At 42.9% G+C, this 144,179-nt stretch overlaps 1 protein-coding gene and 1 long non-coding RNA gene across 4 annotated transcripts; one reads left to right on the top strand and one right to left on the bottom strand.

Annotated features, from left to right (window-relative positions):
* Positions 1 to 29,203: 29,203 nt before the first annotated feature.
* On the bottom strand, positions 29,204 to 123,688 carry ccdc14 (coiled-coil domain containing 14). Of its 3 annotated transcripts, none has more exons than XM_078552173.1 (13): positions 123,314 to 123,688; positions 105,294 to 105,349; positions 102,670 to 102,745; positions 102,469 to 102,541; positions 101,660 to 101,800; positions 83,378 to 83,608; positions 83,072 to 83,166; positions 76,817 to 77,351; positions 73,845 to 73,986; positions 70,683 to 70,765; positions 57,974 to 58,192; positions 57,743 to 57,875; positions 29,204 to 33,040 (listed from the first exon to the last, which is right to left on the bottom strand). In XM_078552173.1, the coding sequence occupies exons 1-13, from the start codon at positions 123,371 to 123,373 to the stop codon at positions 32,056 to 32,058; spliced, it is 2,829 nt and encodes a 942-aa protein (XP_078408299.1). In that variant the 5' UTR covers positions 123,374 to 123,688; the 3' UTR covers positions 29,204 to 32,055. The 3 variants fall into 3 exon arrangements, with proteins under 3 accessions (XP_078408299.1, XP_078408298.1, XP_078408300.1); XM_078552172.1 differs by having other exon boundaries at positions 76,817 to 77,354; positions 123,314 to 123,683; XM_078552174.1 differs by lacking the exons at positions 101,660 to 101,800; positions 102,469 to 102,541; positions 102,670 to 102,745; positions 105,294 to 105,349 and having other exon boundaries at positions 76,817 to 77,354; positions 123,314 to 123,372.
* A 124-nt stretch (positions 123,689 to 123,812) lies between these two features.
* Positions 123,813 to 135,068, top strand: LOC144686669 (uncharacterized). The gene is made up of 3 exons (XR_013577970.1): positions 123,813 to 123,930; positions 130,952 to 131,016; positions 133,854 to 135,068. It is a non-coding gene; the product is annotated as an uncharacterized LOC144686669 (long non-coding RNA).
* Positions 135,069 to 144,179: the final 9,111 nt, after the last annotated feature.

The following is a 144,179-nucleotide window of genomic DNA, read 5'->3' as shown; positions in this document are numbered from 1 at the left end:
CTCACCGTGGCCACCTGACCAAGGTGCATGGTGCCTCTCATGTTCCAAAGCCTCTTGCTCATACCGGGAGAGGATAAGGAGGTGTTGGGGTTCTCCGCCAGTCCGCGACCTCTCAACATTGTTATGGATCGTCTTCTCCTGAAAGAACAGAGGAGCATTAATTAGTCCACTCTGTACCTGCAGCAACATTGCAACCTGGTCAACCCCAGCTGAGGAGCACCTTGCAGGACACATCCGAGTCGTAGCCCCCGAGCCACAAGGCACTCAGTCAAAGCAGCCAGAGCTTACTCCCTTGGCCAGCGCCAGCATGATTGACAGTTGGCACTCACACATTAACACCCCTGAGCTCCACAGCGGGGGGTTGGCCAGTCCAAAACAATTCAACACACTGACCCATGCCAACATGGTACTCACCCTTCTTGAGTGCAGCAGGTCATTGAAGCACTTCCGGCACTGCACCCAGGTGGGCCGCACCACATCGTGGCTGCTCACCCGGGCTGCCACCTCCTCCCATGCCTTCTTTGTGAGGTGCAGTGGTTTCCTCCTCTCATCTCTGGGGACAAGGGTGTCCCTTTTGGAAGCCACCTTCTCCAGGAGGGCAGCAAGGCATTCATCCGAAAAACAAGGAGGGGGTTGCAGTGCCACCACCCCTCCCGCCTGGCGTTTACTGACATACTGGACTCCATCCTTGCAATGGCAGACAGACGTCCTTCCCTGGCAGCATTTCTTGGGCTGCCTGGGCCGTTTGTTAACAAGCCACCGGGTTGCCATTGGACCTGGCAGCCGACAGGCCCCCACCCCCGCTCAGCCCTTCCCGGCCAGTGATGAGCCGCGTTTCAAGCAGCTAGAACTGGAATTTCAGGCAAGAGCAATGGAACGAGAAAAGGAACACTAGCTTAAAAGGCTGAAATTTAAAACAGAGGCACCAGATTTGGGAAACGTTTTGTGGATGGGAGAACTTATCCCAACCCAGAGTCCAGTGGGGAGATGTTTAAATTTGTACATGCTCTTCCAAAGTTTGAGAAAAGGGATGTAGAGGCATTCTTCATTTCATTTGAAAAGGTAGCGAAGCAAATAAAGTGGCCAAAAGAAAATGGAAATTGCTCTTGCTAAGTAAGTTAGTGGGCAGAGCTTATGAGGTTTATGCATCACTTTTGGACGAGGTGTCTATGGATTATGATGCAGTAAAGGAGGCTATTCTTAGTGCATATGAGGTGGTGCCTGAGGCATACAGGCAAAAATTTTGAAACATAAAGAAACAGCCTGGACAGGCCTACATTGAATTGGAAAGGGTAAAGCAAACTAACTTTGATGGTTGGATATGGACACTAAAAGTAGAGGCCACATGTGAGACCCTTACGGAAATAATTCTGAAGAAATTTAAAAATTCACTCCCTCCAGCTGTAAGAACTCACGTAGAGAACCAAAAGGTTTCAACAGCTGGACAGGTAGCAGAGATGGCCGATGATTACGAGCTTGTCTATAAATCTGAATTATTTTTCCATCGCACCCACAAATGCGAGAAGGATAGAAAGTGGGAGGGTGAAAGGAAGACAAGTAGCCAGGAAAGAAAGACAAGTAGCCAGGAAAGAGAAGGGACAACTGGGAATATGCTGAAGTCTCCTCCTCAGACAGAAAAGAAAGTTCTAAGGGTGGGAGTGACGTCCGAAGGCCTGAGTGTTTCCATTGTAACAAGGTGGGACACATTCAGGGAAATTGCTGGAAGTTGCAAGGGAAATCCATGGGACCTATTGGGGTATGTAAGGATGATTCAGTGAAAAAGAGCCCTGACTGAAAATACAACTGATCAAGTTGTAATGTTAACTACAGAAGTGAATCTGAGTGTGAACACTGCTGTGAGTGTGGGGGAGGTGAACAAGATACCTGAAAGCTACAGGGAATTCTTGTCAAAGGGAAAAGTGACTCCTTATTTCTCAAGTGAAGCAGGTAAACTTATATTTATTCTTAGGGATACAGGGGCTATCCAAACTCTTTTGCTGGGGAAAGGCCCGGCTTTTCCACCAGATAGTTCACTATATGCCAAGGTTTTAGTGAATAGTATTGGCAGGGACGATATATCCGTACCTTTGCATCGGGTGCACCTGGAGTGTGACCGACTATCTCGAATGGTAACAGTAGGAGTTGTTCATAATTTGCCTGTAGACAGAGTTGACTTACTCCTCAGAAATGATTTGGCTTCAGCGAAAGTCCTACAGTACTTAGAACCATAGAACCATAGAAAAGTTACAGCACAGAAGGAGGCCATTTGGCTCATCCTGTCCATGCCAGCCCGAGGACACCCAGGTGCCCTTTCTAATCCCACCTTCCTGCACACGGCCCATAGCCCTGCAGCTTACAGCACTGAAGGTGCAGATCCAGGTACTTTTTAAAAGAGTTTAGAGTTTCTGCCTCTACCACCAACTTGGGCAGCGAATTCCAGACACCCACTACCCTCTGCGTAAAAAAGTTCTTCCTCATGTCCCCCCTACACCTTCTGCCACTTATCTTGAATCTATGTCCCCTGGTTCTAGAATTCTCCACCAAGGGAAACAATTTTATCCTGTCCACTCTATATATTCCCATCATAATTTTGTACACCTCAATCAAGTCACGTCTCAGCCTTCTTTGTTCTAAGGAAAATAACCCCAACCTATCCAATCTCTCCTCATAGCTACACTTTTCTAACCCTGGTAACATTCTTGTAAACCTCCTCTGCACTCTCTCCAGTCCTTCCTGTAATGTGGTGACCATAACTGCACACAGTACTCCAGTTGTGGCCTCACCAGTGTTTTATACAATTCTAACATTATATCCTTACTTTTATATTCAATACCCCTGCCAATGAAGGAGAGCATTCCATATGCCTTCTTTACAACCTTGTCTACTTGAATTGCTGCCTTCAGGGGCCTGTGTACTTACACGCCAAGATCTCTCACTTCATCTACCTCTCTAAGTATATTCCCATTTATTGTTTAATCCCTTTAACTGTTTGACCTCCCTAAATGTATGACCTCACACTTCTCTATGTTAAAATCCATCTGCCACTTTACCGCCCACTCCACCAGCCCATCTATATCGTTTTGGAGATTATGGCTATCCTCTACACTATCCACTACTCGGCCAATCTTTGTGTCATCTGCAAATTTCCCAATCGTGCCCCCCCACGTTCACATCCAAATCGTTAATATATAACACAAACAGCAAGGGTCCCAACACCGAGCCCTGTGGAACACCACTTGAGACAACTTTCCATTCGCAAGGGCATCCATCAACCGTTACCCTTTGTTTCCTGTTACAAAACCAACCTTTTATCCAGTTTGCCACATTACCCTGAATCCCATGGGCTTTTACTTTCCTGACCAATCTGCCATGTGGGACCTTGTCAAATGCCTTGCTAAAATCCATGTACACAACATCCACTGCATTACCTTCATCAACCCTTCTTGTCACTTCCTCAAAGAATTCAATCAAATTTGTGAGGCAAGATCTTCCTTTAACAAATCCATGCTGACCATCTCTGACTAGTCCATGTCTTTCCACATGAAAGTTAATCCTATCTCTCAGGATTTATTCCACTAATTGGCTCACCACCGATGTAAGACTAACTGGCCTATAATTGTTTGGCATTTCCTTTGATCCCTTTTTAAACAATGGAATTACGTTCGCATTTCTCCAGTCCTCCGGTACCTCCCCTGTATCTTGTGAAAATTGGAAAATCATCCTCAGAGCATCTGCTATCTCCTCCCTGACTTCCTTCCGCAGCCTCGGAAACAATCCATCTGGCCCTGGTGACTTATCAACTTTCAAGGATTTCAACCCTTCGAGTACTTCCTCTCTCTTTATGACTATCCTGTTCAGTATCTCGCAGTGTTCCTCCTGGACTACTATATCTACATCCTCCCTTTCCTTTGTAAACACGGAGACAAAATATTCAGTCAAAACCCTTCCCACAGCCTCTGCATCTACACACAAGTTTCCATCTTCATCTCTGATAGGTCCCACTTTTTCCTTAACTAATCTTTTAGCATTAATGTATTGGTAAAACATCTTTGGGTTATCTTTAACTTTACTTGCTAATCTTTTTTCATGCCCTTTCTTTGATTTCCTTATTTCCTTTTTTACTTCGTCCCTGCACTTCCTATATTCGTCTAGGCTATCTGCAGTGCTTAGTTCTTTGTGCCTATTGTATGTTTTCTTTTTCTGTTTGATCTTCCCCTGTATTCCTTTAGACAACCAGGGGGGTCTAGATTTTGCAGTACCACTCTTATTTTTGTAGGGGACATGTCTACTTTGTACAATTAGGATCTCGCTTTTTAGTGCTTCCCACTGGTTTTCCACTGTTTTATCCTCCAGCAGTGCTGTCCAGTCCACCTCAGCCAAGTCCCTCCTCATTTCTGCAAAATTTGACTTCCCCCAGTTCAAGACTTTTACTCCTGCCTTATCTCTGTCCTTTTCCATGGTAATGCTAAATCTAACTGAATTGTGATCACTGTCCCCAATATGGTCGCCAATTGTCACTTCACCCACTTGCCCTTCTTCGTTCCCCAAGACTAGGTCTGGAATTGCATCTCCTCTCATTGGGTTTGTCACTAATTGGTTGAAAAAAATTTCCTGGACACACTGCATGAATTTTTCTCCTTCAGTGCCCCTTAAATTGTTTGAATCCCAGTTGATATTAGGACAGTTGAAGTTTCCTACTATTATTGCCCTCTTGTTCTTACAGGCAGAAATTTGCCTACATATTTGTTCTTCGATCTCCCTTTCACTATTTGAGGGAAACCATCAAAATACAACGGAAGGTTGATAAGATCCATTCTCATCCGTCTTGCATTGATTGATCTGGAGACCAGAAAATATGAGCCATCAGAGACCGGATGTACAGTTCTGAAGTGCTGACCTCTGTAGGAAATGCCCAGGAAGTTTCAACTTCTGATGGGAAATTCTCCTGCTGCCTCAGACCCTCCGCAAAAGTCTCCAATTCCTGGAGTTAAGGAGTCAGAGATTTTGGACAGTTCCGATGTACTTACCTGGCTGGTTACCCAGATGTTGGACAGATTAAAATGTTTTCTAATTCTTGGGTAACTACTGAATTAACCCCCCAATCACTCACAATGACGCTCCCCTCCACCGAACCCCGACCCAACCTATCAACTGACCTACTTGCCACCCCATCCATCTGCCACCCTACCCATCTATGCTACCCAACTGTCAGCTCAACCTGACACCCTACCCACTTACCTCATCCACCTACCCATTCACTCAGTCGTCCACTCACTCATTCACTAACATTCACACTGGACATTTAAAATTACCATACAGCAGCTAATGCTGTAAAAAGGGGGAAAGTTCTGGCTTCTTCTTTACAGTACAGTGCTGTGATGGAGTTCCCTGGTAGGTACTGCATTTCACATTTCTGGAGAAGTCTGACTCGGAAGACCCAGCAAGAAATGCAGAGCAGTGTCGGGGTGTGAAAAGGTTTGAGCAGAGCAGCAATTGGATGATGATTGCCACTTTATGGAAGATCCGGGCCATTGAGTTTCGATGTCTCCTTTATCCAGGGTGAAACAGAGTCAAGTCAGCTGGAATTCTATACACTTTTTGTTGATCCATCCTTAAATGGATGTGTGTATTCCCTGGATGGCTGTGAATATCCATATTTAATTTGGTGTTCACTTCAGATTTGACTGAAAGTTCATAATATACTAGGGCATGACAGAATTAAGACTTGGGTAGCAGAGTTTTGGCTAACCTAAAGTTTATGGAGGGTACAATGTGGGAGACCAGCCAGGAGTACACTGGAATAGTCAAGTCCAGAGGTATCAAAGGCAGGAATAAGTGTTTCAACAGTAGATGAGCTTAGATAGGAGTTAAGTTGGGCAATGATCCCGACATGGAAAAAGGAGGTCTTCGTGATGACACGGATATGTGGTCAGAGACTCAACTCAGTCAAATATGACACCAAGATTCCAGACTAGTTTAGTCTCAGACTGTTTCCAGGGAGAGGGTTGCAGTTGGTAGCTAGGGAGTGGAGTTTGGAATGGGGACTGAAAACAATGGCTTCAGTCTTCCTAATATTTAATTGGAGGAAACTTCTGCTCACCCAGTACCGGATGTCAGATAAACAGTCTGATAATTTTGCAACACAGTGTAAAATTCTAGAGAGGCGGAGGCGAGGTAGTGCTGGGTGTTGTCAGTGTACATGTGAAAACTAACACTGCGCTTTTGAATGAAGTCACTGAGTGGCAGCATCTAAGTGAGAAATAGGAAGGGATCAAGGATAGATTTGTGGGGGGACATCAGACGTAACCTTCTGAGAGAAAAAAATTCTCCTCATCTCTGTCTTGAATGAGTGACCCCTTATTTTTAAATAGTGACCCCCATTTCTCAATTCTCCCACAAGAGGAAACATTCTCTCCACACCCACCCTGTCAAGACCTCTCAGGACCTTAAAAGTTTTGATCAAGTCACCTCTTACTCTTCAAAACTCCAGTGTATATAAGCCCAACCTGTCCAACCTTTCATCATAAGACAACACGCCCATTCCTGGTATTGTTCCAGTGAACCTTTTCTGAACTGCTTCTAACGCATTTACATCTTTCCTTAACTAAGGAGACCAGTATTGTACACAGTACTCCAGATGTGGTCTCACCAGTGTCCTGTACAACTGAAGCATAACCTCCCTACTTTTGTAATCAATTCCCCTCACAATAAACGATAACATTCTATTAGCGTGCCTAATTACTTCCTGTAACTGCATACTAACCTTTTGTGATTCATGCAGTAGGACATCCAGATCCCTCTGAATCTCAGAGCTCTGCAATCTCTCATCATTTAGATAATAATCTTTTTTATTCTTCCTACAAAAATCAACAATTTTACATCTGACCACATTATACTCCACTTGCCAGGTCTTTGCCCGTTCACTTAACCTATCTATGTCCCTTTGAGCCTCCTTATGTCCTCTTCTTAATTTACTTTCCTACCTATCTTTGTGTCGTCAGCAAGTTTCTTCAACCGTTCCTTTGGTCCCTTCATCTAAGTTATTTATATACAGTGTAAAAAGTTGAAGCCCCGACACTGATCCCTGTGGCACACCACTTGTCACATTCTACAACCAGAAAAAGACCCATTTATGCCAACGCTGATTCCTGTTAGCTAGCCAATCTTCTATCAAAGTCAATATGTTATCCCCTACGCCATGAGCTTTTATTTTCCACAATAACCTTTGATGTGGCACCTTATCAAATGCCTTCCCAAAATCTACAAATAGTACATCCACCAGTTCCTATTTATCCACAGCTCATGTGACTCCTTCAAAGAACTCCAATCAATTGGTTAAACATGGCCTCCCTTTCACAAAACCATGTTGACTCTGCCTGAATACCTTGAACTTATCCAAGTGCCCTGCTAATAACATCTTTAACAATAGCTTCCAACATTTTCCCTATGACAGATGTTAGACTAACTGGCCTATAGTTTCCTGCTTTCTGTCTCCCTCCCTTTTTGAATAAAGGAGTTACATTTGCCATTTTCCAATCTAATGGAAGCTTCCCCGAATCTAGGGAATTTTCAGAATCACAGTGCAGAAGAGGCCATTCGGCCCATTGAGTCTGCACCGACACGTGAGAAACACTTGACCTACCGACCTAATCCCATTTACCAGCACTTGGCCCATAGCCTTGAATGTTATGACGTGCCAGGTACTTTTTAAAGGATGTGAGGCAACCCGCCGCCTCCATCCTCCCAGGCAGTACATTCCAGACCGTCACCACACTTTGGGTAAAAAAGTTTTTCCTCACATTCCCCCTAAACCTCCTGCCCCTCACCTTGAATTTATGCCCCCTTGTGACTCACCCTTCAACTAAGGGAAACAGCTGCTCCCTATCCACCCTGTCCATGCTCCTCATAATCTTGTACACCTCAATCAGGTCGCCCCTCAGTCTTCTCTGCTCCAACGAAAACAACCCAAGTCTATACAAGCCCTCTTCATAACTTAAAAGTTTCATCTCAGGTAACATCCTGGTGAATCTCCTCTGCACCCCCTCCAGTGCAATCACATCCTTCCTATAATGTGGCGACCAGAACTGCACACAGTACACCAGCTGTGGCCTCACCAAGGTTCTATATAACTCCAACATGACCTCCCTACTTTTGTAATCTATGCCTCGATTGATAAAGGCAAGTGTCCCATATGCCTTTTTCACCACCCCACTAACATGCCCCTCTGCCTTCAGAGATCTGTGGACACACACGCCAAGGTCCCTTTGTTCCTCAGAACTTCCTAGTGTCATGCCGTTCATTGAATACTTCCTTGTCAAATTACTCCTTCCAAAGTGTATCACCTCACATTTTTCAGGGTTAAATTCCATCTGCCACTTATCTGCCCATTTGACCATCCCATCTATATCTTCCTGTAGCCCAAGACTCAACCACACTGTTAACCACCCGGCCAATCTTTGTGTGATCCGCAAACTTACTAATCCTACCCCCCACATAGTCATCTATGTCGTTTATATAAATGACAAATAATAGTGGACCGAGCACAGATCCCTGTGGTACGCCACTGGACACTAGCTTTCAGTGACTAAAGCATCCTTCTGTCATCACCCTCTGCCTCCTACAACTAAGCCAATTTTGAATCCACCTTATCAAATTAACTTGTATCAAATGTGCATTTGCCTTCTTTATAAGCTCCCATGTGGGACCTTGTCAAAGGCTTTGCTGAAATCCATATAAACTACATCAACTGCATTACCCTCATCTACACATCTGGTCACCTCCTCGAAAAATTCAATCAAATTTGTTAGGCATGATCTCCCTCTGACAAAGCCATGCTGACTATCCCTGATCAAACCTTACCTCTCCAAGTGGAGATAGATACTCTCCTTCAGAACTTTCTCCAATAGTTTCCCTACCACTGACATGAGACTCACTGGCCTGTAGTTCCCTGGCTTATCTCTACAACCCTTCTTAAATAGCGGAACCACATTAGCAGTTCTCCAGTCCTCTGGCACCTCCCCCGTGGCCAGAGAGGAATTAAAAATTTGGGTCAGAGCCCCTGCAATCTCCTCCCTTGTCTCCCTCAGCAGTCTGGGACACAAATCATCCGGACCTGGAGTTTGTCCACTTTTAAGCCTGCCAACACCTCCAATACCTTGTCACTCCCTATACCAATTTGCTTAAGAACCTCGCAGTCTCTCTCCCCGAGTTCGATACCTTCATCCTCATTCTCTTGGATGAAGACAGATTCATTCAACACTCTAGCGATGTCCTCTGGCTCCACCCATAGATTGTCCCCTTGGTCCCTTATGAGCCCTACTCTTTCCCTGGTTATCCTCTTCCCATTGATATACTTATAGAATATCTTGGGATTTTCCCTACTTTTACCAGCAAGAGCTTTCTCATATCCCCTCTTTGCTCTCCTAATTGCTTTCTTAAGCTCCACCCTGCACTGTCTGTACTCCACTAATGTCTCTGCTGATTTGCTCCCCTTGTACCTGCTAAAAGGCTCTCTTTTCCTTCTCATCGTAACCTGAATATCTCTGGTCATTCATGGCTCTCTGGGCTTGTTACTTCTTCCTATCACCCTAGAGGGAACACGTTGAGCCTGTACCCTCCCCATTTCCTTTTTGAACACCCCCCACTGTTCCTCTGTAGATTTCCCCAGAAGTAACTGTTCTCAATCTACCTTGGCCAGATCCTGCCTTATTTTACTCAAATCCACTCTCCCCCAATCCAAAGCATTTTTTTGCAATTTGTCAATTTCTTTGTCCATAACAAACTTAAACTGTACCATGTTGTGGTCGCTATCGCTAAAATGCTCGCCCACCACCACCTCAGCCGCCTGTCCGGCTTAATTCCCCAGAATTAGGTCCAGCACTGCGCCGTCCCTTGTTGGACCCTCTACATATTGACTTAAAAAGTTCTCCTGTACACATTTCAAAAAATCCACTCCATCCAAGCCCTTAACACTATGTCTATCGCAACTAATGTTGGGAAAGTTGAAATCACCTAATATAATTACCCTATAGTTATTGTTTTTACACACCTCCACAAATTGTGTACATATTTGCTCCTCAATTTCCCGCTGACTATCTGGCGGTCTATTATAAACACCTAACAATGCGGCTGCCCCTTTTTTATTCCTAAGCTCTACCCTCAAAGCTTTATTCGATGCCCCCACCAAGATATCATCTCTCCTTACTGCAGTAACTGACTCCTTAACTAATAATGCAACGCCTCCTCCTCTTTTACCTTCTCCCCTGTCTCATCTGAAGATTCTATATCCTGGAATGTTGAGCTGCCAATCCTGCCCTTCCCTCAACCACGTCTCAGTGATGGCTGCTATATCACAATTCCACATGTCAATCCTCACCCTTAACACATCCGTTTTACCTGTAATATTCCTGGCATTAAAGTAGAGACCATCCAGCTTTGCCTTACTCCCTTGAAGCTTATTGCAGCTGTACTCCCTCTGACTTGATTGTTTTACTGTATTATAATGTGTCCCTATTCTGCTAACATTCTGTGTGCCCTCCCCCTGTCGAATTAGTTTAAACTCCTCCCAGCAGCATCAGCAAACCCGCCCACAAGGATGTTAGTCCTGCTGTGGTTCAGATGTAGACCGTCCCGCTTGTTCAGGTCCCACCTTCCCCAGAAACGGTCCCAGTGATTCAGGAATCTAAAACCCTCCCTCCTGCACCAACTCTTAAGCCACGTATTCATCTGCGCTACTGTCCTATTTCTGAGCTCGCTAGCACGTGGCACTGGGAGTAATCCAGAGATTACAACCTGAGAGGTCTTGCTTTTTAGTCTACTGCCTAACTCCCTGAATTCTTTATGCAAGACCTCATCCCTCTTTCTACCTATGTCATTGGTACCAACATGTACCATGACCACTGCCTTATCGCCCTCCCCCTTCAGGATGCCCTGCAGCCATTCAGTGACATCCTGGACCCTGACGCCAGGGAGGCAACATACCATCCTGGAGTCACGTGGATGGCCACAGTAGCGCCTATCTGTTCCCCTGACTATAGAATCCCCTATTACTATTGCTCTTCCTTCCTTCCTCCCCTCCTGTACAGACAGGCTGCTTGTGGTGCCAGAAGCTTAGCTCTATCCGCACTCCCTGGAGAAACCAGTGCCCTCATCAGCTTCCAAAACGGAATACCGATTTGCGAGCGGGACTCCAGGGGACTGCTGAACTACCTGCCTGTTTCTCTTGGACTGCCTGGTGGTCACCCATTCCCTTCCTTCCTCAAGTCCCTTCATCTGCGGTGTGACCACCTCTCTAAACGTGCTATCCACGATGCTCCACAGTGTCTCCAGCCGCTGTTCCAGCTCTGAAACCCGAACTTCCAGGAGCTGCAGCTGAACACACTTTCCTGCACACACGCTGGTCCCGGGCACTGGAAATGTCCCCGGCTTCCCACATAGAGCACACCACGGCTTTGAGCGGTCCTGCCATGACTTATCCCTTTAAATTAAACCTTTTAAGTCAATTACTCTAGGGCCCTTCTTTCCTGATCCTCGTTACTGTAGAATATACAAACTGTAAACCTTAAGAAGACCTTAAACTATAAGCGATTAAAGTAGTAAATACCTTACCCACTACTTACCAGTGATTCCTTTCCCTTGTAGCTTCTCCTGCTGCAGCACGCTCTGACGATTTAAGAAGTTGGATAGCAAGGAAAAAATGCAAAGAGCACCTCGTCTCCAATGCACCGAATTCTTGCTTTGCACCAAATTCCGAATACCCACTCTGGCTGTGCCCCACTCAGGATGTGCTCTCTCTCCTGTTCGTGTGCAAGCGTACTGTTTTGGAAAATTAAAACCAATGCATCAAATATCTCACTAGATATTGCTTTCAAGACCTTAGGGTGAAGTCCATCCAGACGTAGGGATTTGTCAGCCTGCAGCCCCAACAATTTGCTCCCACTTCCCTGCTGATCGTAATTTTCCCTGTGTTCATCCCTCCCTTCCATTTCCTGATTTACAGCCGTTTCTGGGATGTTTATTGTGTCCTCTATAGTGATGAGTGATGCAAAATACCCGTTTAATTCATCCGACATCTCCCTACTTTCCATTATCAATTCCCCATACACACTTTCTATAGGACCAATGCTCACTTTGTTAACTCTTTTCTTATTTAAATATCTATAGAAATTCTTACTATCCATCTTTATAATACCACCTAGCTTTCTCTAGTACTTTAATGTTCCCCCCCTTATTAATCTTTTTGTCATTCTTTGCTGACCTTTATATTATTTCCAATCTTCTGACCTGCCACCTGTCTTTGCACAATTAAATGCTTTTTCTTTAAGTTTGATGCTGGCTTTAATTTTTTAGCTAACCACAGATGGTAGGCCCTCCCTTTCGAATTTTTCTCTCTCATTGGAATGTATCTATTCTGTGTATTCTGAAATATCTCTTTAAATGTCTGCCACTGAACCTCTATTGGCCTATCCGTTAACCTAATTTGTCAGTTCTCTTTAGCTTGCTCCACTTTCATGCCCTCATAATTGTCCTTATTTAAGTTTAAAATACTTGTCATGGACGCACACGTTTCTCCCTGAAAATGAATGTAAAATTCAATCATATTATGATCGTTGCTACCCAACGGTACCTTCACTAATGAGGTTATCAATTAATCCTATCTCATTGCACAATACCAGGTCTGGTATAGCCTGCTCGCTGGTTGGCTCCAGAACGTGCTGATCTAAGAAACTATCCAAAATCATTCTATGAATTCCTCATTTAGGCTACCTTTGCCCATCTGATTTTTCCAGTCTGTATGTAGATTAAAATCCTCCATGATTATTGCCTTACCTTTCTGACAAGCTCCCATTATCTCATTTTTTATCCTTTGTCCTACCAGGTAGTTACAATTAGGGGACCTGTACACCACTCCCACAAGTGACTTCTTGCCTTTATCATTTCTCATCTCAACCCAAATTGCTTCTACATCCTGGTTTTCCTCTCTGTGCTAGTACCATCATTAATTAACAAAGCCACTCCTCCACCTTTTCCTAACTTCCCGTCCTTCCTAAATGTCATGTGTCCTTCAATATTCAGGCCCCGATCTATGCCATCTTGTAGCCGTGTCTCTGAAATGGCTATCAGATTGTACTTGTTTATTTCTATTTGCGCCATCAGTTCATTGTTTCGAATGCTACATGCGTTTAGATATAGAGCCTTTAGTTTTGTTATTTTATTTTTGTAGTGTCTAGCCATATCTGCTGATTTACTCTTAGGGCAGAATTTTATCCTTGGCGTGCGTGCGCACAGCCAACATGCTCGTGCGTGAAATAAAGCGCATCGATGTAGTACGAGCATCCTGACGCCAACGCACACTCTCGTGATATTTCGCTAGACGGGAGCACGTTGAAGATGAAGGCACGCCCGCCATTAATTAACTGGCCAGTTAAGGCCCTTGGAGAGACCTATTGACTCCGAGTTTACGTAGCCCGTGCGATTTTCAGGCCATCGCACAGACAAAATGGACAGGCCGCAATTTGCAAAACCTCATCCACGGGCAGGATAAGAGGGGTTTAGTGGGCTTCACAAAACGAAGAGAGTGAGTAGTTTTGGATATCACTTGCTGCTACTTGCTTCTGTGAACAGGACAGCTTCATTTCACTTCAGTGCTGCATTCTGAGCATTTAGAGGCTTCAGTTCAGGACTCAGTGTTGTCTTCCAAGCCCCTGGAGGATTCACACTGCGTGGGGCCTTCCAGGTATCAAACAGCCTTCCCTTACCCTGGTGATGGGGATTGTGGTCTCCACTGGCAGCACTTCCTCTGAGGAGGAAGAGAGGGCCAGAAGGGGAAGGAGGCCAGGTGTCCCTGTTCAGCTTCCAGGGGAGCGACCTGTGGGAGGAGAAGTGCAGGCACAAGGAGCGCAGGGCCGACAGGAAGGCCAAGGCGGAAGGGGCCGCAGAAGACACCACTATCCTGCTGCCAGGGTTTACAGGCAGCGATGCAGCTACCTCAATATGTCTGAGGTGCAATGCTGAAGGAGGCTCCATATCTCAAGGGAAACAGTGATCTCCATCTGTCAGAGGATTGGAACTGAGATCAGCTCTGACTGTGTGGGTGGACACCCCATACCAGTGGCTCTGAAGGTCATGATGGCCCTAAACTTTGCATCTAGTTCTTTTCAGGGCTCAGCGGGGGATCTGTGTGGAGTCTCCCAATCAGCTGTCCACAGTTCTGTCAAGCTGGTGACAGATGCTCTGTTCAGGCATGCATTTACTTTCATTCATTACCGTATGGATGAGGCCAGCCAGGCAGAGTGAGTCAGAGGCTCGAGCAGCGATTGCTGGGATCCCCATATCCACGGTGCAATCGGCTACCCATGTGGCCATCAAGGCATCAGCGGGTGAGCCAGGAGCCTTTGTCAACAGGAAGGGATTCCACTCCATGAACATGTAGATGGTGTGTGATCACAAGATGCAGATTCAGCAAGTCTGTGCAAGGTACCCTGGCAAATCCCATGGCGCTTGCATCCTGAGACACTCCCAGGTGCTGAGGTTCTTCAGTGCTCCAGCCTGGCTGGATGGATGGCTGCTGGGTGACAAGGGCTATCTGCTCAAAAGGTGACTCATGACGCCTCTCCGCCACCCAAGAAGAGGCCAAGCAGCGGTACAATAGGAGCTATGCCTCCATAAGGGTGGTGGTAGAGAGAACCAACGGTCTTCTCAAGATACGTATCCAGTGCATGGACCGTTCAAGGGGCGCATGCAATACCCCCCAGAATGTGTGTCACTGATAGTGGTTGCATGCTGCGCTCTACATAATCTGGCACTGGAAAGGGGAGACGCAGTGGAGGAAGAAAATCTTGACGCAGCTGCACAGGCAACAGATGGTGAGTCCAGGAGTGAGTCCGAGGATGAGTACGGTCAGGAGAATGCTGAGGGCATAGATGCAGACGTGGGTAACCTCCACGGAGGCAGGGACACCCAGAAAGCTTTGATCCAATACTCCTTCAGTTAGCTGACCAAATAAGAACCACCACCACATGCCAGGGCTGCAGCCTCCATATCCCATCCCTGACAGGACCAGTTCCTTGGTGAACAACTTAAACTTTATTGCAGTGGCACATAGTGTAAGGAGTCACATGTCCATCATAACATCATGGTTTACCCTGCACCTGCAGAGCAAATTAATCATCCAGAGGCTAGTTGCATAAAAAACATCTCATTTACTTTTTGAGTGACAAACATAGCAGAAAACTGTGTGTTTTACATCACACCATTAAAAAAAACAACAGAAAAATGGGGGAAACAAATATCACCCGTGATCAGGCCGTGTTGTGTTTAAGGTGCTTTAAGTTTTCGCTTGTGAGTGCTCCGTCTAGGTGCTCCCCTCTCGCTGGCACTGGCATTGGACGCAGCCAGCTCACTCTGCTGTCTTGTTGGCCTTGATGGCCTTGGCAGGAGTCCTCTGGCCTGTGGAGCCTGTGCTGGCCCCGTTTGAGAAGGAATGGCCAGTGCCATGGCTGGCATCTCTCCAGTCGCCGCAGCCTCATCAGATTCCACAGTCACTGGCAGAGGAGTGGAGGAGCTGCTGCTGTCATCCAGAGCGTCCCGAGAGGAGCCCGCAGAGATGACAGGCAGCTCGTAAGCCAACGTCAGGTCGCTCTGGACCTCCCTGCTCACCATTAATGAATGGACACCTAGCTGGGATACTGGGTGCCCAATCCATCACCCACACTGACACTGACCAGCTGAGGTCATTGCCGGTGTGAGGGCTTGCAGGTCTGAGTGCATCCCCAGGAACCCCTGATTGAGTCCCTGGAGGAGACTCTCTCTGGGAGTTGTCACTCTCTCCACAGAGGAGGCATTGCGCTTGGCCATGAGGGTCAATGCAGTGCTTATGCTCTGCATGGACTCCTCCAGAAGAGACACCATGGCGTGCATACCCTCATGTATCTCTGCCAGATCTTCCCACACACCCTGCTGGACATCCAGCAGCTGCTGCCTCAAGGACGACTCCAGAGGCCCACCATCAGCCATCGACTGAGCGTTGTCCTGTTCCCCAGCAGTCCTCTGACTGCCAGCGTCCTGGCACTCTCTCCCTCCGCCTGCACCTCAAGTGAGTGTGAAGTGGCCTCACCAATGTGCACCGAGAAACTAGACGCTGATCTTATGCCCACCGCGGTGCTGGTATCTGCGCTGGTGCCTGCTTGACAGAGGGTGTGACGCTGGTGTGTACTCAGCATGCTGGTCCTCAGGGGTCAGGGCTGGGCCTTCAGACTCCTCACAACGAGGGGCTGCTGGTGAGCCTAAAAGGGAGAAGAAGGACATGTCATTAGTTTAAGTTATTACATTGTCAGTGTGCATGCTTGGCACCCTAATGAGACAGAGATCTGCATCATGGCGCCCTCGTCTTATCGTTATCAATGGGCATTCCAGGTTCGAGGCTCACATCAATATACAGACTACACTGCAATGGTTGCAAGAAGCCACATTCTCACCTCAGTGCACTGCATTCTTACCTCCCTCTGGCACCCCAACCTCACCGCAACCACTTGACCGAGGTGCATGGCGCCTCTCCAGTTCCAGGGCCTCCTGCTCGTATCCACTGAAGATGAGGACGTGTGGGGGTCCCCCGCCAGTCCACGACCTCTCTGCATTGTTATGGGATGTTTTCTTCTGGAAGGATAGAGGAGCATTGATTAGTCCGCCCTCTACCTGCAGCGTCATTGCATCCTGGCCAATCCCACCTGAGGAACACCTCGCAGGGCTCAGCACATTCATGACCCTGGAGCCTTATGGCACTCAGTCCAAGTAGCCAGGGCTCACCCCCTTGGCCAGGTCCTGCCTCATTGATATTTGCCACTCACACTGTAACACCTCTGAGGTCCAAGGGGGGATGGGCAGCTCTTACCTGCTCTGCAAAAAGTGAGCCATGCCAACATGGTACTCACCCTTCCCGATCACAGGAGATCGTTAAAGTGCTTCCGGCATTGGACCTATGTGCGCCTCATCACATCGTGGCTGCTAACCCTGGATGCCACCTCCTCCCAGGCCTTTTTGGTGAGGTGGGGGGGCCTCCTCCTCCCATCCTTGGGGACAAGTGTATCTCTCCTGGCTGCCACCTCCTCCAGTGAGGGCACTGAGGTACTCATCTGAAAAACGCGGGGCCGACTGCCACGCCGACCTGCCTGTCGGCCTGCCATGTCCACCTGCTGCGGCATCCATGCCATGTCCATCCACTGCAGCATCCATGCACATGACTTCCACGTCCTTTGGTGGCAGCCTTCCAGGGACTGCCAAAGCCACATTTGAATCGGTCACCGAGTTGCCATTGGACCTGTATAAAATCGTGGTGCACTGCCGATTGTGGGCGACGGTCTGTTTCCCAAACCCCATCACCAACCCCGCCCGCCTGCCCTTGCCCAGCCTGCACGCCAAGGGTAAAATTCTGCCCTTAGATTTGTACTCTCTGTCCCTTCCTGTCACCGTCTGTTTATCATTTCCCTTTGGTTTACCACACCTTTCTAAATTTGATCCCTTGCCCCAACTATTTAGTTTAAAACCCTCTCTACTTCCCTAGTTATGTGGCTTGTGAGGACACCAGCCCTAGCACGGTTCAGGTGTAGGCTGTCCCAATGGTACAGATTCCACTTTCCCCAATGCTGGTGCCAGTGCCCCATGAAGCGGAACCCACTTCTCCCACACCAGTCTTTGAACCACACATTCATTTCTCTCATCTTATTTGTCCTAAGCCAATTTTCACAAGGCTCAGATAATAATCCAGAAATTATTACTTTTGAGGTTCTCCTTAATTTGGTGCCTAACTCCTTACACTGACAATGCAGAACCTCTTTCCTCATCCTGACTGTGTCATTGGTACCTACATGGACCACGACCACTGGATCCTCCCCCTCCCACTGCATGCTCCTCTCCAGCCCTGAGCAAGTGTCTCAAATCCTGACACCGGGCAGGCAGCATAGCTGTCTGGACTCTTGTTCCTTTCTACAGAGAACAGTGTCAATTCCCCTCACTATACTGTCCCCTACTCCCACTACATTCCTTTGTGCTTGCCATGGCATTGTGGTACCGGAAGCCAGTCAGCTCATCCACTCTGCAGCCCTCACTCTCATCCAAACAAGCCAAAAGACCTCAAACCTGTTTGATAATTGCAGACGTTGACACTCCTGCACGCCTGCCTCTCCTTATCTGCCCCAGCTACAGTCACACCCTCCTGTCCCTGACCACCTTCCAAGTTAGAAGACCCTTTCCTAATGGGTGTATGACCACTTCCTGGTACAAAGCATCCAGGTAACTTGCCCCCTCCCTGATATGTCACAATGTCTGCAGCTCAGCCTCCAGCTTAATGACTCTGAGCCAAAGCTCCTCAAGCCACAGACACTGCAGATGTTCTTGCCCTGGATAACAATGGTATCCAGGAGCTCCCACATGCTGCAGTCATGACACATCACCTGTCCTGCCATACTTCTGTGCTTTAATTAATTACTTAATTACCTTATTCAATTATTTATTTTTCTCTATATATTTATGAGTCTTATCACAAATTCATATACTATTTTAAACCTTAGGAATAGAATAGACCTTGACCACTTACCAAATACTCACTAAACAGCTAGTTTCTTCCCCTGTGGTAGAGCAAGAACCAGTTCCTACAGGGTGAATAAGTTAGAAAATGCAGAGGAGCACCTTCCTCTCCTCCTCACCGAACTCCCTCAGCTCACCAAACTCTCTCACTCTGTTGAGGTCACACACTCGGTGCTGATCACTGAAAATGTCTGAATTTATATGTTCTAAACAAAGGGACTATCTGAGCTCAGGTACAGCAAGACCAGTTCAAGCTAGTTTCCTTAATTAACTATTTCAGCTGCTGCCAGTGGATAGCTTCCATCTCCCTGCTTAGCCCTGGATGAGACTTAGAATTTAAACAGTACTTGCAATTAAACAGTACTTGCAGTTAAACCGTACTTGCAGTTAAACGTTAAGTACAAACAATATTAGATTTTTTGAAAGATATTTAAGTTTCCCTCAGCTCACCAAACTCTCACACCCCGTTGAGGTCATACACTCAGTCTCACTCAGCTAGACAACAGTGGAGAGGTGTTAGAGGAGGATGGTGTAGTCAATTGTGTCAAAGGCTGCAGACAGGTTAAGAAGGACATGGAGGGATAGTTAGCCTTTGTTAGAGTCATGAAGGGTGTAATTTGTGATTTCGACAAGAGTTGTCTCAGTACTGTGGCAGGGGCGGAAACCTAATTGGAGAAATTCAAACATGAAGTTCCAGAAAAGATGAGCATGGGTTTGTGAGGCGACACATTTAAGGACTTTGGAAAGCAAGGTTGGAGAAGGGGCTGTAGTTTATAAGGATGGTGAGGTCAGGAGTTGGTTTTTAGTGGGGTGTGGTAATAGTACATTTCACAGCAAGTGGTTAGAGTCTGGAATTTACTGCCTGAGAGTATGGTGGAAGCAGGTTCAATTGAAGCATTCAAAAGGGAATTAGGCTGTTATCTGGGTTACAGGGAGAAGGCGGGGAAACGACAGTAGGTGGGCAGAATTTTGAGGTTAGTGGGTGGGCGCTGTCGGCGAGTCCGGGAGTGGCCAGAAAATGGCCTGCCGCCCATGATCGGCCTCTGACCGTGATTTCGCGCTGGTGGGCCATTTGAGGCTCGCCCAGTGTGAAACGCAGTTCCTCACTGGTCGAGGTGGGGTGGGCGGAGGCAGGTGCCTGGCGGCTGCAGGGTCCGATGGTGACCCAGCGGTCGGTTTAAAAATGGCCCCGGCAGCCTGTCATGGAAGAATGTCTCCTCTGCGTCTTCAACATTCAAGTTATGGAGTCGAATGCAGCTGGACACGGCAGACGGGAGGGCAGGTCAGGTGAGCATTCGGCCTCCCGTTTTTCAGATGATTGCCTCATGGTCCTCCTGGAGGAGGTGGCTGCCAGGATGGACACCCTTGTCCCCAAAGGTGGGAGGAGGAGGCCACTGCACAAAGAGGGCATGGGAGGAAGTTGCATCGTTGGTTAGCAGCCATGACGTGGTGTGGCGCATATGGGTCCAGCGCCGTAAGAGGTTCAATGACCTGCTGCACTCAGGAAGGGTGGCTACCGTGTTGGCAGGGGTCATTGTGCAGAAGTGTTAAGGTGTGGTCCCCTTGTGGACCTCAGGGGTGCTAGAGTCTGAGTGCCAACCGTCAGTGACGCCGGAGCTGAACAAGAAGGTGTGCTCTGGCTGCTTGGACTGAGGTGCCTTGTAGCTTGAGGGCCACAACTCGGATGTGCCCTATGAGTGTGCTCCTCAGCTGGGGTTGGCCAGGCTGCAATAGCACTGCAGGTACAGAGTGGACTAATCAATGCTCCGCTGTTCTTTCAGGTGAAGAAATAATCAGTTGGAGAGGTCACAGACAGACGGAGGCTTGCCCAACCTGCTGCCCAACCAGGTTCGAGCAGGACGCCCTTGAGCTGGAGAGCCGACATGCTCCACATGCAATTGGCTGTATAAAGGCGGGGGTGCCAGCCGAAGGTGAGAACATAGTGCAGAGAGGAGAGAGTGGAGAGAGGAGAGAGTTTTGTATTGTGCAACCATTCTAGTGTAATCTCTTCGTTGATGGGAGCCTCAAACCTGGAGTCATTGAAAGACGATGGCACTGTGATGCAGATCTCCATTGTCTCACCAGGGTGCCTGGCATGCACAGTGACAGAGTGATGACTCTAACTAATGACATGTCCTTGTTCTCCCTTAGATTCGCCAGCGTGCACTCGCTCTCTGGACCCCAAAGGGCCATCTCTGACGCCGGAGGACCACCAGGCTTTATTTGCACCTGCGTCACACCCGCTCTCTGAACCAGCCACCAGCACAGTTAAGAGCACCTCAGTGGGCATTAAATAAGTGGCTAGAATGTTGGTGAGGGCAATTCACACTCGCTTGAGGTGCAGGCGGAGGCAGAGAGTGCTCAGGGTGACAGTAGTCAGAGGACTGCTGGGCATGAGGATGCTCAGTTGAAGGCAGATGATGAGCCTCTGGAGTTGTCCATTAGGCGGCAGATACTGGATGTCCAGCGGGATGAGTGGGAGGATCTGGCAGAGATCCATGAGGGTCTGCATGCCGTGGTCTCCGTGATGGAGGAGTCCATGTGGAGCATGAGCACTGAGTTGACCCTCATGGCCGGGCGCACTGCATCCTCCATTGAGGGAGTGGCGACTCAAATGGAGAGGCAGCTCCAGGGACAGAATCAGGGGTTCCTGGGGTTGCGCTTGGACCTGAAAGCCCTCACACAGGCAATGACCTCAGGTGGTCAGTGCCAGCGTGGGAGATGGATGAGGGAACCCAGTATCGTAGCTAGGCACCCGTCCAATGGTGTGCAAGGAGGTCCAGAACGACCTCTCATTGGCACACGAACTGCTTGTCGTCTCTGCGGGCTCCTCTCAGGGCACACTGGATGACAGCAGCTCCTCCGCCAATGACCGTGGCACCTGATGGGGCTGTGATGTCTGGGGAGATGCCAGCCGTGGTGCTGGCCGCTCCCTTCCAGGCAGGGCCAGCACAGGCTCCACTGGTCAGAGGACGACCGCCAAGGTTATCAAGGCCAAGACGACAGCAGAGTCAGCAGGCTGGCTTCAATGCCGGTGCAGGTGAGGGGCACCAAGATGTAGCACTTGGAAACGTAAGTTAAAGGCATCATGAGCACAAGAGGCACTGTTCATGGGTGATTTTCTGTTCCTTTATATTTGGTTTATATGTCTGCTGGTGTGCTTTCAAAGTGACAATAACATTAAATATGCTTTGGTTCTGATGGCTTGAGTATGCTTCACCTTTCTTCTTTCTGGTGCAGGGTACGCCAGTATTTAATGCTGGACGTGAGTGACTGGATACTTTATTACACATGCATTGAGTAGACATTGGGTGCAAATAAAAGCGTCAGTTCAAACATCCGGGATGGAGGCAGCAGCCCTGGCATGAGGTGGAAGCAGATCTTTGGTAGCCTAGTTGAAATAGCATTGGATCAAGGCGTCTCTGGTGTTCCTGCTCCCTGGAGGTTACCAAGGTCTGCATCCATGCCCTCAGTGTTCTCCTCACTATGCTCCTCTTCTGACACCACTGGATCCATCATCTGTGGCCTGTGCAGCTGTGTCAAGACCCTCTTCCTCCCCTGGGATCCCCTTGCCAGTGCCAGATAGTGGTTGCATGCTGCGCCATCCACAATCAATGACACCCACTCTGGGGGGTATTGTAGTGCACCCCCTGAATGGCCCAGGCATCGGAAGCGCATCTTGAGAAGACCTATGGTCCCCTCTACCACCGTCTTGTGGAGGCATGGGTCATATTGTAACGCTGCTCTGACTCTGTTCTTGGGTGATGGAGAGGCGTCATAAGCCACCTTTTCAAGGGATAGCCCTCATTACCCAGAAGCCATCCATCCAGTTGGGCTAGAGCACTGAAGAGCCTCGGCACCTGGGAGTGTCTGAGGATGTAAGCGTCATGGGAGCTGCCAGGGTACCTTGCACAGACTTGCAGAATATGCATCCTGTGGTCACACACTATCTGCATGTTCATGGAGTGGAATCCCTTCCTGTTGATGATAGCATCCGGCTGACCCACTGGCGCCTTGATGACCACGTGTGCAGTTGATGGCACCCTGGGCGCAGGGGAACCCAGCAATCGCTGCGAAGCCTCTGGCTCGCTCAGCCTGGCTGGCCTTGTCCGTAAAGAATAAAGGTCAATATCTGCCTGAATAGAGCTTCTGTCACCAGTTTGACGCAGCTGTGGACAGCTGATTGAAAGACTCCACACAGATCCCCCACTGATCCTTAGAAAGATCCGGAGGCATAGAGGTTGAGGGCCATTGTGACCTTCAGAGCCACTGGCCTGGGGTGTCCACCCACACAGTTGGAGCTGATCTCAGGCCCAATCATCTGGAAAACGGAGGTCATGGTCTTCCTTGAGAGGCAGAGCCTCCTTCGGCATAGCACCTCAGACATAGAGGTAGCTGCATCACTGCCTGTAAACCCTGACAGCAGGATAGTGGTGTCTTCAGTGGCCCCTTCCGCCTAGGACTTCCTGCTGGCCCCAACGCCCCTTATACCCGCGCCTCTCCTCCCACAGGTCCCTCCCCTGAGGGCTGCATTGGAACATGTGGCCTCCTCTCCCTCTGCCCCTCTCTTCCTCCTCAGAAGAGGTGTCACCAGTGGAGACCACACTCCCCATTACCAGGGTAACAGAAGGCTGTCTGATACCTGAAAAAGGGTCCACAAGGTCTGAATCCTCCAAGGGCCTTGCAGAGACGAATAAGTCCTGAAATGAAGCCTGGAAATGCTAAGAATTAAGCCCTGAATAGAGATAAGCAACCAATAGCAAACTATCTCCAAAACTCCTCACTACTCACACTTCCTTTTTATCCCACCCTTGGATGAGGCATGAAATCGCACGGGCAATATAAAATAATTGTCTTTTTAACGGCCTTAACTGGCCTTGTAATTGATGGAGGGCACGGCTCCGCCTCCCGCTTGCGCCCGATGAGCGAAATATCGCGCAAATGCGCGATGACGTCGGGACACTCATCCGACGTCATCGTGTGCTATTTTACACTCGAGCGTGTCAGGCACGTGCCTGCATGCTGAGCGAAACATTCTGGCCATTGTGTTTGCCTATGCCTAACATTTTGAATCCATTTTGTAATTGAATCTTGAAACTCATTCAGATATATTAATTCTATAACAACATGCATTTATATAGCACCATCAATGCAATAAAAAGCCTCCCAAGTTACTTTACAAGCATTATCAAACAAAATTTGACACCAAACCACACAAGGAGATTAGATGACCAAAAGCTTAGTTAATGAGGTAAATTTCAAGGAGCGTTTTAAAATAAATAAAGAGGTGGAGGGAGAGGGAATTCCAGAGCTTAGGATCTTGGCAACTGAAGGCGGAGCTCCAACTTGGGAATGCTTATGAGGCCTTAATTGGCAGAGTGCAGAAATCTAATGGGGGCTGCAAGACAGGAGGGATCACAAAGGTAGAGAGGGGCAAGGACCTGGAGGAAATTGAGAACAAGGCTGAGAATTTTAAAATGGAGGCACTGCTTAACCTGGGACAAACATAGTGGAAATGGGCGAGAGGGGCTTGGTGCGAGTTAGGAAATGGGCAACATAGCTTTGAATAGTCTCAAGTGCATGAATGGTAGAATCAGATAGACGAAAAGTGCATTGGAATAGTCAGGTCGCATGAATGAGGGTTTCAGCAGCAAATAAACTGAGGGAAGAAGGGAGTTGGGTGATGCTACAGAGGTGAAATAATCTTCATAATGACACGAACCTTGGGGTCAAATATAACAAAGTTACAACAGTCTGGTTCAGCCTCAGCCAGTTACTGGTGTGAGGGATGCAGTTGGTGTCAAGGGATATAATAAATTTATACAAAAATACCAAAACTTAGAGCAATTTTTGAACTGGAGAAGTTGGCTAAAGCATAGGAGTTTCTGTGCAGTACAGACTGAAGAATTCAGCAGCACAAGTCTGGTGATACAGTGCCAATCACTGGACAGAAGGTGTAATTACAGTGACAGGTTTATTTAGACAGTTTAAACAATTTATAAATGGAAAAAGGTTGGCATTAATGTAATAAAATGGTAACAGGAAGAACTGTTTTGTAAACAAGATGCAAGAGTTTTAATTCATTATGGATATGGCAAAAAAAAATCTTGGAGGTATAAAGTTACCGGTGGGAAATTTGCAATGGTGAATTTCAACAAGATACTTTGCAACTGCATTTTAAGATGTAGATTTATCTTATTTATAAATTAATGTTAAGTTACACCACTGCAATTATGAGTAATTTACTATTATTGGCAAAGAAAGGTAAGGACAACCATTATACATCATAAAAGAACTAGAATCAAAGAAAACATGCTTTCCCATGTTTTTTCCCTGAATTGCACTAAGTGCGGTGGCGGCCATGAAAAGGACGTTTGTCCAGCCAGCTACAAGGACGGGTTTTTGCGCCGTATCGTCTGCTTCCCATCTCATTAATTATGCAGCCACAGGAAACAGGAATCGCTGGCAGGCAGCCTCCGAATCGCCCACCATGCTGTTACCTCACCACTTTCTCACTCTGGGTGCCATATCTAAACTGCAGCTGCGCATACAGTTCTCAATACTTGCAGCCCAGGACTGCTCCAGTGAAGACATGGCCCTGAAAGCCAAGAAGAGTTCAGTGACTCGTCACTGGAATGCCTTTTGGAGGCCTGCCGTGATGTCCTCTACCTCTGACTGCAGGAGGTCCAGCAATCTCACCACTCCGGTCTGGGAGGCACTGACGGTCAGTGCTAATGCTGCACACAAGAAGTTTGCCATCAGGTGCAGAAAGAGGATGAATGATCTCATCTGTGCTACCAGGGTAAGTCAACCATCTCATCATTCTAAACTCAACACTCAGAAGCCCATCGCACATTCACTGGCTTCTCACTCACTGTCAGCTCAAGGGACATCACCACTCACTCTCTCTAACACACCCTCACATCTCCATCTGGCCTCATTCCCCTCTGGAAACTGCCTCCTCAGCCCTCACCATCTTAAAGCCCCTTGCACAGATCAACATGTGTCCCCACACACACCCTGGGAGACCCCCCACCACTTCCCCAGTACATCCTCACCCTGCAGTGTCTTTCCTTGCTTGAGGCCACTTCTCCTCCTTCCCGAAGGAAGGTAGAGATGTGCCCATGAGCCTCCCAAAAAGTGTGGTACTGCTTGTGAATTTGGCATGGATGACCACGATTGACGCCCAAAGCAAGGTTGGCAAACAACCTTGAAGTCCCAAGCGAAGTGCAGGTGCATGTCGCCTATGTACAGTTGTGAAACACATCGGCATACATCCACACCAACATGAGCTCATGATCCAGCGTGGGGGGAGATGATTCCAGTGAGCAGGGCTTATAATGAAATTCTAATGTATTGAAATTAGCTTTCTGACGTGCATAGGTGGGAAATGTGGCCCACCATTGACAGGTGGAACAGACAATCGCAAACTGGTTTTAGGACGACGTGAAACTGAATTTTGAGATATCCTGATGACATTTTCTGCTCCTGCCCGCTATGACCCCCACCACAAATTGGGGGGGGGGGGGGGAAATCCTGGCTCTAGTCTTGCCTAGTGGTGTATTCTTAGGTTTTATCTCTGTTTCTTCCTGCTATTCTATGACCCTCATTTCCCATATTACTATTATGGTCTCTTGCCTTGAATGGCTACATCTACCCAAGCTTGATTCCTCACCTCCTTTGTTTAGTTTAAAGCCCTCTCTACTTCTAGTTTTGCAATTTATAAGAAAATAAGAAAGAGGAACAGGAGTAGACCATTCAGCCCCTCAAACCTGCTCCACCATTCAAGATGATCGTGGCTGATCTTTTTGTGTTTCGATTTCCACATTCCCATCTATCCCCGATAACCTTAGATTCTTGTTCGGCAAGGGAATCAATCTACCTCTGCCTTAAAAATATTCAATGACCCCGCTTCTGCCACCTTCAGAGGCAGAGAATTCCAAAGTTGCACAACCCTCAGAGAAAAAGTTTCTCCTCATCTCTGTCCTAAAAGGGCAACCACAAATTTTAAAACAGCGCCCCCTAATTCTGGACTCAACCACAAGCAGAAACATCCTTTCGACATCCACCTTGTCAAGGCCGTACAGGATCTTGTATACTTCATTCAAGTCACCCCTCACTCTTCTAAACTCCAGTGGAAACAAGCCCAGTCTGTCCAACTTTCCTCATAAGACAACCCACCCATTCCAGGTATCAATTTAGTAAACCTCTTTCGAACCGCCTCCAATGCATTTACATCCTTCCTTAAATAAGGAGGTCAAAACTGCACACAGTATTCGAGGTGCGGTCTCACCAATGCCCTGTATAACTGAAGCATAACATCCTTACTTATATATTCAATCCCTCTCGTAATAAAGGATAGCATTCCATTAGCCTTCTTAATTATTTGCTGTACCTGCACACTAACATTTTCTTACTCATGTACTAGAACACCTAGATCCCTCTGCACCTCAGAATTATGCAGCTGTTCTCCATTTAAGTAATACTCTGCCTTATTATTCTTCCTGACAATGTGAACAACTTCACATTTTCCCACATTAAACTCCATTTGCCAGATCTTTGCCCAATCACTCAACCTATCAATATCCATCTGCAACCTCCTCATGTCCTCTTCACAACATACTTTTCTACCTATCTTTGTGTCATCTGCAAATTTAGCTACCATGTCTTCACTCCCCTCATCCAAGTCATTGATGTACATAGTAAAAAATTGAGGCCCCAGTACAGACCCCTGTGGGACTCCACTCATCACATCCTGCCAATCAGGAAAAGGCCCAATTATGCATACTCTCTGCTTCCTACCAGCCAGCCAATCTTCTATCCATGCTAATATGTTACCCACTACACCATGCGCTTTTATTTTCTTTAATAATCTTTGATGTGGCATCTTATCAAATGTCTTCTGGAAATCCAAGTACAGTACATCTACAGGCTCCCCTTTATCCATTGTGCATGCTACTCCTTCAAAAAACTCCAATAAATTGGTTAAACATGATTTTCCTTTCACAAAACCATGCTGACTCTTCCCAATTGGCTTGAGCTCTACTAAGTACCCAGCTATAACCTCCTTAATGATCGATTCTAATAACTTCCCCACGACAGACATCAAACTAACTGGCCTATAGTTTCCCGATTTCTGCTTCCCTCCTTTCTTGAACAGAGGGGTTATATTTGCTACTTTCCAATCTGATGGAACCTTTCCAGAATCTAGGGAATTTTAGAAAATTAACAGCAGCACATCAACTACCTCATTAGCCACCTCTTTTAAGACCCTAGGATGTTGTCCATCGGGACCCAGAGACTTGCCAGCCTGCAGCTCCATCAATTTTCTCAGCGCCATTTCCCTAGTGATCTCAATTTCACCAAATTCCTTTCTCCCATTCACCTCCTGATTTGCAGCTATTACTGGACTGTTTTTTGTATCCTCTATAGTGAACACAGAAGCAAAATATTTGTTCATTTCTTCCGCCATTTCCTTATTATCTACTATTAACTCCCCAATGTCACTCTCAGGGACCAACACTCACTTAACTTACTCTTTTCCTTTTTAAATACCTGTAGAAACTCTTGCTATCCATTTTTACATTTCTAGCTAGCTTCCTCTCATGCTCTGGGCTGCATCTTACCTATGTCGGGCGGGCTGGGTGGGAGCAGGCAGGGGCGGGCATGGAGCTGAGCATTCAGCACTACCTGTGCGGGCGGGGGGGAGGATGGAGAGTCGGGGCCTGTGCAAAGAGCGCAGCAATCACCCCGAGGCAGCTCCATTCCACAGCTGCAACGTAGCACCTGTCCTGCCATTGTTATTTATGTTAGTTAATTTAATTACTCTCTTAATTAACTTAGAATACTTCCTATGTATACTATACCTCCCGTGCACCAAATTCTTAAGTGAACCTAATTCGCTACTCACTTGGTCCCCGTCTCACTCTAGCATTGTTACCTGTCCCCTCATGCGCTCCTTACTGATCGTGAGATTTGAAAAGACTCCTTTATAGACCCTCTGATGAGTCACTAGCTAGTTAAGCTTTCTACTATAGTAATTAACACTACTTAAACCAACTGCTTTCAGGTGTTTGTTAGATAACTGCCACTCTAGGCAGTTGTCTATTTAACAAGCTAGCCTAACTTACTTAAAGGTTAGTATTATGTCAGATCTTGATTCTTAATCTATACTTAAACCTGAAAAGGACTAAACAGAACTTAGCACGTAAACCTAATTTGCTACTCACTTGGTCTCTGTCTCATTCTGGCATAGTCCCCTGTCTCCTTGCGCGCCCCTACTAGATGGTAGATAAAGGTCAAAAAGTATACTTGGATTTTATAGAAGATTTTGACCAGGTGCCACATGATAGGTTTCTTTATAAGATAGTCCTATAGTGTTGGAGGGTAGATTCTGGATTGAATAAACAATTAGTTGCATTCTTATAGGCAGAAGATAGTTCTTTGCACTGGCCCCTTTCTGCAGAAAGGCTAGTTAAAAGCAGGATCCTGCATGGATCTGTGCGACAGTCATTGCACTTCATTATTTATGTTAACATGTCAGTAACCTGTCTGTAGGTTCAGTGATGACATAAACATTCGTAATGTTCGATCTTTGGAAAAAAAGACTACAAACAGATTTAGATGTAATAAAGAAACAGCCCACATCTAGCACATTTAATGCAGATAAACGTAATGTTATACATGTGAATTAATGACAGGAATTTGTACATTATGCATGGTCGAACAGGAAAGTGTCCTAAGTGCTATAATGCATGAGTCCCTAAAGGTTCACGACCAGTACCATGATGCTACGGCAAAATAAAATGGAATATCCGGGTTTATTGCTAGAATGATCCAATATTAAACAAAAAGCATTATAGTGTCCTTGTTGAAGACCTTAGTTAGGTTTCACTCAGAATCCTATATCAGGTTTTGGCCCTATCACATGCTGGGCAATGTAAAGATCCTAGAAAAGATTCAGAGAACTACCAAACTGATATGTAGCTTAAAGTCCTTGGTTATCACAATTGGCTTGTAGTATACTTGCTTGATTGAGTGCAGCTCCAACAACACAAGCAGCCCAGCACCATTCAGGACAAAGCAGCCGACTTGATCACACCCCACCCACCACCTCAAACATTCACTCCCTCCATCCCCAACACACCATGGTTGCGATGCATACTATCGGCAATGTGCACTATCGACAATGGGTACTGCAGCAACTTGCTAAGGTTCCTCAACAGCACCTTCCAAACCCGCAATCTCTACTGTCTAGAAGAACGAGAGTGGTAAGCACATGGGAATACCAGCACATGCAAATTTTTCTCCAAGCACATCATCCTGAATTGGAAATATATTGCTGTTCCTTTATCGGTGCTGGGTCAAAATCCTGTAGCAGTATTGTAGGAGCACCCTATACTACACAACTGGAGCAGTTCAAGAAAGTGGCTCACCATCACCTTGTTGGCAATTAGGGATGAGCAATAAATCCTGGCCTTGCTAGCAACACCCACATCTCATGGGTGAAAGAAAAAATGTAGGAAAGTAAAGACAAAAGGGAGTTTTGATCGTATCATTTAAAATAATGAGGACTAGCCAATCCAATTAGGTTTGATAGGCAGAAGGAGGGGACGTGCGTATTAATTATGCAAGCACAGAATTAGGTTAGATGTCAGGAGGTTTTACTTATTGCAAACCTCATTGGCCTTTGGAACAACTGGTCAGCTCATGCATCAAGATTCAAAAAAAGAGCTGGATGAGCTCCTGGCTAAGAATAATATCAATACATACAAAAGTTGGTGGGGAGATTGGGTGATGTGCCTCACGGCTATTGTAGTCACCTGGAACTTGTTTTGAGTGCCTTCAGTGATCAGCATACTTTCCCAGAGTTGGCCTATTTTTTTTACATCAGCTTTTTGTTTGTTTTGCAGGAGGTTACAATGCTGCTGGTGGATAGGGAGTATTGGGAATTTGGGAATCATAATGCATGACTATACACAGGATTAGTGAGTCAAATTGTCATGTCCTGTCTGTCAGTTTAATTATCAACTTGCATTTTTTATTTTTTGGGCAGCCCTATCAAATAGGTGATGGGATTCCTAGAATGTTAAAGAGTCTCCATTCTAAGCTATTGCAAAATACTCACAGGTAGCATTTTTGTTTATCTGCTATGTCCCCCAGGGACACAACCAATTGCATTAGGCCAGGGAACTTGAATGGCTTCCTGAGCAGTTTACTAACTTACATATGATTCTCTAACAGCGGCCTCCTTTAAAGGATTATTAACCCAAGCACCTCCAATCTTTCCTCAATTTTGGGCCACCAATTTACAGTGACTGAATAAATTAATTAATTTATTGCATAGCATTCTGGGATTTTCCCAATCTTTTGGGATTATAGTGTAATTCTATCCATTTCTTCATAACTCCATAACTTGACTTTGTGGCTTTTCTATGCACAGCCTCAACATTATCAAGTGCTTTAAGGTGATATGTAGCAATGGTTAGATGCACTCTGCTCGAACACTGTGCCTCAGTCCTAAAACACTGCATCAGTTTTTCCATTTCTCATTCAAGTCACCCTAAGATTTGAGTGAGATTCCCAAAGTAGTGCCAAACTGGTGGTAGTTCCATCTCTGGGTGTATCTCCAACTAAGGGTTGGATTAAGTCTGCTCAGGCTCATTGCACACAGGACTTTGAGCTAGGATTCAGGAAAATATCATTGTCAATTTCAGTTGGATTTGAACGTGGGCCTCAAAAAGGTGAGAAGCTAGTGTCTATCTCCTGGCGGCAGTTGGTCCCTCAAACTAGCTGTTAAATCTCTAAACTAATTTTAATTTATAATTGTTAGCAATTACAAAAGTGTATCCAACACCATTCAGGGTTAAACAGGAAGTAATTAGATTGGTGAAATGCTGCATTATGTTGGAAGCATCCAAGTAAGGTAAAGTAAGCCTGATCTCCAGTTTGATGAGTTCCCAAAACATGCATAGGCACTTCGGAGGGATGTTGATGTTGGGAAGGAAAATAGTTTCCTAGGAGCGATATACTGATGTATAATCTGATATACTTAAAACGCTTAGAAACTGATTAGTCACCCACATCGTCAACGGAAAGCATCATGGCCTGTACAAACAAGGTGACGCAAACAAACCCTTGAAAAGGTAATACGCTCTTAAAAGAGCCTGATTTTTATAATTAACAATTTCCAAGTACAAAATTAACGGATTTCACCTGAAATAAGTTTCATAAGTTTCTGGATTGCAAGCTAGTAAAGAAGCACCATGGTCTATTTTCTGAAATTAAAATCTAATTACAAAAAAAGTGACATCCATGATTGTAAAACACCTCCTAGAAAGAAAATATAAAAACTTACCCAATATATAGGGCAGTTCAAGGCACATTGTATTAAAAATAACATTCTATTATAACACATATCATGTTAAAAATTGAAGCCAAAAGAATACAAGGCCTCCAAAAAAAGTCAATTTATCATTAAATATTTTGAGATCGATTTATCTCGAGGTCCACCTGCAAGCTCTTTTGTAGTCTTGCAATGTTAGCATCTAGAGCTGCTAAACTATTCCTGAAGTCTTGTTCATCACGGGAATTAAATGAAGAAATAGATGACATACTCCAGCCAGATTTTATAGATCTATAATCAATACTTGAGAAGCTTGAATCTACTGCTGATACTTTGTCATTATGTAATTGTGTCCTGTTTATTTGATGTTGGAGAGATGTACATAAATTGAAATTGGATTTGGGAAGGCTTGTAATATTGTCTGGAAAATTGAGACCAGTTATGTCCGAAGATCTCAAGTGAATCTGGTCATTTTCTGCTATTCCCATTCTTGATGAATCACTTACTGCAGTCTTCTCTTTTAACTTGTGAATGATGGGTATTTCTTCAGGAAGAGCTTTTTCTGGTTTTTCTAACCCATCCAGGCAACGAGGGATTCCATTACATGAACTTTCATTGTCATAGTGCAACTTTGATCCAGTATTTAATTGTAGTGGTGTACATTTCCTCCTTTCAGCTGATTCATTTTCTTGCTTGGAGGCATTGCCAACTAATGGAATGTATGTGGTTTCATCCAGGTTAGAGTCCTCATGTCCTCTAGTAATATGATTTTCAGACTGTGCATTGTACCTAGAAAAGCTTGTGGGTGAAGACTTTGCTGACAGGCCATTACTTTGGTATGTTTCTGTGGTTGCAGATGTTAAATAAGGTTGAAATGGAATGGTCAAAGGTTCAGATTCAGGTATTTTACATGATGATGATAAAGCTTGTGTGTCGTAGTCAGAATTAGTATCCAGATTTTTAAGGTAAACTGTCACAGAGCTCAAACCTGGACCATCCTGTAGCTGTTTCTCATATTCCTGCAGGAGGCTTTTAGTAAGTCTGGATGTGGGTTTGGCTTTCATGCAATCTATGCTAAGGTCAGAAAGGAGTCTTGCCATGCTGCTTTGCAGGTTTCTGTTAAAACAACCAAGCAATATAGTCAGTTGATGAAAATAGTTAACATTTCCCACCGATTACGAAAATAACTAATACATTAGTAGAGCAGTTCATAAAAAGATAATCAAGTCTGCAATTTCAATGTGATCACCTTTCATATCTGTATAGAATGAAACAAATGTGTTTTTGAACAGGAATATCCTACAAGTTCGTGGTGTAAAACGAGAGACATAAATTAAGATGACATAAGTTTGAGTTCCTGGTCTATTCTCTATTTTAGGCTTTATGCAGATACAGTGATCTGGTATTGATTGGGTTTTGGGAGAGAGAAAAAGGAGGAAGTGATGTGTGTGTATTGGGAATCATGGTGCAGCCAGAAACTATGACCATGTAGTTGAGCCATCCTGTTCATGTTGCTGAAATGCTTTAATAGTGAAATAAAAACAGAAAATGCTGGAAAAACTCAGCGGGTCTGACAGCATCTGTGGAAAGAAAAAGGGTTAATGTTTTGCATCCGTGTGACTCTTCCTCAGAGCTAAAGAGGAGAAATGTGATGGAATTTATACTGTTGGGGGGGTGGAGCAGGTAAAACAGGATAGAAGGGCAGTGATAGGTGGGTTAAGAAGAGGTTGACAAAGGTGTCATGGACACAAGACAAAGGGAGTATTAATGGTAGTAATAAGGGCTAAAGAAGGTTCTGATAGTGGCATAAAGGTAAGAAAGCAGAATGTGTGAATAACAGGACACAATAGCTTTAATACTGAATGTTTTAACATTCTCAGGATGTTGTCACCCTGGCTAAGCTGGCATTTATTGCCCATCCCTAGTTGTCACGAAAAGGTGGTAGCGGGCTTTCTTGAAATATTGTACTCCGTGTCAAGGACTGTGGTTCAAAATTCTTACCTGACAGCAATGACAATGAAGGAACAACACTAATCGGCGGGATTTTCCACAGCCTCCCGGTGCCGCGATCTTCCGGTCCTGCGGCAAGTCAATGGACTTCTGGCTGGGGCACTGCCTCATCCCGTCTGTGACGGGGTGGGGCCTGAAAATCCCAGCCTATATGTCTGAGTCATATTGGAGTATAACTTGGATAAGAACTTGTAGGTGATGGTATTCTAATGCATCTGCTGCCCTCGTCAGTCTAAAGTAGTGGAGGTGGGGGAGTTGGGTAGTGTTGCTGAAGAATCCTTGACAAATTGCTTCAGTGCATCCTGTAGATAGTACACCCTGCAGCCATGGTACAGTACGCAGTGCTGGAGGTTTTTTTCCTTTTAACGGGACATGTGCACTGCTAGCTCAGCCAGCATTTTTATTGCCAATCCCTAATTGCCCTTGAGAAGGTGGTGGTGAGCTGTCTTCTTGAACCGCTGCAGTCCCCGTGGTGTAACTATAAGCACTGTGCTGTTAGGGAGAGAGTTCCAGGATTTTGCCCCAGTGACAGTGAAGGAATGGCGATATAGTTCCAAGCCAGGATGGTATGTGGCTTGGGAGGGGAACAGTGCATCTTGTAAATGGTACACACTGCTGCCACTGTGCATTGGTGGTGCATAATTCTCAGGCTCTGACCTGCTCTTGTAGCCACAGTATTTACATGGCTGGTCTAGTTCAGTTTCTGGTCAATGGTAACCCCCAGGATGTAGATAGTGGGGGATTCAGTGAAAATAATGCCAGTGAATGCCAAGAGGAGATGGATGGATTCTCTATTGTTGAGGATCAGGTCAATAGTTAACCCCAAAAGGTTTATAGTGGGATAAATCAATTATGCTAATTCTACTGAATGTCAAGGGCAAGTGATTAAGCTCTCCCTTGTTGGAAGTGTTCATTGCCTGACAGTTGGGTGGCATGAATGTTACTTGCCACTTATCAGCCCAAGCATGGATGTTTGTCAGCACGTGGCATGGATAGCTTAATTATCTGAGGAATTATGAATGAAGCTGAATACTTCACTCGTCAGTGAACAGGCTTCTTCTGACCTTATAATGGAGGGAAGATAATTGACAAAGCAGCTGAAGATAGCTGTAACGTCCTGAGGTTGAGATGATTGAACAGGGAATAACTTTGCAGAGCATAAAGAATCGGTCATCCTCAATCTATAGAATGAACAAAATCCATTATCCAGGAAATATGATGTCTTAAAATACTTTGGGCTAAGTTTTGCCCAGAAAAATAATCCTGCAGATTTTCTCAGAGTAGATTTGCAAATCTCATATGTCTAGCGGGGAGATGAATTCTAAGGGAGCTTGGGTTGGAGACAGAGTTAGAGGGGTTACAACTCGGTAGCCCAGTCTGCAGTCCTGAATCCCTGAACACAGCTCAGTACAAGACTGGTGAATTCAAAGTCTAAAACATTTAGACTGTTTGTTGACCTTACACCAATGTTCAGTATAATTACATTTTAGTAATTTCTTAAATTATAGCTCAAGTGCAAAATGAAATTCATAAATTAGCATACAATATAATTTTGATACTCCTTTTCAGGAATGACCCCAGCCAAATGCATTTCTCAAGCAATCAGATGTCAATGAGGGCCATCTAGTGGTCAAAATTATACTATGGACAATTGAAAACATGCTTCCTGAGAAGAATTCTATTTTTTTCCAAGATACAATCCCAGACACAATTCTGTTACAGTAAATTAGATACAATTGGATTTAAACCAGCTACATTACTCTATGTGAAACAAATAAATCAGTGACAATAAGAAATAATATGAAAAAATAGGAATTAGAAATCCAGGATATTAATATATCTTGAAATAAGGAGCAATAATAGAGACAAAAATTTACTACATTCTGGAGGTGAGTTTGAAGTTATGAAATGCTTCATGTCAGGTGTATAAAGCAAAAAAAATTATGACAAATTTCATACTTAAAAGGGGAAAAGTAATAGGTGTTCATTAAAATGTTGTCTTCTTGTTACACATGGCAAGAAAGAGGAACAGCATTTGTTCTAATTAGAAATGTAAAAAGCCAGCGCTGAAGCTACACACCCAACAAACTTTTGAATTTAGTTTGGATTTTTGTACTCACCATCCAGTAAAAAGTATGAATTTCCTCACCATTTTTGGTATATTTCTTCTACATAATCAAAATACATTTAAGAGCATCAGAAATAGGTTAGGTGCAAGATTGGGCGTTTTGGTCCCTTGGGCCTGCATTGTCATTCGATATGATCATGGCTCAGCTACATCATCTCGCACTATCCCTACACACCTCGGCTTCCTTAGTATCTAAAAATCTGTTGATCTGTGATTTGAATATACTCAACTACTGAGCATCCTCTGTGGTAGAGAATTCCAAAGATTCACAAATCTTTGAGTGAAGAAATTTCTCTTCATTTCAATCCTAGATGCCTGACCCCTTATTCTGAGACATGACCCATAGTTCCAGATGCCTCAGCAGCTCCCCTGTCAGGCCCTTTGAGTATTTTATATGTTTCAATGAGATCACTTCTCATTCTTCTAAACTCAAGGGAATATAGGACTGGCCTACTGAATCTCTCCCTTTGAGACAATACCCTCATCCCAGTTTTCGACCTGCAGAACAATCATTGCACTCCCTTGAATATATCCTTCCTTAGGGAAGGAGACCAACACTCTACTCGACACTCCAGGTGTTGTCTAACCAAGACCTTATACGATTGCAGTAAGATTGCCTTACTCTTATATGCCAATTCCTTTGTAATAAAATACCATTTGCTTTCCTTATTGCTTGCTATACCTGCATGTTAACTTTCTGTGATTTATGTATAGGGACACCCAGGTCCCTCTGAATACCAAAATTTTCTAATCTCTCACTTACTGAAAAATATTATGCTGAACCATTTTCCCTATCAAAATGAATGAAATCAAACTTCATATTACCTCACACTATACTTTATTTCCCATATTCTTGTTCATTCACTTATGCTGCCTAAATCCTCTTGCAGCCTTTTTGCATCTTTCCTACAGCTTACATTTCTACCTAACATTGTATCATCAACAAACTTGGATACATTACACTCAATCACCCTATGTTATTAATATAGATTGTGAACAGCTGAGGGTCAATCACAGATCCTTGTAGTATCCCACCAGTTACAGCCTACCAACCTGAAAATTACATTTATTTCAGGCCTGTTTCTGTCTGTTAACCAATCCTTAATCCATGCTAATATATTACCCTAATCTCATGAGCCTAATTTTGTGTAATAACCTCTTCTTTGGCAGCTTATCAGATATTTTTTGAAAACCCAAATACACTACATCCACTGGTCCCCCCTCATCTACTGTTAGTTACAACCTCAAAGAATGCTAAATAAATCTGTCAAACATGATTTCCCTTTCATAAATCTGTGTTGTCTCTGCCCAATTTTCTAAGTGCCAAGCTATCACAACACAAATAATAGATTCTAGAATATTTCCTTATACCCATTACAAGCAAACTGGCCTTTAGTTCCCTGTTTTCTCTCTCCTTCACTTCTTTAATAGCAGTGTTTTGTTTACTACCTTCCAAGCAATGGGGATCATAGTAGATCTTCCAGAATTTCCTAGTTTCAAAACTAATGCATTCACTATCCGGAGCCACCCGCTTTAGAACTCTAGGATGTAGGCCATCATATCAGGTACAAAGGATTTATCAGCTTTTAGTTTGATTAATTTCTCTAGCACCATTTATTTTCTAATACTAATATTGTTAAGTTTCTCAAGTCACTAGACCTCGGTTCCCCATAACTTCTGTGATCGTTTTGTCTTGTGAAGACAGAAAAAGGGTTGGATATTCAAGTACCCATAGGGTCAGATTTCAAAATCGCGGTCCCACAGGTTGTCTCAGGATCCCGATGCCTCCAGGACAGTTTTGAATTTTCAAAGGGCTGGTGGAGGGTAGGGAATGGGAACCCACTTGTCGCTGATTAATGGCCCAATAAGGTCCTTAAGGAGCTTGCTAAGGGATCTGTTGGGTGGAGAATGTGATTTTCAATCTTTAATTCAGCGAACCAGAAAAGTCTGGTGCATGTTGGTGCCCAGCTGTCAAGTTCATTACAGGGACATAAGAAACTTTCTCTGCCTATAATGAAAACTGAATTTTCATGGCTCTACTTGTATTGGTTTGAGTGCCCTACCTTCATTTTGCCTGAATGGCCTCTTCATTCATGCTGATGCTGCTGGCCCTCTAAGGTGCTGTCTGTTCCATTTGTCAAGGCAGCAGCAGGCTGCAACATGGTGTTAACAATCTTATAAGCCTCATAATTGTATGTTTTGGGACTGTGTCTTTAATGAAGGGGGTCATGTGACCTGTTCTGACATCAAGCCTTGGCTGGTTTGATTGAGAGATTAAACGGGACCCAGATTGTTTTACTGGAAAGAATGTGCAAGGTGTTTACGCTTGGATACAAAGGTGAAAGCAGCTGTGATGCCAGTGGACGGACTGTGAATCTCCAAGTCCCAGATAAGTGCGCAGAATGTCAGGTTCCAATCAGTAGACCTTTAAACTGTCTATTTAATTTCAAGATGAAAGAGTTAGGCTCTCAAGGATTGTTAACCAGCATCTCTACCTCGAAACAAGGCCCATATGATGCACATTGCCATGGTGATGGGCTTTGAGATGGTATGGGTACAAAAGAAGCCATTGTGAAATCAGGTTACAGGCTTTTCTATAATATCACAGGCACGTTAGCCTGCCAGGGTCCGGGTGACGGAATGAGCAGCTGGAGGATGAAAGTTTCTACGGTTCATCACGTTGGATGCTTGCACTTGAATTGAAAAGACTAAATTCACGAGGAGTTAAAACGAGGCTCAGACCCCTGTGGGAGTCCACTTGTCACATCCTGCCAATCAGGAAAAGACCCATTTATGCATGCTTTATTTTCTGGCAGCCAGCCAAAATTCTATCCATATTAATACATTACACCTCTACACCATGAGCTTTTATTTTCTGCAATAACCTTTGATGTGGCACCTTATTAAATGCCTTCTGGAAATCCAAGTACAGCAGGTCTACAGGCTCCCCTTTATCCACAGCGCATGTTACTTCTTCAAAGAACTCTAATATTTTGGTTAAATATGATTTTCCTTTCACAAAACCATGCTGACTCTTCCCGATTACATTGGGTTTCTCTAAGTGCCCAGCCATAACCTCCTTAGTGATCGATTCTAACACCTTCCCCACGACAGACATCAAGCTAACTGGCCTACAGTTTCCTGATTTCTGTCTCCCTCTCTTCTCAAGTAGAGGGGTTACATTTGCTACTTTCCAATCTGATGGCGCTTTCCCAGAATCTAGGGTATTTTGGAAAGTTAACACCAATGCATCTACTACCTCATTAGCCACCTCTTAAGACCCTAGGATGAAGTCCATCAAGACCCGGAGACTTGTTAGCCCGCAGCTCCATCTGTTTGCTCGATACTGTTTCCCAAGTTATTGTATTTTCACCAAGTTCCTCTCTCCCTTCCACCTTCTGATTTACAGCCATTACTGGAATGTTTTTTGTATCCTCTATAGTAAAGACAGAAGCAAAATATTTGTTCATTTCATCTACCATTTCATTATTATGTACTATTAACTCCCCATTGTTCCTCTAGAGAATGACACTATTTATTCTTTTCCTCTTTAAATACCTGTAGAAACTCTTCCAATCTGTTTTTATATTTCTAGCTAGCTTCTTCTCATACTCTAATTTCTTTCTCCTGATTAACCTTTTAGTCATTCTGTGCCATTCTTTATATTCTGACCAATCATCTGACCTACCACTCATCTTTGCACAATTTGTATGTTTTTTCCTTAACTTCAATGCTTTCCTCAACTTCTTTAGTTAACCACAAATGATGGGTCGTCCCTTTAGGATTTTTCTTTATTGTATGAAGATATTTATTCTGAGTATTCTGAAATATCCCATTAAATGTCTGCCACTGCTCATCTACTGATCTACCCCCTAACCTAGTATTCCTGTCCACGTCAGCTAGCTCAGCTTTCATGCCCACATAGTTGCCCTTATTTAAGTTTAAAATACTAGTCTTAGACCCACTCTGCTCCCTTTCAAACTGGATGTAAAATTCAATCATATTGTGGCCACTACTACCAAGAGGTGCCTTCACTCTGAGGTCATTAATTAATCTTGTCACATTACACAATAGCAAGTCTAACATAACCTGCTCTCTGGTTGATTCCAGAATGTGCTGCTCTAAGAAACTATCACAAAAGCATTCTATGAACTCCTCATCCAGGCTACTACTGCCAATCTAATTTTTCTAGTTTATATGTAGATTAAAATCACCCATGATTATTGCCATCCCTTTATCACAAGCACCCAATATTTCTTCTTGTATACCTTGTCCTAAATTGTGGTTAATGTTAGGGGGCCTGTAGACCACTCCCACTAGTGACTTCTTCCCCCTACTTCCACCCAAACCGATTCTACATCCTGATCTCCCGAACCAAGGTCGTCTCTAACTATTGCACCAATCCTTGATCAACAGTGCTACCCCTCCACCTTTACCTAGCTTCCTGTTCCTCTTGAATGTCATATCCCCTCAATATTCAGGACTCAATCCTTGTCATCCAGCAGCCATGTCTCCTTAATGGCTATCAATTCATACTTATTTACTTCAATGTGCGCTATCATTTCATTTACTTTGTTATGAATGCTACAACCATTCAGATACAGAGTCTTTAGTTTTGTCTTTTTGTTATCTTTGTAACATCTAGTCTTGACTACTGGCGTATTCTTAGTTTTAATCTCTGTGCCCCTTCCTGCTATTCTATGACCCTCATTTCCCATATTACTATTATGATATCCTGCCTTGAATCTATCCCTTGATTTGCCACATCTACCCAAGATTGATCCCTCACTCTCTTATTTAGTTTAAAGCCCTCTCTACTTCCCTAGTTATGTGATTCACAAGAACACCCATCCCAGCGCGGTTCAGGTGTAGACCATCCCAATGGTACAGCCCCCACTTTCCCCAGTACAGGTGCCAATGCCCCACAAACTGGAACCCACTTCTCCCACATCAGTATTTGAGCCACGCATTCATCTTTCTAATCTTATTTGCCCTATGCTAATTTGTACACGGCTCAGGTAATAATCCAGAGATAATTATCTGTGAGGTTCTGCTTCTTAATTTGGTACCTAGCCTCTCATACTGATTATGCAGAACCTCCATCCTTGTCCTGCCTATGTCATTGGTACCTACATGGACCACGATAACTGGATCCTCCCCTTCACACTGCATGTTCCTCTCCAGCCCTGAGCAAATGTCCTGAACCCTTGCATTGGGCAGGCAACACAGCCTTCTGGACTCCAGCTCTTTGTTGCAGAGAACAGTGTCAATCCCCCTCACTATACCGTAGAGTCAGTGGAGGCAACCAAGTTTGTGGTGGGGACCAAAAACAATGGCTTCAGTCCTCCCAATACTTGGATGTCAGACAAGCTGTATGATAATTTAGAGATCTTGGAAGGTGGTGAGATAAATCTGAGTGTCAACAGTATTCATGCGGAAACTGACATGTTTTTGGATGATGTCACTGACGGGTAGCATGTAGATGAGAAATGGGAGGGGAACAAGGGTAGATAGGTAACAATGCAGGAATGGGAAAATAAGTCACTGACAGTGATTCTTTGGCTTCAATTAGATAGGTAAGAATGGAACCAGCCAAGTGCAGTTCCATCTAGCTGGATGTCAATGGAAAGGTATTGGAAGAGGATGATGTGATCAGTTGTGTCAAAGGCTGCATGCAGAACGAGAAGGGATGGTTTACCTTTTTCACAGTCATGTAGAATGTCATTTGTGACTTTAAGAAGAGTTGTTTCTGTACTGTGGAAGCGTGATTGGTAGAATTCAAAGAGGTCAAGGGTTGGTTTCCTGAGGAGAGGGGTGATCACAGCAGATGTGAAGGAGGGACAGAGAGAAAAGTTAATATCAGTTAATATGGGAGCTAGGAAGGGAAGTTGGATGGTCAGTACTTTATAGGAATAGGACTGAGAGCAGGAGGTGGGTCTTATGGACAAGATGAACGCAGAGATGGCATAAGGGAAGATAGGAGAGAAAGATACAAGTTCAGGACTAGGGTAAGGAGTAAGCCTTAGAGCAAGTTCAGACATTGGGTTAGGGAAATGGAGAGAAGTGGCAGATGCAACTAATCAGATGGTCTCAATTTTGGTGACAAAGAAATCCTTGAACTCCTCACACTTGCTGTTGGAATTGAGGGTGGAGGAGACGGAAGAGGGTTTAAGAAAATAGCTTGCAGTAGTGAGAAGCAGCTGGGTTTTCCTTTTCATTCCCGGGATGATCCTGGAATAGTGAGCAGTTTTAGCAGACAAGACCAGGACCCTATGGTGCTTTATGCGGTCCAGCCAGATCTGAATGAGTGGCTAAACCGGTTGTCTGGCATATCTGTTCATTCCTTGGTTTCATTCCTTAAGAGAATGTATAATTGTTGCAAGTTATCAATTAATGCCTTAAAATATTTGGCATTGCTTTTCTACTGTCATCTTTTAATCTAGTTTCTGAATCTACCTTAGCCAACTAACCCCTCATACCTACAAGGTTTGCTTTGTTCAGATTTAATGCCTTAATTTCAAACTTAATGACATTATTCAGAAACCCAAGATAAAATTCTACCAGATCATGACTACCCTTTCCCAGATGCTCCTTCCTGTCTCATTGCACAAAACAAGAACTAAAGTAGCCCGTTCCCGAATTGATTCTTTACATTCTGATCTAGAAAACTATCATGAATGCATTTCAAGAACTCACCCCCAACAATATTACTGCAAATTTGGTGTGCCCAGCTGATAAAAAATTTAAAGTATTTAAAAACAAAATTCATTCAGCAATATGGACTTCGCTGGCTGGGCCAGAATTTTTTGCCCATCCCAAATTGCCCTTAAGAAGGTGATAGTGAGCTGCCTTCTTGAACGTTGAAGGACATGTGGTGTAGGTACATCCACAGTGCTGTTAGGAAGGGAGTTCCAGGATTTTAACCCAGCGACAGTGAAGGAATGGCTATATATTTTCAAGTCAGAGTGATGAGTGATTTGGATGGGAATTTCCAGGTGGTGGTGTTCCCATCTATCTGCTGCCCTGGTCCTTCTAGATGGTAGTGGTTGTGGATTTGGAAGGTGCTGTTGAAGGAGCCTTGTTGAATTCCTGTAGTACATCTTGTAGCTGGCACATACTGCTGCTACTATGTGTCGGTAGAGGAGAGAGTGAATGTTTGTGGATGTGGTGCCAATCAAGCTTTGTCCTGGACGGTGTCAAGCTTCTTGAGTATTGTGGGAGCAGCACTCATCCAGGCAAGTGGGGAGTATTCCATCACACTCCTGACTTGTGCCTTGTAGATGGTGGCTTTGGGGAGTCAGGAGGTGAGTTAATCATTGCACAGTTCATAGCCTCTGACCTGCTCTTGTAGCCAGAGTATTTGTATGGCTAGTCCAGTTCAGTTTCTTGTCAATTGTAACCCCCAGGATATTGATAGTGGGGGATTTCAGTGATGGTAATGCCATTGAATGTCAAGGAGCGATGATTAGATTCTGTCTTGTTGGAGATGGTCATTGCCTGGCACTTGTGTGGTGCAAATGTTACTTGCCACTTGTCAGCTGAAGCCTGGATATTGTCCAGGTCTTGCTGTATTTGGACATGGACTGCTTCAGTATCTGAGAAGTCGCGAATAGTGAACATTGTGTAATCATCAGCGAACATCCCCACTTCTGATCTTATGGTGGAAAGAAGGTCATTGATGAAGCAGCTGAAGATGGTTGGGCTTAGGACACTACCCTGAAAAACTCCTGCAGTGATGTCCTGGAGCTGAGATGACTGACCTCCGACAACCACAGCCGTCTTCATTTGTGCTAAGTAGGAGTCCAACCAGTGGAGAGCTTTCCCCTTGATTTCCATCGACTCCAGTTTTGCTAGGGCTCCTTGATGCCACACTCAGTCAAATGCAGCCTTGATGTCAAGGGCAGTCACTCTCACCTCACCTCGGGTGTTCAGCTCTTTTGTCCATGTTTGAAAATAAGGCTGTAATGAGGTCAGGAGCTGAGTGCTCCTTGTGGAACCCAAACTGAGCATCAACGAGCAGGTTATTGCTAAGCAAGTGTTGCTTGATAGCACTGTCAAATGACCCTTTCCATTACTTTACTGATGATCGGGAGTAGGCTGATAGGCAGTAATTGGCCGGGTTGGATTTGTCCTGCTTTTTGCGTACAGGACATACCCGGGCAATTTTAATTTTCCACATAGCTGGGTAGATGCCAGTGTTGTAGCTGTACTGGAACAGCTTGGCTACGGGAATGTCAAGTTCTGGAGCACAAGTCTTCAGTACTATTGCTGGAATATTGTCAGGCTCCATAGCCTTTGCACTATCCAGTGCCTTCAGCCATTTCTTGATATCACGCGGAGTGAATTGAATTGGATGAAGACTGGTACCTGTGATGTTGGGGACCTCTGGAGGAGGCCAAGATGGATCATCCATTCGGCACTTCTAGCTGAAGACAGTAGCAAATGTTTCAGCCTCATCTTTTGCACTGGATGTGCTGGGTGCCCCTATCGTTGAGGATAGGGATATTTGTGGAGCCTCCTCCTCCAGTGAGTTGTTTAATCGTCCACCACCATTCACGACTGGATGTGGCAGGACTGCAGAGCTTAGATCTGATCCATTGGTTGTGGGATCAGTTAGCTCTGTCTATCACTTGCTGCTTATGCTGTTTGGCACACAAGTAGTCCTGTGTTATAGCTTCACCAGGTTGACACCTCATTTTTAGTATGCCTGGTGCAGCTTCTTGCATGCCCTCCTGCACTCTTCATTGAACCAGGGTTGATACCCTGGCTTGATGGTAATGGTAGAGTGGGAGACATGCCGGGCCACCAGGTTACAGATTGTATTACCCTGTATTATCCTGGTTTACATGAACTTCTAATTTCCAGATTTAAATTCTCCCAACACTACAGCTATTATGAGGAGGTCTGTAACTACTCGCATTGTTTCCCCCTGTTGTTTATTTAGCTCTCCCTAACTGATTTTACATCTTAATTTTCAGAGTGAAAATCCTCTCTCTCTCTCTTATCTTTATCCCATCCTTTATTTCAGAGCCATTACCTCCTTTTCTAATTTGTACATCTCTTCTAAGGTCAAGTATCCTAAAATATTTAATTTCCAACATTGCCACTCTGCAATTGAGGCTCTGCAATGGCTGTTAGATCAAACCCATTAATTTCTATATGGGGGCAGGGAGGCTGAGCAGCATTGGACAGGGTGGGGTTGGCGGAGGGAGAATGGAGAGGGAGGAGGCTGAAGTAGTTTGTGCCTGTATGCAGCAAGACCTGGACAACATTCAGGCTTGAGCTAATGAATGGCAAGTAACATTCGCACCACACAAGTACCATCTCCAACAAGAGAGAATCTAACCATCTCCCTTGACATTCAATGGCATTACCATTGCTGAAACCCCCACAATCAACATCCTCAGGGTTACCATTGACCAGAAACTGAACTGGACCAGCCATTTAAATACTGTGGCTACAAGAGTAGGTCAGACGCTGTGAATTATGCAGCAAGTAACTCACTGCTCAATCTGTCGCCTGTCCATCTACAAGGTACAAGTCAGGAATGTGATGGAATACTCTCCACTTGCCTGGATGAGTGCAGCTCCAACAACACTCGAAGCTAGGACAAAGCAGCCTACTTGATTGGCACCTCATCCACCAACTTCAATATTCACTCCCTCCACCATCAACAGTGGCAGCAGTGTGTACCATCTACAAGATGCACTGCAGCAACTCACCAAAGCTCCTTCAACAGCATTTTCCAAACTTGCGACCTCTACCACCAAGAAGAGCAAAGGCAGTACAGGATAAGCCCATGTTTCCTAACAAGAGGTGAGTACTGAAGAATCCCCATACATAACTCCAGCGAATCGGTTAGGAACCTTTGTAGACAATCCACAATGGAGCTGGTATCCTTCAGAGAAACAATCTTGCTTCTAGCAACCTTGGAAGACTGAAAATGGTTACCCCCATAAAAGGGAAGGAAAGAGGGAAGAGAACTAGGTTCAGCCTTAAGCCCAACCACAGAACTCTCCAGCAGAAAACAAGTTCCAGAATCAAACTCCCTAGCCAGAGTCCAGAGTGTTAAATTCACTTTTCATATATTGAGTAAAGGATGAATCTGGAGGCAGTCTTTTCCTTAATACAGATTGATTCACAAAACCACATAGTACAGGCACAGACTCCCCTTTTCCTCTTCCTACACCGACGTACACCAGTTCTTATATTCTTAAGAATGATTCCCTAATCTTCCCCAAGTTAGTAACAGCTACTCTCACTTACAAACTAAAGCATGCACTTCATTGTAACAGGGATCCAAAATTAATACAGAGGATGCCTCGCAACCTCAGAAAACCAACTATCAGATTACAAAATGAACTACAAATAACATCTACAGCCATTACCACTCCCTTTGACTTTTGTTCAATTACATCCTTGTTATTTAATCTCTCTTGCTCTCTAACCTGGCCCAGACCTTTCATTTCGTTCTACTTCCCCCTTCCGCTTTCAACAACATAAAATCAAAAACATTTCTACTTCCCTTCAGTTCCGAAGTCATATTCGATTCAAAACGTTAAATGATTTTCTCTCCACAATTGCTGCCAGACTTGCTGAGTCATAGAGGTCTACAGCACAGAAAAAGGCCCTTCGGCCCATTGAGTCTGCGCCGGTCAAACAAGTACCTAACTATTCTAATCCCATTTTCTAGCACTAGGCCCATAGACTTGTATGCCATGGCATTGCAAATGCACACCCAAATGTTATGAGGGTTTCTGCCTCTACCACCCTTTCAGGCAGAGTTCCAGATTCCACCACCCTCTGGGTGAAAAAATTCTTCCTCACATCCCCTCTAAACCTCTTGCCCCTTACCTTAAATCTATGCCCCCTGGTTATTGATCCCTCCATCAAGGGAAAAGTTCCTTCCTGTCTAACCTATCTATGCCCCTCAATTTTATACACCTCAATTATGCCCCCCTTCAATCTCCTCTGCTCCAGGGAAAATAACCCCAGTCTATCCAATCTCTCCTCATAACTAAAGCTCTCCAGCCCAGGCAACATCCTGGTAAATCTCCTCTGCATTCTCTCTAGTACAATCACATCCTTCCAATAATGCAGATTCCAGAACTGCACGCAATACTCTAGCTGTGGCCTAACCAGCGTTCTATATAGTTCCAGCATAACCTCCCTGCTCTTATATTCTATGCCTCGGCTAATAAAGGCAAGTATCCCATATGCCTTCTAAACTACCTTATCTACATTTCCTGCTACCTTTAGGGACCAGTGATCCTCGGTACTTCCCAGGGTCCTACCATTCATCGTGTATTTCCGTGCCTTGTTTGTCCTGCCCAAGTGCATCACCTCACACTTATCCAGATTAATTTCCATTTGCCACTGATCAGCCCATCTGACCAGCCCGTCAATATCCTCCTGTAATCTAAGGCTATCCTCCTCACTATTTACCACCCCACCAATTTTTGTGTCATCCGCGAACTTACTGGTCAACCCTCCTACATTCAAGTCGTTTATATATACCACAAACAGCAAGGGACAAAACACCGATCCCTGTGGAACCCCACTGGACACAGGCATCCAGTCACAAAAATACCCCTCGACCATCACTCTCTGCTTCCTGCCACTCAGCCAATTCTGGATCCAATTTGCCAAATCATGCGCTCTTACCTTCGTTATCAGTCTCCCATGCGGGAGCTTATCAAAAGCCTTGAAGTCCAAGTAGACGATGTCAAATGCATTGCCCTCATCTACACACCTGGTCACCTTCGAAAAATTCAATCAAATTGGTCAGACATGACCTCCCCTTAACAAAACCATGGTGACTGTCTCTGATTAATCCCTGCCTCTCCCAAGTGTAGATTAATTCTGTCCCTCAGAATTGCTCCCAATAGTTTCCCCACCACCTAGGTTAGACTGACTGGCCTGTCGTTCCTTGGTTTATCCCTTCCTCCCTTCTTGAATAACAGTACCACATTGGCTGTCCTCCAGTCCTCTGGCACCTCTCCTGTGGCCAGAGAGGTATTGAAAATTATTGCCAGCGCCCCTACTATCTCCTCCCTTGCCTCACTCAACAGCCTGGGATACATTTCATCCAGGTCATGAGATTTATCTATTTTTAAGCCTGCCAGACCACTTAGAACCTCCTCCCTTTCTGTGCTAATTTCTTTAATGATATCACAGTCCTTCTGCCAGATCTCCATACCCACATCATCTCTCTCACTTGCCCTCTTTTTACTCTCCTAATTTCTTTTTCAAGTTCACCCTTACACATTCTATATTCCTCTAGGGCTTCTGTTGTTTTGAGCCCTCGGTATCTGCCATAAGCCTCCCTTTTTCTCTTTATCTAATTCTGTATATCCCTTGAAATCCACTATTCCCTGGATTTGTTGGTCCTACCCTTTGTCTTTACTGGAATATGTTGGCTCTGTACTCTCCACATTTCCATTCTTGAATGAGTCCCACTGCTCTGATGCAGATTTACCTAAAAGTAGCTGCTCCCAATCCACTCTGGCCAAATTATATCTGATCCTGTTAAGATCGGCCTTTCCCCAATTTAGAACTCTGATTTCTGGCCCATCCTTGTCCTTTTCCATAACAACCTTGAATCTAACGGAATTACGATCACTATCTGTAAAATGCTCCCCCGCTGGTACCTTTACCACTTGCCCGGCTTCATTCCCTAAAATTAAGTCCAGGACTGCCCCCTCTCTTGTAGGACCTTCTACGTACTGGCTTAAAAAGCTCTCCTGGATGCATTTTAAGAATTCTGCTCCCTCTAAACCTATCACACTATGACTAACCCAGTTAATGTTGGGGAAGTTGAAATCCCCCACTATTACTACCCTATTATTTTTACACTTTATCAACAATAGTTTCATTACTGAGGCAAACTTTAAATTCCAGATTTTTAATTTTTGAATTTTTAAATTCCACCAGGGGCTGTGGTGGGTTTTGAACCCATGTTCCCCAAACTTTAGCCTTGGTTTTTGGATTACTTATCCAGTGACATTACCACTATATCACCATCTCCCCTTAGCTTTTCCAGCATTTTCGATTTTTATTTAAGTAACATCTTCCCACATCTCCATCCATTCTCAGATGCAGGACACAGATACCAATGCCTTTTGTCAAATAAAGTATGGGAAAGATGCTGTCCATAAGCTCAAGGTGACAGACATAGCCAAATTTGCCATTGCAAACAGCCTACATCATCAATCATACCACCAGTCAGGGTTCTACCAGTGTCACCAATGGTGCCAACAACACTTTGATCCTCTTCACCCAAACTTTTTGGAAACTGTCAGATCATACACACCAGCCAACACAAAGTGACCGAGACACCTTCAGGTACTTATATCAGATTCTCCTAATCTGTAATTATCTTCAAAATAGCAGCATCCTCTGCTTAAAGCACTTAACTCTGAAATCTCTTTTCATCCTCCTTCTTCTAAAGTTAAGGTTATGCCCTCAGTTTGCAAAATCTATGCCTCTGCTGAGTGCATGAACATTTATCTTTTATAAACCTTTCACAATCTTAATTATTTGAAGAAACTCAGTTTTGCTCCAATAATTATTGCCAGCCTCTGTAATCTCACCTCACAACCAAAGTGCTTAATCCCAGCTTTCATTATGAATGTTGTTCACCCTCACTAATGCTTAGATGTCATTCTCTTAATTTGGTAACCAGAGCTCTCTGTACATAGTACTCCAAATGAGGTTGGATCTCTGATTAATAGCTCATAATGTCCTCTTATTCTCCAGATTAGTGATTTTATGAGTTTGGAAGCGGGTTAAAATCTGCTTGTCTCCAAGAAGCTAACAGTTTGTTCGATTCGAGTCCATTTTGCAAAGATGGTTCTCACTTTGCTCCTTTTAATTGCTCATGACTTGTTGCCAAGAATTACCAAAAATGTATAATTGTCAGCTTCGTCCAATAAATAGCAGTATATCATATTCAAAAAACTTAATTAATCATGAAGTCTGCATAAGTTTGTGAAAATCATGATATGGCTTCCTCTCAAGCCTGTTGCCATACAGATAATGACAAATGTCTCAAAATGTGTAATAATATTGATGGAGGTGGCGCAGGTATCAGTATAAACCCTCATGAATTGTACCTGGTTTAAAAGGTTAACTTTTAGGAGTGGGGCAAAAACAAAACAGAACCACTTTGTGTCACATAACTAGCCCCCACACCCGCTAAAACATGTTATGCAAGTGCTGCTGAGTGGCACTCATAATAATCAAATCTATATTCCTGACTGACAGCACATTAGCATTCCAGTTTCATCAACTGTAGAGTCAGTTTGGCTTAGTTATTCTGAATCAAGAGATTTCTATGCACTAATGGGTGCTGCACTTCCTACAGGTAACTATAAGTAAAAATACTTCATTGGCTGAAAGTACTTTAGGATGCCCTGAGGTTTGAAAAATTCTGATTACCAAGCGTTCTTTTTCCTGCTCCAGTTTTGGTCAGAGTCTTTGACCGCCTTGTTCCCACACTCTTAAAAGGTGCTCCCAAAACTTCTCTCGTTATCTTTATTCCTTTTTGTAAAACCACACAAAATGTCCATTTAGTCACCTTAGTTGTCATCAGCGTTTAACACCAGATTTCATTTCTGAGGCACTTTGCCATATTTTATATTAACAATCTTAAATAAAAGTTTTTATTGTTCACCCGGACAGGAAGGAGGACAAGAATACATAATAAACTCCCAAAACAAAATAGGAGAGCAGCAACCCCAATTTCCCAAACTTCAGTCACTTGTCCTGGACAACCTAAATCTAAGGCATTGTGACTGGATCCTTGGCTTCATGGCAAAACAGGAGCCAGAGATTGTGACTGACTCTTATTAGACATTTAGAAATATCAATGGGACACAAACAACTCTTTTCATCACTCTGACCCCATCCTGGAAGGAGAATTACACCTCTCTGAAGATCCCTTTGGGTCCATTAACCCTCTCCTCAATTTGGCACAATGGAGAACTTCCAGACACACTTCAAATGGATTCAGGGCACAAGCATAAAAAAAGGATTGCTAGGCAAGGCCAACTCTGCCACAAAGACTGTATTACAATCTTACACCAGTAAGTTGACAAATTTCACTTCACTCAGTATGATCAATATTGCAATCTTCAGTAATATTTCAGACTCCAATATGAGCAGACTCTTTCTTCACTCCATAGCACACCTGGCAGACATATTGTTGGAAAGTTAGAGTTAACAATTAAACTGAACTGAAGAGCCATAACTACACTTGGAACAACAAGCTTTCTAACGATAATAGGGAAACGGTGGGATGCCTATGAGCAGGAAGAATGGACGGATGGAAGGAAGGATCCAACAGAGGGCGCTGGTGAGAAGTAACAAGCATTCTGGGAGAAGTCACCACAGACACCGCGACTCAGGAGGGAATTGAGGAGAAGGACTCTTGCATTCAACAGGAGGAAGAGCATCCAACAGAGGGCGCTGGTGAGAAGTGACTGAAGCATTCTGGGAGAAGTCACCGCAGACACCGCAACTCAGGAGGGAATTGAAGACCCCCCACTGTCAAAGAACGGAATAGCCCCAAACATTACATTGCTGTAGTGTTTCCATCCCTCCCTCCTCCTCAAACCTAAAAGAAGAGAGGAAGAGGCAGTGCCTTCAGGAGTGCACCAGACCTGCGAGGGACAATCTTCTGAAAGTGGATTTTAAAGAAAAAGCAGCTGATAGGTGGGTAAATCCTGGGAGCAGACTCGGAGGAAGGAACACCGGAGCGGTGAGTATAAATCTAGCTTACCTCGGGGATTCGCGGCCTTGTCTCCAGGGAGCAGACTCGGAGGGAGGAGCACCGGAGTGGTGAGTATAAATCTAGCCTACCTCGGGGATTCGTGGCCTTGTCTCCAAGGAGCAGACTTGGAGGGAGGAGCACCGGAGCGGTGACCTCGGGGCACAGAGTAACTGAAGCCAAAACTGAAAAAGTGACATCACAGGAAAGCTGTGACCTGATTGGTTGGTAGGAAATCTACACCAAATTTGAAAAAAAAACACTGCAAAGCTAATTAATAAATTAATTATCTAAGTCGATATGGCTGGGCAGGGGATGTGCTGTAGCTGTATGATGTGGGAGCTGGCAGATCCCATTGCGAGCCACAGTGACCACATCTGCAGCAAGTGTTGGTTGCTGGAGAAACTCTGGCTCAGAATTGATGAGCTGGAGTCCGAGCTCTGGACGCTGCGGCACATCCGGGAGGGGGAGAGTTACCTGGACGCTTTGTTTCAGGAGGCAGTCACACCCAGTAGATTATACCTCAATCAGTGGTCAGGGTCAGCAAGGTGTGCCTGCAAGTGAGGAAGTAGAGGGATCTTGTGTTCAGGAACGAGGAGCCTCAGCTCTTGACCTTGTTCAACTGGTACGAGGTACTTGCTCCCTGTGTGGATGAGGAACAGGGCTGTAGGGAGGATGAGCCAGCTGACCACGGCACCGTGGCACAGGAGGCCATTCAAGAGGGGGGAGCAAAAAGACAAGTGGTAGTTGTAGGGGATTCTATAATTAGGGGAATTGATAGCATCCTTTGTAAGCAGGATCGAGAGTCCCGCATGGTATGTTGCCTGCCCGGTGCCAGGGTGAGGGACATCTCTGACCGGCTTGAAAGGATATTGGAGAGGGAGGGGGAGGATCCAGTTGTTGTGGTCCACGTCAGGACAAATAACATGGGTAAGACTAGGAAAGAGGACCTGTTTGGGGATTATCAGGAACTAGGAACAGAATTAAAGAACAGGTCCTCAAGGGTTATAATCTCCGGATTACTACCCGAGCCACGTGCAAATTGGCATAGGGACGCGAGAATAAGGGTAGTAAACACGTGGTTAAAGGAGTGGTGCGGGAAAGAGAGGTTTCATTTCGTGAGGCACTGGCATCAGTATTGGAACAGGAGGGATCTGTACCGTTGGGACGGTCTCCACCTGAACCAATCTGGGACCAATGTCCTAGCTAAAAGGGTAAATAGGGTGGTCAACAGGACTTTAAACTAGAAAGTGGCGGGGGGGTGGGGGGGGGGGTGCGTGGAGGGAAGGGTAAAACTCCAAGAAGTATGACTAATGGGAAACAATGCAGCAGGTTAGCATGTGGGGGAGGTGGATTCAACTTCATGGAAAATTATGAAAAAACTGAAAAGAAAGGAGAACCCAGGAGAGGCTATTAAAGTCTCCAGAACACAAAATAGGAAAGAGTGTTTGGAAAGGGCTAGGAATCTAACTTCAAGCACATCAGATAAAGGGACGACAATGAGAAGGGGGACAGGAAATACAGGACTGAAGCTGTTGTATCTGAATGCACGCAGTATACGAAATAAGGTAAATGAGCTTGTGGCGCAGATTGAAATTGGCAGGTATGATGTGGTGGGCATCACGGAGACATGGCTGCAAGGGGATCAGGACTGGGAGCTAAATATTCAAGGATATACATCCTATCGAAAAGATAGGCAGGTTGGCATAGGGGATGTGGTTGCTTTGTTAGTAAGAAATGAAATTAAATCAATAGCAAGAAATGACGTAGGGTCAGATGACGTAGAATCTGTGTGGTAGAGTTGAGGAACCGCAAAGGTAAAAAAACCATAATGGGAGTAATGTACAGGCCTCCGAACAGTAGTCAGGATGTGGGGCACAAGATACACCAGGAGATAGAAAAGGCGTGTAAGAAAGGCAAAGGTTACAGTGATCATGGGGGATTTCAATATGCAGGTAGATTGGGAAAATCAGGTTGATCCCAAGAAAAGGAATTTGTGGAATGTCTACGAGATGGCTTTTAGGAGCAGTTTGTAGTGGAGCTCACTAGGGAACAGGCAATTCTAGATTTAGTGATGTGTAATGAGGCAGATTTGATAAGGGAGCTTAAGGTGAAGGAACCCTTAGGAGGAAGTTACCATAATATGATAGAATTTACTCTGCAATTTGAGAGGAAAAAGCTGGAATCAGATGTAATGGTATTACAGTTGAATAAAGGCAACTACAGAGGCATGAGGGAGGAGCTGGCCAGAATTGACTAGGAGATGAGCCTAGCAGGAAAGACAGTGGAACAGCAATGGCAGGAGTTTCTGGGAGTAATTTGGGAGACACAGCAAAAATTCATCCCTAGGAAGAAGAAGCACACTAAAGGGAGGACAAGGCAACCATGGCTGACAAGGGAAGTCAGGGACAGCATAAAAGCAAAAGAGAAAGCATACAATGCGGCGAAGAGCAGTGGGAAACCAGGGGATTGGGAAGCCGACAAAGACCAACAGAGGACAACTAAAAAAGAAATAAGGAGGGAGAAGATTAAATATGAGGGTAAACTAGCCAGTAATATAAAAGAAGATTGCAAGAGTTTTTTTAGATATATAAAGGGTAAGAGAGAGGCAAAAGTGGACATTGGGCCGCTGGAAAATGACACTCGAGAAGTAGTAGTGGGGAACAAAGAAATGTCGGAGGAACTGAATAGGTACTTTGCATCAGTCTTCACGGTGGAAGTGAAGTAACATCCCCAAAGTTCAAGAGAGTCGGGGGGGCAGAGGTGAGAATGGTGGCTATTGCCAAGGAGAAGGTGCTAGGAAAACTGAAAGGTCTGAAGGTGGATAAATCACCTGGATTACACCCCAGAATTCTGAAGGAGATAGCTGAAGAGATAGTGGAGGCGTTAGTGGTGATCTTTCGGGAATCACTTGAGTCAGGGAGGGTCCCAGAGGACTGGAAAATCGCTAATGTAACCCCCCTGTTTAAGAAGGGAGTGAGGCAAAAGACAGGAAATTACAGGCCGATTAGCCTGACCTCGGTCGTTGGTAAGATTTTAGAGTCCATTATTAAGAATGAGATTTCAGAATACTTGGAAGTGCATGGTAAAATAGGGCAAAGTCACCATGGTTTCATCAAAGGGAGGTCATGCTTGACAAACCTGTTAGAATTCTTTGAGGAGGTAATGAGTAGGTTAGACAAAGGAGAGCCAATGGATGTTATTTACTTGGACTTCCAGAAGGCCTTCGACAAGGTGCCGCACAGGAGGCTGCTCAGTAAGATAAAAGCCCATGGTGTTAGGGGCAAGGTACTAGCAGGGATAGAAAATTGGCTGTCTGGCAGGAGGCAGAGAGTGGGGATAAGGGGTTCCTTCTCAGGATGGCGGCCGGTGACTAGTGGAGTTCCGCAGGGGTTAGTGTTGGGACCACAACTTTTCACTTTATACATTAATCATCTAGATGAAGGAACTGAGGGCATCCTGGCTAAGTTTGCAGATGATACAAAGATAGGTGGAGGGACAGGTAGTATTGAGGAGGCGGGGAGGCTGCAGAAGGATTTGGACAGGTTAGGAGAATGGGCAAAGAAGCAGATGGAATACAACATGGGGAAGTGTGAGTTCATGCACTTAAGTAGGAAGAATAGAGACATAGACTATTTTATAAATGGGGAGAGAATTCAGAAATCTGGAGTGCAAAAGGACTTGGGAGTCCTAGTCCAGGATTCTCTTAAGGTTAACTTGCAGGTTGAGTCAGTAGTTAGGAAGGCAAATGCAATGTTGGCATTTATTTCGAGAGGACTAGAATATAAAAGCAGGGATGTGTTGCTGAGGCTTTATAAGGCTCTGGTCAGACCACATTTAGAATATTGTCATCAATTTTGGGCCCCGTATCTCAGGAAGGATGTTCTGGCCCTGGAGAAAGTCCGGAGGACGTTCACAAGAACGATCCCAGGAATGAAAGGCTTAACATATGAGGAACGCTTGAGGACTCTGGGTCTATACTCAATGGAGTTTAGAAGGATGAGGGGGATCTGATTGAAACTTACAGAATACTAAAAGGCCTGGATAGAGTGGACGTGGGAAAGATGTTTCCATTAGTAGGAGAGACTAGGACCTGAGGGCACAGCCTCAGAGTAAAGGGAAGACCTTTTAGAACAGAGATGAGGAGAAACTTCTTTAGCCAGAGAGTGGTGAATCTATGCAATTCATTGCCACAGAAGGCTGTGGAGGCCAGGTCATTGAGTGTATTTAAGACCGAGATAGATAGGTTCTTGATTAGTAAGGGGATCAAAGGTTACGGGGAGAAGGCGGGAGAATGGGGTTGAGAAACTTATCAGCCATGATTGAATGGCGGAGCAGACTCGATGGGCCGAATAGCCTAATTTCTGCTCCTATGTCTTATGGTCTAAGGATGGACAGATGGAAGGAAGGACGGAAAAGAGAGAGAGAGAGAGAGAGAGAACTCAAAGTTACTACATTTCACAAAGCTCTGAAAACTGCACCTGACCATACTGGATATCTCTTAGAGATTTGCCAAAAAGTCACCCTCCTACACTTTCTTGTCATGCTTCTGTATTCAGCTGCCTGAATAATAGTCTGAGAGATCACAAAGACCATGACATGCATTGCAATTCCATAGAACCAAGTCTGCTGAATCTGTCCACTGTTTAGGGAGATATGCTCACAACATGCTGCCTGCATAGCTCTCACTGCCAGCTGCTAAAGTGTGCATCCTCTACAGTGGTACAGACTTCCTACAATAAAGCCATGGTTGAAGTACTTGAGGGATAAATCCAATCTAAATGAATGATCTGCATAGAACCGGAGAAACAACAAGTAGAGTGTGGTCCATTTTTGGGGGCTCAAAGACCCAAATCACCTCTTATGGGAAAAATGCAAACCACAAAGAGGAGACACATTCAGACAGGCAAAGACAACAATTTCAACCTGATTACTACCAAGCAGGAACACCCTCCCTCCTCCCCTAATCCCTAGAAAGATTGCACCCCAGAGATGAGATGAAGATCAAATTGCTCCTTATTGCTCCAAGCAGACACAACCAAGCCAAAAGACGTTAATGTATCAATGCTTTTCTCCCACAAGCACCATGGAATCAAAAGGTGCCACAAATTCATAAGATATGTAAATTGAAAATATCAAATATAATTTAAAAATGTTGAAGTCAAAAATAAAAATGAGGTGGGCACTTCACAAATTAAATTACTTCATCCTGTAGTCACATCAAGGACACAGCACATTTTAAAAGCAGCAAAAAAAAATCTGTGGGGCTGTTACAGCATGACTGCATTTTTATTATGATGTTTAAATCTTGTTTACTGGTGGTAGAGTTATTACTTAGGAACAGTTGCTAAGAAGCAAATAGTGTTGGTGGCATTTAAAGATGTTAAGCAGGCTTAGGACTGAAGTGAAAATAACCCTTCTGGGTGTTATAGACATGCACTGAGAAATGCACTCCATATTATTGTCTCTATAATGTACTTTAACTCGAACATTAAGAGAGAATATGCCTTATTGCGTGGGATATATCTACATTTTATACCAGCTATCCTAATGACCAGCCTACCCAAGGTTGCAAATGTAATGCCAATTATTGTTTATAAACAGTTGTGCAGCAAACTCACATCCATAAGGAACTGTGACAGCATTGCTCAAACTAAATTTCATTTAGGATCTTTAATAACTGATTAATAAAAGGGAGTTATCATTTCATCAGTCTACTCGATTCAAAATCAATGCCCCACAAATGGCACAAAGCTATGATTTACTGTTCTGACCCCAGCCTCATATTTTAAACAATATGAAGTGAAGTTTTGCAGATTGAAATCCCAAGTTCAAAGTATAAAGGAGTAAGTAAAGTGGGAAGTTAATATCTCACAATTTTCAAAATCTCCAGTGAAGTCCTGTGTATTACCTGGTTAGTTCTCGTAATCTGTTCACTTCTGCATCACGTTGTCGGAGTGTTATTTCCAAAATTTGATTCTCTTTCTCAGAGGCCTCCAATTTCAGCTGAATGTTTCGCATTTTTGTCAAGGCTTCACCTACTTCTATAAGAGTAGCAGAATCAGTAAGAATTTGTGTCTCACTTCCGGTAACATTCATAGAGCTCTTTTAAAAAAAAATTAAGAAAACATTTCTGGCCTACCCATTTTGACTCGAGTTGTGTTCATCTCACACTGCTGGCTCTTCTGGAACAGATCCTGTTCTTTCCCCTGCACCAATCTGAGTAGTTGCTTGTTCTCCTCTCTCTGTTTATCTATCACATTCAGAAGCTCTTCATTTTTCTTTTGCAAAGACTCGAGCCCTGTCAGAGACTCTCTCAACTGGGCCTGCAATGTCATATTCATGGACCGCAAGGAGATCACTGCAAAAAGTGAGTGAATCCAAAGACAAAAAGGAGTGAAATTGGTCTTTGGTACTATGCAAAACAGGCAACAGAGAATCAGCAGCTGTTTTACACCCGATCCAATTTTCTTTTCCACTGAATGCAAACGTACATTTTCATACCCAAAGAACTTTGGTATTTATTAAGATTCAAGTAATGGAACATGCATTAGGTTCAACAAAATTAAAAATAAATGTCCTGACATGCTATCTTGTTTTACATTGTATTGTTCCAATTTATCATCCTCCCTTTTTAACATCTTACTTTAACATATCAGTTTTTAAAAAAAGAGGAAGCATATCCAGCATCCCTTGTACTGATGCTCCAAATTGGCCACCTGTTGATACAAGACCATTAGCCTGAGGTAGTCTATTAGTACATCATCTTTTCCTACCATACATAAATCATGCAGAATCAGAGAGTCCTGAAACGTAGATTGGTGTACATTATTCTCAGAAGTAAGCCAACTAAATTAATGGAATCGGTTAGGAGTTTTATTTCATATATGCAATATTATATTGTTATGATATAGAATGCCCCAGAAACAGTAGTGGCAGCAGATTTTGTAATAGCCACAAAAGTGGATAGATAATTGATAAAGAAAAATTTGAATTGTTTTGGATATAGGGCAAGGGATTGGGACTGAGTCAATAGTACTTTCAGAATGCTTGCAAGTTTTAAATTTAAATTGAGCCATGTCACATGATTAAATATGGTTTCAAATGTTATTGTTGCTAATCCAATTACAGTCTTAATATGCTTCTAAAATTCCCAGATGAAAGTTAGAAGTGTACTTTTTTTTAAACCAGTAGTTGTTAAATCATCCAATTAAATAGCTATTGTTATGGTTTCGGTACAGACCAATAATGTTTTTAGTATTTTTTTAAAGAATCAGAAAACCCAGGTATTTACTAAAAGAATGAAGGCACAAGGTTCAGGGTTTAGATCAAAAGGATTTTACCACAGAGAAATCAAAGAACACGAACTATAATAACCACACACTATCTTAGGAATAGTCAATTACATTCTCACTCACTCACTTTTGCAGAACCACTTCATCCAATTCAGGGTCACGGAGAGTCGGAGCCTATTCCGATAGGCAATGGGCGCTAGGCAGGGTACACCCAGGACAGGACGCCAGTCCATCACAGGGCACACACGCACACTGGGGGACAATTTATCCTAGTCAATCCACCTAACCAGTATGTGTTTAGACAGTGAGAAGAAACCGGAGCACCCAGCAGAAACCTACACAAAGGCAGGGAGAACGTGCAAACATCACACAGACAGACACCTGAGGTCAGGATCGAACCCAGGTCTCCAGAGTTGTGAGGCAGCAGTGCTAACCACTGCACCAACATGCCGCAATGAACATAATTACTTATACTCCAAATCTAATGTTTTAACTCCACTTTCTTTCTACCCATTAGACTTACGCCTCAAAACCCTCAAATCAGATACTTATCAAAAATTTGAAGATTAACTTCTTGGTCTGGTAGTCAATGATTCACATACGGGCTGAGATTTCTTGGACCTTCCGTTTACTTCTGGCAAGATTGTCCCTTCAAATCTCCTCCAACTGTCCTAAGATTGCAAACTCCCCGTTCAAAATGGATGTCTCTGACGTCTTAAGTGTAGCCGCCTCAAGCGTAGCCGCCTCAAGTCAGAACTTCCTAGTTCTAATATTCTATAAGAATAAGAGTTTTGTATCTAAAACGCACACACACTCTTTCCCCCCCTTAAATTGGCTATACTAGAAATTCAACTCACTGTTGGTAGAGTCCTTCAGTTAATAAGAATTTTAACTTTTTCAGCCAACACAGTATTTAAACCAAATTCTGCTAACAGATTTGTTTCCTTCACTCCTGTTTGTTGTAATCTCAAACTAAGCTGCTTGAACAGAGAAGCACCTCTGCAATCCACTAACCCCTACATTAACTTCTGGTTGACCCTGCTATTCTATTGTCCATCTTCCAGGCAACCTGATCACATGATTATTTACTGGAACCCAGCTTTTTATTAAAAAAAGAACTCAGATCTTAGTTCTTGAAGGGACCAGCGCCCACAAAATATAGATTCTTTCCCCCAAAGGCACATGTGCCATCACATTATGCTAATCCACAATTCTTCTGAGGGTATTCTCTTGCTTGCTATCTTATTGTCTGTTTTTTAAAAAAATAAACTCCCCATTTGACCATTTCTAAAAATGATACTTATAGAGCACACAACCTCATAAGGTTTATGATTTTCTTCAGCTGCATATTTCCATGCATTTTGGATCTATGCTAATAGCAACATTTGCACTCATTCATAAATCATAAGATAAGGTCATAAGAAATAGGAGCAGGAGTAGGCTATTTGGCTCATCGAGCCTGCTCCACCATTCGATAAAATCATGGTTGAGCTGATTGTGGCCTTAACTCCATTTTCCTGGCTGTCCCCTATAACCCTCGACTCCCTTGTCAATCTAAGATCTATGTAACTCATCCCTGAATATATTCAATGACCCATCCTCCATTGCTCTGTGAAAGAGAATTCGAAAACCATTCTCAGAGGAGAAATTCCTCCTCATCTGTCTTGAATGGGAGACCCCTTATTTTTAAAACCATGACCCCCTAGATTTAGATTGCCCAAGCGAGAAAACATTCTCTCTGCATCTACCCTGTCAAGCTCCCCCAGAATCTTGTGTGTTTCAATAAGATCGCCTGTCATTCTTCCAAACTCCAGTGAGCACAGGCCCAACCTGCTCAACCTTTCCTCAAAAAAAACCCCTTCATCCAAGGAACCAGCCTAATAAACCTTCTCTGAATTGCCTACAACCCAAGTGTGTCCTTCCTTAAGTAGACCAAAACTGTACACAGTACTCCAGGTGCAGTCTCACCAATGCCCTGTAGAATTGTAGCAAGACTTCCCCACCTTTATAATCCATCCACCTTGCAATAAAGGCCAACATCCCATTTGCCTTCCTAATTACTTGCTGTACCTTGTTAACTTTGTAATTCATGTACAAAGTCAGCCAGATCTCTTTCTACTACAGCAGCCTGCAATCTCTCATTTAAATATTCTGCTTTTCTATTCTTTCTGCCAAAGTGGACTTCACATTTTCCCACATTATATCCATCCTCCAAAATTTTTTGTCCACTCACTTAACCTATCTGTATCCTTTGCAGGCTCTTTGTATCCTCCTCATCTTGCTTTCCTACCTATCTTTGCACCATCAGCAAAGTTGACTTCAGTGCAGTCGGTCTCTTCATCCAAGACATTAATATAGGTCATAAATAGTTGAGGTCCCAGCATTGATCCCTACGGCACTTCACTAATTATAATTTGCCAACCTCGAAATGAGCCATTTTTCCTGACTCCATTTCCTGCTAGTTAGTTAATAATCTAGCCATACTAATATATCATCAACTCCATTGGAGTTAGCTTGTGTAGTAACCTTTTATGTTGCACCTTAGTGAATGCCTTTTGGAAATCCAAATAAACCAAGCTACTGGTCCCTTTTTATCCACCCTGCTTGTTACATCCTCAAAGAACTCTGATAAATTTGTCAAACATGATGTCCCTTTCATGAAACCATGATGACTCTGCCTGATTGTATTATGATTTTCTATATGTCCTGCTACTACCTCCTTAATAATGGATTCTAGCATTTTCCCAGTGACATATTAGGCTAACTGGCCAATAGTTTTCTGCTTTCCATCCCCCCTCCTTTCTTGAATAGTGGTGTTACACTTGTGGTTTCTAATCTGTTGATTCCTTACCAGAATCTAGGCAATTTTGGAAGGTTACAATCAATGCATCCACTATCTGTATAGCCAATTCTGTTAAGACCCTAGGATGCAGGCTATCGGGCCCAGGAGACATGTCATCCTTTAGTCCCATTGGTTTTCCTTGTACTTTTTCCTGTAGTGATCATGATCGTTTGAGATTCCTCACTCCCTTTTGCCCCCTACTTTTCTACTATCATTGGGATGCTTTTTGCGTCTTCTACTGTGAAGACAGGTACAAAATATTTGTTCAAAGTCTCTGCGATTTCCTTGTTTCCCATTATTAATTCTCCTGTCTCATTTTCTAAAGGGACCAATGCTCACTTTAGCTACTCTTTGCCTCTTCATATACTTTAGAAGCTTTTACTGTCTGTTTACATATTTATTGTACATTCAAATTTCTCCCCTTTTAAAAAAATTTTAGTCATCCTTTGCTAGTGTCTAAAATTTCCCAATCCTCTGGGCTATTACTAATCTTTGCAGCATTGTACATCTTTTTCTATTTGATACCACCCTTAACTTCTTTAGTTAGCCATGGATGATGCATGCTTCTAATAGAGACTTTCTTTCTCAATGGAATATATCTTTATAGAGAGTTATGAAATATCTCCTTAAATGTCTGCCACTGCTGCTGTGCAGTCTTACCTTTTAACCTCTATTCCCATTCCATTTCAGCCAACTCAGTCTTCATACCCTTGTAATTGCCTTTATTTAAGTTTAAGACTCTAGTTTCAGACCAACATTTCTCGCCCTCAAACTGAATGTGGAATTCTATTATGTTATGATCACTCCTCCTAAAGGATCCTTTATTATGGAGGTCATTCATAAATCCTGTCTCATTATAGATTACCAGGTCTAAAATAGTCTATTTCCTGATTGGTCCTAGAATGAATTATTCTACAAAACTGTCCCAAATACACTCTATAAATTCATCCTCTAGGCTACCTTTGCAAATTTGATTAATCAAATCTATATGAAGCTTAAAATCACCCACAATTATTGCAGCACCTTTTATTTTTCCAAGCTGCCCATTATTTCTTGATTTATATTCTTTTCTAGTGCAGCTACTCTTAGGGGGCCTGGAAACTATTTCTGCCAGTGACTTCCTTCCTTTGCTGTTTCTCATCTCTAGCCAAACTGATTCTCTATCTTGATCTTACAAACCAAGATCATTTCTCATTACTGTGTTAATTTGATCCTTTATTAACAGAGCTACCCTACCTCCTTTTTCCTCGCTTCCTGTCCTTCTGAGATGTTAAATACCCTTGAATATTCAGGTTCAAATCCATGGTCACTTTACAACCACAGCCGGGGTTTTCCAACCAACTTCAGGCAGGAATTACTGGGTGGAGATAAGAAACAGCGAAGGAAGGAAGTCACTGGTAAAAAGTTTCCCTGCCCCCTAAGGATAGCTACACTCTAGGAAAGAACATAAATCAAGAAATAACGAAGGGGCTTGTAAGAAAGGTGGGTGGGATTGGAAAATCCCGGCCCATGTCTCTGTAACGACCATCATATATCACACTCATTTATTTCTATTTGCGCTATCAATTCATCCCTCTCATTACGACTGCTGCACGAGTACAGATAAAGAGCCTTTAATTCTGTCTTTTTACATTTTCCCCCTACTCTGACCTTATTTGCTCATGCACTGTTACGTTTGTAGACCCTATCCCTTCCTATCACACACTGGTTAGCATTACCCAAATCACTATCCTGCATCATTGCCTTTTCCTTTCTCTAACTTTCCAAATCTCCTCTCGCGTAAACCCTCTCTGCAGCCCTAGTTATATGATTAACCAGTCCCAGCGCAGTTCATCTGAAGGCTGTCCCAACAGTATAGTTCCCTCTTCCCCAGTACTGGTGCCACTGCTCCATGAATCAAAACCAATTTCTCCCACACCAATCTTTAGGCCACATATTCGACTCTGAGCTTATTTACCCTATGCCAATTTGCTCATGGCTCAGGTAGTAATCTAGAGATTACACCTTTGTGGTTCTACTTTCTAAATTTATCCCTTAGCAGCTCTTAATCCCTCACAGAACCTCTTTCTTAGTTCTTTGTATGTCGTTGATACTCATCAACAACTGGATCCTTTCCTTTCCACTGCAAGTTCCACTCCAGCCCTGAAGAGATATCCTTAACCAGGGGCACCAGGCAGGCAACAACCTCCAGCACTCAGGCTTCCAGCTGCAAGAACATAATCCACCCCCCTTAATATAATATTCCCTACAACTACCTTCATTTTTTACTCCCCCTTCTTGAATGCCTCCAGCACCATGGTGCTTTGGTCAGTTTGCTAATTCTCCCTGCAACTCCTGCACTCTTTCACAGTAAGAACCCCAAACATGTTGGACAATTGCAAGGGCTGCGGCTCACCCATTCCTACCTCTGGATCCTGATAGCTGCTTCTTTTATGGTCATACCCTTCTGTCGCAGGCTACAGACAAAACCTGAAGTACCTGGAGTAAGGAGTGTGACTGCCTCTGAAATAAAGTGTCCAGGTAACATTGCGTCACATCAGGGAGGGGTAATGTCCAAAGCTCAGACTCCAGCTCATCAACTCTGAGGCTAAGTTCCTCAAGCTGCAGACACTTCCTGCAGAAATGGTTGCTGTAGATCTCACAGGTGTCCACCTCTCCCCCATGCTACAGCTGCATCACATCATCTGCCCTGTCTATTGTGTTTTATTTAACTAAATAGCTGTAAAAAGTTTAGAAATATCACTCAATGATTAATGGTAGTTATGTTATGGACTGGCATACGAACATACGTACATGCAAATTAGGAGCAGGAGTATGCCATTCAGCTCTTGAGCCTGCTCCGCCATTCAATAAGATCATGACTGATCTGATTGTGGCCTCTTTCCACCTATCCCTGATAGATCCTTGACTAACAAGGGAGTCAGAGGTTATCTACCTATCTGTCTGTCCACCTCAGCCTTAAAAATATTGATTGACCCTACCTCCACCTCTCTCTGGGGAGGAGGGTTTTAAAGATTCACGACCCTCAGAAAAATTTCTTCTCATCTCCATCTTAAATGGGAAACCCCTTTATTTTTAAACTGTGTGCCCTGGTTCTGGTCTCTTCCACAAGAGAAAACATCCTTTCAGCATCCACCCTGTCAAGTCCCCTCAGGATCTTCCATGTTTCAATAAGATCACCTCTCAATCTTCTAAACTCCAATGGATACAGGCTCTGCCTTTCAAACCTTTTCTTGTAAGATAACCTCCCCATCCCAGGTATCAGTCGCGTGAACCTTCTCTGAACTGCTTCGAATGCATTTATATCCTCTTAAATAAGGAGACCAAAACTGTACACAGTACTCTAGATGTGATCTCAACAATATTTGTAGCAAAGCATCCCTATTTTTAAATTCCATTACACTTGCAATAAACACTTCATTTGCCATCCTAATCACTTGCAGTACCTGCATACTAACTTTTTTGTGATTCGTGTAGGACACCCGATCCCTCTTACCTCAGTTCTACAATCTCTCTCCATTAAAATATGCTGCTTTTCTATTAAGTGGACAAGTTCACATTTTCCTATATCATACTCCATCTGCCAAATCTTTGCTCACTCACTTCACCTATTTATGTCCCTTTGCAGATTCTTTAGGTCTTCTTCACAACTTATTTCTCTACCTATCTTTGGGTCATCAGCAAATTTAGCAGCCCTCTCCAGCCCTGAAGATATTCGGTTCCTTCTGTTAATGTTGAATTTGTGCTGCAATAGAATACATTCTTTAAGATGGTAATTAAGCACAGCTGTCCCCAATGGGGAAGGATTAGGGAATCATTGCAAGAGTATACAAACCTGTCTCCCCTTTGAGGGGGATGATTCCCGCCATTTTCTCTTCTTTCTGAGGGATGCCAGTTGGTGACCCAGATGATCTTGCTTGCAGTAGTTAACCTTAGTAGTTTTATGGAAAAGACAGCCGAGCGTCTGGAGGAACTGAGAAAGTCTGTGACTTCACTTTGATGTCTTGGGAAGAAGCCTGTTTTAAGGTACAGGCTAGCTTCAGACTCATTCTTCCTCAACATACAATTGTTGGAATTAACATGGCAAGGATGAACATTAAGCTTTGGTGATTGGTTTTTGAATAAGAAGTTTTGTGTCTGTATCCTCAGAAAAAGAAGCATATTGCTGCTGACAAACTCAGTAACAGAATGGTGGAAGGATGTTGCAAAATCTCAGGCTTTGACTACCCACCGATTTTTATTTTATATTTTCTTTGGAGGTGGAACCATATCAGCAATGGAGAAATTAAGTCGCGATGTGGACATGGGTTACTTTGTTATCCCAAAAGCAGCAAGGTATGGCTTTGGCATTACCAACAAGGTTAGCAGTAAAGTATTTTCAGACTTGGATGTGGATAACTTTGGTGCCAAAGAGGGATTGACCCTTCTATTACAGTTTTTGGATAAGTTTTACAAAAAGGTTGATTTGTTGGAAGTATATGAAGCGTGATCAACCTTTGCTAGATTTAAGAAAATGGATGATCAGTCCATGGAGAAATATATTATGGACTTTGATAAGTGGTATAAGGGACTGAAAAAGTTTAACCTTGAAATCCCGGAGTTTGTATTAGCATTTAAGTTGCTCGATTATGCACTCGTAACTCATGTCGATAGACTTTTAGCATTGATGGGGGTTCAATTCCATGGGAAAGACTCTCTCCTACAGCAAATGGCTGCTGCCCTTAAAAAAATAAAATAAATTTGAGAAAATAGTCATTTCCAGCTATTTCCCTATTCAAATGCAGGCAACTCTGCAGTAAAGCAAAAGATGAAGGATTCCAAGTGGCCGAATTGAGATCAACAAAATATTAAACACAGGTTCCAGTACAAAGGCTGGGTTGCTGATAGGCAGTCTGAAGATGGTTGCACTTTTAGCCAATTTTGAGTCAAGACAAAGTGGGTCTGAGACCGCGACCGTAGGCGCTTCACAGAATCACAGAGTGCAGAAGAGGCCCTTCGGCCCATTGAGTCTGCACCGACACATGAGAAACAACTGACCTACCTAATCCCACTTACCAGCTTGAACCCAAGAAATGCATGGGGAATAGTTAATCTGTGTGATTCTTAGTATCATTTACGCAATGAATTTCCGGCAGCGAAAGAATCGCATTTTTGAAATAATGCATGAATCCCAAAACTGAAAATGATGGCGACTGCCAGGAGGGAACTGTGTTGGTCACCAGGAGTTTGAATCCGGTGATGAGTATTTTGATGGCTGATTCATTCAACTGCGCAGTTTTGGATAGCTGTTGCATTTCCACAGCGTATGGGGTAGATTGGCTTAATTGCTATCTGTAATCTCTGAGGCAGATAGGCGGAAGCTTAAGGAGTATGGAAGCTCTACCTGCTTCAGGTTTGGGGATAATAACACACTAACGTCTTCCAAAAAAGCCCTCTCTTGCAAGACAGCGGGGATCAGTCCCTTCATCAGTGCTGATGTGGTCTCTAGCAAGATGTCTCTATTGTTGAGCAGATCTTTTGATTGAAAAAAAAGCACAGATGAAGCTAGACATGGAGAGTGATGGAGCAATTGTGTTCGGGAAAACCGTGGATCTACATTTTACTTGGTCAGGCCATTACTGCCCATCATTAAGGAAGCCAGATATTTCTCAAAGAGTTCACGCAGTCTTGTTAACTTCTGGGGATAAAAGTTTCGTGGACAAGATGATGATTAGTTGGAAGCTGTATAGACAATTTGCACATCCAGCGTCACAAAATCTGAAAAGCTCCACTTCGGGATGGAGTGGTTGATAAAGAATACGACAACCTGATTAAGCCAGTCACAGCTCAATGTGACATTTGTGTTAAACATCGAAGGACGCTGCCACGTCCTGTTGTAAGTCTGCCACTGGCCAGGGAACTTAACGATGTAGTGGCAATAGACTTAAAGTATGGGACAAGGATCGGGGTGGGGTTTTTTTGGGCTATATTTTGTAGAAAGGGTAAATCTCTAGTCATCATATCTACAGTAATGCATGGCAAGGACAACCAGACCGTTGTCAAAAAGGTCATGGAGAAACGGGTGGGTATCGGATTAGGAACACCAATGAAACTCCTGACTGATAATGGAGGGTGATTTTCAAATGAGGAATTTCAGGACATGTGAAAATTTGAATATCATTGTTATGCATACTGCAGCTGAGAGCCAGTTCAGCAATGTTTTATGCGAGAGGAATCATGCAGTGATAGACAACACGTTGCATAAGATGCTGGCTGAACTACCAGGTTGCAAGTCGCAAACGGCATTGGCATGGTTAGTATATGCAAATAATTCTTTAAAATTGTTTGGGGTGTATAGCCTGTACCAGTTAGTATATGGAAGAAATCCTTCAGTGCTCAAGATGCTCCTCCTGCTCTTGAAGGAACTACTATCAAATCTGGTTTTTCTGCCCACTTGAATGCCTTGCATGCAGGCAGAAAAGTTTATCAAGACGGAGGTTTCAAAACAAAGTAGAGCAATGTGACACTGCACAAGACTGTCTGTTTGAGATAGAATTTAGTTCAAGTCATCTAGTTTATTATGAGAGGGGCAAAGAGAATGGAAATGTCAAGGAAAAGTTATAGGATGTGAAAGGAAAACTGAATATTCAACATGGGAATCAAACAATAAAGGCCCATTCTTCACAGGTCATTGGAATTAATTATGAATTTGCAAATACTGATGATGTGATAGATGACAAGGAACCACGTGCATCACATACTCATTTTGTCAGGCAGAGCTGGAGGAACAAGATATAATGGATAAGGAGTCAGACATCAGAAAATTGGATTGTGGCAAACGGGCTATTTTGTCCAGAGGTCAGCTGCCCAAAGTGAGTTCCTGGGTATCATGTCATCCAGAAAGAATGGGATAACTGGAGGGATGCAATAATTGTGGCATGGGGAGGAAAATCTACTGGAAAATATAAGAATTGACCAAATGTCCAGGATGATGGATTAACAGTGAAGGCCATGGACTGGGAAAACAGAGTACAAGAATAGAAAATAAGTGTAGCCCAAGTTGCAGTAATGGATCAGGTGATGAATCCTGGGTGAGGAAATGTTCACCCTGTCAGACGCCCTATCCACTGTACGTAAGCTGTGGTCCAGACAGGAGCCCAGAAAGACTTAAACAGGCAAATAAGGTTTGCAGCCTGACTGAACGACATAGTAGAGAATGCTGAATCATTATGACAAAGTAGCAGAAGTCTCCTCGACATGTTTTTGTAACTGCTGACAAGTTAGGGGATTAAGCTATATAGAGGCTAAACAGATTGGGGGTATTAGAAAAAGGACGGCTCAGGACATGGTTATTTTTTGAAAAAGGGTGACTATTTTTTTTTTCCATCTTCCTTTTCAGAAAAATAAAAACTGAAGTGCACTTGTGCTCTTTTTTGCTTTAACAGATTCCCTTGTTTTAAAGGTTGCATTTGTGCTGCAATAGAATACATGCTTTAAGTTGGTAATTAGGCACAGCTGTTCCCAACTGGGGAAGGATTAGAGAATCATTGCAAGAGTATATCAACCAGTTCGCTCTGGGAACCTGGAGTAACTGAGAGAGTCTGTGACTTTACTTTGCTGTCTTGGAAATAAACCTGTTTTAAGGTACAGGTCAACTTTGGACTCGTTCTTCCTCAACATACAATTATTGGAAGTAACACCTTCATCCAAGTCATTGATATAAATTGTAAATAGTTGTGGCCTGTGCATCGATCCTTGTGGCACTCCACTGGTAACATCTTGCCAACCTGAATGACCCATTTTTGCCTACTCATTACCTTTTTAAGCTAACAGATCCTCTATCTATAGTAATATGTTACCCCCTACACCATGAAGCGAAGTTTAGCCAGTCACGCCATCAATTTAATACAATACTTGTATCTCCCCAGGATTAGTTTAAACTATTGCCCAATTTGAGGTGGAAAAAAAACGTCACATACCTGCTCACCTAATTAATGCCTCTGGGCTTCAGGTCTCGCCATCTCCAGCTCCCTCTCTTGGGGCACTCCTTTTTGTAAAAGGCCAGTACAACACCTCCTCTCTCCCTGTACAGAATTCCCTCGTTTATCAAAATTCAAAAGAGTTAAGCAGTAGCCTTGCTGCACTCAGACAAAGCTTCAACTTTGTGCGTCTGCTAAACCCCCTGTGTTCGTGCTACTAGCTCATTCCAGTCAGATACTGCTGGCTACGGAATCAGTTCTAGCTAGCTACCTAATTAACTAACTGCAGCTGCTTCTAGTAGTCAGCCAGTTCATCACTAAGACTGAAAGAAATTACAATTTACTGTTTAAGAGTCAAGTTGAATGCTAAAATCAAACTTGATGTTTTGGAAAGAGATCAACCCTTAAAACTCCCTCACATACCAAATCCCACACATACCAAAGCCTCACTGCACACAGACAAAGCTGGACCTACATGCGACTAAATGATCAACCGACATAATGACATTGTTCAACAAGGTTGCTGAGAAACTAAAATCTAAACCTCTGTGGTAATGGGTGTAATTACAGGTAGATAAACTGTGTTTTTGTTTTAAATGCCAATCCTTTAGAAACGAATATAAAAGGAAATCACTTAGACCAGCATATTCCTTATGAAACTTTTTTTTTAGAAAAAGCAACCAAGTTTATTTTACTTAAGGTGATATTCAGGAATCAGCTTTAGACTGTAATATTTTTTAAAATGAAGCTGTATACCTTCAAAGTTGCACTCTACAGATCTGGAATCTTTTTCGGCTCTTTCTCGCTCTCTAAGTTGTTGGTTTACTATCCTTAACCGTCTAAAATTTAAAAGAAAACACAAACTTAATTTGAGCTAAAATCATCTGCATCAAATGTTTGCCAAATCAAGGTATCCTAAATAAATGCTAAAATTTAATTGGCAGGAGAAATTCAAAATTTAGCAATTACAGTTCAGACTTTAGTCTAAAGCAGAATATTACATATGTTGGGAATCTGAAATAAAAACAGAAAATGCTGGAAATACTCAGGTCTGGAATCATCTGTGGGGAGAGGCCCAGATTTTCAGTGATGAAGCTGCAGTATAGCCGCTGACTGCCAAAAAGAAAATGAACTTATCTTGTCTGTGGCAGGAACTTGCTCTTTCAGCTGGAGTAGGTCACCAGCAACAAACTCCCTCCCTCTTTCCCCTCCAATAAACCACAGCATGCTTTTCTACATGCCATGAGTGGAATAGGATGCTTTGGTTTAACAGCAGAAAATCTGCAAATGTTTAAATGGTGAATAAAAAAAATTGGATTTTTTTTTTAAATTCATGGGATGTGGCCATCAGTGGCAAAATCAGAATTTATTGCCCATCCCTAATTGCTCGCTAAGGTGGTGGTGAGCTGTCGTCTTGAACCACTACAGTCTGTATGGTGAAAGTACTCCCAAAATGTTGTTCAGGAGGGAGTTCTAGGATTTTAATCTGACAATGATGAAGGAATGGTGACATATTTCCAAGTCTGGTGGTGTGTATCTTGGAGGGAAACTTATAGATGGTGATATTCCCATGTGCCTGCTGCCCCTGTCCATCCCAATATATTTTGTAAATGGTACGCACTGCAGCCCTGGTACACCAGTGGTGAAGGAAGTGGTGTTTAAGGTGGCCAATAGGGTGCCAATCAAGTAGGCTGATTTTTCCCTTAATGTTGTCAAGTTTCTCAAGTGTTGTTAGAGCTGCACTCACCCAAGCAAGTGAAGCGTATTCCTACGCACTCTTGACTTGCACCTTTGTAGATGGTGGAAAGGCTTTGGGAAGTTGGGGTGTGAATTACTTGCTGCAGAATTCCCAACTTTCAACCTGCTCTTGTAACTACAGTATGTATGTGGCTGATCCAGTTTAGTTTCTGCTCAATGGTGATTTCCAGGTGGTTGATGGTGGAGGATTTGACAAGGTAAACTTAAGATGTTTTAAAGGTGTTAATGTGTGATACTTAGTCTGAACATTTAGTTTAAAAAAATGTGCAAGAATGTATTTAAATTTATTTGAGTATTGCTAAAAAAAAGATGTGCTGTTGAAGCTTTTCATCTTGTACTCATCAGGACAGACACTGCCAAATTTCAAAGGGAGTAACAGTTTGTACTGCATGAGAAAAGTGCTGATTGGTTGAGGCATTGCCATTGAAAATATACCAGCAACCTATTGACCCATGCGCTTTTGTTTAACTCAAAACAAGCACAATGCTTGGACATGTTCTTTTTTCCTGCAGAGGACAGGTGCTTGCATATGAATATATGTAGCTCCTAGCAAGCGTAAGTGAGCCACATTGCAAGCCCAGACTGAATCTTAGTGGTTTTTAGAACATAGAAAAGTACAGCACAGGAAATAGGCCCTTCAGCCCTCCAAGCCTGCGCCAATCATATTGCCCGTCAACTAAAACATTTTGCACTTCCGGGGTCTGTATCCCTCAATTCCCATCCTATTCATATATTTGTCAAGCTGCCTCTTAAACACCACTATCGTACCTGCTTCCACCACCTCCTCTGGCAGTGAATTCCAGACACTTTAGTGTAGTTCTTCAGGATTGTACAGCACTTGCTGAACAATCATCAAATCCAATCTAACATTAGACACTGTTCTGAATTTTGAAAGTACAGGCTGGTTGAATACGGTCAGTACTCTGCCTATTGAGAACAGCCAAAAAGACAGGTTGTTTGATACGATCTGCCAGTCGCTGGGACTTATGGCCTACGTACCTGACATTGCACCGGCATTGAAATTCACACAACACATTACTCATTTTTAGGCAGAACATCTTTTTGACTGTTAGTGGAAAATACCACTGATTGCTACTACATAGTAACAGCATGAAACAGTTCACTTGTTGCTCAACTTTGAGATAACTAACCCTTCCAGGGTAATTTGACGTAGACAGCACTTTTCAGGTCCAAAGGTGATGGCCTTAGGCCCATTTTTGAGAGCATACATTATCTGCAATGGTCTGATCAGGGTAGCCATTATTGCACAGGGTGCATCAAAGCTATCCCATTTCAGCATCAAGCTTGCACAGTGAGCAAATGAATCGGGCCCAATGCACATGATTGCTGATAAGGCCAATCCTATATTGTGTGGAGCTATAGGAATCCCAATGCTAAATTAACCAGTGAAGGTAGGCTTGCGGTAGACAGTAGTGGAGAACCCATTAGCAGATTTCTTAAGTAGCTTGTCCAGGAAAAGGAGCTTGTTAGATTACTCCCTTTTAAAAGGTAAATTTGAGCACAGGATGGAGCACATTAAAGATGTGTAAAGAAATTCTGCAGATTCAAATATAGCAAACGTCTACGTATTGGCAAGGGATAGGAGGTTATGGATCATTGCATCAAACATGTTTCTTGTGGAAACAAACAAAAATGTTAGGGAGAACTGAGCCTAGAGATCATCAGATTAGCACGTCCCATTTATATACAGGTACAGTGTCTCAAATCTGGCTGTCTGAAAGCCGGACTTTTTTTTTAAAAAAGCTGTCATGAATTTTTATTAGGCAAGTAAAGTAACTTCCCGGCTTGTTGGGCTAGGTGCTGGAAGCTGAAGCACCGGCTAGCTATCAGCTTCACATGCCTGTCTTTTTCCTTACTCAGGGTGACCCTTGACCTGACCTGGCCTGAACAGCGCAACCCAAACTGCCTGACCTGAAAACTGGCAAGATCCAAAATTTGGCACAGACTTCATCCTGAGGTTGCCTGTTTTGAAACACTGTCTATAGCAACATGTTAGGTACGAAACTGAAATAGTAAGAATTTGTTGCCCATGCTTGTGATTCTTCACATTGAACTTCCACTTTGGCTAGACTGTTAAGGGAGGAAAAGTAAGTAAAAATAAAAGTGCAAAGCAGACATTAGGAATTAAATACTATTGACCTGCGCAGCTGTGCATTCTCACTGCGTAGAGGTTGGAGACTCATTGCTATTTCTGCTTGTACATTAGTGCTTCCAATCACAGTTGGTAGTAGAGAGATGCTATCCTCTAGTTCCAATATCAACCTATGAGCCTCAGAGTCATCTGCCAACAGAAAGACATTAATATTTAACAAATCTGTCAAGATGTTGCATTTAGTATTTAATCCCCACCAATGCACACCTTACTTGCATTGCAATCGATCATAATTTCAATGGAAAAAATTTATCCAACATGAATAAGATACAGCTGCTTAGTTCAAGAATGAAGGGATTCTTCGAGTGCTATTGGAGGTAGTTATGCACACATACTGTTATTACAATTTGAAAGCATCTTAGATTTTCACTCCTGTGTCAGGTAGGGGGGAGCCAGAAAATTTCCTGCCTTGCTGCACCCACCTCAGGAAAAACCTCATCCAAATGACAGGATCTTCGCTGCGGGATGGAGCCAGACCTGCTGACTCGAATGTAGATTGGAGGAAGCTGCCGAATGCCAAGGAGGGCTGGTTTTAAAAAAAACACCATGTTCTCTGGGATGCCGTCCCAATTGATTTATTAAATATTAGACCCTCTAGTCCTCACTACTCTCACCCCCTCGCCCTGTCCCCAGCCACCATTTGTTCCATCTCATGCCAACCTGTGGACCCCACCCACCCAATGGCCCCTCATACACTCCACCCACCTCCAATGGCCACTTATAGCCACATGCCAACATATTAGTAGAACACTTAACTAAATGCTATTTCTGTAGGCAACTAGTACTTTAAACTGCAGAAAGGAACATTTCTCCTTTATACTCATCACACATTGTACTCTCTACAGAATTACAGTCCTTATAACCACTAGACCACAGTCACTTCCAATGGGTTCATGTTTTCACATTGCACCAAGCAATAACTTTGAGGGACCATCTCAACGCACTTCCTTCAGTTTTCAGAGATGTTTCCCAAATCCACTACCACCAGTAAAGCCCAGTCAGATGACTCTTGCTCCCCCAGCCATGCCAGGATGAATCTCCCAGATTCCTGAGATGGCTACGGAATGCATCTCTTTGACAAGACCCCTTCTCCCTCCCGTTTCTGGATTCAGTAGCTTGCAAAAAGCCTTCAGCCTCCTCTCTGCTGACCACACCAACTGATGTCTTTTCCTCTCCTTTTTTCCTTCAGCCTCCAAAAACTTGGAGCTGGCAAGTGTATTTACCATGAGCTCAGATGTCCTTTGTTCCCAGGTTCTTATGTTATTATGAATGAGAACTTCACACCTTGCTCAGCCAAATCTTTGACTAAACCAGGCTTGTTGTCAGACAGAATTTAGAATAGTCACATGACCCCCTTCATTTTAACTGGAGTTCAAAGACAGTCCAAAATATCATAATTTTATACACCTCATAACTGCAACAGAAGATATTTGTAAATGCTGAACTTATCTACATCTTCATCTAAGAGACATTACTGGGTGGAAGATTTTTTGAAAAGTTACATTATTTCATTATTTTTATTTGTTTGATGAATGGAATAGATGGGGGGAAAAACTAGATAAAAAGAACTTCATGGAGAGAAATTTCCCACTGTCGGGGGGGTTGTGTGAGGGCGGGCGCGGATCCGATCTGCGCCACCATTTTAAGTGCGTGGGCCTTGACGCATGCCCGGAAGTGCTGTGCGCTTCCTGTACGGGCAGGGGGGGGTACCCTGAGTCGGCAGTGTGATCTTTCGTTGGACGGGCAGCTTTCTCAATAGCTTTACTTAGTTAATTAATAGCCTTAACAGGCCTTTGACAGTTCAGCAGGCGTGCAACCAACTCGGCTGCGCACCCGCCGAACTGAAAATCTAAATGACACACACTTGACGTCACCCTGCATCATTTTAAGCCTCGGCGAGCGGGCTCCGCCCCCACTCACCGAGCCAAAAACTCTCCCCCATTTATATACCACCAGGGCATTCCAAAGTATTTAATCAATGCATTAAATTTTGAGGTCATTTTTGTTAATTTGGAAGGAAGGACAGATGGAAGGAGGGATGACTGGCCGGATAATTTGTTTTTTTAAGTTAAGGGAAAAATATTGGACAATGGGAAAACTTCCTGCTCTTCTTTGAATATTCCACTTAAGCAGGAATATCTATCTTTTGTATAACCAACAAATTTGGCTACAATACACTGTTCTTTCATCCAAGATTGTAAATAGTTGAGGCCCCAGCTGTGACACCCCACCAATTACAGTTTGCCAACCTGAAAATGATCTATTTATCCTGACTGTTTCTTGTCAGTTAGCCAATTGTCTTCCATGCTTGTATAATGTGCCCAATACCATGAGTTCCTATCTTGTGTAGTTCTTATCTTAAATTTTGTGACACCTTTTGAATGCAATTTGAAAATCCAAATACACTCCAACTACTGGTTCCACTTTTTTCCAGCCTGTTTGTTACATTTATTAGAATTCTTTGAGAATGTATCAAACATTAATTCCCTTTCATAAAACCATGCTGACTCTGCTTGATTTTATGACAATCTTCTAAATGTCCTGTTTAGTACTTCCTTAATAATAGATTCCAGCATTTTCTCAATGACATATTAGGCTAACTGGACTATAGCTTCCTGTTTGAATGAAGGTTTTGCATTTGTGGTTTTCCCAGCTGCTGGGGCCTTTCCAGAATCTAGGGAATTTTGGAAGATTACAATCAATTTTTGTTTATATTCCACAGGCCAAAAGATTTATGTTTTGTGGATGGTTACTCAAAACACTGACAAAAAACATTTTGATTTGGTAATTAAATGCATCTAGTGATCACCATTTAACAAATTAAGTTTGTACCTACGTAACTTCAGGGTAACACTGTATAGCGCCACACTATAGTGCAGGCAGAAGCTTAAGTATAGAGCGAATGGTTAGCAAATATTCAACTTGCCGTAAGATAAATCATAGCATTTATTGCAACTACCTTGATCAGCAATCAGAGCCTTCAGTTCACTCAGAAGATATCTGATAGTTTTCACTTTCTTGGCTGTTTTGTCAGGACTTTGTTTTTTAGGTCTTGTATGTTTGTCAAAACTGGTTTGACAGCTGGTGTCTCTTACTGGTGTAATATCCACCAAATTGACGTGATCTTCTTCACTTGTCCCATCACTCTGCTCAGTATCTGATTTGTCAGCCCCCTGTGATTGTATCTGTGTTTTCCAAGCCACTTGCTGGGGCTCTTCCCCTTGCTGCTGCATTTGGGTTATGTACCGGATACACTTCAGTAGCTCTTGTTCCTTCAGTTGTTGTGAGCCATGGTTAACCAAGCTGTGACTGCCACCACTGTCACAAACTAAGTGAGTGAAAGGATGTGCAATCACAGCAGGTGGGACTGCAGACGAAGCAAAGGTCACCACAGGTTGTATTGGAGGGGCAATGGTAGCTGTAGCTGAATAAGCAGGTAAAAAGCTCAACCCTCCATGAGGAGCAGGTTGATTGGAAAAGTCAGTGGACACGCTCTGCTAAAACAATGAAAACATTAAAATGAATAAAAGCATTTGGCACTATAGCAATCATAAAAAGTGGCCAAACAGTTTTTTGTAAGGAATTACATTTATTACAAAAGTACAATAACAACCTTAGTTACTTAGAATTTTGTGAAGCCATGAGGAGTGCCTTGCCTCTCCCAAAAGCACTCTTAATCACCACAATGGAACCCACACCCCAACATCACCACAGTTAAACCACAAGCACCCCACAAACTGCTGCCTTCCTTCTTTCAAGGCAAGAGCCCAGAAATCAATCTTCCTGAAAGGCGAGGTGGAACAGGTGCTAGCAATTCACCCAAAGTATTTAGGTAGAAACCCAACTTTGGGCCACTCTATTTGGACACACATTACCCATGCAGTGCTGACAGTCCCTGACATTTTTACACCACTGTCTCTACATATAAAATGGTAAACAAATCTATTAGCCTAGTACCAATAACATAACACACTGCAAGCTATTCCCCTTGAGGACCACATGTAAAGCAATACTTTAATGAGCCCTTTGTCAGAAATTCTGATGAAGACCTATACCTGAAAAATTAACATTCCTCCTTTCTCTACAGATGCTTTCCAACTTGCTGAGTATGTCCAGAATTTTCTGTTTTTGTTTGATTTCTAGCATCAGTAGTATTGTCTTATTTTGTCTCCATGAATTATGCTAAGGGCTTACAAAGTTCTGGTGAAACCAGGTTTGGAGCAATGTGCTCAATTATGCTTGCCATGGCACAAATGTATTTGCATTGAACAGTGTACAAGAAGATTTCTATAATAGTCTAGGAATATCAGTTAAGGGAGGGATCCAATAAGGTATAGAGCATATTAAGTTATTTAAAGGCAAGGTAAACCAGGAATAGTAAGACTCAATTACAAACTAAATTAGTAAAAAGTAAATTCAAACATATTAATATAAGAACTTAGAAATATAAACATTTAGAATTATCTGCCAGGTAGAATCATACAGGCAAAAACATTTGGCATGCTGAAAGTGAGACTGGATGTTAACAATAAGAAAATCAGGATGCTAGGGAAATCGATTGAGATGGACAGATAAACCTTTTCTCAATCACTAACTTTTCCATGTTTACCATTTTTAACAAGCTAAAGCAAATTAAAATGTTGCAGCCACTCATTAAGTGGCACAACGAAATTTCAACACCAGAGTTGTTGGTGAGATACTTTTTTTCCCCACTGGATGGTGCTATGCAGAAACTACAGTAAGGAAGAAGCCCTCAAAACAAAGACAAGATTTAAAAAAATCTGGATGACTACCTGTGGACCAAAAATTCAAAAGTTATTTAACCCCTTCCACCCAAACTACTTTATTGTGGGGCATATCAGTTCAGTTTCAATGAACTGGTCATCTTTAGCCATTTTTTTTTGTTAGCGACTGTGTTCTACCAACATTTAAAAATAAAAGTTCTACTGAAAACAATAAAAGCAATAACTTACCACTTCTGGACAATTAATGTAAAGTTTCTTTAAAAAATGAGAGTACATTTTTTTTGTTTACTGAACATGTAGTACACTTATACATTTTCTTTATAGTGACACCCCAATTAAAAAATACTAGAATCTCAGCCACAAATTGGCAACAGCCAAGGCTGAGGGTCAGTGTTGCAATGTAATCAGCTACAACTACACAAGATTATTAACAGAGCACTACCAGGTTTTTTTTCTACTTTGACAACTAGAACTACTCTACCTGTTCAGGCACAAGCTTACAAAGATAGCATATACAGAGTGGGAAGAATCCCTGCCTCAAGTTCTGCAGCATTCTGAACTTTCCTGCTCAGGTATTGGATTAATTAATGTCTCATGGAAGGGTGACTGGTTCTAATCTTCTGTCACTAGGCATGCCATTTATTTAGGAGCCAGCTTAATCCCAAAGACCCTGGTTTTTCCCCTCCAAGAAGGAAAATCACTAGTTGTTCATTAGAAAAATGACAAGTGCAGATGGGATGCCTTTCAAAGCAGACAACAGATACCAAGATTGGATTGCATGATGAGCAACATTAGTGGCCAGAAGAAAAAAAAAATGATCAACATGCATCATTAAACAGTGGTTCCACCAGTTGGTGGTGCTGAGCTTCAGCAGCAGATTCATGTTTCTATGCGATCTAATTATGCAGATACCAAACGCTGGTAACACAGAAACATAGAAAATAGGGGCAGGAATAGGCCAGTCGGCCCTTCGAGCCTAATCTGCCAATCATCATGATCATGGCGGATCGTCCAACTCAATAGCCTGCTCCCGCTTTCTCCCCATACCCTTTGATCCCTTTCGCCCCAAGAGCTATATCTAACTCCTTCTTCAAAACATACAATGTTTTGGCCTCAACTACGTTGTGGCAGCAAATTCCATAGGCTCACCACTCTCTGGGTGAAGAAATTTCTCCTCATCTCAGTCTTAAATGGTCTACCCTGTATCCTCAGACTGTGACCCCTGGTTCTGGACTCCCCCACCATCGGGAACATCCTTCCTGCAACTACCCTGTCTAGTTCTGTTAGAATTTTATAGGTTTCTATGAGATACCCCCTCATTCTTCTGAACTCCAGCGAATATAATCCTAACCGACTCAATCTCTCCTCATATGTCAGTCCTGCCATCCCAGGAATCAGTCTGGTAAACCTTCGCTGCACTCCCTCTATAGCAAGAGCATCCTTCCTCAAATAAGGAGACCAAAACTGCACACAATATTCCAGGTGTGGTCTCACCAAGGCCCTGTATAATTGCAGCAAGACATCCCTGTTCCTGTACTCGAATCCTCTCGCTATGAAGGCTAACATACCATTTGCCTTTACCGCCTGCTGCACCTGCATGCTTACCTTCAATGACTGGTGCACGAGGACACCCAGGTCTCGTTGCACATTCCCCTCTCTCAATTTATAGCCACTCAGATAATAATCTGCCTTCCAGTTTTTGTTACCAAAGTGGTAACCTCACATTTATCCACATTATACTGCATCTGCCATGCACTTGCCCACTCACTCAGCTTGTCCAAATCACGCTGAAGCATCTCTGCATCCTCCTCACAGCTCACCCTCCCACCCAGCTTTGTGTCATCTGCAAATTTGGAGATATTACATTTAGTTCCCTCATCTAAATCATTAATATATATTGTGAATAGCTGGGGTCCCAGCACCGATCCCTGTGGTACCCCATTAGTCACTGCCTGCCATTCGGAAAAAGACCCGTTTATTCCTACTCTTTGTTTCCTGTTTTCTATCCAGCTCAGTACACTACCCCCAATTCCATGCGCTTTAATTTTACACATAATCTCTTGTGGGACTTTGTCAAAAGCCTTCTGAAAGTCCAAATAAACTACATCCACTGGCTCCCCCTCATCAACTCTTACTAGTTACATCCTCGAAAAATTCCAGTAGATTTGTCAAGCATGATTTCCCTTTCGTAAATCCATGCTGACTCTGTCAGATTCTGCCACTGTTTTCCAAGTGTTCAGCTATTAAATCTTTTATAATGGACTCTAATATTTTCCCCATTACCAACGTCAGGCAGACTGGTCTATAATTCCCTGCTTTCTCTTTACCTCCCTTTTTAAGTAGTGGGGTTACATTAGCTACCCTCCAATCTGTAGGAGCTGTTCCAGGGTCTATAGAATCTCCGAAGATGACCACCAATGCATCCACTATTTCTAGGGCCGCTTCCTTAAGGCAATGGCATCCTTCTGAGATGTAGATTATCAGGCCCTGGGGATTTATCAGCCTTCAATCCCATCAATTTCCCCAACACCATTTCCCTACTAATACTGATTTCTTTCAGTTCCTCCCTCTCACTAAACCCTGTGTTCCTCAACATTTCTGGTATGTTATTTGTGTCCTCCTTTGTGAAGACAGAACCAAAGTATGTATTTAGTTGGTCAGCCATTTCTTTGTTCCCCATTATAAATTCCCCTGTTTCTGACTGTAAGGGACCTACATTTGTCTTCACCAATCTTTTTCTCTTCACATACCTTTAGAAATTTTTACAGTCAGTTTTTATGTTCCCCGCAAGCTTACTCTCGTACTCTATTTTCCCCTTCTTAATCAATCCCTTGGTCCTCCTTTGCTGAATTCTAAACTGCTCCCGATCCTCAAGTCTATTGTTTTTTTCTGGCCAATTTGTATGCCTCTTCCTTGGATCTAATACTATCTCTAATTTCCCTTGTAAGCCATGGTTTTGGCCACCTTTCCTGTTTTACTTTTGCGCCAGACAGGATTAAACAATTGTTGCAGTTCACCCATGTGCTCTTTGAATGTTTGCCATTGCCTATCCACCGTCATCCCTTTAAGTAACGTTTCCCAATCCATCATAGCCAACTCGCGCCTCATACCATCGTAGTTTCCTTTATTAAGATTCAGGACCCTAGTCTCAGAATCAACTATGTCACTCTCCATCTTGATGGAGAATTCTATCATATTATGGTCGCTTATCCCCAAGGGGCCTCACACAACTAGATTGCCAATTATTCCTTTCTCATTTCACAATACCCAGTCGAAGATGGCCTGTTCTCTAGTTGGTTCCTCAACGTATTGGTCCAGAAAACCATCCCATATACACTCCAGGAATTACTCCTCCACGGTATTGTTACTAATTTGCTTTGCCCAATCTATATGCAGATTAAAGTCACCCATAATTACAGATGTTCCTTTATTGCATGCATCTCTAATTTCCTGTTTAATGCCATTCCCAACATCACCACTACAGTTTGGGGACTATATAGAACACCCACTAACGTTTTTTGCCCCTTAGTGTTTCTCAGCTCTACCCTTACAGATTCCACATCGTCGGAGTCAATATCTTTCCTCATTATTGTGTTAATTTCCTCTTTAACCAGAAATGCAACTTTGGTAAGGCCTTTAAGCAGCATAAATCTCAGAGCTCCTCAGCTGATGTACAACAAACCTTGGGTTTGGTGGCAGGACCAATGCAAGGCAACTTGCAATGCACCAACTACCTTAATGTACAAAATTAATGCCAGCAATGTAACCCAGTCCTCATGCAAGGGACCATGGCAAAGAGGAAGGTTTTTTGTACGGCTGAATCTCCTTACAAAGCGGTGAGTGACAGGTCAGTTTAGGCCAGAGCTGTTGCATCCCTGTAGCAGTTCATATCCTCTTGGATTTTGCATCTGGGTTGGAGGAAACCTTTCCATTGCGTGCCATTACAGGAATGAATTAAAGATAGGAACACATGTCCAATTATTCGATTGGCCCTAAAGCCCATTATTTTTGACCAATGCTTGAGTATTTTTTACGAAGCTAGGCATATCTCAAATAGATAGTGGGCAGCATGAGACAGAAGATCAAGTTGGGGGGAAAAAAGGCTGGGATCACTAGAGAAGTCTAAGAATAGGTGTAAAATGGAAGTTTAACTAAAATAAGTCAAAGAAAAAGTAAATAGTGAGAAAATGAATAACAGGACAGCAGCAAAAAGGATGAAAACAAAAAGTATTTTTTGTGATTTAGGCTTTCAGTAATACTGAGTTATTAAAGCAATAAACAATTTCTCATTTCCTAGTAGATATATTGCGTTTTTTTAAGCTTCAGTGTACAAGGTGACAATGTACAGATCTGGTTAGTCCAGGGAGATTGGATTCCCCCGAATCTGCTAGTTTAACAGTTATTTACATTGCAATGTCCCACACATTGTGAATAAAATCTGTAACAGAACAACCCGTTTCTATACTCACACTTTGTATTACTAATGGATGCTCAGCATTCTTTGGAGACATAGCTGGTGTAGAGGTAGGGAGTCGACAATTAAATGTTGGAACAGCTTGGGACCCTAAGAAAACACATTACAAACATTTTGTCTATGGTAACCACTAGTTTTACACAGGTAAAATTATGGTGTGCCACTTATTGGCACGTAGAAACTTAACTATCTTAAGCACATGCTGACATGTGCAAAAGGACCTAAACATTCTGAAATGAGAATAAAAGCAAGTTTTTTTTGACGACTACATTTACTGTGAAGTCATTAAGCAGATCCTTACCAGAGTCCAAAATTGTGTAGTAAGATCGGGCAGGTATCCCATTAGAGGCACTAACTGGAGCATGGCCATTTATAAGACCCATTTGTGTCTGTACATGATCAGAGAGGCACTGATTTATTCCAGGAGAATGCTGGCTTGATGGGATTGTGAACTGTGGCATTGTTGACACATGCACAGTGTTGTTCACACCTACTTCTGCTGCATCAGAGGTCACCTTGAACTTTGTTGAAACTAATCAGAAAATAAATAAGATTTGAACTTGAGCAATGTTAGCCTAGCATGAGACAGAACATAAACTGTTCATATTAAATAGCTCTTAAGTACAGTAGGAATCTGAAACTCTACATGATTTCTAAAAGTATTTGTAATCATTTAAAAATCTCAAAATAGGAAGCGATTTGGGAATACAAAATCCTATAATCAGACAGCGATCTGCAAAGTCATGCAACTTTAAGAAACAGTTGTGATTAAAAAAATCCCAAAACAGATAGTTTATGATGCGCTGAATGGATCTTTAAATCTTTTTCTTTCTTTTCCATGCCGCTTAACACTAAAAATGCGTACTTGCCACTACACATTTTCCAGATTGCGGGGGCTGGTGGTTGCTGCACAGTCTAGGCTCTAGACTTTTCCATGGATCCCATCAATGGTGCTCAAACTATTGGAGGTGCAACTTATATGAAACAATCTAGATAACAGCCACCTGTCATGATAACCATCTGGCTACCTTCACAGGTAGAAACGTTTGTTAAAATCTAAATCACCAATAATTATTTATTAATATAACTCTTGACAAGCTGTTGAATCATCTTTTATAAAAAGTCTCCCGTAATATTGAAATATTCCAAGTAATCATAATTCATGATTTTCTATATTTTCCACGAGCCAATGAGAAATCAGTTTTGTTTTCAACATCATGTAAAGTTGTTTCAAGCATAATAGCAACTATGTCCCTAATAAGAAATGGAAAATTCCTCGTCTTCATCATAAAACAGAAATCCACATAAAACAACATAGATATTTAAATATTTCAATAAATACTGACAAATAAGCTTTAAGTCTGTTTAGAGTGGAATCACCGAGTTTGGTGAGGAGGGGAGGGAGGTGCTCTTTTCTTTCTCTATCGTCAGCTTCCAGGAGACCAGGATTTGGAAAGCTGCATGAGAGCGTTGATTTATTTTGAAAACATCCAAGAATGACATCACAGGGGAAACATAAGTTCATCAAACAGGACCAGGAGCCAGCGCAAGAGGAGTGGGGGCCTTGGTAGGTAGGACCTGGTGAGTATTTCTACTGTCCAGTCTTAAAAGTAAAAATTGGTCTTTACTACTTATACTTTCAACACTACTTAATCTAAAGTAAGATCCCTAGTATATATTTAATCTTCTTTAAACTAGAAGGGAGTAATTTAGGGGTAAGTCATGGTAGGGCAGCTTGGCCAGACAGAATGCTCCTCCTGTGCAATGTGGGAAGTCAGGGACACTTCCAGTGTTCAGGGTGACCATGTGTCTCCAGGTGCAGCTACTCAACCTGTGTTTTGAAGATGGAGCTGCAGCTGGAATCACAGAGACATCCGCAATGCTGAGATCTTCATGGATAGCATGTACAGTGAGGTAGTCACACCACAGGTAAAGAGTGCATAGGCAGAAAGGGAATGGGTGACGGTGAGACAGTAAAAGCACCAGGCAGGTAGTGCAGGAGTTCCTCGAGTCCATCTCCCTCTCTAACAGATTTCCATTTTGGATACTGCTGGGGGAGATGCTTTCGCAGGAGAATGCAGCAAGAACCAAGTCCATGGCACCATGAGTGGCTCAACTGCACAGGTAGGGGGAGAAAAAAAGTGGGAGAGCAATAGTGATGTGGGATTCTATCATAAGAGGAACAGACAGACGTGACACCAGGATGGTATGTTGCCTCCCTGGTGCCAGAATCAAGGCTGTCAATGAGCGGCTGCAGGGCATTCTGAAGGGGGAAGGTGAACAGCCAGAGGTCATGGTCCACATCGGTACCAATGACATGGGTAAAAAGAGGAATGAGGTCCTGCAAGCAGAATATAGAAAGCTAGGAAATAAATTAAAAAGCAGGACCTCAAAGAGGTAGTAATCTCAGGATTACTCCCAATGCCATGTGCTAGGGAGATCAGGAATAAGAGAATAGACCAGATGAATGCTTGGCTGGTGAGATGGTGTAGGAACGAGGGATTTAGATTCCTGGGACCGATTCTGGGGAAGATGGGACCTGTACATGCTGGACAGATTGCACCCCAGCAGGACCAGGACCAATGTCCTTGCAGGGGTATTCCCTATACTGTGGGGAGGGTTTAAACTAGTAGTAGGGGGATGGGAACCTGAGCGGGGAGATACAAGAGAGGGAAACAAATATAGAAAAGTTAAAATCAAAAGTGGAAGGCAGAGGAAACTAGGGCGAGCAGCAAATAGGGCCATAGTCCAAAAAAAAGTATAAAAATATTAAAGACCAGTCTAAAGGCACTGCATCTGAATGCACGGAGCATTTGCAATAAAGTAGACGAAGTAACAGCGTAAATAGATATAAATGGGTACAATATTATTGCAATTACGGAGACATGCGTGCAGGGTGACCAAAGCTGGGAATTGAATATCCAAGGGTATTTGATATTTAGGAAGGATGGGCAAAAAGGAAAGGGAGGTGGGGTGGCATTATTGGTAAAGGATGATATCAATGCAATAGTGAGAAAGGATATTGACTCAGAAAATCAAGATGTGGAATCAGTCTGGGTGGAGCTGAGAAGCAACAAGGGGTAGAAATTATTGGTAGAAGTTGTCTATAGACCTCCAAATAGTGGTGGTAAGGTAGGGGACTGTATTAAACAGGAAATTAGAGATGCATGTAAAAAGGATGCTACAGTAATCATCGGTGACTTTAATCTACATGTAGACTGGGCAAACCAATTTAGCAATAATGCTGTGGCCAATGATTTCCTGGAGTGTGTATGAAATGCTTTTTAGACCACTATGTCAATGACCCAACTAGGGAACAGGCTATCCCTAGATTTGGTATTGTGCAATGAGAAGGGGTTAGTTAATAATCTTGTTATGCAGGGTCCTTTGGGGGAAGAGTGACCATAACATCATAGAATTCTTCATTAGGATGGAAAGAGAAGTAGTCCAATCTGAAACTAGGGTTCTAAATCTAAACAAAAGAAACTACTAAGGTATGAGGGGCTAGTTGGCTATGATAGATTCGGGGCCTTCATTAAAAAGACATGACTGTGGCTAGGTAATGGCTAATATTTAAGGAACAAATGCAGGCATCGTAACAGTTATACATTCCTTTCTGGCGCAAAAACACAACAGGAAAAGCAGCCCAACCATGGCTAACAAAAGAAATTAAGGATAGTATTAGATCCAAAGAGGAGCCATTTAAAAGTTGCTAGAAAAAGTAGCAAGCCCGAGGATTGGGAGCAGTTTAAAATTCAGCAAAGGAGGGCCAAGAGATTGATTAAGAGGGGAAAAATTAAGTACGAGAGTAAACTTGCAAAAAGCATAAAAGCTTTCACAGTCTGCTTTTAAGTATGTAAAAAGAAAAAGATTAGTGAACGCAAACGTAGATCCCTTCAGTCTGAAACGGGATAATTTATAATAGAGAACAAGCAAATGACAGAGCAATTAAACAACTACTTTAGTTCTGTCTTCACAGAAGACAACACAAATAACTTCCCAGAAATATTAGGGAACCAAGAGTCTAGTGAGAAGGAGGAATTGAAGGAAATTAGTATTACTAAAACAACATAGCTGGAGAAATTAATAAATCCCCAGGGCCTGATATTCTATATCCCAGGATACTAAAGGAGGTGGCCATGGAAATAGTGGATGCATTGGTTGTCATCTTCCCAAATTCTGGAACAGTCCCAGCAGATTGGAGGGTGGCAAATGTAACCCCACTATTTAAAGGAGGGTGGGAGAAAACAGGGAATTATAGACTGGTTAGCCTAGCATCAGTAGTTGGGAAAATGCTAGAGTCTATTATAAAGGATGTGATAACAGAACACTGTGTCTAATCCTGTTGATATTTTCTAACTCAACGTGGATTTATGAAAGGGAAACCATGTTTGACAAACCTACTGGAATTTTTTGAGGATGTAACTAGCAGAATAGATAAGGGAGAACCAGTGGATGTGGTGTATTTGGATTTTCAGAAAGCTTTTGATAAAGTCCCACATAAGAGGTTAGTGTGTAAAATTAAAGCACATGGGATTGGGGGTAATATATTGGCATGGATTGAGAATTGGTTAGCAGACAGGAAATATGAGGAATAAATGGATCTTTTTCAGAGCGGCAGGTGGTGCCTAGTGGGGTACCACAGGGATCAGTGCTTGGCTCCCAGCTATTCACATCGTATATCAATGATTTGGATAAAGGGAACCAAATGTAATATTTCCAAGTTTGCTGACGACCTAGAACTAGGTGGGAATGAGTGGTAAGGAGGATGTAAAGAGGCATCAAGGCAATTTAGACAAGTTGAGTGGGCAAATTCATGGCAGATGCAGTATAATGTTGGCAAGTGTGAAATTATCTACTTTGGCAGGAAAAACAATGCCAGGGAATTATTTAAATGGTGATGGATTAGGAAATGCTGATGTACAAAGGGACTTGGATGTCCTTGTACACCAGTCACTGAAAACAAGCATGCAGGTGCAGTAAGCAGTTAGGTAGGCAAATGGTATGTTGGTCTTCACTGTAAGTGGGTTTGAGTACAGGAGCAAGGATGTCTTACTGCAGCTGTACAGGGCCTTGGTGAGTTCACACCTGGAGTATTGTGTATAGTTTTGGTTTCCTTACCTAAGAAAGGATATACTTGCCACTGAGGGAGTGCAGTGAAGGTTCACCACACTGATTCGTGGGATTGCAGGATTGTCGTATGAGGACAGATTGGGTCGACTAGGCCTGTATTCACTGGAGTTTAGAAGAATGAGAGGGGATCTCATTGAAATGTATAAAATTCTGACATGGCTGGACAGACTGGATGTAGGGGTAATGTTTTCACCTGGCTGGGGGGGTGGTCTAGAACAAGGGGTCACAGTCTCAGGATATGGGATAGGCCATTTAGGACTGAGGAGAGGAGAAATTTCTTTCCTTACAGGGTGGTGAACCTGTGGAATTCTCTACCACAGGAGGCTGTGGAGCCCAAGTCACTGAATATATTTAAAAGGAGGAAATGGATAGGTTTCTAGACACTAAAGGCATCAAGGGGCATGGGCAGAGAGAGGAGTATGGTACTGAGATAGAGGATCAGCCATGATTATACTGAATGGCAGAACAGGCTCGAGGGACCAAATGGCCTACTCCTGCTCCTATTTTCCATGTTTCTATGTTTTAAATCTAAATCACTAGCAGTATCAAAAGCAAAACTGAGTCCCAAGCTATCTACCTTGATGAAGCACCTCATGATAACCTGGGGAGAAGGGAAATGACAGATAGCTATTATTTCACATAATTTGCACCTCTAATAGTTCAATATGCAGCAGCATTGGTAGTGTCCATGGAGAAATCTGAAGCCTAGACTGTCCAGCCTTCCATCTGATGGAAAATGTGTAGTAGTAAGCAGCCTGAAGGGGAACATAAATGGAAGAAAGTAAAACCTTAAATGTATTCAGAGTATCACAAACTGTCTGCTTTGGGACATTTGTTCACAGATGTTTAAAGCAGGAGTCACTAATGCTTTCACTACCAAATTCAGAAAATGCACAGTGCCACGTTCAGTGAACACAATTAACTCTACCTATCTTACAGAAAGCACAAGTCTCACAATACCAGTCAGAGTGCGCAGTGCATAAACTAAGTTCAGAAAGCACATAGTGCTGACACTGCTAAGTTCACATGGGAAGGGGTAAGGTCATGGAGGGATTTCATCATGATGATGGGAATAAAAAAAAAAGTGGTGTTGGTGGACCATGAACCAATGTAGGTCACAGAGCACAGGAATCATGGGTGAACAAGCCTTCCTGTAAGTTGGGATACTGCGAGCAAAATTTTGGAAGAACTCAAGCTCATCGAGGGTGGAAGATTGGGGGGCTGGCAAGGAGAACATTGGAATAGTCAAATCTAACATATAACAGAAATTGTAATGTCATGCAAGTTGGGAGGACCAACACAATACATTTTTTTAAAGAAAGTTTACTTATTCATTCTCAAGAGACAGACAAGTCCGGTATATATTGCCTATTGTTATTTGCCCTTCAGGAGGTGATGTTAGTAAGCTGCCTTCTTGAAGCACAACAGTCCATCTAATGATCGTGCTTCCACAGTGCTGGGTAGGGAGTTCCAGAATTTTGTCCCAGCAATGATGGCGCTTTAATATATGCCCATATATGGTGTGTTATTTAGAGGTCCTCATATTCCTATATGCCTGCTGCCTATGTCTTTATCAGCCATGATCTCACCAAATGGCAGAAGAGGCTCGAAAGACTAAATGGCCCACTCTTGTTCCCATGTTCCTTCTAGGTGGTAGAGGTCGCAGGTTGGGGAGGTGCTGTCAAAGAAGCCTTGATGTTATGATGCAGCAGATGATGTGTGCCAGGAGGATCAAATCCACAAGGGATTCTTGATCATGCTATCACAGCAGTTTTGCAATTTGTATTTATTTCTAGATGTGTGCACTAAATTCAGAAGTAATAAGCCCAACATGGCTGAGATTTTTAAAAACTAAATTAAAATATTTATTAAGAAAAGATTAAGTACATAAATAGGGCTACAAATTACTACTATAACTCCTCCTAAAATTACTAATTAACCTGACTCCCAGTTACACCCCCTTTTAAGGCAATGGTCCAAAAATAGATTTTAGATTTTAAACAGGTAAACACAGTTAGACAGTGAAATTCAAAATGGCTTTTTCCAGCGTCAGTTTCTGTAGACAGCAGGCTTATTCTCAAATGCTGGAGGCTTCATTAAGGCTACTTCACATACTTCTGTTAGGTCTCACAATACCTTCTCCTGACACATAGCCTCATTCTCCTTTATAAATGTTTCTCTTAATATGTAAACATTATTGTTTCATAAGTCTTTGAAATTGTATCTCCCACATAACATAAAAACTTTCATGTCATTATATATTGTCAGTAACCCTTGGGGAAAAATAAACACATTCCTTAGCTTGCTTGTCTGGCTATTTGTAAACAGACTGAGACCCCTTTGAAATCCAAATCCCCCTTAATCTAAAAATGCAAATTCCCTTCACATCTTACATGTTAAGCCAGCATTATTAGCATATCAAAAACCTAGCTTCTTTTGATGAGTCAAAGCCTGCAGTCTACCTGATTCCAAATGTAATTAAATCACACACACAGACCCAACTACTTCCCCCATAAACCTACTTTACAATAAACCAGAAAAATATTATGAAAATTATTATGCTCTCATGACATTGGTGAGTTGCTGCACTACATCTTGTTGATGGTCCCCACTGCAGCTCCTATGCACCGATGGTGGAGAGGGTAAACGTGTATGGTGGTGGATAGGATTCTGTTCAGGCAGGCAGCCTTGTCCTGGTTGGCGTTGAGTTCCTAGAATGTTGTAGCTGCACTCATCCAGGCAAGTGAAGATTTTTCTACTATATTCCTGATTTATGCCTTGTAGGTGTGGAAAGGCACTGGAGAGTTAAAAGATGAGTCACTGCGGCAAGATTCCCCGCCGCTGACCTGCTCTTGTAGCCACAGTACTTATGTGCTTGGTCCAGTTCAGTTTCTGGTCAATGGTGATCCTCAGGATGTTGACAGTGAGGAATTTGATGATTGTAATACCACTGAATATTAAGAGGTGGTGTCTAGATTCTCTCCCGTTGGAGACTGTTGTTGCTTGGCACGAATGTTACTTGCCACTTATCAGCCCAAGCTGGAATGTTGTCCAGGTCTTGCTGCACATAGGCATGGACTACATTATCTGAAGAATTGTGAATGAGACTAACACTGTGCCATCATCAGCGAACATTTGTACTTCTTATCATATGGTGGAGGAAAGATCAATAAAGGAAAGCAGCTAAAGGTGGTTGACCCTAGAACACTGCTCTAAGGAACTCCTACAGTGATGTGCTGACACTAGGAGAATTGGCCTCTAACAACATCAACCATTTCCTTTCTGCTACTTCTGTTTGCCTACGGTATCTCATTGATGCCCAGATTCAAGTTGCTAGAGCTTGTCTAAATCTTTCATTTAGCACAGTGCTAGTGCTACATAACATGGGCTGTATCCTCAGTGTAATTATATAGATTACTGGTTAAAGCACTAAGAATCATAGAATGATATGATGCTGAAGGCCATTCAGCCCACCCTGCCTGTGCCAGCTCAGCCTGCTAGAGCTATACTAGACCTACTCCTTAACTCTTTCTCCATGGGCAGCAAATATTTTGCCTTCAAGCATTTCAAAATTATTGAATTTACTTCAACCCCCTATAAGGCAATACATTCTAGATCATAACTCGCTGAGTAAGTTTATTGTGCTTTATCACTTCCTGGCTCTTTTGTCAATTAACTTAAAATGCTGTTCTGATTATTGACCATTCTGCTACAGGAATTTTTTTTCTTGATTTACTCTATCAAAACCCTTCAAAATATTGTATACCCCTATCAGTTCTTCCCTTAACCTTCTCTGCTCCAGTTTCTGTAGTCTCTCCATGAAACTGAAGTTTTTCATCCCTGGCTGTAGAGGCAAGTAACGTTTTCTCTGCACCCTCTCAAAGGCTTTGACATCCTTCCCTATGAAGTATGTGGCCAGGAATGACAATACGCCACCTAGTGTTTTGGAAAGGTTTGGTGCAATTTTTTTAAATTCACGCATGGGATGTGGGCATCGCTGCCTAGGCCAGCATTTACTGCCCATCCCTAATTGCCCTTGTTCAGAGGGCATTTTAAGAGTCAACCATATTGCTGTGGGTCTGGAGTCACATGTAGGCCAGACCAGGTGAGGACAGCAGATTTTTTTCCCTAAAGGACATTAGTGAACCAGATGGGTTTTTACAACAATTGACAATAGCTTTATGGTCATCATCAATAGACTTTTAATTCCAGATCTTTTTTTACTGAATTCAAATTCCACCATCTGCTATGGCAGGATTCAAACCCAGGTCCCCAGAGCATTACCGTGGGTCTCTGGATTACTAGCCCAGCAACAATACCACTCCATCATTGCCTCCCTGCTTTACCTTGCTTTTGTAATCCATTCCTCTTTTATAAAGAGGAGGATCCTGTAAGTCTTTCTAACAGTTTTGTATTTGTCCTGCCACTTGAAAGGCTTCTGTATATGCACTCCCAGCTCTCTCTCTTTCTGCACCTCTTTAAAATTGAACCAGTTTACACTGCCTCTCCTTATTCTTCCTACCAAAACTAATCACTTCACACCACACACACACCCTCCAAAGAGATCCATCATGTTAGTCAAATACCTTTCGCCATTCACAAATTGTCGCAGACTTTCAAATATACGCCAACCCATTTCCAAATGCCAATTAATTTTATCCTGGATTACTGGCTTTAGAAATTTTCCTAAAGCTGGCCTAAAGCTGACTGGACTGTAATTACCTCTGACAGGCTCTTGCAGCTAAGTATATAAGGCCAGTCCAATTAAGTTTCTGGTCAATAGTAACCCCCAGGATGTTGAAGGAGGAGGATTCAGTAGTGGCAATGCCATTGAACGCTGAGAATTCTGTGGTGAGTAACTCAACTCCTAGCTCCCCAAAGCCTGTCCACCATCTACAAGGCAGGAGTGTGATGGAATACTCTACTTGTCTGGATGAATGTTAAGCAGAGATGTTTAGACAGTCCCTCTTGTTGGGGATGGTCATTGCTTGGCACTTGTGTAACGTGAATGTTACTTGCCACATATCAGCCCAAGGCAGAATGTTGTCCAGGTCTTGCTGCATGCGATCAGGGGCTGCTTCAGTATCTAAAGAATTGCAAGCAGTACTGAATACTGTACCATCAAACATCCCCACTTATAAGACTTATCAAGTTATTGAAGAAGTGGTTGGATCTAGGACACTACCCTGGAGGAACTCTTACAGCAATCCAGGGGCTGAGATTATTGGCCTCAACCATCTTTTGTGCTAGGTATGATTTCAACCAGTGCAGTGTTTCCACCCCACCCCCAGGCAGACTTCCATTAACTTTAGTTTTTCTATGGCTCCTTGGTGCTGCATTGAGTCAAATGTTGCCTTGATGTCAAGGGCAATCGCTCTCACCTCATCTTTGGAACTCAACTCTTGTCCACATTTGAACCAAGGCTGCAATGAGGCCTGCAGCTGTGTGTCCCTGGCTGAACACAAATTGAGCATGGTAAGTAGGTTATTGCTGTGCAAGTGCTGCTTGATTGCACTGTCAATGACATCTTCCATCACTTTGTTCATGATTAATGATGTGGTAATGGCCAGATTGGATTTGTTGTGCTTTTTGGGGACTGGACATATATGGATAATTTTCATCATTGTCAGCTAGTTGCCAATATTGTAGATGTACTGGAACAGCATGGCTAGGGGCATGGCTAGTTCTGAAGCACAAGCCTTCAGTACTACAGTCAGGATGTTGTTAGGACCCAGAGTCTTTGTTGTATTCAGTGCCTTCAGCCATTTCTTGTATCACATGGAGTGTATTGAATTGGCTGAAGACTGGCACCTGTGATGTTAGGAAGAGGAATTTGATAGATTATCCACTTGGCACCTCTGGTGGAAAATGGTTGCAAATAGTGCAGCCTTTTCCTTTGCGCTGATATCTGGGCTCTCCCATTATTGAGGATGGGGATGTTTGCTGAAGGATGATCCTTTAAGTAAGGGATATGCTGGGCCTTGGTTGAAGCTATTCACAATGAATATTAATGATTTAGATGAGGGAACTAAATGTAATATCTCCAAATTTGCAGATGGCACAAAGCTGGGTGGGACGGTGAGCTGTGAGGAGGATGCAGAGATGCTTCAGTGTGATTTGGACAAGCTGAGTGAGTGGGCAAATGCATGGCAGATGCAATATAATGTGGATAAATGTGAGGTTATCCACTTTGGTGGCAAAAGCAGGAAGGCAGATTATTATTTGAATGGCTATAAATTGAGAGCGGGGAATGTGCAACAAGACCTGGGTATCCTCGTACACCAGTCGCTGAAGGTAAGCGTGCAGGTGCAACAGGTGGTAAAGGTGGCAAATGGTATGTTAGCCTTCATAGCGAGAGGATTCGAGTACAGGAACAGGGATGTCTTGCTGCAATTATACAGGGCCTTGGTGAGACCACACCTGGAATATTATATGCAGTCTTGCTCTCCTTAGTCGAGGAAGGATGTTCTTGCTATAGAGGGAGTGCAGCGAAGGTTTACCAGACTGATTCCTGGGATGGCAGGACTGACATATGAAGAGAGATTGAGTCGGTTAGGATTATATTCGCTGGAGTTCAGAAGAATGGGGGCGGGGTCTCATAGAAACCTATAAAATTCTGACAGGGTAGATGCAGGAAGGATGTTCCCGATTGTGGGGGAGTCCAGAACCAGGGGTCACAGTCTGAGGATAAGGGGTAGACCATTTAGAACTGAGATGAGGAGAAATTTCTTCACCCAGTGAGAGTGGTGAGCCTGTGGAATTCGCTACCACAGAAAGTAGTTGAGGCCAAAACATTGTATGTTTTCAAGGAGGAGTTAGATATAGATCTTGGGACGAAAGGGATTACAAGATATGGGGAGAAAGCGGGAGCAGGGTATTGAGTTGGATGATCAGCCATGATCATAGTGAATGGTGGAGCAGGCTCAAAGGGCCGAATGGCCTACTCCTGCTCCTATTTTCTATGTTTCTAATACAATTTCTGCTCCTGATAGCCCAGAGAACCTCATGGGTACCCAGTTTTGAGCTGTCAGATCTGTTCAGAATCAATGCCATTCAGCACAGTGGTGCAAAGCCACATAACACAATGGAAAGTATCCTCAAATGTGAATATGGTACTTTGCTTCCACAAAGGACTGTGCATGTGGTCACTCCTACCAAAATTGTCATGGACAGATGTATTTGCAACAGATAGACTGGTGAGGATGAGATCAAGCAGGTTTGCCCTCCTGGTTGGTTCTCACCACCTGCCGTATGCCCAATCTGGCAGATGATATACCCTTCAAGACTTGGCCAGTTTGGTTAATAGCAGTGCTAATGAACCACTCCTGGTGATGGACTTTGAAGTCTCCTACCCAGTACACATTCCGTGATTTTTGCTACCCTCCTTGCTTATTCCAAGTAGCGTTCAACATGGAGAATTGATTAATAAGCTGAGGGAGGGACGGTAAATGGTAGTCAACAGGGAATTTCCTTACCCATATTTGACCTGATGCCATGAGGCTCCAGGTAATCTGGAGTCAGTGTTGAGGACTCCCTTCTTGCTGTATACTGCTCTGTCACCACCTCTGGTGGGTTGGTCCTGCTGGTGGGACAGGACATAACCAGGGATGGAGTATTGGCCATTGGCTGGAGATTATGATTCAATGAGTAAGGCTATGTCAGGGTGTTGCTGGACTGGTCTGTGGGACAGCTCTCCTAATTTTGGCACAAGCTCCAGATGTAGTAAGGAGGACTTTGCAGGATCAACTGGGCAGGGTGTCCCTTTGTCATTTTCAGTGCCCAGGTCATTGCCAGGTGGTCCATCAAGTTTTATTCTTAATGAGCTTTTTTGTAGTGATTTGATACAGCTGAGTGGCGTACTGGGCCACTTCTTTAAGAGTCAACCATATGGCTGTGGATCTGGAGTCACATGTAGGCCAGACTTGTTAAAGATGGCCTTTGTTATGAACTGAGGCATGTTGGGAAGTCTGTGTGCATGCATGTGTGCAAAGTCACATAAATCACTGAAATTACTTGCAGGTTTCTTGCATTTATGGCAGTTTAAAAGGTAGTTACCTCATTATGGTAATTTTACTTCCAGGTTTGGCATTGAATGTATAACAGCAGGCAAGGTGCAGTCCTGCATGGTACTATCTCAACTCTACTATTTAAAAAAGGACGAGCCCAAAAAGGGAATTGAGAGTTGGAAGCCAGAGAGGAAGAAGTTGTTTCAGAATGGATTCAGGACGGTCAAAGGCTGTGCCATGCTTTAATGATGCCTCTTAACGTACTGATGGATGCAGCGAGAAGCTGGAGAAAGATCTTTCGAAGCAACAGGAGGAAGACACTGGCCTAACAAATCAGCAGATTTTGGCTTCAGGACAGGTGTGTTTTAATGATGTCACCAGATCAGGAAAGATGAACGCTGTATACACACACTCACCTACATCTCATTCTGCACATCACATCCAGCCTTCCTCACTCTGCCCTGTCAAACCTACACTATCACAGAACTCCTCACATTTACTTCCTTGCAAGCACACCCAATCCTTCTCTTTCTATGCACTTCCACATCTCCCCAGCCATCCACTGGTCAACCTCATCCTTATGCAATTTCAAGCCTTTTCCTGACTACCATCCCCAACACCAAATGCACTTCAACTGGGTGAACACATACTATTACTGTCACTTTATCCATTGCAGGAAAAAAAGTGCAAAATACCATGGAGAGTGAGAACCAGTGATGGTCTTCCACAGATCTCCACAACTTGGAGCAGATGTAGAGGAGGAGGCATCAAGATCAGTGGCATCTCAGCATCCCTAGCCATCAGAGATAGAGGACCACCAAACACCTGACAGAATCAAACATAAACCTCTTGTCATACAACACTTAGGCATATTGGCTTTTTTCAGCCACAAGTGAAATATAATCATCTTCATAATGACAAGTTTCAAAATTGTCTTGCCAGCACTAATTCATATTTTCTCTCCAGGGTCTTCCTGCAGGCAGGAGCAACCACTAGACCTCATGGATGACAGAAGCCGATTTCCTTCTGAGGGGCATACAGTCAGAAGACTCATGCTTGCCATTGGCTAGGTCAGAGCCTCCCACTTCAGTTGGACAGATAGTTGGGGTTTTCAACTGGTGACTCACCTCAAGTGAACAAGAGCAGACAGTGGTGACAGGGACAGCAGTGAAGGGTCCACATTGGAGGGTATAGCCTCTCCAATTTCTACTCAGCTAAACAAAGGTGTTCTGGCCCAGGGGCTAATGAAAAAGATCATTGAAGGGTAGCAGAAAATCTAACACACTGCCAGGCCTTCCACACACTAAACACCATTGTAGAGAGAATGGAAGCATCTGCCTCAAGTACAAATGTTTGATGTTGCAGGGCAGTGTGGTAATGTTGTCCTGCATGGATGGGACTGGCCAACCCCATAGAATATTATTCACAGCCATCAAATGAGTCCTTACAAGCCTTGACCACAACAATGTAAATTCTAAAAGCCAACGTCTAATGCATTAAACAGGATGACCCTCATCTTTGCCCTTACAGGGTGTCACTGATCTGCACCAATCTGCTTTTTGGCAGAGTTGTAGCAGTTGTTACAGATAGGAGGGGGTGTCGAATCAGACACAACTACCAGAACACTGACTTGTTAGAAGCAAAACTATATTTATTCAAGCATGCTTGGGAGTAGGCTGCTCAGGACACCACACATGGTTCCTAGTCAGTCTTCTACCCTAAACAGAGAATCCAGCGTTGTTTATACAGCTCATAACAGGAAATTCATACCGTATAAAAGGTCCATACATCAGGAAATCACAGTTATGTCATGGTTAGCATGTACATAGGGCGAGCACAGTAATACAATTACAGGCAGATGGGACATTTCATGATAAGACAGGAGATAGTTTAACTACAACTATGTAGGTAAAGATTACATAAATTACCATATCAGCAGATTTAATCCAGGGCACCATTGTTTCATCTAGCACATAACAGGATGCATTTGTAACCACAAACTTTTCAAAGATACTCCTCGTGATTAGTTTACACTGCTTGATTAGTTTACATTAAACATTACTGCAATATAAATCACTTTTAGATCATTTAACCCATTAGACACTTTAGCTGACTAAAGCTCTATTCCACAGGAGGTTGATTTAAACAGCCCTGGTTTTTCCTCTCACCACCCATCCTCAAACAGAAAGGTGTTTTATTTGCTTCCCCCTTAATGAGCGGTGGCATATTTCCCAACCCCTCAGTTTTGGTGCTATCAGATCGCTATTAATAAAACCACAATACACTCGTGATAGGATGAACTCAAAGGGTTAGTTTATTTGCGCAGACAAAACACAGGTGGTGGGTGAGGAGTGGGGTTTTGCACTCGCAGAACAAGAGAACGGGATTATTGTTTCACCAAGTCCAATGAGGTATGCCTTCAAAGGTCAGCAGACTGAAAACCAATACTGGGGAAGCGAATTATACAGCAGAGTTGATCTCACCCAATGACAGGCGTGCAGACATGAATCAGTCTTGTAGGCAATGGTACAGAAGTTCCAGTACAAACAGTGTAGACGGGCCAAGCATTCAATATAGGCAAACCCCCTTTCTGTGCCGTTGTTGTGGATGGTAAGACGGCAGATTGAGCTTTGCAGTTCCACAAGACAATATTACTGGTTCCACAAGCTAGAGGTTCAGTTCACATGACTCCCACCACTTCAGTGTCTTTGACAAAGGATGTGCATTTCCCATCTGGGTTCCCAAGACGGTTAAATGCTCCAACCAGCAAGACTCGAAAGGGAGGTGCAGGGTTTTGTCCTGGCAGGTGAATAGGTTCCAGTTGGCCAGGCTTGGCTTATGAAATGCAGACAGCCTTTGTATAGTTCTTTGAATTTGGTCTGTGCATCCCACAGGGGATGGTTAGTGTCTCTTCGGAGTTAACAAGGTGCAAGTTTCTGCAATACTGCCATGTTAGCTCCTATTGTTCAAGGGTCACAAAGACAAAAGTTCAGCCATTTTAAAAGATCTTTGTCCAGTTTTTAAAGTTTTAGAAATTAGCCATGAGGATATAATGGTATTGATGAAGACTAAAGAAGGTGCTGATAGTGGCATAAAAGGTAAGAAAACAGAATGTGTTAAATAGCAGAAGTGTGAAGTCTTAGTCCCCTGACACACTGAAGTGTAGCTGGCCCACGAGAGGGGTAATGGCCCATTGCTCCCTGCCCTAATCAATATGCAATATGCTGTCTTTTCTCCCAACCTACACGTATACCATTACGAACTAGTTTATGGTGGGCCCTCATGAGCTCTAAAGCTCAGAGATTTAGGCAATTGCATCTCAGCAGTTACAGCATGTATTGGAGTATCTGCTCTAGCTCTGTTAAAGCCAGAGTTTGTACTACTTAATAGTATTATGAAAATGAAGAGTAAAACTTTGTAGTCCACCAAGGACAGGCACATGGATGTATTAGAGAGTGGATGGCTCCTTGGGAGTCCTTTTTATTTCCACGCCAATCAACGACCTGGCACGGAGTGTGTTGCATGCAGCAATCCCATGCAATTGTAGATCAAGTTCATGGACTCCCAGGCTGCCTGTAATTTCTGCGGTCTCCAGGAATTAGTGTTCCATATGTATATAGGTTGTGCAAAGTTGCTGCCCCTTTTTCATTACTTAAGGGGGTTTCTCCTCAAGTTTTTGGTTACACTTCAGCCCCATGCTCCTGATCTTTACCCACCTGGTGCTGAAGGGGGGTGGGGAGGAGGTGGCAGGTAGATTAGAGGACCTCCTAATTAGTCTGCTCCTGGGCATAGCTAAGGTGACCATAAATAGGTCCAGGCAGTGGGCAGTTGAGGGAGTCATTCAACCCAGCTGCCTGCCTCTATTCTAGTTAGATCTGCACCCAGGTGTCCCTGGAGAGGGAGCACCTGGAGTCCACCAGGTCTTATGCAACTGGTGAGCACCGCAGGGGTTGGAGTGAATCATCAGCCCAGGTAACATTAAGATAATGTGATAAGTTTCCTTTGTAGTTTTGTTTTAGTTAGTGCCCCTTTAATCCCAATGTCACCCCGCGTCATTTCCATTTACAGGTCGGCGGTGGCGCAGCCGAATCAGCTGCGTGCCTGCCAACCTATCAACGGCCTATTGAAAAAGTAATTATCATTAATGGACCTGCCTGTCCAATCTTAAGGTTGGCGGACAGGCCGGGAGCCCTGGTGGGCTTAATAAAAAGCATGAAACCTCATCCACGGGCGGGATGAGGTTCATGAGGGTTTTAAATATTTAATAAAGGTTTCAATAAAAGTTATGGACATGTCCCAACTCATGTGATAGTGTCACATGAGGGGACATGTCAGGGAAATCTTGCTATCATTTGTTTAACAATTTTTAATTTGGAGCCGATCTTCGAGGCAGCACCTTTGATCCCCTGATCAGGGGCGCGTCTGCCCGCTCCTGCACTCCTCCTCCCTTCCCCCCCTCCCCCACCCCAAATTGTACAGCAGTCCTCACTGCTGCACAATTTGCACAGAATGCAGCAAACCACAATCATTTTCGAGCCTCTGGCTGGTGAGTACTGAAGGGCACCTCCAGCTCTGCCCAGGCCCCTGAACAGCAACACAAGCATGATGCATATGGTTTTCATTGTACTGACTTTTAGGCATCATTGGTGAAATTTCTTATGATGTCAGCAGTCAAGTTTGAAGTGGTGGGGGGGGGGAGGTCTCTTATCTCATAGAATTCACCTCAAGTCTGCTTTCACATCCAAAGATATCAGTGAAACTCTTTCGAGTTATCAACAGTCACAGATTGCAACTCTTTTCGAGTACAATCACAGTTCTTGGTTTCCGGGAGCGGGACATGAACCCACAACCCTCTGATTCAAAGGCGAGGGTGCTATGAACTGAGCCACAGCTGACACCTCAGATATCAGTGAACTTGGACTATCACAGGATGAAAGCATCATTATGTACAGCTGCAAAAGTCTCCTTGGTGATTGCATGCTAGCTGTATGTTGGAGTAGAAGCCTTTTTGGTTAACACATACACCTGGTTGATCTTTGGGTGTGCAAACTGCCACATGTGCAGCTGATGGCACCTTGCACCACTGGGAAGCCAGTCAGAGGTTCAAACCAGTGTGCCCACTCACAGCAACTGGCATTATCACAGGTTAAGCTGCCATAATTGTTAGCTCTGGCAAACAACCCAGTGATCTCTATTATGCATATGTGTTGACCAGAAGATTTTGGCAATGTCAATGACAGAGCGCAGAGGCAAAAAATGTTGAGAATGGTGGTGACTTTATCTGATAGACAATTCATGAATGATTGGTGTATAAGATCTACATTATTCATTTCCACCAACAAAATGAGTTACAACATTATGCAACTACATTTTCATACAACACCTCTGACTGACACACATACACACTCTTACAGAGAAAGCAAATAAAGCAATATATAACTCACCAGTCTCTTTTTGCACATGTGTGGCACAGGAAACAGGGCTATTTTTCTTGACTTCCTTTTTGGTGTTTTCTCCTTTGCTTGATGTCACTTTTGCTTTTGTAAGATTTGTTTTTCTTGAATTCAGAGGGGCAACCTTCAGATCTAACAATGATTTGCATAAAACAGCATTAGTACATTTTACAATTTGTGCAAATGTTGACATTGTATTGCCTGATTTAAAAAAAAACATGTATTACTTCACATTTCTGATCACAGTTGGAGAATTCACTTCACTGTCAGGGAACAAAAAAAAAGGAAACCCATTTTCTACAATAATGACCCCAATGTTCCTACAGTTTGTCACTTCAATTCTCCCTTTCATTTGAACTCTTGACTCGTTTTGGGTTCTGGCCTTATTCCAATGAAAATTTCATAACAGTCTACTTTCTTCCTGGATATTCTACAGTTCTCTGGTTTGACTCTAGTGATTTTAGACCTTCATTGTCTCCCCATTTTATTACTGGTTTCTTTCATTTACATTCTATTTTGCTTACCTTTATTATGGAGCCGTTTTGGTCAATTAATGCATTTTTATAACTGGCTGAGAATGACCTTTTGTCCAAACACCGAGCACTTCTCATCTCAAAGAAATCCATTTTTAACCCTATCCAAAATGCTAATTTTTTCTTCAGATGCTGATGGATCTCTTGTTATGATACCACTGTTTTCTCATGCAAATGAGAATGCTTTAAAATCAATGTTGTCATATTTCCAAATGATATGGCATCACGTTTTGAACAGGTAAAGCAGGACTAAATTATAACTTATACCTGTGGTCTCATTTTTCAAAATATCTTGCAATAACGCCGCACATCGATCAAGGCCTTTATGAATGTTTGTAACCTTTGGAAAAAAATTGACAATTTATTGTTGAATGCTATCAGAAAATTAATCATATCTGCAAATCAGTAGTATTTAAATGCAACATTACCATAACTAAAACCAGAAGAATCAACTATCTTAGGTTATACCTGATCTTCAGAATCAGTGGAATACAGGGAGTAACCAGACTCTACAGAGTTTACTGAAGCTTTTCCACCTGCAATCCTAGTAAGAAAAACAACAAGATGGAATCAATAAAACATTTGCTTTCCATGTTCATTGTAAGGTGAACAGTTTTACCTCAATTGCTACATAAAACCAAATCTCAAGAGAAAACTGCAAATGCACTAGCATTTCTTAGCAAGGCATTTAAAAAGACAAACAGACTTGTATTTATATGGCACCTTTCACCTCAGAATAGCTGAAAGCAGTTTACAGCCAATGTAGTGGTTTTGAAATGTAGTTATGATGTAGGAAATGCAGTAGCCAATTTGCATGCAGTAAGTTCTCACAAACTATGATAAAATAATAATAATAAGCGGATGATCTATTTTTGTGACATTGATAGAGGGGTGAATATTGGCCAGGATACTTGCTCCTCTGAAGTAGTTCTCAGGGGATCTTAAGCCCACATTAGAGCAGGCAGGACCTCGGTTTAACACCTGATCTGAAAGATGGCACCTCTGACAGTGTTCAGTATTGCATACAAACTTGGAGCAGGGGAAGGCCACTTGGCTCTTCAAGCCTACTCTGCCATTCAATAAGATCATGGCTGATCTGATTGTAACCTCTCACCTACCCCTGATATCAAGGGGGTGAGGGGTGAAAGGTTAAATCAAGAATCTATCTAGCTCTGCCTTAAAAATATTCAAAGACTCTGCTTCCACTGCCTTTTGAGGAAGAAAGTTCCAAAGACTCATGACCCTCAGAAAAATTCTCATCGGCCTTAAATGAGCGACCCCTTAAACCATGACCCCGAGTTCTGGATTCTCCTAAAAGAGAAAACATCCTCTCCACATCCACTCTGTCGAGACCACTCAGGATCTTAAAAAGGTCTCGATCAAGTCATCTCTTACTCTAAATTCCAGTGGATACAAGTATAACCTGTGCAACCTTTCCTCAAGACAACCTGCCCATTCCTGGTATTAGTCTAGTAAATCTTCTCTGAACTGCTTCTAATGCATTTAGATCTTCCTTAAAAAAAGACTAATAATGTATGCAGTACTCCAGATGTGGTCTCACCAGTGCCCTGTACAACTGAAGCATAACCTTCACACTTCTGTAATCAATTTCCCCCACAATAAATGATAACATTGTTAGCTTTCCTAATTACTTGCTGTACCTGCATACTAGCCTTGAGATTCATGCACTAGGACACCCAGATCCCTGAATCTGAGCTCTGCAATCTCTCACCATTTAGATAATATGCTTATTTTTCATTCTACCTGCCAAAATGGACAATTTCACACTTGCCCACATTATATTCCATTTGTCAGGTTTTTGCCCACTCATTTAACCTATGTCACTTTGTAGCCTCTTTACAACTTACTTCCCTACCTATCTTAGATTCATCAACAAAATTTAACAACCGTAACTTCAGTCCCTCCATTCAAGTCATTTTATATAAATTGTAAAAAGTTTAGGCCCCAGCACTGATCCCTGTAGCACACCACTCGTTACATCCTGCCAACCAGAAAAAAAGATCCATTTATGGCTACTCTCTGTTTCCTGTTAGTTAGCCAATCTTCTATCTATGCCAATATGTTACCCCCTACATCGTGGGCTTTTATTTTCCACAATAACGTTTGATGTGTCACCTTATCAAATGCCTTCTGGAAATCTAAATACAGTACATCCACCAAGTTCCCCTTTATCCACAGTACATGGAACTCCTTCAAAGAACTCCAATAAATTGATTAAACATAATTTCCTTTTCACAAAACTATGTTGACTCCGCCAGATTGCCTTAAATATTTAAGTGCCCTGCTATAACATCTTTAATAATAGCTTCTAAACATTTTCTCTGTGACAAGAGGTTAAGCTAACTGGCCTGTAGTTTCCTGCTGTCTCCCTCCCTTTTCGAATAAAGGAGTTACATTTGCTATTCAGTAAAGTATCAGTGTAGATTTTTGTGCACAGATTTCTGGAGTGAGATTTGAACCCAAAACCTTCTGACTCAGAGGCAAGTGCACTACCAATTGAGCCACTGCTGACACGTTATTATCCTGCAGCCAACTCATAGAAGAAGCAATAATTATCATTAAAAAGAATGACATCTATGATTATGCAAATTCAGCAGAATACAGCTTTTTTTTTAAACCCAATCAAGAAAAGTACCAATGAGAATGTTAAGACAAATGTCTTTTTAAGGAGACCAGTATATAATGTTGTACACAGCAAGAACTAAATGGCTTCCAACCACAATGAAAATAAAGTAAATTCAAATTTTGAAAAAGCACACAAGCCTCAATACTAATCTCCACCCGTGTTTTATTTCTGAAAGCCTGGTACAGAAAGTCAACAGCCTCCAAAAGGACACCTAACATTGCTGTTTGAATACTTGGTGCAATCATTAGATATATATTCCTAAACAATAAACAGTTCTGTCAATACATTCTTAGCTTAAGTCTCATTGTTATAAATAACAGATGCTGTAATTTTTTTTAAACCAAATGTTAATACATTTTACATAAAATGTGGCAAAGACGTTTATAATCATAGTTACATGCATACTGAAAGCTTCAAAAAGTTAACTCAAACATGGAGATCATACCTCTTTTTTCCATTCTGTTGCTTGGAGGAGCCTACTAACCTTCCTGAAGAGAGTGCCTAGCAAGAAAATTAGACCATTTTCATGCATCAACAAAACAAATCCTGAAACATATTGACAACTTCTAACTATATTAGAACGTGGGCCATTCCTTTAAAAGGATGGCAAAAATCACTTTGATCCCTTGACATTTAAAGCAATTTGGTGCATATTGTCTATATGGCAATATTAAGTCTTACATATAAGAGGTACTTATGTCACAATGAGAATTATGCTTTTGTGTTAACATTTATAATAGGAAGCCCTGTGTCAAAATTTTACCATCACACCAGGTTTTAGAGCTACCAAATAATTAATAACTGAAGACAGCAGGAAAAGATAAGGAAGGTAAAATTAACAATGCAAAACCTCCAAAGGCTAAAAATAAAATTTGAAACAAAACAAGGATATTTCACAACAAAAAGAAAAATACCTGGAAAAACTCAGCAGGTCTGGCAGCATCTGCAGAGAGGAGCACAGTTAACGTTGAGTCTGAATGACCCTTCAACAGAACTAAGTAAAAATAGGTGAAATATAAGCTAGTTTAAGGGGGTGGGACAAGTAGAGCTAGATAGAGGGCCAGTGATAGGTGGAGATAACCAAAAGATGTCACAGACAAAAGGTCAAAGAGGTGTTGAAGGTGGTGATATTATCGAAGGAATGTGCTAATTAAGGGTAGAAAGCAGGACAAGCAAGGTACAGACTGCCCTAGTGGGGGTGGGGTGGGATGAAGGAATCAAAAAAGGCTAAAAAGGTAGAGATAAAACAACGGATGGAAATACACTTAAAAATAATGCAAGTAGGTGGGAAAAGAAAAATCTATATAAAATTATTGGAAAAAAAAAGGGGGGGGGAAAATCAGAAAGAGGGTGGGGATGGAGGAGAGAGTTCATGATCTAAAATTACTGAACTCAATATTCAGTCCGGAAGGCTGTAAAGTGCCTAGTCGGAAGATGAGGTGCTGCTCCTCCAGTTTGCGTTGAGCTTCACTGGAACAATGCAGCAAGCCAAGGACGGACATGTGGGCATGAGAGCAGGGTGGAGTGTTGAAATGGCAAGCGACAAGGAGGTCTGGGTCATGCTTGCGGACAGGCCGAAGGTGTTCTGCAAAGCGGTCACCCAGTCTGCGTTTGGTCTCTCCAATGTAGAGGAAACCGCATTGGGAGCAACAAATGCAGTAGACTAAATTGAGGGAAGTACAAGTGAAATGCTGCTTCACTTGAAAGGAGTGTTTGGGCCCTTGGACGGTTAGGAGAGGGGAAGTAAAGGGGCAGGTGTTGCACCTTCTGCGGTTGCATGGGAAGGTGCTGTGGGAGGGGTTTGAAGTGTAGGGGGTGATGGAGGAGTGGACCAGAGTGTCCCGGAGGGAATGATCCCTGCGGAATGCCCCGTGGGTGGGGGGGGTTGAAGGGAAGATGTGTTTGGTGGTGGCATCATGCTGGAGTTGGCGGAGGATGATCCTTTGAATTCGGAGGCTGGTGGGGTGATAAGCGAGGACAAGGGGGACCCTATCATGTTTCTGGGAGGGAGAAGGTGTGAGGACGGATGCGCGGGAGATGGGCCGGACACAGTTGAGGGCCCTGTCAACCACCGTGGGTGGAAAACCTCGGTTAAGGAAGGGGGAGGACATGTCAGAGGAACTGTTTTTGAAAGTGGCATCATCAGAACAGATGTGATGGAGGCAAAGGAACTGAGAGAATGGGATGGAGTCCTTACAGGAAGCGGAGTATGAGGAGCTATAGTCGAGGTAGCTGTGGGAGTCGGTAGGATTGTAATGGATATTGGTGGACAGTCTATCACCAGAAATTGAGAAAGAGAGGTCAAGGAAGTGTCAGAGATGGACCATGTGAAAATGATGTAGGGGTGGAAATTGGAAGCAAAATTAATAAATTTTTCCAGGTCCAGACGAGAGCATGAAGCAGCACCGAAGTAATCATCGATGTATCAGAGAAAGAGTTGTGGGAAGGGGCCGGAGTAGGACTGGAACAAGGAACGTTCCACATACCCCATAAAGAGACAGGCATAGCTGGGGCCCATGCGGGTACCCATAGCCACACCTTTTATTTGGAGGAAGTGAGAGGAGTTTAAGGAGAAATTGTTCAGTGTGAGAACAAGTTCAGCCAGATGGAGGAGTAGTGGTGGATGGGGATTGTTCAGGCCTCTGTTCGGGGAGGAAGCAGAGAGCCATCAGGATATTTCACAACAACTTGATTCAATGTATCCACTGTTTTCTAATATCATTAAAGCTTTTACTAGAACTCCTCACAGCTGCAACTATAAGCTGAAGATAGACCCTACATGTAAGCATGTGCAATGCTTCAGTATGCACAAACAAGAAGTATTTGGTATCCACAGTTCTCAAATGGTTTTGTTCAATTTCCAGAAATATTTGCCTCGTCGTTCATCCAAATTATTGCTCCAATTACCTCATCTTTCAGTGAGTTACTTCACATCGAGTTCAACAATTTTAGATCATAAGCTCGGTTCCCCTTTTTTTCTTTAGATGGAAGCTGTTGGTGATGATTCAGCTTTTCCCATTTACACCTCCTATAGACCAGTGGTTCTCAAACCTTTTCAACTGCGGATCATTTAGGCAGTGCAAAAGACCCGACGGACAACATACCGGTCCTAACCCACCCATTTTTGCTTGCCACTGCACAAAAGCCTTAGAATTAATGGGAACTTATGCAAGCTATATTTTGTTGCCTTTTCACTTCTAATTATAATAAAGTTATATGCATGTTTTTATTGAATGTAAATTATGAATTCATGCCAGAAACAAAGTGTGGACATTTTCACATTACAAACATTAATACTATAGAAGAACATGTTTATCTGAAATATTCAAATGTATATAAAAATACTTGCCTCAAATGAAATCAACAGTAATAAAATCTTGCTGATGAAAGCACATTTTTGTTGCTAATGCAATTATGACATCTCATGCCATGAACATGGGAACTGGCCTCGTGTGATGTCATGCAGGACCCAAACACTCCTTCCAGGTGAAACAGTGATTTGCATCTACTTTTTAAATGGATTTAGTACATGAATCATTGTTCACAATACAATCTGCTCTACATTGGGAAGACCAAACATAGACTGGGTGGCTGCTTTGTGAAACACCCATGTTCAGTGCACAAGCATGATCCCAGAGCTGCCAGTTGTCAGAATTCTCCACCTTACCCTCACATGCTGACCTCTGTCCTTGGCCTCCTGTAGTGTTGCAATGAAGCTCAACCCAAGCTCGAGGGACAGCGCCTCATCTTTTGACAATCAGCCTTGATTTTTGTGGTCAAGCACTGGAATGGGACTTGAACCAGGAACCTTGTATTTGAGATAAGAATGCTACCAGCTGAACCATGACTGAAGCAAAACCAGGCAAAAAGCGAGACTAAAACCAAAGCCTGCAAAGAAAAAAAACAAAACGGGGACAGAAATTTAAAAATTGTTGACCTCAATGTTGAGAGTCTGAAAGGCTGTAGAGTGTCCCATCAAAAGACGAGATGCTGTTCCTCGAGCTTAGGTTGAGCTCCATTCGAAGTACTGCACTGGCAGAAGTGCTGACCTTTGCATGAGATGCTAAACTGAGACCCCATCTGCCTGCTTGGGTAGATGTAAAAAAAATCCCTATTTTATGGCACTATTTTTATTGGGAAATTATCCCAAGTCCTGGCCAATATTTATACCTCAGTCAACATCACAAAAATCAGGTCATCTGGTCTTTATCACATTGCTGTCTGTGGGAGTTCGCTATACTGAAATTAGCTGTCATGTTTCCCACATTACAACAGTGACAATACTTCAAAAGTATTTATTGGCTGTCAAGCACTAGTGTGCCGTAGTCATAAAATACTTCGCAAATGAAAGTCTCAGATGGCAGATGTTCAGCTTACTGGCATTCACACTTCCTCTGGACATCTTTTATTTCTTTACTTCTTCCATTACCATTCCCTTTGGCCATACACCATAAACTGAAAACTGAAAGGTCTGAAGGTGGATAAATCACCTGGGCCAGATGGATTACACCCCAGAGTTCTGAAGGAGATAGCTGAAGAGATGGTGGTGGCGTTAGTGGTGATCTTTCAGGAATCACTGGAGTGAGGGAGGGTCCCAGAGGACTGGAAAATTGCTAATGTAACCCCCCTGTTTAAGAAGGGGGTGAGGCAAAAGACAGGAAATTAAAGGCCAGTTAGCCTGACCTCAGTTGTTGGTAAGATTTTAGAGTCCATTATTAAGGATGAGATTTCTGAATACTTGGAAGTGCATGATGAAATAGGGCAACGTCAGCATGGTTTCATCAAGGGGAGGTCATGCCTGACAAATCTGTTAGAATTCTTTGAGGAGGTAACGAGTAGGTTAGACAAAGGAGAGCCAATGGATGTTATTTACTTGGACTTTGACAAGGTGCCGCACGGGAGGCTGCTCAGTAAGATAAGAACCCATGGTGTTAGAGGCAAGGTACTAGCATGGATAGAAGATTGGCTGTCTGGCAGGAGGTACAGAGTGGGGATAAGGGGGTCCTTCTCAGGATGGCGGCCGGTGACTAGTGGAGTTCTGCAGGGGTCAGTATTGGGACCACAACTTTTCACTTTATACATTAATGATCTAGATGAAGGAACTGAGGGCATCCTGGCTAAGTTTGCAGATGATACAAAGATAGGTGGAGGGACAGGTAGTATTGAGGAGGCGGGGAGGTTGCAGAAGGATTTGGACAGGTTAGGAGAACGGGCAAAGAAGTGGCAGATGGAATATAACGTGGGGAAGTGTGAGGTCATGCACTTTGGTAGGAAGAATAGAGGCATAGACTATTTTCTAAATGGGGAGAGAATTCAGAAATCTGGAGTGCAAAGGGACTTGGGAGTCCTAGTCCAGGATTCTCTTAAGGTTAACTTGCAGGTTGAGTCAGTAGTTAGGAAGGCAAATGCAATGTTGGCATTTATTTCGAGAGGACTAGAATATAAAAGCAGGGATGTGCTGCTGAGGCTTTATTAGGCTCTGGTCAGACCACATTTAGAATATTGTGAGCAATTTTGGGCCCCGTACTTCAGGAATGATGTTCTGGCCCTGGAGAGGGTCCAGAGGATGTTCACGAGAACGATCCCAGGAATGAAAGGCTTAACATATGAGGAATGTTTGAGGACTCTGGGTCTATACTCCATGGAGTTTAGAAGGATATGGGGGGGATCTGATTGAAACTTACAGAATACTGAAAGGCCTGGATAGAGTGGACGTGGGGAAGATGTTTCCATTAGTAGGAGAGACTAGGACCCGAGGGCACAGCCTCAGAGTAAAGAGATGACCTTTTAGAACAGAGATGAGGAAAAACTTCTTTAGCCGGAGAGTGGTGAATCTATGGAATTCATTGCCACAGAAGGCTGTGGAGGCCAGGTCATTGAGTGTATTTAAGACCAAGATAGATAGGTTCTTGATTGGTAAGGGGATCAAAGGTTACAGGGAGAAGGCGGGAGAATGGGGTTGAGAAACTTATCAGCCATGATTGAATGGCGGAGCAGACTCGATGGGCCGAATGGCCTAATTTCTGCTCCTATGTCTTATGGTCTAACTCTTATCATATAATTTCTCCTGTCTTCCACCCTGTCCCACAGCTTCCCTTCTGTTTTTTTTTTTTGCAACCCTCCCCTATCCCACCTGCTTAGAACCAAATACATTTTGAACATTTCCCTGATCTGATAAGGTCATCGACCTGAAATATTAACTGTTTCCCTCCCCACAGACGTTGCCAAACCTTAAGTATTTCCAGTATTTTATTTCTTTAATATTTCCAGTATTTGCATTGTTTAGCTCTTGCATTTCAGGTTTGTTGCTGGTGTCCCTTCACATCAAGTGATTTTTTGTGTATTGATGCTGTTGATATTTATTCGATAGCCCTAGTTTTCATTCACCCCACAGGCATTGACTCCCAGTCCAGCAATGCCTCAATTTTAAGATTCTCATTTTAGTTTTTAAAATCCATCCACAGCACATCTCTACCTCTAATCTCCTCTAGCCCTACAAACTCCTCAACTTGAGATCTGTGCTCCTGCATTTCTGACTTCATACATGTCCTGAGTTTAGTCACTCCACCTTTGGCAGCTGTATTTTCAAACTGTCAACATCAGGAATTCCCTCCCTGACCCTCTTACCCCACCTTTAATACATTTCTTAAAATCCACTTTTTTGACCAAGCTTTTGGTAATCTCTTCTAATAGCTGTTTATGTGGCTCAATACACAACTTTGTTTGATAACTGAAACAAAAACAGAAATACCTGGAAAAACTCAGCAGGTCTGGCAGCATCGGCGGAGAAGAGCAAAGTTGACGTTTCGAGTCCTCATGACCCTTCAACAGAACGAAGTAAAAATAGGAAAGGGGTGAAGCTGGTTTAAGGGGGTGGGGGAGGTTGTTGGGACAAGCAAGCAGTGATAGGAGGAGATAACCAAAAGATGTCACAGACAAAAGAACAAAGAGGTGTTGAAGGTGCTGATATTATCTAGAAGAATATGCTAATTAAGAGTGGAGAGCAGGACAAGCAAGATAGCTCTAGTGGGGGTGGGGTGAAATAAACGATGGGTGGAATACATTTAAAAATAATGGAAATAGGTGGGAAAAGAAAAATCTATATAAATTATTGGAAAAAACAAAAAGGAGGGGGAATAAACGGAAAAGGGGTGGAGATGGAGGAGGGAGTTCAAGATCTAAAATTGTTGAACTCAATATTCAGTCCGGAAGGCTGTAGAGTGCCTAGGTCGGAAGATGAGGTGCTGTTCCTCCAGTTTGCTTTGAGCTTCACTGGAACAATGCAGCAAGCCAAGGACAGACATGTGGGCAAGAGAGCAGGGTGGAGTGTTAAAATGGCAAGCGACAGGGAGGACTTGGTAATGCTTGCAGACAGACCGAAGGTGTTCTGCAAAGCGGTCACCCAGTCTGCATTTGGTCTCTCCAATGTAGAGAAAACTGCATTGGAAGCAACGAATGCAGTAGACTAAGTTGAGGGAAGTGCAAGTGAAATGCTGCTTCACTTGAAAGGAGTGTTTGGGCCCTTGGCTATCATTGCTTGCTTGTCCCAACAACACCACCCCCCCCACCCCTTAAACCAGCTTATATTTCACCCCTTTCCTATTTTTACTTAATTCTGTTGAAGGGTCATGAGGACTCGAAACATCAACTTTGCTCTTCTCCACCGATGCTGCCAGACCTGCTGAGTTTTTCCAGGTATTTCTGTTTTTGTTTTGGATTTCCAGCATCCGCAGTTGTTTGTTTTTATCTCTTTGTTTGATAACTTTCCTTTGAAGCACCATGAGACATAAACATGCTGTGTTAATACAAATTGTCATTGTTGGAAAACTATTTACTCAAAGTTCTCTTCAAGCTTCTGTTCTAAGCTTTCCTTCCCATTACTCCCCCTCCACCGCCAACTCTCTTTGAAACTTCTCTCCTTCCCTAATGGAGAATTTATCAAACTCAGTCTTAAAACTGGAAAAGAGATGGAGACAATGTGAGCTAGTAAGGCTGTCCACAGATGTGTTTGCCCAAGTTCACACCTCATACTTCAAATTCCAAATTTTTGCAGGAATAACACACTGTCCCTTGCTGTGTTAGCATTTTAGGTTTAGTTACCTTGTTCAACTTTAAAGCTGATATTACTTGACCATAATATTGGTTATTCTACTAAGTAGCTGCTTTGTCCCTATACATAATTTCTATTCCCACAAATTCCCATTTTAAGAGTCCTTACACTCATTCTGGTACAAAGGGAGAAAGATTGCAAGAATACGTAAAGATAGTAACCAGTTTCAACTTGTCAGTCATTAGTCAACCACACAGTATTTAATTTTCAAGACTCAGCCCTTGAGGAGAGTTGCCCCTCTGCTGCTTCTCTTGAGCAAGCACGGCCTACCTCGGAACGAGACCATGTGGTGTCCACCAGTCTGCCTGAAGCTTTGTGATCATCAGTAGGCACTGTAGGACACATCTCATTTTGTCAACATTAATAATGACATTTTCTTTTAACACTTAAACATGCAGTTTTAGCCTGCCCACTGACCAACTGTCCTGTGACTCCAGTTCTAAAGCAAAACAGATTGTAACAGCAAACAACAGAAGAAAGGTTTAAAGGGTTGTTTGGTCTTGCTTTTTTATTTATCAAAGGAATATTGAGAAACAAAAAAAGGAGAAAAATGGCGGACTGCTCTCTGGACTTTGTTTTTGTTCATCCAAACTGCTGTAGTGCAAGTGGCTCAAGAAGGGAGAGGAGAAGAAAAAAAGTATCAACGAGGAGACTGCTTTTGTTTGTCATTGTAGGTCACATTTGCATTAACCTAGTGCTATCTTGACCTTCCTTAGGGCAGCAAAGTATTTCCAGTATTTTATGCTTTTAAAAAATTATTTCCAGTATCTACATCATTTTGCTCTTGCTGATGTCCCTCCACCTCAAGTCATTTTGTGTATTGATACTGTTGATATTTATTCGATGGCCCTGCTCAGTTTTAACTGACCCCATAGGCATTGCCTCCCTGTCCAGCTATGCCTCAAAAACTAAAATGAGAATTTTAAAACTAAAATTTATTCACAGCACACCTTTAACCTCCTCTCGCCCTACAAACACCTCAACTTGAGATATGGGTTCCTGCAGTTCTGACTTCATTCATATCCCGATTTTAATCACTTTTTTATTCGTAAGTGGGATATGGGTGTCGCTGGCTAGGCCACTATTTATTGCCTATTCCTAATTGCCCTCAAGATGGTGGAGGTGAGCTGCCTTCTTGAACCACTGTAGTTCATGTGGTGTAGGTACACGCATAGTGCTGTTAGGGAAAGAGTCCCAGGATTTTGACCCACCAACAGGAATGGCAATATATTTCAGTCAGGATGTGAATGGTTTGGAGGGGAACTTCCAGGTGGTGGTGTTCCCATGTGTCTGCTGCCCTTGTAATTCTAGATGATAGTGGTTGTGGGTTTGAAAGGTGACGTCTAAGGATACTTGGTGAGTTTCTTCAGGGCATCCTGTAGATGGTACATCCGCTGCCACTGTGCGTCAGTGGTGGAGGGAGTGAATGTTTGTGGATGGGGTGCCAATCAGGCAGGCTACTTTGTCCTACTCCATCTTTGGCAGCTGTACTTTCAACTGTCTAGGTCCCAACATCAGGAATTCCCTCCCTAAGCCTCTCCCTCCACCTTTAATACACTCCTTAAAGCCTACTTCATAAAAGAAATGATCAAAAAAGTTTGGTCAAACAGCTGTTTATGGAATTTAGAATAGAAATTAACATCACAGAGCCTTTCACATGACAAGTGAATGGCTTAGCTGAAAATTTTGCAACAGTAGAATTGTGCTGCCCAGGAGAATTGCCTACCTGGGTAAGGATACCTCCTCCTCCATAGTCCACACTAGCCTTGATTCCAATGGATTGCCTTTTTTCCTCTTTGCAAGGGCTGCGTAGATCTGCCTCCTGCTTCTTTGTTGATTGAAATTTATCTTGTGGCCTGTAAAGCTTGCTTTATTATTTATAACCTTAATTTCACAGCCAGTGTAGAGATCTTTGTACCACTCCCCTTGCATTAAGCTATTAAATTATATAACTGTATTCCAGTGTGGCATTTTACAACATGGCAACCCTTCAAAAATCAGGCTCCAGGGATGGGCAAGAGAAACTGTTAACTCAATCTCTTTTTTCCATTAACCTGGGAACATGGCATAAAGTGTTACTCAGTCTCTTAATAAGATCGCAGTTTGCATGATAGCCACAGCAAGGTTGTCAGCCATCATCATGGTCCACGATCTCTAAAATATAGAGGAAGGCTGTGTTCATCTTACTTCCCAACAGGCTGCTCTTATTGCACTCAAGTGGGCCTTCATTTTACACCACACTTTCCATCTTTATTCACCCAGTTCACAGGGGAGGGGGATTGGATGGGTCTGCTCCTGAGCGAAGCAAAAACCATCACTTATGGTTGAGTATGTGTAAAATCCATGGGGAGGGTTGCTACAACTATGTCCTGCTCCCCCCCACTCAAGCCTGCGACGTTGTGCGAGACCAGATAACTTTGGCAAGGCATCACAATTTATGACCGACACAGTTGGTAAAGGTGAGTTATTTAAAAATCCCAGAGGGAAACTTTAAACAACTGTTATGTTTGCGATGCGACTCTAAATTTAGGAATCAGACCACAGCTTCAAATTACTACTATCATAACTGTTAACAACTTCCCAAACTAATCTCCATTAAAAGGTAACAGCAACCCTTAAGACTTAACCCAGACAAAGCATCTTCACTTTACGAATTCAAAATGAGGTTCCTTTCACTTTGGTTCCTGTGGAGAGAGTTGGAGGTGTACAGCCACCTTTTGATCTCACATTGCCTCTGCTCTGCACAACCAAAACGGTTGTCTTGTTACACCTACCACCACCAATTGAATGTAAATTCTCATTGTATCACCAACCTCTGGACTAAACCTCTCTAACATTAGAACCCCTTTCATGGGATCAATTTTATTAGTAATATAAACATATGGCTTGGTATCTGCTGCATAGGTGTCAGTTTTCACCCCACTCCTTGAATGCTCTATTCAAAAAATGCAAATGCACTCTACCTCTGTTTACATCTGAAAACTAGTACATATCAAAGCACTCAGACTAGCTGGCTTTAATCCAATTAAGACACTCCCACAGACAAAACCTCTATTTTAAAAGAAAAATATTATATACATTAATAGCTTCACGACAATGCACTCCAGTTTGCCTAAAGAATTCTACTTAGGACATGTTATACCTTGTATAACTAAATCAGATTTTGCATTTTTAAAGAACTATGCATGCATATTTAGATTTACTGCACCACCTGTATTTGTGGGCCCTCCTCCTGAGGGAAACACTTATCAAATTTGTTGGTATTTTTTGCCTTGGTGACATCGGTACCACTATCAACCCAAACAAAAAAGATGCACAAGTTAAAATCTAAATTTTGCTCAATGAAAAACATTTTTTGTACTACCTACCCATAGGCTATTTTTTTTTCACTCTCACTCAGTTACAGCTTATAAGATGTGCTCTTGAAGATATAGTGAAGGAATTTTACACAGCGAGTTGTCAACACTTCCTGTGGGAATATGATTTGACTCATATTTTGAAATGGGCTTGATTACATGATTATGTTGAAGTGGCCATCTATGATGCTGAAACAGGGATGGTTCCAATTTTTGTGATTTTTTTTCAGCCAAGATGAGGCTGAATGTCCAAAGGTTAGCTGCTCTGATTTGTTCAGACCAGTTCTGCAGACTCACATTAGGTGAGAAAGAGGTCAAATGTGTGTGTCACAACTTATTCCCCCCCACCATTTTCTAGTGTGCTCCTCAGCGTATTTCACGGTGTTTTTCTTCAATGGCAAAGGTCTTCAATTTCTGGCTATCTTGTGTTATCAAACTGCTCACCGTCTCCACTCAATTGTGCAATGCCATTTTTAAGTATTTTATTTAATTTGATTCACCTGATTTACAGAAAGTGACAAATTTCACTGATCAAGGTTAATTTGCAGTAGGACAAGAAATATTGAATGGGGAGTTATCAATGGAGAGTACTTTCTTTACAATAGTGATTTAGATTTATAGGCCAATTTGAATTAAGCAAAGCACATAAGGTCCTGAGGGGACTTGACAGGGTGGATACCGAAAGAATGTTTCCCCTTGTAGGAGAGGCTAGAACTAGGGGACACAATTTAAAAATAAGGGGTCACCCACTTAAGACAAAGATGAGGAGAAATTATCTGAGGGCTGAGTCTTTGGAACTCTCTTCCCCAGAGAGCAGTGGAGGTAGGGTCATTGAATATTTTTAAGGCAGAGGTAGATAAATTCTTGACTCACAAGGGAGTCAAAGGGTATTGGGGGTAGGCGGGAATGTGGAGCTGAGGCTGCAATCTGATCAGCCATGATCTTATTAAATGGCGGAGCAGTATCAAAGGGGCCGAATTACCTACTCCTAATTCCTACGTTTGTACATTGTACGGTCACTTGACTTTCAAAGTTCACCTTAAAAACATGTGGAAAATACCCGTTTTTGACCACAATTAGCAACCTAAAATAAAATCACAAAATACACGAGGAAACATGCAATTCCTGAGACACGATCAATCAATCTAAATCAGTCAGAAGTCATTAGATATGAAGAATTAATTTTCACAACTTCAGATGTTCCAAAGCATTTCACAGTTAACAATTTACTTTGAAAGTCTGATCAATGTTGTTATACAGGCAAACGATTTGCACACAGCAAGGCTCCACACACAGCAATATGATAAACAAACAAGTTAATCTGTTTTGGTAGTTTTGGGTGAAAGATGAATGTTGGGCAGGGCATCATAGGGAAAAAAGTGAGATGAGATCATTTATAGCCACCTGGAATCCCAAGCACTATACTATTGTAGTCCAAATTGTGTATTTAAGTATCCACAGGTTTCACATTAGGGACACTTGTTAAGTGGATTTTTTTCAAACAGAAACAAAAGAACCAAACGACAATAAAAAACAGAAAATGCTGGAAAAAACTCAGGTCTAGCAGCATCTGTGGAGAGAGAAACAGTTAACATTTTGAGTTGTATGACTCTTCTTCAGAGCTAAGAGAAGTAGAAATGTGATGGATTTTATACTGTTTAAGAGAGGGTGGAGCAAAATAGAAGGTCTAGGATAGGTGGGAGCTAAGGAGAAATTTGACAAAGATGTCATGGGCACAGGGCAAAGAGAGTTAAGACTAAAGAAGGTGCTGATAGTGGCATAAAGGTAAGGTAGCAGAATGTGTTAATACCAGAACAAGGGTCAGCGCTCTGAAAGCAAAATATAATAAGTGACAGATGGCCCTGTTGGGGGTTGGTTGGGGAAAAAGGATTTTAAAAAATGAATAAATGAAAAAATAATAATTGCATTAAAAAAAGAGTAAAGATGGAGGAGACAGCTCATGGTCTGAAGTTGTTGAACACAATGTTAAGTCCAGAAGGCTGTAAAGTGACTAATCAGACAGTGTCAAGCGACAGGAAGTTCTTGGTCATTCTTGCGGACTGAGTGAAGGTGTTCCCCAGAGAGGTCACCCAGTCTGCGTTTAGTCTCCCCAGTTTAGAGGGCACCGCATTGGGAGCAGCGAATACAGTAGGTCAAATTGAAGGAGATGCAAGTGAAGCAGTACTTCACCTGAAAGGAGTGTTTGGGGCCTTGGATGGTGAGGAGAGAGGAGGTAAAGGACCAGGTGTTGCATTTTCTGCAATTGCATGGGAAGGGGATGAGGAGCTGGGGATGAACCAGGGTGTCACGGAGGGAACAGTCCCTATGGAACGCTGATGGAGGCGGGTGGTGGGGGGGGGGGTGGAGATGGTGGTTGATGGGAAGATGTGTTTGGCGTTGACAGCATGCTGGAGTTGGCGGAATGGCAGAGGATGATCCTTTTAATGAAGAGGCTGGTGGGGTGAAAAGTGATGACAAGGTGGACCCTTATCATGGTTCTGGGAGGGAGGGGAAGGGGTGAGGGCAGAGGTCCAGGAGGAGATGGGTTGGACAAGGTCGATGGCCCTGTCAACCACAGTGTGGGGAGAAATGGGGGAACCCCTTGGTTCTGGAAAAAGGAAGACATGTCAGAAGCGCCGTTTTGGAAGATAGCATCATCAGAATAGATGCAACAGAACTGGGAAAATGGCATGGAGTCCTTACAGCAGCGATGGCAACCTAGCCTAGTGAGTGGGCCACATGAGTGGCCTGCAAGATTGAAATCGGGCTTGTGCACTAACCATAACCCATGAATAACATTTAATATATGCCAAATATCTCAAAACGAGTTATAGAAAATACTTAATCATTCATATACTAATAGAACTGTCATCAACTTCAAATGGTAAAAGCAAAAATATTTAAGCTTCCCTTACATCATACTCAGTGCGACTTCTGGTTGGATCTGTCCTCCAAAAGCTTTCTTAAAATTAGGACTCCGGGATATGCAGACGCTTCACAATTCAGCACTGAGGTGTCCATCCGTTAGTTTGTTGTGCTTCCTGCATTTAATGTGTCCCATAGTAGAAAAAGTCTGCTCGCAAGATTGACATCAGCTTTGCAATGCAATGCTAGAGAACTGGACCAGGGCTATTCAACCAAAGTTCTCCTATACCTTTCCTCTTTAGCTGGTTAATTTAGTGTTCATCCAGGGCACGAACATAAATGGAAGTTTGAGTAATTAATTCATCAGCCTCAAACCTTTGACATACTATGCCACATTTGTTCAGATCAAATTCAAATGGATTTGAGAGCAAAGAGGGGAAGGGCTTCAGATGACTCAGAAGAAAAGCGGTTCTCAAAACGCTCTGCCAGCATAGACAGCACTTGTGTCTGAACTGACGGATCATATTCATTTCCTTGATTGGTGTTTTTCCAGCATTTTTTTTTCAAATTTGGGAAGTGAGTGTAGTCATATGAAGGTAACTGAGGGCACATTAACTGTAGGTGTAGCATGAATTTACTGACACTAACAACTAGTGTGGGCAAGAGGTGATTTTTCCCCTGCAACAACTTGTTCAACGAGTTCAGGTGACCAGTAATGTCACCAAGAAAAGCTCGGGGTAAATTTGAGATTTGAGCAAGAAACTGCTTGATTCCTGGTAGAAGTGCCAGGAAGCAGTCCAGTACTTTACCATGGCTTAGCCAGTGCATCAGCGTGCATGACGAGGTCTCCATTTTCAGTTTCAATTTGGTCCACAAGTTTTACAATCTGATGGTGATGCAGGGGGAGAATGCGTATAAAGTTAACAATCTGTACCACATTGTCCATTATAGCTTTCAGTCCAGCTTCCTTGTCAAGTTTAGTGCAGAGCACTTCTTAGTGTATTATGCAATGCACAACAAATATGTCAGGTACACAAGTTTTCAACAAAGCTACAAATTCATTGTGTTCTCCTGTCATGGAGGGGCACCCATCTGTTGTAACTGATCAATTTTTTCCAAAGGTAATTTGTGCTCTTTCAAACAATCAGTAAATGCCGCAAAAATATTGAGCCCTGTGCTCACCCATGTATTCCCAAGCGATCTAAAAATTCTTCTGTCATGTTCGGATCACTGAACACAGCAAGCCCATTTGCAGAGCTGACCAATGTCATTAATATCTTTACATTCATCCAGCACTATACTGATAACCTCACTTAAACATACAGTTCTGAAAATCTGCTCTGCTAGATTGGCAGCTATATCTTGCACTTTGTGACTCACAGTACACCTGCTGAGTTGCAGACATTTAACATGTTTGATAATTTCCTCTTGGTTTTTAAACCCATCAAATAAACTATCCAAGGATTCAACAATGCATTGTTTCATTAATTCACCATCTGAGAATGGCTTTCTATTTTTTTTGCAAGTAACCAAGCAATACAAAAGCTAGCCAAAGTGACTGCATCACTCATTTAATACTCGTCTAAGTACCTGCTTCTGTATTTCCACAGCTCCCTTCAGATTTGGAAGCTGCAGCGCACATTGGGCAGAACCTACCGGAAATTTTGCTACGCAAGAGGAATGGCGTGTTTAGAAGAGTAAGAGGCGACTTGATTGAAACTTATAAGATCCTGAGGGGGTCTGACAGGGTGGAAGTGGAGAGGATATTTCCTCTTGTGGAAGAATCTAGAACTAGAGGTCACTGTTTAACAATAAGGGGTCGCCTATTTAAAACAGAGACAATGCAAAAATTTTTCACTCAGAGAGTCGCAAGTCTTTGGAACTCTCTTCCTGAAAAGGGTGGTGGAAGCAGTCTTTGAATTTTAAGGCAGAGGTGGATAGATTCTTGGTAAGCAAGGGGGGTGATAGGTCATCAACAGTAGGTGGGGTGCAGGTTTCAGGTTACTATCAGGTCAGCCATGATCTTATTAAATGGCAGAGCAGGTTTAAGGGGCTGAATGGCCTACTCCTTGTTTGTATGTTTCATAATGTCTCTTAACGTTGTATTTTTTTGGAACTAATATCAGCTTGTTGCAAACTAAGCAAAATGGCCTCCCTTTCTGTTCAATAACAAAATAATCCAACTCCAACTCTCCTACCATTCAACCCTCGTCACTGATTTTCCTCTTTTTGGCTACCTCTTTTTCCTCTGTACTTTTTGATTTTGCACTTGATTCTCCTTTATCACACCACCTCACCACAAAGCGATCCATTGCTGATTGGACCTCAGCAGTACTTTGATTGGATGAGGAGGGAGCACACGGCTTTCACAGTCAATGTTGTGTGCAAACAGCACACACCTCACTTCATGTGCCCTTGCTTTGCATGCACATCACTTTAGTAATACTAGTAAGCAAAAAGCTACACGGATGGAAACCAGAAACCCTGTCCGTGGGCAACAGTCAACAAAACGTCTCACGGGCCGTGCTCAGAACCTCAGTGGGCCACAGTTACCCACCAGTGCCTTACAGGAGGCAGGGTGTGAGGAGCTGTTGGATTTGTAATGAATATTGGTAGACAGTCTATCACCAGAAATGGAGACAGCGGGGTCATGGAAAGGAAGGAAAGTGTCAGAGATGGACCATGGGAAGGGGAGAGAAGGGTGAAAATTGGAGACAAAAATTGATGAATTTTTCCATGTCCAGACAAGAGCATGAAGCAGCATGATACAGTTATCAATGTACCAAAACAAAGTTGTGGAGGGGATCTGGAGAACTGGAACAAGGAATGTTCCACATACCCCACAAAATAAAAAGGCATAACTGGGGCCCATGCAGGCACCCATAGCCACACCTTTTACTTGTAGGAAGTGAGACAAGTTAAAGTAGAAATTGTTCAGTGAGAGAACAAGTTCAGCCAGGCAGAGGTGGTGGTGGAGGATGGGGAGTGTTTGAGGCCTCTGCTCAAGGAAGAAGTGGAGAGCCCTCAGACCATACTAGTGGAGGGAGGTGTAACTCTTTTGAGTACATTCACAGTTCTTGACTATTTTTTTCCCGGGAGTGGGACATGAACCCACAACCTTCTGACTCAAAGGTGAGGGTGCTATGAACTGAGCCACAGCTGACACCTCTGGAGGGAGGTGTAGAGGGACTAGACATCCCTATTAAAGAGAAGGCGGTTAGGGCCAGGAAACTGGAAATTGTTGATAATGACATAGGGCATCAGAGGAATCGCAGGATGTAGGTGGGAAGAGATTGGACAAGGGGAGAGAGAATGAAGAAAGATAGGAAGAAATGAGTTCTATGGGGCAGGAACAGGCTGACAATGATGGGCCTACCAGGACGGTCCTGTTGGTGGATTTTGGAAAGAGGTAGAAGTGGGCTGTGCAGGGTTGGGAGGCTATGAAGCTAGAAGCTGTGGAGGGAAGATCTCCAGAGGAAATGAGGTCAATGACTGTTCTGGAAACAGTGGCTTGATGTACGATGGCAGGGTCATGTTCCAGTGGGAGGTAGAAGTGTCTGAGAGTTGGCACTCAGCCTCTGCAAGGTCAGTACGCCAGACAACAGCACTAGCCTTGTCCGCAGGTATGATGACAAAGTCAGGGTTGTGCCTGAGAGAACCAGGTGCAGCAAGATCAGGAGACAGGTAGATGTCCATGACATCTTTGTCAAATTTATCCTTAGCTCCCACCCATACCAGACCTTATCCACCTGCTCCACCCACTATTAAATAGTATAAAATCCATCACATTTCTACTCTCTTTAGCTCTGAAGAATCATCATACAAACTCAAAACATTAACTTTGCTGCTCTTTCCACAGATGCTGCCAGACATGCTGAGTTTTTCCAGCATTTTCCGCTTTTATTTCAGATTTCCAGCGTCCAGTATTTTGTTTTTATCTGCGTTTGCTTCAACCAAACGACAAGCCAGCTTTGCAAGTTTTCAATATGATCCAAATAATCCCATCACCAGCCATTCGCAGTAATTACCTGGAATTTAAATTATTGCCAAAAATCGTGCATAATAAATAGAACATTACCATCACTATTTAAGAAATCAGAAGATAAAGTCTAACAAATTATCCGCACTTCTTACCTTGGAAGTCTTGGCTGTTTTCATCCTCATTGTTGTCTCCCGATTGTATCCAACAGGCATTTTCAAGCCAGTTTACACGCCAAGAATGAACGTAGAGGCAATCAAACAAAGGTTTTTCCTGAATGACAACTCACAGCAAAAGAATTCAAATAGCCCCCTAACTTCATTAAACTGCCCCGCCTATCCATAAGACGTGCAAGAAAAAAACTTGCAACTGCTTCAATCCAAAATACAACAACTAAATAGAATTAGTGAACGAATAATCAAACAAACACAACTTCCAAAAAAAACATTCTACATCCTCAATCTTCACTTCATCGGCAGCTTTGCCTTTTATCATCATCTTCAGCTGTCAGCGACGCTTAAGCGGAATTTCCGCCTTCGAGAAAAGAATTGATTGGCCTCGCGGGAGATTGGCCCGCCCCTAGTTGGAATCCTGCTCTTTGAGTGGAGGTGGATGCTGTCAATCAGAGGTTCGGCGCCCTACCAGATGGGACGGAATTTCGAAGGCAAGGCCGTTAGTGGCGCGTGTCCGGCCGTTAGCTGGCGCTGCAGGCGAGGGGAATTCGCGGGCAAGGAGTTGTTTATCCCGCTGTTCTTATCAATCCCACACCAAGGTATTGTCATTGAATGCGCCAAGGAAGTGAAGGGCCCATTGGCGCACACTTCGAAATAACCCATTGTGTGTTTTGAGACATGATATGGCTTGCTTTATAAATACGAGAATTTCCTTTCAGTAAGCGCTCCCGATCCAAGTCAATGATGTATCTGGTGTGGGAGGAAAATTTGATGTCTCTTAAAGACTTGGGGCGCCTTTTATACATTGTGAGCATTATATGATTTATTCATTCAAATTGTGCACTTTTGAGAAATTTCCTCACGTCCACTGAGTTGGTTTTGCCATTCGGAATAGGATCTTTGACTCGCTGCCAGAACTAATTGCATAAATGAAAGACCCATAACACTTAAATTGCAGCTCAACCATAACCGATGTCATCAGACCCCACCTGGAAAACTATGTTCAATTTTTGGCACAAAACCTCAGAAAAGATGTATCAGCCTTGAAAGGGGTATTGATGTCGAGTGGGCAAGCATAGCTGCTTTCCCTGCTCCAAATTTCTCCCTGGCCTACCTTTAATTTTCACAGCATTGCTCGCCTTTTCTTTCCATTTGATACCATCATTAACTTCCTAAGTTAGCCACAGATAGTTCATCCTTCTTGTAGAATCTTTCGTTTCCATTGAATATGTCTGTTATGTATTGAATGTCTTGTTTAGTTTGCCGTACTTTGCAAGCCAATGCATAATGGGATCGCAGAATTCATGTTGTTTAGTTAATTCCGTTATTGCAGTAGAATAAGTGAGAACTGCACTGTTCAATCACCTCCACACTTCCATGAGTATTGATTAGTCTTTAAAAAGTTATTGGCTGTACCAATATTAAAACATCATAACTTGGCGACGAAGACAACGGACCTTTGCAGTAAGGCCACTCGAAAAGTGAAACAGCTACTATAAGGAAATTACTAGTTTAAAAAAAATGCACATCTACTCTCCTAGAGCGTTCCCGAAGTTCAGACAAAAGGGATCTGCAAGGTGAAGATAAAAAAAACTAAGAGGAAAGAAATCGCTGCTGTGCTTTTCTGAACAGGAAAAAAGTTTAGAAAAAAAGCTTACAGAAAAAAGTGAAGCAGCCATGTTTGCAGAAAAAAAAGACCCACGGTCGCGTGGATCCTGAGAAAGCGCGGGAAAAATACAGCGTTGGCTGCAGACAGCCTTCGAAGTTCCAAATATATTGGACATGCAGTGTACAAAAAGAAAACAGAGAGAAGAACGTGCTGCAGTTTTAATAAGTTTAAAAACTTACAAACAGGGAAGGTCCATGATTGCTGTAGAGCTTGCCAAAACCCAAAAAGCATGGAAAAAAACCACAGACATAACCGGCAGCTGCTAACAGCCTGAGCTTAAACAAAATGGTTACCGTATTAAAGCGATAACAGTGTTTAAGGTGTTAACTACAAAAAACAGGAAATGACAGTAAATCAAAAAGTAACTGATGGCGAAGAGAAAATAAAAAGATGGAAAATGACCGCTTACCAGACTTATTAGACATTTCAATGAGACTGTGGAATATTGGTGCTCCTATACTGAATGCTTTGAGTTTTTTGTCCTTGCAAATGGAATTGAAAATGATAGAAAGGTGGCAACTTTCTTAAGTGTGATGGGAGCTAAAACCTTTGGATTATTAAGAACCTTGATGCAGCCTGAAAAACCTCGCACCAAATCGTATGAGGACATTATAAAAGCCCTGGAGACACTTTTTTCCTCTAAGCTACTTGTCATAGCAGAAAGATTTAGGTTTCACGAAAGAAACCAAGAAGAGGGGAAATAATTGCACAGCATGTTGCAGTATTTAAAAAGCTCACTGAGCATTGTGAATTCAAGGAAGTTCTGAACAATACCCTCCATGACAGGTTGGTCAGTGGCCTTCATACTGAAGCAATCCAGAAACGCCCCCTGACAGAGGCTACCCTCACTTTGCAAAGAGCCATAGAGAGTGCAGCCTCCATGAAGCTGGCTGCAAAAGAAGCACAATAGCTGAGTGCATCAACTCTAGTGCGTAACATGACAGCTGAGTGTGCACACAAGATAGCAAGCAGCCAAGAATGTTACAGCTGTGGAAAGCTTGGTCACCATCCATCTGAATGTTGGTGCAGAGACCTTGGAAGCCGTAAGTGTGGCAAGAAGGGACACATTAAGCGTGCCTGTAAAAATAAAAAATGCAGCAGCGAATCAGAAAGGCAAACCAGAGAAAAAGGAATCTGCCATCTGGTGTAACGAGAAGAAAAGCCTGCATGTCATAGAGCAGGAACACCAAGTCCAAAGAAGAAGGCCCTCTCCACATCTTGTCAGTGACAGGTGGTTCACAGGGCTACTGGGTAACATCACTGCTGGAGAGCCAACCAATACATATGGAACTGGATGCAGGGGCAGCAGTTTCTCTGGTCCCAGATGCTGTGTATAAGGAGAAGCTTAAATGTCTTCCTTTGACGCCTGCAAAAATCAGCCTGAAAACATATACAGGGGAATCTGTACCTATGATGGGCAGAACGGAAGTTAAAGTGGAACTAAAAAAATGGACAGACTGCTGAGCTACCACTGCTTGTGGTGAAAGGCAGCCTCCCAGCTTTAGTTAGACAGTCATGGCTTGAGAAGATCCAGTTAAACTGGGCAGAAGTACATAGCATTGCAAAAGAAGACACTGGCTTGACATCTGTTATATAAAAAAAACGTGCTGTTGTTTTCAAAGGAGATTTGGGAAGCATGAAGGGAACCACCATAGAATTGAATATCAAAACTGACTCTCAACCAAAATTCCTGAAGGCCAGAACCGTGCCTTATGCCATATGACCAAAAATCGAAACTGACCTGGAACGCCTGGTCAAAATAGGAGTCTTGATACCTGTCTCCCATATAGAATGGGCAACACCCATTGTTCCAGTGCTTAAGAAAGACGGCTCCATACGCATATGTGGAGATTTCAAGATTACTGTTAACGTCGTGTTGTATGCTGAACAATATCCACTTCCCCATAATGAGGACCTTTTTGCTGGCCTGGCTGGTGTTCAGAAATTCAGCAAACTAGATCTATTCCAGGCCTACTTACAATTGCACGTTGATGAGAAGTCACAAGAATATCTTACCATCACAAGGGACTGTATAGATATTGCCTTTTGCCTTTTGGAATAACATTAACTCCAGCCTTGTTTCAGAGGGCCATGGACCAGATCCTGAGTGGCTTGCCTGGAGCTCAGTGCTACCTTGACGATATCTTGGTAATGGGCAGGACTGATGAGGATCATCTCAAGAACTTGGATGCCACCCTACAAAGGCTACAGGTGTGTGGCCTATGGGTTTGCAAAGACAAATGCGAGTTTTTTCAGCCCTCTGTGGAATATTTGGGGCACGTCATTGATGCTGCTGGGCTTCCAAGGTAAAGGCAATTGTGGCTGCTCCAGCTCCTCAGAGTACCAGACAACTTCGCTCATTCTTAGGGCTGCTGAATTATTATGGTAGATTTATTCCACAGCCGGCAAGTCTGCTCAAACCCCCTCATGAGCTTCTGTGTCAGATCAAAGCCTGGAAATGGACAGAAGCCTGTGATGCTGAATTCAAGAAAGCTAAAGCAGCGCTGACAGATTACAAGGTACTGATGAGCTTGGACCCCTCCTTACCTCTATAACTTGCATGTGATGCATCGCCTTATGGCGTTGGGGCCGTTGTTTCACACGTAATGCCCTCAGGTGTGCAGAGGTCCATAGCGTTCGCTTCACGGACTTTAAGAAAAGCAGAGAGCCAATATGCTCAAATTGAAAGCAAAGCACTGGGAATTATTTTTGGAATCTGAAAATTTCACTAGTACTTGTTTGGATGGAAATTTACACTGCTGACTGGTCATCAACCACTCATCTCAATATTCGGTCCACACACAGGCATCCCTTCTTTGGCTGCAGCGTTGGGCATTGATGTTGAGTGCTCACACATCAAATATCAAAAATCTACCTTGTATGGCAATGTGGATGGCCTTTTGAAACTGCCACTACCAGTCAGCTATGTGGACACTGCTCAGAAACACATTTTCTACTTTGTATATTTGGAGAACACACCCATCACTTCAGTCCAAATCAAGAAGGCCACTCGAGTGGACCCAACATTGTCCAAAGTCATGGACCTTGTGATGCATGGCAACTCTTCCCCAAACTTCCGAGTCTCTCCTGACCTTTAGCCTTACGTTTCAAGGAGGATGGAATTATCAGTCACTTCAGGATGTTTGCTTTGGGGCATGCAAGTTATTATTCCACCGACCATTGAGGAAACCAGTGTTGGACCAACTGCATTTTGGTCACTGGAATAGTTTGAGATTACAAGGCGCTACTTTTGGCCTGGCCTGGACCAAGACATTGAAGCCAAAGCAAGATCTTGTCCTTCATATCAGAGTGAAAGACATGCCTCAATTGGCACCCCTCCATCCATGGGATTGGCCGAAAAACCCTTGACAGCGCACTTACATCGATTTTGCTGGACCATTCGAAGGAAAAATGTTCATGGTGTTTGTGGATGTTCATTCCAAATGGCCAGAAGTTTCAGTGATGTCCTGTACTACAGCTGAGAATACAATTCAAAGGCCAAGAGAAATGTTCAGTCATTACGGATTACCAAAACAACTTGTGACCATCAATGGATCTCAGTTTGTCTTGCAGGCGTTTGAGAATTTTTTGAGAAGTAACAGAATTCATCACATCACCTCAGCACCATACCATCCATCCACCAATGGATTAGCTGAGAGATTTGTTCAAACCATGAAACACGCTTTAAGTTCGGCACGAGGACATTCCTCCATTCAAAAGCTTCTGGACACATTTCCACTGACACACTGAAACATGCCACATGCTACGACTAAAGCATCTCCAGCATTCTTACTAATGGGACGGCAAATGAGCAATTGCTTTGATCTGCTGAGACCAAAAAAACATGACAAGTTGTGTAAGGTGAACAGCATGACCAAGTGGAGAGAAGAAAACAAATACCAAAGCCAAGAATTTTCTGTCCTGGACAAGAAGTTGCAGCTCGTAATTATGCTACCAGAGCTAAATGGGTTCCTGCTATGTTGATTGCTCAGACAGTACCTGTTTTGTACACAGTCCAAACTGCGAATGATCTCACATAGTGGGACATGTTGACCAACTGTTGCCAAGTCAAGCACCATCTAAGGATACACCTCTTATGGAAGAGCCATCTCAAAGTAAAGGAATGCCGACTTCAGTCTCACCACCTCAATCAAGCTCAACTGAAGTTGAAGTCGTCTCACCTTCACCTACATTAGACACAACTTCTTCAGATTCGACTACAAGTCCTAAATTGCCATCAGTTTCTGAGGAACATTACCCTGTAAAAGCGCCAGAAGCCCGCCATAACCGACACTGGGAGAGAAGACCTCCTGAGCGTCTGAATTTGTAAAGTCAAGACTTGAGATGGGTTCGGCAGAAATAGAGGCAGTCTACTTTATTTCCCTAGTTCAGAAAATGTTTTATTAAACTGACATTTCCAATAAGGGGGGAAGGAATATGTTATGTATTGAATGTCTTGTTCAGCTGCTGTACTTTGCAAGCCAGTGCATTATGGGATTGCAAAATCCACGTTTTGTTAGTTCTGCTACTGCAGTAGAATAAACGAGCTGCACAGTTCAATCACTTCCACGCCTCCCTGAGTATTGATTAGTCTTTAAAAAGTTATCGGCTGTACCAATATTAAAACATAACAATATCATTGTTGAGAGATTTGAAAGAGGACTGGAAATATTGTACTGCATCATATTAGAGAAGTTCTTCATCAGATTCTTTAAGGAGTTGGGGTCAATCCACTTCAATGCTTGTACACTCGTGTGATACTTAACTCTCAAAATGACAATGATTTTCAGCAGTGTAACTGCAGGCATCTCATGCATTCCAGCTGCAATAAGTAGACATACCTGTACTAGCCATAGTTTGCAGGTCAGGCCCCAAGAGATGGCACAACTTGGTGACATTATTACCAAATTGCGGCGTAGTAGTCAAAGACAGATTTATTCTGTTGTTCCTCTAAGTCATTATGTAATTTTTGAGCTACTTCTTAGTTTATAAACCTGAGGTCATCCAAAACTCTGCAGCCTGTGTCTTAACTCGCAGCAAATCCCGTTCTCCTGTTACCCCTGTGCTCACTGACCTACATTGGCTCCCCGTCATGCGAAGTCTTGATTTTAAAATTCTCATCCTTTTTTCAAATCTCTCCATGGCCTTGCCCTTCCCTATCTCTGTAATCTCCTCCAACCCCACAACCCTCCAAGATATCTGTGCTCCTCTAATTCTAGCCTCTTGTGCATTCCCTATTATAATTGCTCCACCAATGGTGGCTGTGCCTTCAGTTGCTTAAACTCCAAGTTCTAGGATTCCCTCTGTACACCTATCCGTGTCTCTATCTCACACTAGTCATTAAAGACACTTCTTAAAACCTACCCCTTTGACCAAGCTTTTGGTAACCTGATCTAAAATATCCTTATGTGGCTGGATGTGTTTATTTTATAATGCGCCTTGGGATGTTAAATTACATTAAAGGTGCTATATAAGTATTATCATATACAAATTTTGCTGCTCTGCATTTATCTCCTGAATTGAGGTAATTGGCGTAAATGCCCCTCTATTGATCCTGAGGTACCCCATTCTGGCAGAAGCCCTGTTGTGAGTACCTGTTGTTTCCTACCCTTCATGCAACCTCTAATCCACTCCACTGAGGCAGTGAAGAAAAGGCAGGTTTGAAACGAAAACAGGAAAAGTAGAACAGAATCTAACAGCCTGATGAAAAGGAATAAGCAGGAAGACACTGGCCACAAAATTTAGATCCATAATGCTGAGGGTGCTGGTGCTACAGCAGCCCAGAACTCCAAAAATGGTGGCTGGAACCTTCCTGTGCAATTTGCATGGCACATCAAGATTTAAAGGTACTAATACAGGTGTGTTGTGCATGTGCCAAAAATTTAGCACAGCACCTGCTATCCCAGACCTTGCGGGTCTTATTAACACCCTCTCTTCATCACTCCCAGCAGAACATGCGTTCAACTGCATAAGAGACCACTCCCCCGTCATTAGTGCTATTCAAAGGAACTTTCAGGTGAGGCACTTTTTACTTTCTTTTGCTGCTACAGGATGAGTGAAAGTACTGTGTTCAGTTTTGATGGTGGAACTTGGAAAAGCTTCTGGATTCACAAGGGCACGGTGCTTTACTTTCCCAGAATTCAGTGGAGTTTGAAAGACTATCAGGAGAACATCTGCTTTCACTAATGGTAATTGCAATTGCAAACCGTCTTGTGCTGCAACATGACAGGAACATGGAACAGAGAGGGAAAGCTGTCTGCAGAGGGAGGGAGAGAAGCAATTTCAAAAGAAAGTCATACCCATTAAGGGTCTTCAATTGACACCATCAATAGCTTGCGATTTACCATTGACCAGAAACCTAACTGGATTAGTCATGTAAATACTATCATGAACAGATATATCTGCAACAAGTAGATTGGCGAGGGCAAGGTCTAATAGCTCTCCTTTTTATTGGTTCTCTCACCATCTGCTGCAGTTTGGCAGTGATGTCCATTAGGACTTGGCCAGCTTGATCAGTAGGGGTGTTACTGGGTCACTCTTGGTGATAGACGTTGAAGTTCCCCATAGAGTACATTCTGTGCTCTTACTACCCTCAGTGATTCTTAAAGATGGGGTGGAATTTTATGGCCCCGTCGTGGCGGATCCAGGGCCGTAAAATGCGGCAAGCTGTTCAAAAGTTCATTGACTTCAGCAGGACTGTAAAATTCCGCCTCTAGCATTAAACATGGAGGAGTACCGATTCATTAGCTGAGGGAGGGGAGTAGGTGGTAATCAGCAGGAGGTCTCTTTGCCCAAATTTGACCTCGTACCATGAGATTTTGTGGGGTCGAGTCAATGCTAAGGACTTTCAGGGCTGCTCCCTCCAACTGCACTGCCACCATGATGGCACAGAACAAACCCAGGGATGGTGATGGAGACATTTTGGACATTGGCTGAAAGTGTGCATCACTTACCATTGAAGTCGGTACATGAGTCAGCCTCTGATGTTTCCAAACTTGTTTCAAAAATGGGGATCAATGTATACACTGAATGTGGGTGTGGGTACTCGCCGTTTTAAAATGTGAGAAATGCATAACGCTGGTAATTCATATTAAATTAATATGGCATGTTTATTGAATATATCATATAAAGATACCTTTAATCACAATGAAAGTGTTTTAAAACCCATCAAGTTCATTGTCTTTGGCATCAAATGCGAAGAGTTAATTGAATTCATTCTGAGTCACTTTGGCTATTGTTATGGCACAGCTGATGGTAAATGCCCATCCCAAAGGGAAACTTGAAACAGCTGCCAAAATGGTTTTTGCAATTTGTATAGTATGAGGAGAGGCTCTGAAATCAGGAAATAATGTCTCCAACTTGTGATGATTTTATAGTAGAGTAAGCATTTATTAAAAGAATAAAGCAAAAAGAAAACGTAATTACACTTAACCTCAAGAATGGTTTCACACAATAAACAGTACTTTAAAACAGTTCCACAAGATCTTAATTAACTACCCCCAGAATTAACCTTCCCCTGTTCTGTTCAGCAACTATCCTTATAGACTTTAAAATCTATAGAATTCCAGCAATTTTTACCACACAGTGCCTTTACCCTTGGGGTGCCCTCTGAGGCTGACAGCAACTGGTTCTCCCAGTCTAGCCTTGTTCACACTATCTTCTGGGAGGTCTGGCCAGCTATCCTGCTGTCTTCTGGGAGATCTAAGCAGCTACTCCCTCACACAGGGGGTAGTATTTCTTTAAATGTATTCCTCCCCTTTGACCTCTCCATTATCTCAACCAGTCTCTTTATAAATGTTTTCTTCCCAGACTTGATTAGACTCTAGCTTTTAGGTTTTTAAAAAGTGTAAACTTACCCTATCTTTACTTTATTTACTCGCAACTTTTTACAACCTGCATATTATCCCCCTTTGAACTAAAACAACTCAATTCAAAACTACTCCTGTTATTGTTTTATGTAAAATTCTGATTGAAGTTCCTCTTGGTTCATTAACATATCAAAACCACATCTTATTGTTGGCTTTAGACTCTTGTAGTCACTCTGGCTCTTACTCCAATTACCATATTTACAAACCCCAACAGCCTGTCTTCCAGTACATAAGAAATATGACAGGGTTATTAACAGAAGAAAAATATTACAATTTCTTGTTTTCTTGACACTATAGAATCGTCATAATCAACTTTGGATCAGATTTGGTGCTTTCAGATTCATCCCTCCACAACAAATTACCTTCCTCTCCATCCATTGAATTGGATATTCTGCATTTTTTGAATGATCTGATGCCAGTTTGTGCATTAATGGCATCCCATGATTTGATAACAAAAGTACACAAAAGATCAAGTTGGGTAGCGTGTGTATTTCCACTCTGTGAAAGTTTTTGTCTGTCAACCATCTGCCTATTCCATTTGGTGTGAACATGATCCTTAAATGGCTTGTTGAGCACACATCCAAAGGATGAACTACGAATGTTAGACCCCTGCTATCACCGCTATGCTCATTATCCCATCAACTTGTCCCCTTGTCTCACCCATCTATTAGCATATGGCCACACAGTTGACCTTTGATCAGGTTCCTCACAGCTGCACACTGTCACAGTGTAGTAGTGTGACTAAGAGTGAAGAAACCAGTAGTTGCTGTCAGTGGTTGTTTTGCACAGCATCCTACCTTGTAGTCTCAGCTGCAACATACGTGGCACCAAGTATTTGCAAAGAGCCAGTTTCTCCACTACACTTTACCAGTAATCATTGATGATAAGGTGAAAATGATTAGTGCATGTAAGCACACAAAAGTGAATGAGAACATTGTAATCTGAATGGCTCATGACCCTTTTTGCCCTACATTTTTATTCATAGAGTGTAACACAGAGGAGACACAGGGGAAGGGATGGGGCCAGCTGCCCCATGATTTTCCGACCAAGGCCTTCACGTTTTGGTGGAAGAGGCCCAGAAGAGGAGAGCAGTTCTCTACCCTGATGGCTGCTGTAATGCCCCTGCAGCAACCAAGAAGGCCTGGATTCAAATAGCAGCTGTAGTGAGTGCAGCAGGAAATCATCAACGCTTGTGGATTCAATGCAGGAAAACATTCAATGACCTGCTGCATTCCGGCAAGGTGAGTAGTTTGGGTCCGCCACACAGAGCTCCAAGGGAAGGGTCATATTTGATGCTGCAACTAAGGTGCTAGACATGGCACATACATCTACTTAAGCATTGAGGCTTATATGTGCACACAGCTCAGGTAGTTACGCACAGAACACGTGAATGAGCACTGTGATGCACAGAAGCAGTGAAGAGCAATATCCCTCAATGCACTATATAAGAGGCTAACATAAATTCATGTTGTCTTTGTTGACTGTCACGAGGCTATGCCCCTTTATTTTTATAAATATGACTTTTCAACTTTCAACTGACTGCAAATTTTGCAACTTGAAATGAGACAGAACATATGATTTAAAAATGCAAGGCAACCTCCAAGGAGGAGGTGAAAAAGCAAACAAGACACCCTCAGGGGAGTACGAAGAGAGGGACATTTCCTACATTTCCCAGATCCATCAAAATTCGTCACTGTCTAAGGAAGAGACATTAAAATGCAAAGTACTGGATATTAAAATAACGGCTGCCACAGACAGACCAAACCCAAAACCCCTTGGGGATGGGTGAAGTATAACAAGCCAGGCTGCAGTCACTGAGGAGAGATTGCAAATGACACAGGGAATGTCACGAAAGTTTTCAGCAGTGGAAACAGGTTGAAAAGCCGCTCTGTCTCTTTTTTTGGAACAAGTGTATTAAGTCAACTTTACTATAAATCTACCAGCGAACTGAGACGTCCTGCAATATCTTCTACACCTGACCACAACCATGAAACCAGCTAATCCAAATCGGCTGCAACTAGTAAAATTCTATCCCTCAAGGGCAATCAAAGGACATTTAACTATATATTCTTTTAACTTTTGTTTATTGGACTCTAACTTCCCTTATTTCTAATACGTGTGTGCGTGTGACGTCACATTTTTCTTTTTTTTCCTCGGGTTTGGTAGTTAATAAACTTGCTCTTTCTTTAACTCAGGAAAACCTTGTTTGATTGGCTCCTTGTTGCTCACTACATAAATAGTTAAATCGAGAAAAAGAAACTTAAACCTTTGTTGTGACTAACAAAGGAGGTTGAATAGAGGGGAGCAGCTCACGCCTTTTCACCTGATCATAACAAGTCGAAAAGGGCGATGAATGGGAAGGAGATGGCCGGGACTGGGGTTGGTCAGCCTGGCTGAGACATATTCAACCTATACAACAGATGGCTATGGAGATTGCCAGGGTACCTGAACAACTGTTTGTTGGTGATGTTGAATCGCCATTAACATGTGATAAAGGCAGTGTTGAAACCACCCCTGCACATGGTGGTAATGGTAGAGGTCATGCTGTCAGTTCACTGAGCACAAGGGGACATTGGCATGAGAGGGCTTACAAGGATGTGGTTGTGGCATAAGGGCAGTGCAAACATGGTTATGGTGATGGATACATCAGATTTGTGCATTCACAATGAGAAGGGCTATACCTAAATAACTTCAGTGGCTCATACTGGTCCCAGCTCTGCTCCCTCACCCCACACCAACACCCCACTCCCTGGGCCAGATCATTCCTTGGGCATCAAGAGGAGCAGTCAACCCCATCAACCCGATCAGAGTTCCTCAGGGTAGTGTCCAGGGCCCAAACATCTTCAGCTGCTTCATCAATGACCTTCCCTCCATCATAAGGTCAAAGTGGGGATGTTCACTGATGATTGCATAATGTTTAGCACCATTGCAACTCATCAGATACTGAAGCTGTCCATGTCCAAATGCAGCAAGACCTGGATAACATCCAGGCTTGGGATGACAAGTGACAAGTAACATTTGTGCCACACAAGTGCCAGCCAATGACCATCTCCAACAAGAGAGAATTTAACCATCGCCCCTTGACATTGATTGGTATTGCCATCGCTGAATCCCCACTATCAACATCCAGGGGATTACCATTGACCAGAAACTGTACTGGACTAGCCATATAAATACTGTGACTACAAGAGCAGGTCAGAGGCTAGGAATCCTGTGGCAAGTAACTCACCTCCTGACTCCTCAAAGCCTGTCCACAATCTACAAGGCACAAGTCAGGACTATAATGGAATACTCTCCCCTTGCCGAGATGAGTGCAGCTTCAACAACACTCAATAAGCTTGACACCATCTAAGACAAAGCAGACTGCTTGATTGGCACCCCATCCACACGTTCACTCCTTCCACTGATGCACAGTAGCAGCAGTGTGTACCAGATGCACTGCAGAAATTTACCGAGACTCCTTAGACAGCACTTTCCAAACCTACGACCACTACCATCTAGAAGGACAAGGGCAGCAGATACATGGGAACACCATCACCTGGACGTTCCCCTCCAAGCCATTTATCATGCTGACTTGGAAGTATATCATTGTTCCTTCACTGTTGCTGGGTCAAAATCCTAGAACTGCCTCCCTAACAGCACTGTGGGTGTACCTACACCACAGGGACTGCAGCGGTTCAAGAAGGCAGCTCACCACCACCTTCTTAAGGACAATTAGGATGGGCAATAAATGCTGGCTTGCCAGTGAAGCCCACGTCCCTTGAATGAATTAATAAAAGGCCAACCTAGAGATCTGCAGGTCACTGAGGAGGATGAAGGTACTGAGAGCTCCTTAGCACCCTCATCTTCCCTCACCTCCTCAGCCCCTCCACCAGAGCCCTCATCTGATGCACATGTGCCAGTGACTACCCCTGCCAAAGCAGGCATGCAGAGGCTACAGTCTGAAGGAAGTCCCAAGGGGGCCTGCACAATGAGGTAGACCACCACGCTCCTTGTTGCCATTTGGACAGAGAAGTGAGCAGCCTGCCTCCACCTCCTCCAAGGTAACACAGGGGGCACTTTGTAGGAGTGTGTGAGAGTGAAGGGTGCCATCTCGCGTAGAGCACTAATGGATTCACCGTAGTTACACTTTTCATATTCTGTACAGCACATTTGAGCATTTCTTGAATATATTTACATACACTTGTACATGACGTGGTGTGCATTTGTACACTAGAGAGCTCAAAAAGAATGATAGCATTATGAAGGCGGTTCTTACCAGTAAAAATGAGGGCAACACGCTGATGTCCAAATTGATGTTCTCTCAACAGGATCAAGGTTGTTGGCTGGTTTATAATGCTTCAGAGGGCTTCTTCCTTCCCTGCTGTATCACGTAAGATTGCAGTGTTCAAAGGCTCCAGCACTGAGATGCTCCTTGGATCTTTCAATGTCCATCCAAACTTTGCTTTAAGGGAGGCTCAATAACCAGATGCCATGAACAGATGCTGAGCAGCAGATGCATCACAAGCATGTGTGCTGGGTGCAAGGCATTCATCCACACTGCCATGTTATACATTGGCCTAGGTGTAGGTATTGCAGCTTGAGACATAATGCATCATGCCGTTAATATTGGTCTTCTGCTGTGCTCACTACTTTGGCTGCGTTTGCATTCCAGGTGTCATAGGATGTGTTTTGTGCGGTAAGCAGAGGTATATGAAGACCAGAAATGTTGCACGTGGCACCCAAATCAGAATCTGGACTATTAGCTGGAATGGATGGTGTGCACATTCTTTTAACTGTGTTGTTGCACAGTTATGGGTTCCTCATGTGCAAGGTGCCAATGTATGCTACAACATAGAATAATCTCAGCATGTGGAGAATTTGAATTCTGATATCATGTCATTCTCAGCATTATGGACATGGTTTTGTTATGGACAATTTGGTGGCATGGGCCCCTCATTTACAGTCATTAGTGTTCATGTGAGGGGGGCGACGTTGTGAATGACTTATTATCATGTTTGCAATATGATTAGGCCCATGGTTATGCTGTTGTGGGTTTCAGCCATACAAATTTGACTACATTCAATTCATTGATGTTTATTGTCTCCCTTGTGGGGAGTGGGCAGTCTTTTGAGTAATTGTGGAGTCAATGTATTTAGGTGTAAATATGTCACCAAGAACTCACTGATGGAATTTATAATATGGGAGGACCATATGAGAATCTATTTTGCACAAGGACCTTTCTGGCGATGACCTCCTCCAGCAAAGAGTTTGCCCTGGCTACATACCCATGCCTCCCAGCTGCTATGCCAGTGGCAGCCTCCTTATACTCATCCATTTCAGAATCTTCCAAATGGACAGGGGTTTCCTCCTTCTCACTATCTCTCTCCTCCTCAGAGGTTGGATCTCTGCCCATGGCATCGTCGTCATTGATTTGTATACCCACCCACTGCACAATGTTTTGCAGCAGGCAGCACACCACTGCTAAACCTGATACCCTTGCTGGGGCAAATTGCAGAGCTACACCTGAGCAACTGAAGCGCATTTTTAAAATGTCATTTGTCTGTTTGCTGGTACTTCTGGTGATGACATGGCCGCCACTGTAGTTGCACTCTGCCTTCATTTGTGGGCTCCTAAATGGGGTCATTAGCCAAGTTCTTAAGGGGTAGCCATGTTCCCTAGAAGCCAACCATGGATCTGCATTGCTGGCTGAAGTAGCTGAGGAGTTGGGAACTCCTTAAGTATGAAGGGGTGGGGCAGCTGCTAGGGAATCTTGCATGCACATGAAGGGTGACCTTGTGGTGGTCACAAAGCACCTTGAGTGGAAATTGAGTGGAAGGACTTCTAGTTGACAAAGGTGTTTCCACTTTGAATTGGGACCTTTATGGTAACATGAGTGCAATCAATAATATCCTGCACCTCAGGGAAGCCTGCTAATTGGGCAAAGGCCGTGGCTCCCTACATTTTAGATGCCAAATTAATATGATTCCCCCACACAAGCAAACAGTGCATTAGTTACAGCCTTAATGCAGCTATTTGCTGCTGACTGGGATACACCAGACAGGTCTCCTGATGATCCCTGGAAAGATCCTGAGGCATAGAAGTTGAGAGCAATGATTACCTTCACACCACTGGCAGGGCATGGGGGTTGATGGATTGTGGCTCAAGTTGCTGCTGGACCATGCGACATATGTTTGTCACCACCTCACAGTTTAGCCTCAGTTACCTTCAACACTGGTTCTCCGGCATATTGAGGCAGGTGTCCTAGCTCTGTACACCCTTCCCATAGGGTAGTACATGGTCCTCCTCCTTCCTGGTGTGAGGGCGGCAGCCTCTTCCTCCTGACCTTCTGCCCTCCCTCTGGCCTCCAGCTGCTCGCTGTATGGCCTCCATTTGCAAGGGTGTTGTGCCCATTTTCTATCTCCCTTTGCACAAAGTGCTATGCACCCTTCTCAAGCACATAGTTCTTCCTGCTACTTGTGTGCATGAGTCAGCAGGAGCAACAATAATTGTCCAGTGACACCAGGAGCCCCAACCTTCTACTCCCTAGGGTTGGGTTTTTAACCAGAGGGAGATGATTTAAGGCCTTTCGCAAAAGAATCAGAGGCAATACAAGGAAAAACTTTTTGGCACCTTGAGTGGTTAGGATTTGGAATGCACTGGCTGATAGAGTGATGGAAACAGATTCAATAGTAGCCTTCAAAAGGGAAATTAATAAAACAGGAAAAAAAATTGTAGGGATAAGGGGAAAGAGAGGGAGAGTAGGACTAACTGGATTGCACTTCGAAAGAGCTGGTACAGACTCCAAGTGCCGAATGGTCTGATCCTATATTGTACTATCCTATGATTCCATGATTAGCTCATTAATCCTACATAATCATATAGCTTTGAATAAAAATAATTTCTGTACTCATTTAGGAACTCAATGGTCAGATCATAATTCCCCAATTAAATAACCAAAAAAATATTTTACATTGTATATCATAAATCATGTGGCAACCATTGTATTACAACAGTTATAATGAATTCCACAAATAGCAATAAAAGCCTTCAGGCATTTATATGAATCTAGGTCATTTTATCATCACTTAACAAGTAACAACAATATTATGGCTGAGTTGAATACTTCTGGAAATGTTGATGATACTGCACATTCCACATATTCAAGTATAAGTTTAACACAGCACTAAATAATTATGAATAAAATAAAAATATCAACAGTGCCAATTACTAAGATGAAAAAAATTAATGTAGGTACTACATATACTGATATTTCAAAAGATGTACAACACTAGTACTATAAAAATCCTAGTTGGACTAGAGTTAGTATGACCAAGTAATGTATCAAGCTTTGAAATATTGACATAACTTGCAATACAGAAAAACCTTACTGGATGTATTATACGGTGCCATGAAGCAATACCAATGATTTTATCCAACCTCTCAGTCTAAAACATGCAACAAATCTATTCACATCACATAAGTGCTTGTTCTGAATGGACACTTATGAAAAGTGAACAACTGCAACATATTTTTAAATTTATAAAATAATTCGCATCTGGCACAAGTCAATTAGCCTCAACAGAAATATATGCATTATTTAATAGTAAAACCACCGTGACAAAAAAATAGCTGTTTTTATCTTGAACATTTTTTTGATTCTTTCTTGATGGTCACAGTACACACAGCTAATATTGTTTTCTGCAAACTATAGAATATAACCTATGGCTTTGAGCCAAAAATATTAATATGCATCTAAAGTTTGAATTCTTTCAAACAGAAATAGTCAGTTAATGGCTGTTGAATATAGTTATTAGTGTCAATCTGTCAAGTAGTGTTAATGACAGCAAATACTAAGTGGATTGGGACATACATCTTTTGTAACTGACAACCCATGAAAAGCTGTTACCCTAAGGTAATTATGAGAGATACAAATTTCTAATGCTCTGTGTTTTTGGAATCTTCAAGGAATTTTTGAATATGTACATGTTTCATTTTATATCAGCTAGTCAGCCAGGGAGTCTGAGGCCAGCAGATAGACTAAGTTAGATCTGGCTCCCTGCTAGCATTTTGAAAGTAAGAAGTAAGTGATTATGCTTCAAAGATCAATTTTATAGCAAGGACCAGCATAGGAAAAGTATCAGTTATTTTGACATTTTAAAAGGGATGGTTTGTAACTATTGTAAATATACTGTTTGATTGAGAACTGTTCGTGGACGTGTTTAATGTGAAATAAATGTGTGTTGATTTATAACCAGAGCCTCAGTCTAATAGTATATATTCATTCATTTATAAAGATGAGGTCATGCAGCAGCACATGGCATATTCCAGTAACCTGAAAGGTGATGGAAAGGGCTATTTTCTTGACCCTGGATCACAAGACTTATCCAGATATCTGACAAATAAAGAAACACTCTAGTTCATAAGTGAAGCGATATTCACTTATAGGAGTGGCCACTGACCCATTAAATTTATTTAGTTTAAGAGCTCAAAAATATTATCACCCACAATCATCAATCTTAATCAATTTAATCTTCTGAGGCAAAATTCTCTAGGTACTTCCTACTCAACCCAAAGGTGAATTGAATGAAACTCTGGAGTATCAGTGCAGCCTTGCAAGCTGAATTACTTATCCTCTTCCCTCTGCATCATATTTTCATGCACCAATGATTTTGAACCTGTATCATAGAGTGTTATGAACAGCCTGCGGACCTAAGTTATTAGAGCATAAGAAATAGGAGCAGGAGTAGGCCATGTAGCCCTTCAATTCTGTTCCTCCATTCAACAAATTGGTATTATAATGGCTGCACCTCCCTGTGGGTCATATTGACATCTGTGATACTCCATTTCAACATGTGTAGAGATAGCCTCCTTGGACCACATTTTTGTCTGGTCTCAGGAAAACCTGACCATACTTCTGTGGCTCACAAAATGCACAGCCGACCCAGGTGTGACTTTATGAAGGTTTTTTTTCTTTTCACACAGGGATTGAGTTCATTGAAAGCATTTTGCGAGCTGGATGGAGTGTGTGAGGAGTGTATGCACGAAGGCTGACTGGTTAGAAGGCCTGCCTCGCTTCTCCCATATTGCAACCGGGCTCCCAACTTTGTTTAAAGGCCCCCTAAAGCTCACCCGATCCTCATGCCACCTTATATTCCCCTTGGTCGCCTCATGCTCCCTCAGATTTCCCATGCCACCTATATCCTCCATAATCAGTCACCCAGTATGCACCATGTACAGTTATTAGGAGCCATGCAATAGCAGTGGGAATTATTTTTAAATCATTGGAAAAATATTAAACCTCTAGCAATCCAGGAAAACCATGAATACAAACTTAGTGTCATTGATATGGGGCCAAAATAGTGAAAAGAATGTAACCTTTTAAGTATCTATTAAGTTTGTAAACAAATAAGAAACCATATCAATTACATATTCTGCTGCATAAGCTGGTAAGAGTTTCAATAGTTCTTGGATTAGTAAGACCACCTGCTGAACTGAAGCTTTTGAAACCCAGCCAAGCATTCACATGGAAACAGCTATCATAACTGAAGCTTCCAGCTCCACTGACCGACCAGATGTTCATTTCCATTTCAAAGCTGAGCGCTTATCAATAGATGGGGGTGCAACAGGTGCAAACCATTTTTTCCACCTCTAAAAGCGGGAATTTTTAAAAAATGGGTAGATCTGCAGCCTCATTAAATCAGAACACAAAAACATGACAGCAGAGGACATTGCTTTTCGTACGTTTTTTGATACATTATGCCACTTTACCAATAGTGACATTTGAAGGTGTCAAAATATTTTACAGTTACCTTTCAGAATGTTCTGGACTTCTCAACAGACTTCCCATTTTCTTCATGAACTCTCAAACCTGGTGTGCTTTTAACAGGCTTTCAAAACCTGGCACCATCAGATGAAAATGGTGTGAGAGAGCAAATTCGAATTTCGTCCCTCACTTAAAATGGGACCCTGACGAAGGCATTCCCGACCTGCAAAAAGGCCAGGGCAAAATGGTGCAGGTTTGGGAATGTGGGGGAAAATTAGATTTCCTCAAAAAAAATTCAAAATGTGGCTGTTTCAACACGCCTCTGCACCCAGATGAAAATTCGACCTCTTGTGCAGATAATTTTTAAAGCATCATTAATTAAGAGCAGTTGCATCCCTAACTACTCATCGAGATATCCTCCCGCCTTTCCTTTCTCAGCTTCTGCAGTGAGTAACTCTTCCTACCTCAGTGATCTCATTGTTCGTCTTAAATTACCTGGTCTTCTCTCATCTAATTTCACTGTACCCCTGTCTTCCCTTAATACTTCCTTCCATACAAACTCTGCTGCCCATATTCAAGGCTATCACCTCAACCTTGCCATCTCACATGGCCTCTCTGCTCTTAAGATCTAGATCAGAGATAAAACCACCTCTGACCACTTTCATATATCTCTTGCCACCCACAACCCCTACCTCCTACCACCCATTTCCTTCTGTGATTGCCCTGGAAATATCTCTTATTTAAATATTTTACAATTGGACTTTCCACCTACAAACACCTAGTCTTTAGTCTTCCATTCTTCGCAATACTTCTACAGTTGTCAATCTGCTCAATCATTCTCTCACTCCCATCTTTGAAGCCCTTGACCCCAATAAAACCTTCACACCTGACCCAGAGCATTCAGATATTTGTAATAAAACTTAGCTACCACTATATAAATCTTGCTTAATCTGTTAACAACTTTATTCATTCTCCCCTTAAAAAACCTCCCTTTCCCAGCTAATCACATAAGAAAAAAAGAGTTTTTATATTACGCTCAAGTATTAATCAAACTTTTGAGATCAATATTTTTTAAGCCAAAAGTCATGGGATCAATTTTACATGGGTAATGTTTTTGTGGGGTTGACATGCATGCTTGATTTGGGTCCAAGTGAAATCTAAAAAAGACCATCACAATGGAATAAAGTAAAAAACAACAACACTAAATTCATATTAATTAGCTAACATTTATTTATTTTCTAACATCACAAACTGCATGCATTTCACCTATATGAATTACCCAAAATATAAATATGTTTTAAAAATGTATTGATCAGTTCATTTTCATTAGTATTTATACATTTGCAATGAAATTGAATCATTAATATCTCCAGGGTTATACTTGAAAATTTTTGAGCTTTGATCCCTGAAAACTACAGTCAACTTTTATGAGGTATATTTTTAGGCCCAAAAATCATTGGGTCAACTTTTACATGAGTATATGCAATATTTTTATTTCTATACTCTTGGCAGATTTTCATAATTTTCTTAAAAAGGCATGTCTGCACTCATTGGAAGGGTGGCGGC

The sequence above is a fragment of the Cetorhinus maximus genome, chromosome 11 (assembly GCF_964194155.1).
Source record: "Cetorhinus maximus chromosome 11, sCetMax3.hap1.1, whole genome shotgun sequence".
Taxonomy (NCBI): Eukaryota; Metazoa; Chordata; class Chondrichthyes; order Lamniformes; family Cetorhinidae; genus Cetorhinus; species Cetorhinus maximus.
The sequence above is the reverse complement of the archived record's forward strand: the minus strand, read 5'-3'. Positions and strand labels throughout refer to the sequence as shown.

Bases quoted from the DNA above. Each gene is read 5' to 3' on its own strand.
- ccdc14 (XM_078552172.1), bottom strand. From the start codon at position 123,373: ATGCCTGTTGGATACAATCGGGAGACAACAATGAGGATGAAAACAGCC. The intron at 102,542-102,669 runs GTATAACCTAAG...TTTTTTCCAAAG, and splicing joins CCACTGATTCTGAAGATCAG to GTTACAAACATTCATAAAGG. The intron at 101,801-102,468 runs GTATAAGTTATA...AATCATTGTTAG, and splicing joins TTTGAAAAATGAGACCACAG to ATCTGAAGGTTGCCCCTCTG.